Here is a 140,509-nt window from a genome sequence, read left to right on the forward strand (position 1 = left end):
ACCACAGGGGCCGCTGTCTCCCTGGTAGTGGGGACGTTCTTCTCTGTGACCACAGGGGGCGCTGTCTCCCGGGTAGTGGGGACGTTCTTCTCTGTGACCACAGGGGGCGCTGTCTCCTGGGTAGTGAGGACGTTCTTCTCTGTGACCACAGGGGGCGCTGTCTCCCGGGTAGTGGGGACGTTCTTCTCTGTGACCACAGGGGGCGCTGTCTCCCGGGTAGTGAGGACGTTCTTCTCTGTGACCACAGGGGGCGCTGTCTTCCGGGTAGTGGGGATTTTCTTCTCTGTGACCACAGGGGGCGCTGTCTCCCGGGTAGTGAGGACGTTCTTCTCTGTGACCACAGGGGGCGCTGTCTCCGGGGTAATGGGGACGTTCTTCTCTGTGACCACAGGGGGCGCTGTCTCCCGGGTAGTGAGGACGTTCTTCTCTATGACCACAGGGGGCGCTGTCTCCCGGGTAGTAAGGACGTTCTTCTCTGTGACCACAGGGGGCGCTGTCTCCCGGGTAGTGGGGACGTTCTTCTCTGTGACCACAGGGGGCGCTGTCTCCCGGGTAGTGGGGACGTTCTTCTCTGTGACCACAGGGGCCGCTGTCTCCCTGGTAGTGGGGACGTTCTTCTCTGTGACCACAGGGGGCGCTGTCTCCCGGGTAGTGGGGATGTTCTTCTCTGTGACCACAGGGGGCGCTGTCTCCCGGGTAGTGAGGACGTTCTTCTCTGTGACCACAGGGGGCGCTGTCTCCCGGGTAGTGAGGACGTTCTTCTCTGTGACCACAGGGGGCGCTGTCTCCCGGGTAGTGGGGACGTTCTTCTCTGTGACCACAGGGGGCGCTGTCTCCCGGGTAGTGGGGACGTTCTTCTCTGTGACCACAGGGGGCGCTGTCTCCCTGGTAGTGGGGACGTTCTTCTCTGTGACCACAGGGGGCGCTGTCTCCCGGGTAGTGAGGGCGTTCTTCTCTGTGACCACAGGGGGCGCTGTCTCCCGGGTAGTGGGGGCGTTCTCTGTGACCACAGGGGGCGCTGTCTCCCGGGTAGTGGGGACGTTCTTCTCTGTGACCACAGGGGGCGCTGTCTCCCGGGTAGTGGGGACGTTCTTCTCTGTGACCACAGGGGGCGCTGTCTCCTGGGTAGTGGGGACGTTCTTCTCTGTGACCACAGGGGGCGCTGTCTCCCGGGTAGTGGGGACGTTCTTCTCTGTGACCACAGGGGGCGCTGTCTCCGTGGTAGTGGGGACGTTCTTCTCTGTGACCACAGGGGGCGCTGTCTCCCGGGTAGTGGGGGCGTTCTTCTCTGTGACCACAGGGGGCGCTGTCTTCCGGGTAGTGGGGATTTTCTTCTCTGTGACCACAGGGGGCGCTGTCTCCCGGGTAGTGGGGACGTTCTTCTCTGTGACCACAGGGGGCGCTGTCTTCCGGGTAGTGGGGATTTTCTTCTCTGTGACCACAGGGGGCGCTGTCTCCTGGGTAGTGAGGACGTTCTTCTCTGTGACCACAGGGGGCGCTGTCTCCCGGGTAGTGGGGGCGTTCTTCTCTGTGACAACAGGGGGCGCTGTCTCCTGGGTAGTGGGGATGTTCTTCTCTGTGACCACAGGGGGCGCTGTCTCCCGGGTAGTGGGGACGTTCTTCTCTGTGACCACAGGGGGCGCTGTCTCCCAGGTAGTGGGGGCGTTCTTCTCTGTGACCACAGGGGGCGCTGTCTCCCGGGTAGTGAGGACGTTCTTCTCTGTGACCACAGGGGGCGCTGTCTCCCGGGTAGTGAGGACGTTCTTCTCTGTGACCACAGGGGGCGCTGTCTCCCGGGTAGTGGGGGCGTTCTTCTCTGTGACCACAGGGGGCGCTGTCTCCCGGGTAGTGGGGGCGTTCTTCTCTGTGACCACAGGGGGCGCTGTCTCCCGGGTAGTGGGGGCGTTCTTCTCTGTGACCACAGGGGGCGCTGTCTCCTGGGTAGTGGGGATGTTCTTCTCTGTGACCACAGGGGGCGCTGTCTCCCGGGTAGTGAGGACATTCTTCTCTGTGACCACAGGGGGCGCTGTCTCCTGGGTAGTGGGGATGTTCTTCTCTGTGACCACAGGGGGCGCTGTCTCCCGGGTAGTGAGGACATTCTTCTCTGTGACCACAGGGAGCGCTGTCTCCCGGGTAGTGGGGGCGTTCTTCTCTGTGACCACAGGGGCCGCTGTCTCCCTGGTAGTGGGGACGTTCTTCTCTGTGACCACAGGGGGCGCTGTCTCCCGGGTAGTGAGGACGTTCTTCTCTGTGACCACAGGGGGCGCTGTCTCCCGGGTAGTGAGGACGTTCTTCTCTGTGACCACAGGGGGCGCTGTCTCCCGGGTAGTGAGGACGTTCTTCTCTGTGACCACAGGGGGCGCTGTCTCCCGGGTAGTGGGGACGTTCTTCTCTGTGACCACAGGGGGCGCTGTCTCCCGGGTAGTGAGGACGTTCTTCTCTGTGACCACGGGGGACGCTGTCTCCCGGGTAGTGAGGACATTCTTCTCTGTGACCACAGGGGGCGCTGTCTTCCGGGTAGTGAGGACGTTCTTCTCTGTGACCACAGGGGGCGCTGTCTCCCGGGTAGTGAGGACGTTCTTCTCTGTGACCACAGGGGGCGCTGTCTCCCGGGTAGTGGGGACGTTCTTCTCTGTGACCACAGGGGGCGCTGTCTCCCGGGTAGTGGGGACGTTCTTCTCTGTGACCACAGGGGGCGCTGTCTCCTGGGTAGTGAGGACGTTCTTCTCTGTGACCACAGGGGGCGCTGTCTCCCGGGTAGTGGGGACGTTCTTCTCTGTGACCACAGGGGGCGCTGTCTCCCGGGTAGTGAGGACGTTCTTCTCTGTGACCACAGGGGGCGCTGTCTCCCGGGTAGTGAGGACGTTCTTCTCTATGACCACAGGGGGCGCTGTCTCCCGGGTAGTGAGGACGTTCTTCTCTGTGACCACAGGGGGCGCTGTCTCCCGGGTAGTGGGGACGTTCTTCTCTGTGACCACAGGGGGCGCTGTCTCCCGGGTAGTGGGGACGTTCTTCTCTGTGACCACAGGGGCCGCTGTCTCCCTGGTAGTGGGGACGTTCTTCTCTGTGACCACAGGGGGCGCTGTCTCCCGGGTAGTGGGGATGTTCTTCTCTGTGACCACAGGGGGCGCTGTCTCCCGGGTAGTGAGGACGTTCTTCTCTGTGACCACAGGGGGCGCTGTCTCCCGGGTAGTGAGGACGTTCTTCTCTGTGACCACAGGGGGCGCTGTCTCCCGGGTAGTGGGGACGTTCTTCTCTGTGACCCCAGGGGGCGCTGTCTCCCGGGTAGTGGGGACGTTCTTCTCTGTGACCACAGGGGGCGCTGTCTCCCTGGTAGTGGGGACGTTCTTCTCTGTGACCACAGGGGGCGCTGTCTCCCGGGTAGTGGGGACGTTCTTCTCTGTGACCACAGGGGGCGCTGTCTCCGTGGTAGTGGGGACGTTCTTCTCTGTGACCACAGGGGGCGCTGTCTCCCGGGTAGTGGGGGCGTTCTTCTCTGTGACCACAGGGGGCGCTGTCTTCCGGGTAGTGGGGATTTTCTTCTCTGTGACCACAGGGGGCGCTGTCTCCTGGGTAGTGGGGACGTTCTTCTCTGTGACCACAGGGGGCGCTGTCTTCCGGGTAGTGGGGATTTTCTTCTCTGTGACCACAGGGGGCGCTGTCTCCTGGGTAGTGAGGACGTTCTTCTCTGTGACCACAGGGGGCGCTGTCTCCCGGGTAGTGGGGGCGTTCTTCTCTGTGACAACAGGGGGCGCTGTCTCCTGGGTAGTGGGGATGTTCTTCTCTGTGACCACAGGGGGCGCTGTCTGCCGGGTAGTGGGGACGTTCTTCTCTGTGACCACAGGGGGCGCTGTCTCCCAGGTAGTGGGGGCGTTCTTCTCTGTGACCACAGGGGGCGCTGTCTCCCGGGTAGTGAGGACGTTCTTCTCTGTGACCACAGGGGGCGCTGTCTCCCGGGTAGTGAGGACGTTCTTCTCTGTGACCACAGGGGGCGCTGTCTCCCGGGTAGTGGGGGCGTTCTTCTCTGTGACCACAGGGGGCGCTGTCTCCCGGGTAGTGGGGGCGTTCTTCTCTGTGACCACAGGGGGCGCTGTCTCCTGGGTAGTGGGGATGTTCTTCTCTGTGACCACAGGGGGCGCTGTCTCCCGGGTAGTGAGGACATTCTTCTCTGTGACCACAGGGGGCGCTGTCTCCTGGGTAGTGGGGATGTTCTTCTCTGTGACCACAGGGGGCGCTGTCTCCCGGGTAGTGAGGACATTCTTCTCTGTGACCACAGGGAGCGCTGTCTCCCGGGTAGTGGGGGCGTTCTTCTCTGTGACCACAGGGGCCGCTGTCTCCCTGGTAGTGGGGACGTTCTTCTCTGTGACCACAGGGGGCGCTGTCTCCCGGGTAGTGGGGACGTTCTTCTCTGTGACCACAGGGGGCGCTGTCTCCCGGGTAGTGAGGACGTTCTTCTCTGTGACCACGGGGGACGCTGTCTCCCGGGTAGTGAGGACATTCTTCTCTGTGACCACAGGGGGCGCTGTCTCCCGGGTAGTGAGGACGTTCTTCTCTGTGACCACAGGGGGCGCTGTCTCCCGGGTAGTGAGGACGTTCTTCTCTGTGACCACAGGGGGCGCTGTCTCCCGGGTAGTGGGGACGTTCTTCTCTGTGACCACAGGGGGCGCTGTCTCCCGGGTAGTGGGGACGTTCTTCTCTGTGACCACAGGGGGCGCTGTCTCCTGGGTAGTGAGGACGTTCTTCTCTGTGACCACAGGGGGCGCTGTCTCCCGGGTAGTGGGGACGTTCTTCTCTGTGACCACAGGGGGCGCTGTCTCCCGGGTAGTGAGGACGTTCTTCTCTGTGACCACAGGGGGCGCTGTCTCCCGGGTAGTGAGGACGTTCTTCTCTGTGACCACAGGGGGCGCTGTCTCCTGGGTAGTGAGGACGTTCTTCTCTATGACCACAGGGGGCGCTGTCTCCCGGGTAGTGAGGACGTTCTTCTCTGTGACCACAGGGGGCGCTGTCTCCCGGGTAGTGGGGACGTTCTTCTCTGTGACCACAGGGGGCGCTGTCTCCCGGGTAGTGGGGACGTTCTTCTCTGTGACCACAGGGGCCGCTGTCTCCCTGGTAGTGGGGACGTTCTTCTCTGTGACCACAGGGGGCGCTGTCTCCCGGGTAGTGGGGATGTTCTTCTCTGTGACCACAGGGGGCGCTGTCTCCCGGGTAGTGAGGACGTTCTTCTCTGTGACCACAGGGGGCGCTGTCTCCCGGGTAGTGAGGACGTTCTTCTCTGTGACCACAGGGGGCGCTGTCTCCCGGGTAGTGGGGACGTTCTTCTCTGTGACCCCAGGGGGCGCTGTCTCCCGGGTAGTGGGGACGTTCTTCTCTGTGACCACAGGGGGCGCTGTCTCCCTGGTAGTGGGGACGTTCTTCTCTGTGACCACAGGGGGCGCTGTCTCCCGGGTAGTGAGGGCGTTCTTCTCTGTGACCACAGGGGGCGCTGTCTCCCGGGTAGTGGGGGCGTTCTCTGTGACCACAGGGGGCGCTGTCTCCCGGGTAGTGGGGACGTTCTTCTCTGTGACCACAGGGGGCGCTGTCTCCCGGGTAGTGGGGACGTTCTTCTCTGTGACCACAGGGGGCGCTGTCTCCTGGGTAGTGGGGACGTTCTTCTCTGTGACCACAGGGGGCGCTGTCTCCCGGGTAGTGGGGACGTTCTTCTCTGTGACCACAGGGGGCGCTGTCTCCCGGGTAGTGGGGACGTTCTTCTCTGTGACCACAGGGGGCGCTGTCTCCCGGGTAGTGGGGGCGTTCTTCTCTGTGACCACAGGGGGCGCTGTCTTCCGGGTAGTGGGGATTTTCTTCTCTGTGACCACAGGGGCCGCTGTCTCCCTGGTAGTGGGGACGTTCTTCTCTGTGACCACAGGGGGCGCTGTCTCCCGGGTAGTGAGGACGTTCTTCTCTGTGACCACAGGGGGCGCTGTCTCCCGGGTAGTGGGGACGTTCTTCTCTGTGACCACAGGGGGCGCTGTCTCCCGGGTAGTGAGGACGTTCTTCTCTGTGACCACGGGGGACGCTGTCTCCCGGGTAGTGAGGACATTCTTCTCTGTGACCACAGGGGGCGCTGTCTCCCGGGTAGTGAGGACGTTCTTCTCTGTGACCACAGGGGGCGCTGTCTCCCGGGTAGTGAGGACGTTCTTCTCTGTGACCACAGGGGGCGCTGTCTCCCGGGTAGTGGGGACGTTCTTCTCTGTGACCACAGGGGGCGCTGTCTCCCGGGTAGTGGGGACGTTCTTCTCTGTGACCACAGGGGGCGCTGTCTCCTGGGTAGTGAGGACGTTCTTCTCTGTGACCACAGGGGGCGCTGTCTCCCGGGTAGTGGGGACGTTCTTCTCTGTGACCACAGGGGGCGCTGTCTCCCGGGTAGTGAGGACGTTCTTCTCTGTGACCACAGGGGGCGCTGTCTCCCGGGTAGTGAGGACGTTCTTCTCTATGACCACAGGGGGCGCTGTCTCCCGGGTAGTGAGGACGTTCTTCTCTGTGACCACAGGGGGCGCTGTCTCCCGGGTAGTGGGGACGTTCTTCTCTGTGACCACAGGGGGCGCTGTCTCCCGGGTAGTGGGGACGTTCTTCTCTGTGACCACAGGGGCCGCTGTCTCCCTGGTAGTGGGGACGTTCTTCTCTGTGACCACAGGGGGCGCTGTCTCCCGGGTAGTGGGGATGTTCTTCTCTGTGACCACAGGGGGCGCTGTCTCCCGGGTAGTGAGGACGTTCTTCTCTGTGACCACAGGGGGCGCTGTCTCCCGGGTAGTGAGGACGTTCTTCTCTGTGACCACAGGGGGCGCTGTCTCCCGGGTAGTGAGGACGTTCTTCTCTGTGACCACAGGGGGCGCTGTCTCCCGGGTAGTGGGGACGTTCTTCTCTGTGACCACAGGGGGCGCTGTCTCCCGGGTAGTGAGGACGTTCTTCTCTGTGACCACAGGGGGCGCTGTCTCCCGGGTAGTGGGGACGTTCTTCTCTGTGACCACAGGGGACGCTGTCTCCCTGGTAGTGAGGACGTTCTTCTCTGTGACCACAGGGGGCGCTGTCTCCCGGGTAGTGAGGACGTTCTTCTCTGTGACCACAGGGGGCGCTGTCTCCCGGGTAGTGGGGACGTTCTTCTCTGTGACCACAGGGGGCGCTGTCTCCCGGGTAGTGGGGACGTTCTTCTCTGTGACCACAGGGGGCGCTGTCTCCCGGGTAGTGGGGACGTTCTTCTCTGTGACAACAGGGTGCGCTGTCTCCCGGGTAGTGAGGACGTTCTTCTCTGTGACCACAGGGGGCGCTGTCTCCCGGGTAGTGAGGACGTTCTTCTCTGTGACCACAGGGGGCGCTGTCTCCCGGGTAGTGGGGACGTTCTTCTCTGTGACCACAGGGGGCGCTGTCTCCCGGGTAGTGGGGACGTTCTTCTCTGTGACCACAGGGGCCGCTGTCTCCCTGGTAGTGGGGACGTTCTTCTCTGTGACCACAGGGGGCGCTGTCTCCCGGGTAGTGGGGATGTTCTTCTCTGTGACCACAGGGGGCGCTGTCTCCCGGGTAGTGAGGACGTTCTTCTCTGTGACCACAGGGGGCGCTGTCTCCTGGGTAATGGGGATGTTCTTCTCTGTGACCACAGGGGGCGCTGTCTCCCGGGTAGTGGGGACGTTCTTCTCTGTGACCACAGGGGGCGCTGTCTCCCGGGTAGTGAGGACGTTCTTCTCTGTGACCACAGGGGGCGCTGTCTCCCGGGTAGTGGGGACGTTCTTCTCTGTGACCACAGGGGGCGCTGTCTCCCGGGTAGTGGGGACGTTCTTCTCTGTGACCACAGGGGGCGCTGTCTCCCTGGTAGTGGGGACGTTCTTCTCTGTGACCACAGGGGGCGCTGTCTCCCGGGTAGTGAGGGCGTTCTTCTCTGTGACCACAGGGGGCGCTGTCTCCCGGGTAGTGGGGGCGTTCTCTGTGACCACAGGGGGCGCTGTCTCCCGGGTAGTGGGGACGTTCTTCTCTGTGACCACAGGGGGCGCTGTCTCCCGGGTAGTGGGGACGTTCTTCTCTGTGACCACAGGGGGCGCTGTCTCCTGGGTAGTGGGGACGTTCTTCTCTGTGACCACAGGGGGCGCTGTCTCCCGGGTAGTGGGGACGTTCTTCTCTGTGACCACAGGGGGCGCTGTCTCCGTGGTAGTGGGGACGTTCTTCTCTGTGACCACAGGGGGCGCTGTCTCCCGGGTAGTGGGGATGTTCTTCTCTGTGACCACAGGGGGCGCTGTCTCCTGGGTAGTGGGGACGTTCTTCTCTGTGACCACAGGGGGCGCTGTCTCCCGGGTAGTGAGGACGTTCTTCTCTATGACCACAGGGGGCGCTGTCTCCCGGGTAGTGGGGACGTTCTTCTCTATGACCACAAGGGGCGCTGTCTCCCGGGTAGTGGGGACGTTCTTCTCTGTGACCACAGGGGACGCTGTCTCCCGGGTAGTGGGGGCGTTCTTCTCTGTGACCACAGGGGGCGCTGTCTCCCGGGTAGTGAGGACGTTCTTCTCAGTGACCACAGGGGGCGCTGTCTCCCGGGTAGTGGGGACGTTCTTCTCTGTGACCACAGGGGGCGCTGTCTCCCGGGTAGTGGGGGCGTTCTTCTCTATGACCACAAGGGGCGCTGTCTCCCGGGTAGTGGGGACGTTCTTCTCTGTGACCACAGGGGACGCTGTCTCCCGAGTAGTGGGGGCGTTCTTCTCTGTGACCACAGGGGGCGCTGTCTCCCGGGTAGTGGGGACGTTCTTCTCTGTGACCACAGGGGGCGCTGTCTCCCGGGTAGTGGGGATGTTCTTCTCTATTACCACAAGGGGCGCTGTCTCCCGGGTAGTGGGGGCGTTCTTCTCTGTGACCACAGGGGGCGCTGTCTCCTGGGTAGTGGGGATGTTCTTCTCTGTGACCACAGGGGGCGCTGTCTCCCGGGTAGTGGGGACGTTCTTCTCTGTGACCACAGGGGGCGCTGTCTCCCTGGTAGTGGGGGCGTTCTTCTCTGTGACCACAGGGGGCGCTGTCTCCCGGGTAGTGGGGACGTTCTTCTCTGTGACCACAGGGGGCGCTGTCTCCCGGGTAGTGAGGACGTTCTTCTCTGTGACCACAGGGGGCACTGTCTCCTGGGTAGTGGGGACGTTCTTCTCTATGACCACAGGGGGCGCTGTCTCCCGGGTAGTGGGGGCGTTCTTCTCTATGACCACAAGGGGCGCTGTCTCCCGAGTAGTGAGGACGTTCTTCTCTGTGACCACAGGGGGCGCTGTCTCCCGGGTAGTGGGGGCGTTCTTCTCTGTGACCACAGGGGGCGCTGTCTCCCGGGTAGTGGGGGCGTTCTTCTCTGTGACCACAGGGGGCGCTGTCTCCCGGGTAGTGGGGGCGTTCTTGTCTGTGACCACAGGGGGCGCTTTTGCCACCACAAAAGCTCAGATTAAAGAGCTTGACACTAAATTAGGTATGTTTGAGGGGACCAAGGTCAACACCTTTAGAACCACACTTAAAGAGACCTTGGATAAATATGAAGCAGAGGTGACTGGTAGAAAGCGTAAAAAACTGCTTAGGGATAAGATGGATTATGAGCAAAATGCGGTATATAGATGGACACACAGGGGCAATCCACGCTGGACTAGAGCTCATGGAAATGGGTCTCCAGTGGTCACCACCACATCTACTATACCGTCTCGTGGTGAAGAAAACTCAAGTGATTTTTTATCCTCCACCGGAAGCGAAATAGATCACGGACCAGACGAGGGAAGAGACGGAGGGGCCATAAGAAAACGGACAGTACGTCACAAGGGCCGCAATCCACCACTCTATCACCAATATCCAACGAGGCGGAAGTAAATTTGGAAACTGCCTCCCTCCATACGTCACGGACCCCAGGACCCTCAACCTCCACTCTACAGGTAATAAATCTCTCAAACCATGTATTGACTACTGTCGAACTTGCTGTCCTCCAGAAGGGTCTAACTTTTGTCCCCACACATGTGGTGGACAAATTTATTTTGATTAAAGACCTCTATTTGTTTTGTATGAATCTCACATTCCAAGTCATGTATAAAAAACCGGACATGCTGCAGTCTATGCCCCTGGATGAACGCCAAGCCTTCCAGGATTTATTAGAACTACTAGAGGAAAGTGAATCGGGATGTAACAGGAGAAGATTTCCTGGAAGAAACAAATCTTTAAAAACTCCTTCATTCTCGTTGGTACCCGCCATCAAGATATTTTTTGAACTAGTCAAACGGGACATATTGGCCATGCCAACGCAGGTGGGTACTTTTTCCAATCTCAGCCATGAGGAAAAACGAGCACTGTGGGACCTACAAAACAACAAAGAATTTGTCATCAAAGAGGCAGATAAAGGGGGGAATGTGGTGCTATGGTCCGTGGAAGCATACTTGATTGAGGCGAATAGACAACTCACTAACACCAGGTGCTACCAGAAATTACCATCTGACCCAACAGATATCTTTGCATCTAAACTTGACGCTTTACTTTGCAGGACACAGCGTTTTGGTATTATCTCACCTCAAGAGAAAAAGTATCTTTGGGTCGAACATCCGGTCACGGCAACATTCTATATGTTGCCGAAGATACACAAGGATGAGAGGAGGCCACCTGGAAGACCGATCGTCTCTAGCATTGGCAGCATATGCGAGCGGGCAAGTGAGTATTTGGACTTTTTCTTCCAACCAATTGTCACTACCCTGCCCTCATTCATCAGGGACTCTGCGCACTTCATCGAGGTGTGTGGACAGGTTGAACTACCTGAGGAATTTTATTTGGTGACCTGTGATGTAGAGGCTCTATATTCTAATATCGAGCATGAAGACGGCCTACATGCAGTCACTTTTTTCCTTGATAAGAACACAAACTCGGATCGTGGACATGACTCCTTTCTTCTAGATCTCCTCAGATTTGTACTTCACCATAATTTCTTCCTGTTTGACAGGACATTTTACTTACAGACGGCAGGAGTGGCAATGGGGGCTAAATGCGCACCAACCTATGCAAATATGTTTTTAGGTTGGTGGGAGGAACGGTTTGTGTTCCCATCCACCACCTTTCAAGATCAGGTTCGAAGTTGGCATCGATATATCGATGACATCTTCTTTTTATGGCTGGGTACCAGGGAAGATGGCATTGAATTCATCAATGGGCTTAACTCCAACTCCCATAACATTTATCTCACCCATTCTATCTCTAACAGCTCGGTTAATTTTTTAGATCTGAAGATTTTCGTGAGGGATAATCGATTAGTGACGGACCTGTTTCGGAAACCAACTGCGACAAATGCGCTTCTGGAATTTAACAGCTTCCATCCCTGGCATACCAAGGTGGGTGTCCCTACGGGGCAATTTTTGCGCACTAGACGCAACTGTACGTTGGATCAGGATTTCCTAACACAAGCCCGGGAATTAACAGATCGTTTCAGACAGAGGAGCTACCCGAAACATGTGGTCTCCACGGCCTTCCAGCGTGCGAGACAAAGGGACCAGGCTTCCCTATTGACCCCGGCTGTACGTCCTCGGCAACAACAAACAAGATTCATCACAGAGTTTAATAATAATTGGGGACGGGTAAGAGCCATCTTGACTAGACACTGGCCGGTGTTACAAATGGATACTCAAACTACAGATATCATCAGTAGCAGGCCACTTCTGACATCCAGAAGGGCCCCAAATTTGAGACAGTTGCTGACCAGGAGTCACTTTTCTCGGCCGACGGTGAGACTTAATAGGGGCATCATTTTGAAGGGGTCATTCCCTTGTGGAGAATGTAACGTTTGTCCCTTTATGGTACCCACCCAAGATGTTTTTATTCACCCTACCAACTCCAGTATACATACCCTCAAAACATACATTAACTGTAAGACCAGGAATGTCATTTATGCTCTTGTATGTCCCTGCAACAGGATCTATGTGGGGCAAACGTCTCAAGAACTACGGAAAAGAGCACAGAAGCACATCTCCACCATACGTTTGGCAGCCACAGATCAAGTAAAAGGTAAAATACTTACCCCTGTGGCAACACATTTCTTATCGACTCATAGGGGCTCCCCCACTAATATCAAAATTGTGGGGCTACAGAGAGTTTCTTGTGGTGAAAGGGGTGGCAATATACACAACCATCTTTTGCGCATGGAATCCAGGTGGATATTTGATCTTCAGGCGGTTACACCATTGGGACTCAATGAAGAGCTTCTCTTCACGGGATTCCTTGGATAGACTATCAATATGATTCTGGATGTAGGTGATCTTGCAGATATTTACCTTTTCTTCTTTTGAAGATTGGCCTTTTATTTATTATTTCTGTTCCAGGGACACTGAGAGCATATGGAATGTGACTACGTGTCTGTATACTGGATACTATCATTTTGGATACCATCGTGTAGCTCCGGAAGCTATTACTGATCCATTACGCCTTGAGAAACGGTGGATGTGGATGGTGACTCAGGAGAATGGAAGCACTTGGGATTGGATATCATCATCAGTTTGGGAACTATCGTATAGCTCCGGAAGCTACCACTGATCCAGAGGGCTTAAAAGAATGGTGGATGTGGATGGTGACTCAGGAGAATGGCAGCACCTTGGACCCAGACGAAACAAGTCTCCATAACAGGATATTTAGAGCTGTATTTATTCTCCATCTGGACAGCTCATGGACTAATTTATATTGACTTATATTATGGGAGAGGTGCTTGGACTATTTGGTCCAATTATGCATATATAGGGTCAGTTACTTTCTTGAATAAACAAGCAATATATGCTTTCTACTCATGTACACGGTGGCCATTTTCTTTTTTCCCTTTCCCCCTTTGGGACGCTCCATGGTTGGTGGTTCATCATCTTATTGGGGATTCTTATACAGCTGGGTATGTGCATCATTTATCACCAATCATTGTTTTATTATGTACTTTGATGGGCACAATGTCACGCACTGTATGCCAGATACATATTGATGCATATTTATGAAGTGCTGTTGCACACATGGTTTGTCCATTAACAGGCTGTTTTCTCCTTAGGTGATAGGGCCTCATTGGGGCTTTTCATATATATTTTTTGTGGCCACTATGCATATCAATACATCTGGTCCGGTTTTTCCCCCCCTCCACATTTTTTTCAGTGTTCCTCCTTTCCTTGTCCCTTCTCAGCACATTCCCGTATAGTTAATCTGTGACATCTATTGTCCAGCTTCATTGCCTCACTACCTATTATGCCATATACTTTCTACCTGTTTTGCTCTGTCCGGCCGGCTTGGGACAGCGCATGCGCAACGCGATCCTATCAGGAATCGCGGTGTGCGCACGCGCAGTGTACCCTATGGACGCTGCATTATGTATTGGACATGGCGCACATGGCGCTCCCTCTCCCCGCGCCTCCTGGTGCCGCTTTTGCTCCACAGCGGTATGTAATGATTATGATTTCACTTTCTATTTAAAGCAGCTTAATACACCTCTGGTTACTTCCCCTGACGAAGCTGCTGCGGCAGCGATACGCGTGGGGCCTGCTCCCACCATACCTCTGGCATAGCCCTAGGCTATTCTACTGCCTCCTCTATTCGCCACATGGATACCTAATCCTGGCTTATCACCCTGCATCATTTATGCTGCTCCTTCTCACCAGCCTGATGCATGGGTTCAATTGACCATCGACAGGTTGTATATACTTGGATGACTTTGGATATTATTACCACTCGCCCTGCACGGACGGTTTTTGCTTAGACACACCCAATTTGGTGTGTGATAGATATACCATCAGGGTTGGCCTCTAGGGTTCTCCATGTGGCTTCTCTCATATTCAATATATTCAATATATAGAGTGTTTTGGAGGTATCCATCATGTATGGACATATTTATTAGGCTTTCATTTGCCTTGGGGTATGGTGTATGTACGGATATGTATATTTTAAATGTTTTTATGTTTTTTTGAGGTGTAATAAAGGCTTAGTGATATTTATATACATATATGATCTCTATATCTGATTTTTTTGTGTGGTTGTGCATACCATATGAGTCTGCCTTTCTCTTGGCTTTCTGTTAGTTATGATGTACAGACTCGGTATTGCACCCCCTTGTGCTCATGAGCTTACATAAGACATCGGTGCGCCCCCATCTTCGCTTAACTCACAGGGGGCGCTGTCTCCATGATACTTGTTGCATTCTTCTTTATGGCCACAGGGGGCGCTGTCTCCATGATACTTGTTGCATTCTTCTTTATGGCCACAGGGGGCCGCTGTCTCCCAGGTAGTGGGGGCGTTCTTCTCTGTGACCACAGGGGGCGCTGTCTCCATGATACTTGTTGCATTCTTCTTTATGGCCACAGGGGGCCGCTGTCTCCCGGTACTGCGGGACGTTCTTATTATTGGACGCTAGAATTCGCTGTCCCCTGTAGTGCGGGCGCTCACATTAGTGGCCACTAGGCGCCGCTGTCTCCCGGTCAGTGCACACTGGTTTAGTTGCATTCTGTGTGATGTCCGCTAGGGGCCGCATCTTCTAAATATGCTAATGTCAGGTTTTGGGGGCGTGTCCGGCCGTCCCCCCTGCGGATGACTTGGTATCTCCCTGGATACGCGGCGTCCTGTTGCCTGGAGACGGCGGAGCAGGTACTGTGATTTCTGCGCCGGTTCTGTCTGCTCTTTATATGAATCTGTACCGGACCCGCAGCTGCGACACAGCACAGTCTGAAGTCAGGAGAACTACAAGTCCCAGTTCAGCCCTCCGGAGATCGCTGGGACTTGTAGTTCCTCGGCTGGCTGTGGGGCCCCTGCTGTCCTGTGTAGCAGCAGTTGTCCCTCCGGGTCCACATCCACCAGGGGGCGCTGCACAGACAGGAGCCGAGCGCGGAGCAACGATCTGCAGCCACAGGAGCAATGGTCTGCAGCAAAAAAGATGGAGGGGCGATGTTCTGCAGGGAGGGGTGATGTTCTGCAGGGAGAGGGGAGATGTTCTGCAGGGAGGGGGGCAATGTTCTGAAGGGAGGGGCGATGTTCTGCAGGAGGGGGGCGATGTTCTGCAGGGAGGGGGCGATGTTCTGCAGGGAGGGGGCGATGTTCTGCAGGGAGGGGGCGATGTTCTGCAGGGAGGGGGCGATGTTCTGCAGGGAGGGGGCGATGTTCTACAGGGAGGGGGGAGATGTTCTGCAGGGAGGGGAGTGATGTTCTGCAGGGAGGGGAGTGATGTTCTGCAGGGAGGGGGCGATGTTCTACAGGGAGGGGGGAGATGTTCTGCAGGGAGGGGAGTGATGTTCTGCAGGGAGGGGAGTGATGTTCTGCAGGGAGGGGGGAGATGTTCTGCAGGGAGGGGGCGATGTTCCGCAGGGAGGGGGGCAATGTTCTGCAGGGAGGGGAGTGATGTTCTGCAGGGAGGGGAGTGATGTTCTGCAGGGAGGGGAGTGATGTTCTGCAGGGAGGAGCGATGTTCCGCAGGGAGGGGGCGATGTTCTGCAGGGAGGGGAGTGATGTTCTGCAGGGAGGGGAGTGACGTTCTGCAGGGAGGGGGCGATGTTCTGCAGGGAGGGGGAGATGTTCTGCAGGGAGGGGGCGATGTTCCGCAGGGAGGGGGGCAATGTTCCGCAGGGAGGGGGCGATGTTCTGCAGGAGGGGGGCGATGTTCTGCAGGGTGGGGGCGATGTTCTGCAGGGAGGGGGCGACGTTCTGCAGGAGGGGGGCGATGTTCTGCAGGGAGGGGGCGATGTTCTGCAGGGAGGGGGCGATGTTCTGCAGGGAGGGGGCGATGTTCTGCAGGGAGAGGCGATGTTCTGCAGGGAGAGGCGATGTTCTGCAGGGAGGGGCGATGTTCCACGGGGGGGGCGTTCTGCAGGGAGGGGGCGATGTTCTGCAGGGAGGGGGGCGGTGTTCTGCAGGGAGGGGGGCGATGTTCTGCAGGGAGGGGGGCGATGTTCTGCAGGGAGGGGGGCGATGTTCTGCAGGGAGGGGGGCGATGTTCTGCAGGGAGGGGGGAGATGTTCTGCAGGGAGGGGGCGATGTTCTGCAGGGAGGGGGGCAATGTTCTGCAGGGAGGGGGGCAATGTTCTGCAGGGAGGGGAGTGATGTTCTGCAGGGAGGAGCGATGTTCCGCAGGGAGGGGAGTGATGTTCTGCAGGGAGGGGAGTGATGTTCCGCAGGGAGGGGGCGATGTTCTGCAGGGAGGGGAGTGATGTTCTGCAGGGAGGGGAGTGATGTTCTGCAGGGAGGGGGCGATGTTCTACAGGGAGGGGAGTGATGTTCTGCAGGGAGGGGGGCGGTGTTCTGCAGGGAGGGGGGCGGTGTTCTGCAGGGAGGGGGGCGGTGTTCTGCAGGGAGGGGGGCGGTGTTCTGCAGGGAGGGGGGCGATGTTCTGCAGGGAGGGGGGCGATGTTCTGCAGAGAGGAGTGATGTTCTGCAGGGAGGGGGGCGATGTTCTGCAGGGAGGGGGGCGATGTTCTGCAGAGAGGGGGGATGTTCTGCAGGGAGGGGGCGATGTTCTGCAGGGAGGGGGGATATTCTGCAGGGAGGGGGCGATGTTCTGCAGGGAGGGGGCAATGTTTTGCAGGGAGGGGTGATGTTTTGCAGGGAGGGGTGATGTTCTGCAGGGAGGGGTGATGTTCTGCAGGGAGGGGTGATGTTCTGCAGGGAGGGGGGCGATGTTCTGCAGGGAGGGGGGAGATGTTCTGCAGGGAGGGGGCGATGTTCTGCAGGGAGGGGTGATGTTCCGCGGCAGGGCGTTCTGCAGAGAGGGGGGATGTTCTGCAGGGGGGGGGCGATGTTCTGCAGGGAGGGGTGATGTTCTGCAGGGAGGGGGGCGATGTTCTGCAGGGAGGGGGGATGTTTTGCAGGGAGGGGTGATGTTCTGCAGTGAGGGGGGATGTTCTGCAGGGAGGGGTGATGTTCTGCAGGGAGGGGGGCGATGTTCTGCAGGGAGGGGGGATGTTCTGCAGCTGTCGCGGTCCTGTAGAGTTATCGGACATGTTTGTCTTCTCTGTTGGGCGCAGATGGAGCAGATAACGGCAGACGACCCCCATCCTCCGCGGAGTCCCATCCACACTGGGAGATCCCCGCATCCGCAGTCGCTTGTGCCGGTGTCGCCCGCGCGGATCAGCGCCGTCCTCCCGCGGAAATATCCTGTGATCAGACAGCGAGGCTTCTACTCGGATATTCTGACCTATAGCGCCGCCCCTCTGGTGAAAGTGAGTGCAGGCGTCACATGACCGGCAGCCGCGTGTTATACTGCATGTGTCCGCGGCCGCAGAGCGCTCTGTCCCCGCCGTTCTCCAGCGTCTCCTGGTGCTGCAGCTTCAGCCGCCATTTCCATTATATTGCAGGATGTCAGCGCCGGACCAAGCGTCCAACCGGATCTCCTGAGACAAGTGGACGAGGAGCGCAACACCCCGAAAGGTGAGCGGAGGATACAATGTAACAACCACAGGAAGGTAGACCACGGCAACCAGATCCAATAGTCACAATAGGAGATGTCACAGCTCACCTCCTCCTCCTCCTCAACACCCTCCCATAGAAGTGAATGGTCCCCACAATACAGTCTGATGTTACTTACATATTACAGTGTCACCCGGGCTCAGTACATGGGGTGTCTCGCCTGTTACCTGGGCTCAGTACATGGGGTGTCGCTCCTGTCACCCAGACTCAGTACATGGGGTGTCTCGCCTGTTACCTGGGCTCAGTACATGGGGTGTCGCTCCTGTCACCTGGACTCAGTACATGGGGTGTCTCACCTGTCACCCGGGCTCAGTACATGGGGTGTCGCGCCTGTTACCTGGGCTCAGTACATGGGGTGTCTCGCCTGTTACCTGGGCTCAGTACATGGGGTGTCTCGCCTGTCACCCGGGCTCAGTACATGGGGTGTCTCGCCTGTCACCCGGGCTCAGTACATGGGGTGTCGCGCCTGTTACCTGGGCTCAGTACATGGGGTGTCTCGCCTGTTACCTGGGCTCAGTACATGGGGTGTCTCGCCTGTCACCCGGGCTCAGTACATGGGGTGTCTCGCCTGTCACCCGGGCTCAGTACATGGGGTGTCGCGCCTGTTACCTGGGCTCAGTACATGGGGTGTCTCACCTGTCACCCGGGCTCAGTACATGGGGTGTCTCGCCTGTTACCTGGGCTCAGTACATGGGGTGTCTCGCCTGTTACCTGGGCTCAGTACATGGGGTGTCTCACCTGTTACCTGGGCTCAGTACATGGGGTGTCTCGCCTGTCACCCGGGCTCAGTACATGGGGTGTCTCGCCTGTCACCCGGGCTCAGTACATGGGGTGTCGCGCCTGTTACCTGGGCTCAGTACATGGGGTGTCTCGCCTGTTACCTGGGCTCAGTACATGGGGTGTCTCACCTGTTACCTGGGCTCAGTACATGGGGTGTCTCGCCTGTCACCCGGGCTCAGTACATGGGGTGTCTCGCCTGTCACCCGGGCTCAGTACATGGGGTGTCGCGCCTGTTACCTGGGCTCAGTACATGGGGTGTCGCGCCTGTTACCCGGGCTCAGTACATGGGGTGTCTCGCCTGTTACCTGGGCTCAGTATATGGGGTGTCGCTCCTGTCACCTGGGCTCAGTACATGGGGTGTCGCGCCTGTCACCCGGGCTCAGTACATGGGGTGTTGCTCCTGTCACCTGGGCTCAGTACATGGGGTGTCTCGCCTGTCACCTGGGCTCAGTACATGGGGTGTCGCGCCTGTCACCCGGGCTCAGTACATGGGGTGTTGCTCCTGTCACCTGGGCTCAGTACATGGGGTGTCGCGCCTGTCACCTGGGCTCAGTACATGGGGTGTCTCGCCTGTCACCTGGGCTCAGTACATGGGGTGTCTCGCCTGTCACCTGGGCTCAGTACATGGGGTGTCTCGCCTGTCACCCTTGCTCAGTACATGGGGTGTCGCGCCTGTTACCCGGGCTCAGTACATGGGGTGTCTCGCCTGTTACCTGGGCTCAGTATATGGGGTGTCGCTCCTGTCACCTGGGCTCAGTACATGGGGTGTCGCGCCTGTCACCCGGGCTCAGTACATGGGGTGTCGCGCCTGTCACCTGGGCTCAGTACATGGGGTGTCGCGCCTGTCACCTGGGCTCAGTACATGGGGTGTCTCGCCTGTCACCTGGGCTCAGTACATGGGGTGTCTCGCCTGTCACCCTTGCTCAGTACATGGGGTGTCGCGCCTGTCACCCAGGCTCAGTACATGGGGTGTCGCTCCTGTTACCCGGGCTCAGTACATGGGGTGTCTCGCCTGTTACCCGGGCTCAGTACATGGGGTGTCTCGCCTGTTACCCGGGCTCAGTACATGGGGTGTCTCGCCTGTTACCCGGGCTCAGTACATGGGGTGTCTCGCCTGTTACCCGGGCTCAGTACATGGGGTGTCTCGCCTCTCACCCGGGCTCAGTACATGGGGTGTCTTGCCTGTTACCCGGGCTCAGTACATGGGGTGTCGCGCCTGTCGCCCGGGCTCAGTACATGGGGTGTCGCGCCTGTCACCCAGGCTCAGTACATGGGGTGTCGCTCCTGTTACCCGGGCTCAGTACATGGGGTGTCTCGCCTGTTACCCGGGCTCAGTACATGGGGTGTCTCACCTGTTACCCGGGCTCAGTACATGGGGTGTCGCACCTGTTACCCGGGCTCAGTACATGTGGTGTCGCGCCTGTCACCTGGGCTCAGTACATGGGGTGTCGCGCCTGTCACCTGGACTCAGTACATGGGGTGTCTCGCCTGTCACCCGGGCTCAGTACATGGGGTGTCGCGCCTGTCACCCGGACTCAATACATGGGGTGTCTCGCCTGTCACCCGGGCTCAGTACATGGGGTGTCGCGCCTGTCACCTAGGCTCAGTACATGGGGTGTCGCTCCTGTCACCCGGGCTCAGTACATGGGGTGTCTCGCCTGTCACCTGGGCTCAGTACATGGGGTGTCGCTCCTGTCACCCGGGCTCAGTACATGGGGTGTCTCGCCTGTCACCCGGGCTCAGTACATGGGGTGTCGCACCTGTTACCCGGGCTCAGTACATGGGGTGTCGCTCCTGTTACCCGGGCTCAGTACATGGGGTGTCTCGCCTGTTACCCGGGCTCAGTACATGTGGTGTCTCGCCTGTTACCCGGGCTCAGTACATGGGGTGTCTCGCCTGTCACCCGGGCTCAGTACATGGGGTGTCGCGCCTGTTACCCGGGCTCAGTACATGGGGTGTCGCGCCTGTTACCCGGGCTCAGTACATGGGGTGTCGCACCTGTCACCCGGGCTCAGTATATGGGGTGTCGCACCTGTCACCTGGGCTCAGTATATGGGGTGTCACGCCCGTCTCGTCAGTTCCCGGCACCGCTTTCCGCAGCCTTTGTCTCCACATGATATTGTTGTGTTGCCTCCTCTGCAGTCAGCAGCTTTGTGGCCCCGTCTGATTTCGGGCCCCTCCTGGACAAGCAGGTCTGCGGTCCCACAACAAAGGTGCTGGTGAAGTCCGACTTCTCCAAGAGAGGCTATGAGCCAAAAGTCCAGCTGCCCTTCACCGTGCCCCCCGGACAGTGCCCCCGGAAGATCGAGCTGGAGAGGTGATGACTTTGCACATAGTGACCTCACACAGCTGAGGATTTGTTACAATTGTATCCAGCCCAGATGATACTCTCACTTGGGTTGATACTTTGTTACAGTGCATCAGTGCAGATAACGTGTCAGTCTGGAGTCCAGGCTGTTTTAGTAGTGTCTTCACTGGATGCAATTGTAACATACCCTCAGCTGTGAGAAGTTTAGCATTGCTCTTAGGGGTTTATCCACAATGTATTATAACCCCCACTAATCTCTGCCCCCAGGAGACGACGGGAGTTCCTCAACCTGGACATATCTCAGCTCCTCACAAATGAAGGTGTAGACTCCAATCTGCTGCTGCCCCGGAGCGACGGCCCCCCGCACAGCCGGAATCACAGCGGGCAGCTCCTCCCGACATATCTACCCCTGGAGGTAACTTACAGGGCCACAGTAATGGCCGCCATCACCAAACAAGCTGCCGACAGGAGACGTAACATACCCTGAGGCCGAACATAGTCACAACTGGCAGTTACAGGGCGGAACAACAGCAGGAGGCGAAAACTGCAGCGGAGAGTGCGGATTACAGGTGTGAAATTCTGTCTGCAGGTGTTTGATAATGAAGAGTTTGATATTCGGACCCCGGCTGATTGGCTGAGTCTGGGGTATGACCAGGGGTCAGATGTGCGAAAACCGGTGCCAGGGCAAGCGCTTCTCCCTGTGGATGATGTCCTGGGCCACAGTAAGTACTGACCCTGACTTACCTCCTGTATTATACCCCAGAGCTGCACTCACTATTCTGCTGGTGCAGTCACTGTGTACATACATTACATTACTGATCCTGAGTTACATCCTGTATTATACTCCAGAGCTGCACTCACTATTCTGCTGGTGCAGTCACTGTGTACATACATTACATTACTGATCCTGAGTTACATCCTGTATTATACTCCAGAGCTGCACTCACTATTCTGCTGGTGCAGTCACTGTGTACATACATTACATTACTGATCCTGACTTACCTCCTGTATTATACTCCAGAGCTGCACTCACTATTCTGCTGGTGCAGTCACTGTGTACATACATTACATTACTGATCCTGAGTTACCTCCTGTATTATACCCCAGAGCTGCACTCACTATTCTGCTGGTGCAGTCACTGTGTACATACATTACATTACTGATCCTGAGTTACATCCTGTAGATCTTTTATTATAAAAATGAAAAACATAACAACAATAATAGCAGAAAACATAACAAAAATATTAGCCAGAAAATAATCAGTATACTGAACACTGGTCCAGCCGCTCATTCTCTCCTCCCACACATATTATACAGTATATACAGAACAATAACTTCAGGTCCGGTCACCAAACAAAATAATAATAACAAATAAAATAAACAATGGAAAACAAAGACTATATACAGGAATTTTTTTTTTTTTTTTTTTTTTTTTTTTTTAGTTTTAAATAAAATAACTACAAATTAAACAAATATATACAATACTACAAGCTATCCTCCATTCCCAACCCCCCGCACTGACCTGAGAGCTGGTCCTGCGTCTCATGCCTCAGTCCATGTCCAACGTCCATAGGCCAGATCAGGCAGTGCCAGTTTTTTCCCCAAACAACCCGGTGTCCCATAGTCCCACAAGATAATCCCACCTCCCCCCTTTTCCCACCACCCAACCTAACACCTACACCCAAATCTATATCCCCATATACAATATATACATTATATACAGCAGCACACACCACAATAATCACAACTCACGAAGCCCAAGTTCGGCGCCTGCAGCCCTACATCACTGTATAATGATCAAACAAAACAAAAATCTACAGTGTCAGCAGCAGCCCACCACCAGGAAAGGAGATGACCAGACTAGGGCACACTAAAAGAAAAGCCCCTCCAGAGGAGCGCGGCCCTCCGTGCGCCCAGTCTCCCATACTCCAGAGAGCGCACCTTCACCAGGTCACCGAGTATGGTCCTAAACACATCGTCCACTGGGAGGATTTTTTGTTGCGTCGATACTAAGCACCGTGCGTTCCACGTGTGATACCTAACCACTGCGCTAACTAGAAATAAGGTGCAGCGGTCCCGACCACCCAGGTCTCCGAATGCTCCATAGGCCCATTCCGCATAGGAGAGACCGGCCAGCCGAGACCAGCCAATGAAGGCGCCCACCCTGTTGTACACCTCTGTGTTGAAGGGACAATGAAGCAGGAAGTGGTCCATGCTTTCCAGCAAGGTACCACAATGCTCCCGAGGACAATTCCTGTCCTCAGAGCTCCTACACTTCAGATTGTCCCTCACACACAGTTTCCCATGGAAGCAGCGCCAAGCCAAGTCCCAAAACTTCGAGGGGATCCTGATAGAATTCAAAAGATGCAAACCCACCCCAAGATCCCGACTTGGGCAGTCCCTGAGCGCCAGAGGCCTCTGGAAATGGGTCAACAGAACCCTACTGTCAAGTAGTTTCCTTGGCAGAGTCCTGATCTCCCACATTCCCAGACCCCACCGACGAATTACCTTCAGAACCAAGGTAGCGTAAGCCGGAAGATGTCCATGCGGTGTGCGAAGATCCTTCACTTGCCCTCCTGTCTCCCATTCCTGGAAGAAAGGCTGAAACCATCCCCTACAGGAGAATACCCACGGAGGAGCCCTCTCTTTCCAGAGGTTTGCGATATTGATCTTAATGAAGGTATCCACAAGGAATACCACAGGGTTGACCATACCCAACCCTCCTAGTCTCCTCGTACGGTAAGTAACCTCCCTCTTGACCAGGTTCAGTCTATTCCCCCATAACAGTTGGAAGAACACACTGTAGACCCGAGTCCAGAGAGATTCCGGCAAGATGCACACACTGCCCAGATAAATCAGTAAAGGGAGCAGGTAAGTTTTGCTCAGGTTTACCCTTTCCCTTAGGGTCAAAGACCAACCCTTCCATTGGTTCACCTTCTGAGTGGCGATCTCTAGCCTGCTGTCCCAATTTTGTTTGGGGTAATCCCCCTGGCCAAATTCGATGCCAAGGACTTTTGCAGAGACTTTGGGTCCTGGAAGGGTGTCCGGGAGCTCAAAACCAGGATCTCCTCCTCCCAGCCAGAGACTCTCACACTTATCCCGGTTGATCTTGGACCCGGATGCCTCCGAGTAGCGATCTACCTCTGACATCAGCCACCCTGCCTCCTCGTGAGAGGAAGCAAACACAGTGACATCATCGGCATACGCCACCACCCTCAGAGTGGCTTCCGGTGCTGCCTGATCCATCCCGATCCCGGCCAACGGTCCACGCTCCACCCTCCTAAGAAGAGGGTCAATCGCAAACACGTACAGCAGCGGGCTCAAGGGACAACCCTGGCGAACACCGGACCCAACCTCAAAAGAGCTACCAATCCAACCATTCACAAGCGGGAAACTCTCTGCCCCACTGTACAAGGTCTTAAGCCAATCAACAAACCCCCCCGGCAGGCCATATCTCAGAAGGACGGACCAGAGGTACTCGTGATTAACCCGATCAAACGCTTTTGCCTGGTCCAGTGACAGCATGTACCCCTTCCAGTGACCAGCCCTACCCTGTTCCACTGCCTCCCGGACACAGAGCACAGCACTGAATGTGCTGCGGCCTGGAACAGAGCAATGCTGGGCCCCCGAAAGGAGTCGGGGTGCAAATTTCACCAGCCGATTAAACAGCACCTTTGCTAGAACCTTCCTGTCTGCATTGAGAAGCGCTATGGGACGCCAATTCTCAATGCAAGACGGGTCCTTACCCTTTGACAAGATGATCAGAGCAGACCTCCTCATTGACTTCGGCAGAGTGCCCGAGGAAAGACACTCATTGAATACCTCTGTCAAGAGGGGAACCAAAACGTCCTTAAAGGTCTTATAGAATTCAGATGTTAAGCCATCTGGACCAGGCGATTTTTTGGGGGGCAAGCCCTTCAATCGCCAACTGAACTTCCTCTTCCCTGATCATTTCTGTCAAAACGTCAAGAGAGGGGTCTACCCCTGGTTCGGGGACAGCTTCTGCCAGGAAACCCGACATCTCATCCCAATCAAGATCCCTCTTCCCCAAGAGGTGCGAGTAGAAGGATCTGACAACCTCCAGGATCCCTGATCTGGATCGCCTCAGGGACCCTGTAGTGTCGACCAGTCCTGTAACCACTTTACTATTCACTGACATCTTGCAGTTTCTGTAAGGGTCGGGCGAGCGGTACTTCCCGTAATCCCTCTCAAAAACCAAAGATGTGTGTCTATCGTACTGACACCTCATAAGCAAAGATTTCACTCTGGAGATCTCCTTGCGGCTACCTCCAGTTGAGACAAGATGCTCGAGTTTCCTCCTCAGACCCTGATACAGGCGGTACCTGCTCAGACTCCTGAGGCTCGAGAGCTGGCGGAAGAATCTCGCCACCCTTTCCTTGAACATCTCCCACCACTCTGACCTACTACTACAAAGATCCAGTAAGGGTACCTGGCTCTGAAGAAAATCCTCAAAGGACTGTCTTATCTCCGCTTCTTCCAAGAGAGACGAATTGAGCCTCCAAAAGCCTCTTCCCATCCGGAGGGTCTCTGTAACATTCAGAGAAAACAAAATTAAACAGTGGTCGGAGAACTCCACCTCAACAACAGACACTGCTGAAGAGACAGCTTCCTCCTTTAAATAAAACCTATCTATTCTGGACCTACAGTTACCTCTATGATAGGTGAACCCCTCGTGGCCTGGGGTGTGCCGAATGTGGACATCCACCAGGCGAGCCTCACTAGCTATACTATTAAGGGCGACGCTATCATAAGTCAGCTTGTCTCTGGAACCTCCTCTATCTCGGGGCCTCGTGACAGCATTGAAGTCCCCTCCAAAGACAACCTGCCGACTTGTAAAAAGGTAGGGCTTGATCCTCATAAAGAGACACTTCCGGTCCCACTTAGATTGGGGACCATAGATGTTAATGAGCCGGAGCTCTTGTCCCTTCATGAGGACATCTAAGATCAGGCACCTCCCCATTTCTAACTCAATAACCCGTCGGCATTCCACCGGTGCGGTAAAAAGGACCGCCACTCCGCTATACGGCTCGGCCGCAAGAGACCAATAGGAGGGCCCGAGTCTCCACTCCCTCTTAGCTTTAAACACATCTGCCATGTTTGGCAGCCTGGTCTCTTGCAAAAAGAAAATGTCAGCTTCAACCCGGCTGAGAAAATCAAAGGCCGCAAATCTAGCTGTATTTGACTTTATGCTGGCGACATTAATGGACGCCAGCGTCAACGGAGTGGGTTCCGCCATCATTGGTGATTGAGTTAGATGGCTTTCTTTTTCCCACTCCCCTTATCCTCTGCCTCAGAGGAGGAATCCTTCCCCCTCTTTAATGACATGGAGGTATCCATTTCCACGCGTTTTTTATTTTTTCGTCCTCGTCTCCAGACTCTGGGCCAGTCCCTCCCTCCAAGGATCTTACGTTCCCAGAAGGAGGAGACTCGGCGCCCCCTGTGAGCCCCGCCGAAGCCAGAACCTCACCCTCAGCTTCCTCCTCAGAGGAAGAGATGTTTTCAAGGGCTTGGAACCGGTTAGAAAGACCAACCAGAGGGGAGTCGGTTTTTCCTTCCTTAGGTACCTTGGTCAGAGTGAGAGAAGATTTTTTTATCTCCCTTCTTTCTCTTCTTTTTGGTGCCGAGCTTACGCTTGTCCTCTAGCCACTGCCTATTATCCTCATCCATACTTTCATAATGGGAGGACTCTGAGGCAGTGGCATTCTCCTCCCTGTGGATCCTCCTGACCTCCTCATCCAACTCATCATCCCTTGGGGCCTCAGCAGCAAGACTGGCATCCAGGACAGGGGCCGCCCCAGTAGCCCGAGGCTCGCCCAGCTCCCTATCCTGTCTGCGCTTGTCTAGACGCCTTAGCTGGGCAGGCGTCTTTTTATTGCTTTTCTTCCTTGGCCCCTCAGCTCCCTCACCCTTGCTAGTCCCTTCCCCAGCAGAATCAGCCTCACGGCTTTCTCCCACCGGGGTCACGACTGCGTTAGCGAAGGAGCGAGGACAACGGCTGAATGGGTGACCTAACTCACCACACAGGTGGCACCTAATCTCCACACAAGATGCAGCAAGATGGGCGACATCCCCACACAATGCACACTTCTGCACAGTGCAGTTTGCGCTGAAGTGTGTGGGGTCGCCGCACTTGTGACAGAGCTTCGGTTGCCCCTGGTAGAAGACCAGGATACGATCCCTACCCAGGAAGGCAGATGATGGTATGTGGGCAACCGTACCACCTGAAAGTTTAAGTTTTACCATAAACGTCCAGGCCCCTGACCAGATACCAAACTCGTCACGGTTTTTCTTTGGCATCTCCACTACCTCTCCATACCGGCCAAGCCACGTCATGATGTCATAACAAGAAAGCGACTCGTTACATGTCATCACGGTCACTTTCTTGACTTGATTTTGGCGAGACACCGCCTGAACGGCAAAGTCTCGCCAGCCGGGCTCATTTTTTGCCAACTCATAGTTCGACCAGAAAAGTTCAAGCCCCTCCGGCCGAACAAAGCTGACATCAAACTCAGGTGTGGAATAGGGATGTATCAAGGCGTAGATGTCAATCGCCTTGAAGCCCATCCTCAGCAGGAGCTCCACAACCTTCGACCTTGGAGGACACGCATCACTGCCCCTCCACCGAAGACGGACCACATTCCTACGCACACTACCCGGCCCGGCTGTTGGGAGGGACCACACTGTATCCCCCCCTCTTTGCTCTCGGAAGGCCCCGAGGCCATGCCTCTCTATCCAGAAGGATAGATCAACCTCTCGACCCTCTACCATTAGTGATCTCTCTCCCTTCTTTAGAGCCTCCAGGAGACGCCGTTGCAACATGCCGTCCCCAGAGCACAGAGACGAGGAGGACGCCCTATTTCCCCCGGAGGTGACAGCGGCATAACTCCTGACAGGTGCTGCCACCACCGGGGGGGCAACCGGACCAGTGACCACATCCACACCAACAGCATCACCATTACCCACCTCCATAACCTCCTCACCCTCCACCAAACCAGCAACCACACCACTAGACAGAGTTTTCCTCATCCATACCCACCACCACATTCACTCCTGCTGGACCAGTGACAACAGGGGGTGACATTTTGGCCTCCGCATCATCAGGCACAAGGGGCCGAGTCTCCTCCACAGAACTGGAGGTGACCTCACCCCTGGTTTTATGTGTGCCCTCCGCATCATCAGTTGATATTTTCCGCTGCTTCATGGTTGCTACCAGGCGCCGCTGATCTTTCGCTGTTGTGAGGCACCGCTGGTCCTTAGCATCAGGATCTTGTTGACCAGCGGCGCCAACACAGAACAGGACTTTGGTGGGAGGACCGGAACGCCCAGCCCCGGTAACCCCCTCACACTGCCGCCGCTTCTCAACTAAGTGATCAGCGGCAACAGCATTCAGGGGCACCGAGGCTACCGGAGCTGCCCCTGACACCGGGCTGCTCCCCCCTCCCACTGGGGAGCGCACCACAGTATCGTGGCCTGATTTTTCGCCCGCCGCCGGGCCGCCCTCACTGTCCAGCCTCTCGGCTGATGCACCTACTGCTACGTCCCCGCTACTACAAGCAGAAACGGAGCTCTGCGCCTCACTACATTGCTTTGTAGTCTCCCCGCGCCTTTGCACCGGATCCACAGCAGAACCCGGGCTGGGCTGGGCAACGGGGCTTATACAGCGAGCTGACCCTGCAGCCGACTCAGGGGGTACAGGGAGGGGGGCATACACATAGCTTACCGCTTCCTGCAGCTTAGGTTTGATCTTCTTCACCTTTTTTTTCCGGCCCCCAGGTGCCTCCTCTGGCAAATCATCACCAAGATGGAAGTTCTGAAGGCACACTGGGGACTCCAGGAGCTTGATCTCGGCCATTAGTGCCCCTCCCTGGCCGATGTCACTGTCCTCCCCAGAGCCAGCAGAACTGCGACGAGATGTCATTGTCGCCTGTCCAGCAGGGAGCTCGCTGCACGTGGCCTGTGAGTGACTAAGCAGGCTGCCAGGTGGGGCTTTCTGCTGGTCATCATCCTCCTCCTCATCATCATCATCATCCACCTGGCACTCAGGCTGCAGCCCCATCTGCCTTTGCTCTCTGTTATCAGCCATTTCTCTGAATCGATCTTCATTGATAAGTTTTTCCTTAAATGGTCCACTTTTTTCTCTGATGAAAGCTTTTCTGACTTCAAGCTCATTGATGTCATCCTTCAGTCTCCTTACCTCTGCCTGGAGCTGATTCTTCCTCGGTTTGGAGGAACCTGCAGCTTTGTTGCTTGTGCAGCGCAGCTCCTCTCGGAGCCTCGTGATGGTCTTGCTTGCCTCTTCATACTCACGAAGGTGGCTCATGACCCGGGAGGCATAGGTGGACACAGACTCCCGGGGGCTCTGCAGCGCCCAACCTTCTTCAGTGAGGTCGGCTTCACCTCCGTGAGCACTCAGCTTTCCTCCAGAAGGACCGCCATCTTGCACACTAGCAGGCTTCTCCTCCATGGAAGCCTTGCGGCTTCTCTGGGTCTCTGCAGACCTGGGGGGAGTAGGAGCCACATTGCTGCGACTCCTGGTGGAGCGTCTCACCCCCGAATCCTCTGATGTGCAGGCTGGTTGCTGGTTCTTTCTGCCCCCCGCCAGCCTGGTCCGGGAAGCAGAAGCCTGGGACTTGACTCCTTCACTCATCCCAGGAAACCCACTCCCTCCCTGGGTAAGAGAGAGAGCAGGTCCCCGGGTGGAGAGGTGGTGGTTCTCAGGAGCTCAGGAGCACACAGCAGGTTCAGCAGCGACCGCACCCACAATCAGCACAGTGAGCAGCAGCTGAGCAGAGCTGCACCCACTATCCTGCTGGAGCAGTCACTGTGTACATACATTACATTACTGATCCTGAGTTACATCCTGTATTATACTCCAGAGCTGCACTCACTATCCTGCTGGTGCAGTCACTGTGTACCTTCATTACATTACTGATCCTGAGTTACATCCTGTATTATACTCCAGAGCTGCGCTCACTATTCTGCTGGTGCAGTCACTGTGTACATACATTACATTACTGATCCTGAGTTACATCCTGTATTATACTCCAGAGCTGCACTCACTATTCTGCTGGTGCAGTCACTGTGTACATACATTACATTACTGATCCTGAGTTACATCCTGTATTATACTCCAGAGCTGCACTCACTATTCTGCTGGTGCAGTCACTGTGTACATACATTACATTACTGATCCTGACTTACCTCCTGTATTATACTCCAGAGCTGCACTCACTATTCTGCTGGTGCAGTCACTGTGTACATATATTACATTACTAATCCTGAGTTACATCCTGTATTATACTCCAGAGCTGCACTCACTATTCTGCTGGTGCAGTCACTGTGTACATACATTACATTACTGATCCTGAGTTACATCCTGTATTATACTCCAGAGCTGCACTCACTATTCTGCTGGTGCAGTCGCTGTGTACATACATTACTGATCCTGAGTTACATCCTGTATTATACTCCAGAGCTGCACTCACTATTCTGCTGGTGCAGTCACTGTGTACTTACATTACATTACTGCTCCTGAGTTACATCCTGTATTATACTCCGGAGCTGCACTCACTATTCTGCTGGTGCAGTCACTGTGTACATACATTACATTACTGATCCTGCGTTACATCCTGTATTATACCCCAGAGCTGCACTGACTATTCTGCTGGTGCAGTCACTGTGTACATACATTACATTACTGATCCTGCTTTACATCCTGTATTATACTCCAGAGCTGCAGTCACTATTCTGCTGGTGCAGTCACTGTGTACATACATTACATTACTGATCCTGAGTTACATCCTGTATTATACTCCAGAGCTGCACTCACTATTCTGCTGGTGCAGTCACTGTGTACATACATTACATTACTGATCCTGAGTTACGTCCTGTATTATACCCCAGAGCTGCACTCACTATTCTGCTGGTGCAGTCACTGTGTACATACATTACATTCCTGATCCTGAGTTACATCCTGTATTATACTCCAGAGCTGCACTCACTATCCTGCTGGTGCAGTCACTGTGTACATACATTATATTACTGATCCTGCGTTACATCCTGTATTATACCCCAGAGCTGCACTCACTATTCTGCTGGTGCAGTCACTGTGTACATACATTACATTACTGATCCTGAGTTACATCCTGTATTATACTCCAGAGCTGCACTCACTATTCTGCTGGTGCAGTCACTGTGTACATACATTACATTACTGATCCTGAGTTACCTCCTGTATTATACCCCAGAGCTGCGCTCACTATTCTGCTGGTGCAGTCACTGTGTACATACATTACATTACTGATCCCGAGTTACCTCCTGTATTATGCTCCAGAGCTGCGCTCACTATTCTGCTGGTGCAGTCACTGTGTACATACATTACATTACTGATCCCGAGTTACCTCCTGTATTATGCTCCAGAGCTGCACTCACTATTCTGCTGGTGCAGTCACAGTGTACATACATTACATTACTGATCCTGAGTTACCTCCTGTATTATGCTCCAGAGCTGCACTCACTATTCTGCTGGTGCAGTCACTGTGTACATACATTACATTACTGATCCTGAGTTACCTCCTGTATTATACCCCAGAGCTGCACTCACTATTCTGCTGGTGCAGTCACTGTGTACATACATTACATTACTGATCCCGAGTTACCTCCTGTATTATGCTCCAGAGCTGCACTCACTATTCTGCTGGTGCAGTCACTGTGTATATACATTACATTACTGATCCTGAGTTACCTCCTGTATTATACCCCAGAGCTGCACTCACTATTCTGCTGGTGCAGTCACTGTGTACATACATTACATTACTGATCCTGCGTTACATCCTGTATTATACCCCAGAGCTGCACTCACTATTCTGCTGGTGCAGTCACTGTGTACATACATTACATTACTGATCCTGAGTTACATCCTGTATTATACTCCAGAGCTGCACTCACTATTCTGCTGGTGCAGTCACTGTGTACATACATTACATTACTGATCCTGAGTTACCTCCTGTATTATACCCCAGAGCTGCGCTCACTATTCTGCTGGTGCAGTCACTGTGTACATACATTACATTACTGATCCCGAGTTACCTCCTGTATTATACTCCAGAGCTGCGCTCACTATTCTGCTGGTGCAGTCACTGTGTACATACATTACTGATCCTGAGTTACATCCTGTATTATACTCCAGAGCTGCCCTCACTATTCTGCTGGTGCAGTCACTGTGTACATACATTACATTTCTGATCCTGAGTTACATCCTGTATTCTACTCCAGAGCTGCGCTCACTATTCTGCTGGTGCAGTCACTGTGTACATACATTACATTACTGATCCCGAGTTACCTCCTGTATTATGCTCCAGAGCTGCACTCACTATTCTGCTGGTGCAGTCACTGTGTACATACATTACATTACTGATCCTGAGTTACATCCTGTATTATGCTCCAGAGCTGCACTCACTATTCTGCTGGTGCAGTCACTGTGTACATACATTACATTACTGATCCTGAGTTATATCCTGTATTATGCTCCAGAGCTGCACTCACTATTCTGCTGGTGCAGTCACTGTGTACATACATTACATTACTGATCCTGAGTTACATCCTGTATTATGCTCCAGAGCTGCACTCACTATTCTGCTGGTGCAGTCACTGTGTACATACATTACATTACTGATCCTGAGTTACATCCTGTATTATGCTCCAGAGCTGCACTCACTATTCTGCTGGTGCAGTCACTGTGTACATACATTACATTACTGATCCTGAGTTACCTCCTGTATTATACCCCAGAGCTGCACTCACTATTCTGCTGGTGCAGTCACTGTGTACATACATTACATTACTGATCCTGAGTTACCTCCTGTATTATACCCCAGAGCTGCACTCACTATTCTGCTGGTGCAGTCACTGTGTACATACATTACATTACTGATCCTGAGTTACCTCCTGTATTATACCCCAGAGCTGCACTCACTATTCTGCAGCTTCAGAGATTAAATCCCCCAGCATTCCCTGACGTCTTTGCAGTGGGGTCTCTACGGTCCTGATGATGTGTGCCCCCCACACTTTAATGTCATATTAACCATTTTGTGCATTTATTTTCTTTCTCTGTAGAAGACCCCCGGACTCCGCAGTTGGAGTATAAGTGGTGTAACGTCGGGGTCCTGGAATACGACGATCAGAAGAAACTCTACTTAGTCCACAAGTCCACTGTGTCCCGGCTCCTGAGCGCAGCAGACGGCAGAGCCCCACACACAGGTGCCGGGGGCTGCATCTTGGAAATGCTGAAAGATTAAAGAGATTGTCCAGGAATTTGCGGGGCACCGGACCCCCGCCAGTCTCATACTGATCACCTAATAGCTGACGCCCCATTATCTCTAGGGACCCACATTTATTAAGAATGGAGTCAATAAAAAGGAGGGATTTTAGAAGAAACTTTAAAGAAAGTTGCACATTTTGTTGCCTTTTGTTTAGGCGGCAGGGTGGGCGCCCCCAAATGTTTCTGCCTCTTTTTACTCCTCTTTACTCATTTCTTCACTGTTCAAAAGTGTTGAGAAAACTTTCAATTTATTTTCACAATTTTTCACTGGGGTTTAGGGTTCACCCAAACCATCTGAAATGGAGATAATGGCACCGAGAGGGAGGAAAGGTGGAAGATGGAGATCACAGGAGGGAGACGGCACATTGTGGAGGAATGGAGACATGATCACAACCTCTGGATTCTCCAGTCCGGAGTCTGAGCCTCGTGCAGAAATCCTGGCACCTTCAGCCTCGTGAAGAAATCCCAGCACCTCCGACCTCGGCTGCTGTCACTGAGGTCATTGATGGTCATTTGAGGAAGGTTCTGCTGCTGAATAAGCAAATCTTCAGGATCCTCCGCCGGCAGCTTCTGTGTAATCACCGACCAATTAAATCCACGATGTGCTCAATGGAGACATGTCTGGAGATGCTGCAGTCAAGTTTGGATACACTGCAGCCACAGGAGGCAGTCTGGAGATGCTGCAGCCACAGGAGGCAAGTCTAGAGACGCTGCAGCCACAGGAGACAAGTCCGGAGACACTGCAGTCAAGTTTGGATACACTGCAGCCACTGGAGACAAGTCCAGAGATGCTGCAGCCATAGGAGACAAGTCTGGAGATGCTGCAGCCACGGGAGACAAGTCTGGAGACGCTGCAGCCACAGGAGACAAGTCCGGAGACACTGCAGTCAAGTCCGGAGATGCTGCAGTCAAGTTTGGATACACTACAGCCACAGGAGGCAAGTCTGGAGACGCTGCAGCCAGGGGAGACAAGTCCGGAGATGCTGCAGCCACGGGAGACAAGTCCAGAGACGCTGCAGCCACGGTAGACAAGTTGAGAGGTGCTACAACCCCAGGAGACAAGTCTGGAGACTCTGCAGCCACGGGAGACAAGTCCAGAGGTGCTACAACCCCAGGAGACAAGTCTGGAGACTCTGCAGCCACGGGAGACAAGTCTGGAGACTCTGCAGCCGTGGGAGACAAGTCCGGAGACACTGCAGTGTGCAGAAATGTGGTTGCCCTCCAGACTGAATACGCTGAGTTTTTACTTTGTTTCCTCTCTCCATCAGTCACAGATCAGTGACGTCACCGTCCGATGATCTCCATCTTTCCTTCTTGCTGCTGTGATATCAGTGTTGAGTGTAATTGATAGATCTGCATTATTTCATGGTCCGACCTCCATTATTAATCAGCAGTGCGGCCTTGGTCACATAGTACGGAGCAGATTTTGATAATTTCCCCATTATTTCCTGTTTTTATCAGGGATGCCCCCGGTGGCCAATTTCCAGTACTGGGTTCCCCGAATCAGGCTGCTGTTTTGCGCTGAGAATCCGCATGTGTTTGCGCAGAGGATAATAGCAGCCGAGCAGCTACGAAGGAAGACGGAAGCCCTGCTCCTGTACAACCTGTACGTGGACTGTATGCCGGCGGCCGGGAGTCGTAGGATCACAGCGCAGAGTCTGAGCAGCATGAAGCAGCGACTGCTGAGCACCGCGCGCCTGAAAAAGGACGAGAGGTACGAAGGGTCCCATATACTGGGGGAAAGGGGGCCGTCCTGTACACCTTGTACCCATATAGTGCAGGGTTAGGTGGTCCTATATACCATGTGATCATATAGTGCAGGGTTAGGTGGTCCCATATACCATGTGATCATATAGTGTAGGGTTAGGTGGTCCCATATACCATGTGATCATATAGTGCAGAGTTAGGTGGTCCCATATACCATATGATCATATAGTGCAGAGTTAGGTGGTCCCATATACCATGTGATTATATAGTGCAGGGTTAGGTGGTCCCTTATACCATGTGGTCATATAGTGCAGGGTTAGGTGGTCCCATATACCATGTGGTCATGTAGTGCAGGGTTAGGTGGTCCCATACACCATGTGATCAAATAGTGTAGGGTAGGTGGTCCCATATACCGTGTGATCATATAGTGTAGGGTTGGGTGGTCCCATATACAGTGTGATCATATAGTGCAGGGTTAGGTGGTCCCATATACCGTGTGGTCATATAGTGCAGAGTTAGGTGGTTCCATATACCATATGATCATATAGTGTAGGGTTAGGTGGTCCCATATACCATGTGATTATATAGTGTAGGGTAGGTGGTCCCATATACCGTGTGATCATATAGTGTAGGGTTGGGTGGTCCCATATACAGTGTGATCATATAGTGCAGGGTTAGGTGGTCCCATATACCATGTGGTCATATAGTGCAGAGTTAGGTGGTCCCATATACCATATGATCATATAGTGTAGGGTTAGGTGGTCCCATATACCGTGTGATCATATAGTGCAGAGTTAGGTGGTCCCATATACCATGTGATTATATAGTGCAGGGTTAGGTGGTCCCATATACCGTGTGATCATATAGTGCAGGGTTAGGTGGTCCCATATACCGTGTGATCATATAGTGCAGGGTTAGGTGGTCCCATATACCATGTGGTCATATAGTGTAGGGTTAGGTGGTTCCATATACAATGTGGTCATATAGTGCAGGGTTAGGTGGTCCCATATACCATGTGATCATATAGTGCAGGGTTAGGTGGTCCCATATACAGTGTGATCATATAGTGCAGGGTTAGGTGGTCCCATATACCATGTGGTCATATAGTGCAGAGTTAGGTGGTCCCATATACCATATGATCATATAGTGTAGGGTTAGGTGGTCCCATATACCGTGTGATCATATAGTGCAGAGTTAGGTGGTCCCATATACCATGTGATTATATAGTGCAGGGTTAGGTGGTCCCATACACCATGTGATCATATAGTGTAGGGTTAGGTGGTCCCATATACCATGTGGTCATATAGTTCAGGGTTAGGTGGTCCCATATATCGTGATCATATAGTTCAGGGTTAGGTGGTCCCATATATCATGTGATCATATAGTGCAGGGTTAGGTGGTCCCATATACCATGTGATCATATAGTGTAGGGTTAGGTGGTCCCATATACCATGTGATCATATAGTGTAGGGTTAGGTGGTCCCATATACCATGTGGTCATATAGTGCAGGGTTAGGTGGTCCTATATACCATGTGATTATATAGTGCAGGGTTAGGTGGTCCCATACACCATGTGATCATATAGTGTAGGGTTGGGTGGTCCCATACACAGTGTGATCATATAGTGCAGGGTTAGGTGGTCCCATATACCATGTGGTCATATAGTGCAGAGTTAGGTGGTCCCATATACCATGTGGTCATATAGTGCAGGGTTAGGTGGTCCCATATACCGTGTGATCATATAGTGCAGGGTTAGGTGGTCCCATATACCATGTGGTCATATAGTGCAGAGTTAGGTGGTCCCATATACCATATGATCATATAGTGTAGGGTTAGGTGGTCCCATATACCGTGTGATCATATAGTGCAGAGTTAGGTGGTCCCATATACCATGTGATTATATAGTGCAGGGTTAGGTGGTCCCATATACCGTGTGGTCATATAGTGCAGGGTTAGGTGGTCCCATATACAGTGTGATCATATAGTGCAGGGTTAGGTGGTCCCATATACCATGTGGTCATATAGTGCAGGGTTAGGTGGTCCCATATACAGTGTGATCATATAGTGCAGGGTTAGGTGGTCCCATATACCATGTGGTCATATAGTGCAGAGTTAGGTGGTCCCATATACCATATGATCATATAGTGCAGAGTTAGGTGGTCCCATATACCGTGTGATCATATAGTGCAGGGTTAGGTGGTCCCATATACCGTGTGATCATATAGTGCAGGGTTAGGTGGTCCCATATACCATGTGATTATATAGTGCAGGGTTAGGTGGTCCCATATACCATGTGATCATATAGTGCAGGGTTAGGTGGTCCCATATACCATGTGATCATATAGTGCAGGGTTAGGTGGTCCCATATACAGTGTGATCATATAGTGCAGGGTTAGGTGGTCCCATATACCATGTGGTCATATAGTGCAGAGTTAGGTGGTCCCATATACCATATGATCATATAGTGTAGGGTTAGGTGGTCCCATATACCGTGTGATCATATAGTGCAGAGTTAGGTGGTCCCATATACCATGTGATTATATAGTGCAGGGTTAGGTGGTCCCATACACCATGTGATCATATAGTGTAGGGTTAGGTGGTCCCATATACCATGTGGTCATATAGTTCAGGGTTAGGTGGTCCCATATATCGTGATCATATAGTTCAGGGTTAGGTGGTCCCATATATCATGTGATCATATAGTGCAGGGTTAGGTGGTCCCATATACCATGTGATCATATAGTGTAGGGTTAGGTGGTCCCATATACCATGTGATCATATAGTGTAGGGTTAGGTGGTCCCATATACCATGTGGTCATATAGTGCAGGGTTAGGTGGTCCTATATACCATGTGATTATATAGTGCAGGGTTAGGTGGTCCCATACACCATGTGATCATATAGTGTAGGGTTGGGTGGTCCCATACACAGTGTGATCATATAGTGCAGGGTTAGGTGGTCCCATATACCATGTGGTCATATAGTGCAGAGTTAGGTGGTCCCATATACCATGTGGTCATATAGTGCAGGGTTAGGTGGTCCCATATACCGTGTGATCATATAGTGCAGGGTTAGGTGGTCCCATATACCATGTGGTCATATAGTGCAGAGTTAGGTGGTCCCATATACCATATGATCATATAGTGTAGGGTTAGGTGGTCCCATATACCGTGTGATCATATAGTGCAGAGTTAGGTGGTCCCATATACCATGTGATTATATAGTGCAGGGTTAGGTGGTCCCATATACCGTGTGGTCATATAGTGCAGGGTTAGGTGGTCCCATATACAGTGTGATCATATAGTGCAGGGTTAGGTGGTCCCATATACCATGTGGTCATATAGTGCAGGGTTAGGTGGTCCCATATACAGTGTGATCATATAGTGCAGGGTTAGGTGGTCCCATATACCATGTGGTCATATAGTGCAGAGTTAGGTGGTCCCATATACCATATGATCATATAGTGCAGAGTTAGGTGGTCCCATATACCGTGTGATCATATAGTGCAGGGTTAGGTGGTCCCATATACCGTGTGATCATATAGTGCAGGGTTAGGTGGTCCCATATACCATGTGATTATATAGTGCAGGGTTAGGTGGTCCCATATACCATGTGATCATATAGTGCAGGGTTAGGTGGTCCCATATACCATGTGATTATATAGTGCAGGGTTAGGTGGTCCCATATACCGTGTGGTCATATAGTGAAGGGTTAGGTGGTCCCATATACCATGTAATCATATAGTGCAGGGTTAGGTGGTCCCATATACCATGTGGTCATATAGTGTAGGGTTAGGTGGTTCCATATACAATGTGGTCATATAGTGCAGGGTTAGGTGGTCCCATATACCATGTGATCATATAGTGCAGAGTTAGGTGGTCCCATATACCATGTGGTCATATAGTGCAGGGTTAGGTTGTCCCATATACCATGTGGTCATATAGTGTAGGGTTAGGTGGTTCCATATACAATGTGGTCATATAGTGCAGGGTTAGGTGGTCCCATATACCATGTGATCATATAGTGCAGAGTTAGGTGGTCCCATATACCATGTGGTCATATAGTGCAGGGTTAGGTGGTCCCATATACCATGTGGTCATATAGTGTAGGGTTAGGTGGTTCCATATACAATGTGGTCATATAGTGCAGGGTTAGGTGGTCCCATATACCATGTGATCATATAGTGCAGGGTTAGGTGGTCCCATATACCATGTGATCATATAGTGCAGGGTTAGGTGGTCCCATATACCGTGTGGTCATATAGTGCAGGGTTAGGTGGTCCCATATACCATGTGATCATATAGTGCAGGGTTAGGTGGTCCCATATACAGTGTGATTATATAGTGCAGGGTTAGGTGGTCCCATATACCGTGTGATCATATAGTGCAGAGTTAGGTGGTCCCATATACCATGTGATCATATAGTGCAGGGTTAGGTGGTCCCATATACCATGTGGTCATATAGTGCAGAGTTAGGTGGTCCCATATACCATATGATCATATAGTGTAGGGTTAGGTGGTCCCATATACCGTGTGATCATATAGTGCAGGGTTAGGTGGTCCCATATACCATGTGATCATATAGTGTAGGGTTAGGTGGTCCCATATACCGTGTGATCATATAGTGCAGGGTTAGGTGGTCCCATATACCGTGTGATCATATAGTGCAGAGTTAGGTGGTCCCATATACCGTGTGATCATATAGTGCAGAGTTAGGTGGTCCCATATACCATGTGATTATATAGTGCAGAGTTAGGTGGTCCCATATACCATGTGATCATATAGTGCAGGGTTAGGTGGTCCCATATACCTTGGTTTTACAGCCACAGTGAGTCCTATAATCTGGCACCTGATAGTCCGTACAATGATGGTGGTGGCTTTGCGCCATGTTGCGGCGGTGCTCGGGGTGGCGGTACACGCTGTGTTGTGTTATTTCCTCAGCGTTCATCTTCAGTTGGAACATCTAGAAATGGAGATCGGCCTGGACTACGAACGTGCCATGAACAAGCTCGTCTTCAACCGACTCGTCTCCTCCAAACCTCACAAGTTTTCTTACGTCACATTACCCGACAAGACCGAGGACAAGACCCCGAGCAAAGGTAAAGGATTACTGGGGTCCCGCTGGTCAAGATGTCACTGCAAAATGGGGAAGTTCTGCGACTTTCTTGTTCACTTCGGCCCTGATTTTATCATTTGTGGTTTTGTTGCAGCCACTTTAGTTTTGTCCAAAGCCGGAGATGAGACTAGTCCGGCTGCTCCCAGGCCGGCTCCTCCCAGCGCTGCTACAGGTGATTGACAGGTCCTCTGTGTATGAGTCCTGACAGTCTGCCAGCGCAGTGCCATCAGACGCCGGACTAGTCACGGCTCCCTGTGGTCCGCCAGAGTGTTTACTGCTGTTTTCAGTCTACTGACACATTGTTACAAAGTGTCAGCTCAGGGAGATCTGTGCTATCTATGTGTATAGTCTAGACTGGTACATTGTAACAAACCCTCAGCTGTGAGATGTACTAGGTCTGCAGCGGTTTTCAGCCACTGGCACCAGACTCATCCGTTTCTCTTCTTTATCGTAGGGTTAATTGATATTCCCATCTATCCATTTGCCAAAAACCGGTCGGCTTTCACGTTCACGACGCTCCTGACCCGGTCCGAGGTCATCACCTCCCTCTGCAAAGTGCGCAGCGAATGCAACAAGGCGTCCGCCATGTCCCTGTTCCATTCCACCCTGACCAAGTGCGTGCGGCTGGAGGAGTTCGAGCAAACGCAGTCCCAGGCCTTCTCCCAGGTAAAGCCATCCCCTTATATTCCTACCATTACACACAGCGACAGAGACCTGCATCACGCCCTCTAGTCACAGCCAAAGCTGCGCTCACTATACCCATGCCTGTGACCGAGTGGCCGGGCGCAGACACTGAACCTGCAGGAGCGCCACACACATGCTGCGCCGAGCTCTAGGCTACGAGGTCGCTTTGCTCACTGTTATTATATCCCACCTGCAGCCATCAGATGTGTCCGTCCCCGTGAGCCGGACCCCGATGTGCGAGGCTCGTGGTCCGGAGTCCAGCCGCTGAATCTTAATGACATGTTCCATTATTTGACCAGAGACATTGAATACAGAGTCGTCGTCCTCCATGGACGGAGCTTTTGATGGTCCATTTCTGGTCTTCGTCCAGGTCCAGTTGTTCCTGAAGGACGGCTGGGTGAGCACCCTGAAGAGCGCGGTGCGCAGCAGCCTGAGGGACGTGGGGAAAGGCTGGTACGACCTGAGCGAGTGCAGCTGGGAGGTGTACGGTATGTCAAAGCTGCGGCAGCTCATGGAGCTCATCAAGTTCAAGCTGCAGGACTCGCTGCGCTTCCTGGTGCAGGACTCCATCGTCAGCTTCACCCAGTTCATCCTGGACGCCTGCTACAGCGTCTTATCCTGTCCGGAGGAGATGGACTGGGGGGGAGACCTCATCAACAGCCCCTACAAGTAAGACGCCACATACCCCGGTTCTGCCTGTGTACACATTATCCTGGGCTATACTCCAGAGCTGCGCTCGCTGTTCTGCTCCTGCAGGTGTCAGATGTAGGGTTCTGCGCATGGCTCCTCGCTGTGATTCCTTCTCATTAGATTTTCTTGCTTATTGAAGACCTCGGAAGAACCCTATTTTCCTGCTGGACCTGGTGCTGGACGTCTCGGGGGCGCACTTCAGCACTCCGCTGGAGAACTTCGAGACTTCGCTCATGACTTTGTTTGATAAAGGGATCCTGGCAACTCACAGCGTCCCCCAACTGGAGAAAGTGAGTGCAGAGTGTCCCCCCCTCATCCTCCTCAGTATAATGAAGCGGTTGTCACAGTATCTGACAACCTGCCTGTACATCCTATGTGCGAGGTTGTCGCCCTCCATCAGTGACATTGCTGACATCCTCTGTGCTGTCAGTCCTGCTGTGTGTGAGCATCCAATCTTTGCCCCCCTCAGTTTGTGTTGGAGGACCTCTTCATCAGTGGCACTCCGCTGCTGGAGTCAGTGGGCCTGCACGAGCCCGCGGTGGAGGAGCTGCGCAGCAACATCCGCACGGCCATCTGTAAAGCGCTGATACCACTGAAAGCCTACGCGAAGCAGTACGAGAAGTTCCTGGAGCTCCACAACACCGACGTGGAGACCTACATGAGGTGACGGCAGTCAGCAACTGCTCATGGGATGGGGGGTGCACTTACTTTATGGGCACTGCTCAGTGACCTCTCACGGGTTGGGGGGTGCACTTACTTTATGGGCACTGCTCAGTGACCTCTCACGGGTTGGGGGGTGCACTTACTTTATGGGCACTGCTCAGTGACCTCTCACGGGTTGGGGGGTGCACTTACTTTATGGGCACTGCTCAGTGACCTCTCACGGGTTGGGGGGTGCACTTACTTTATGGGCACGACTCAGTGACCTCTCACGGGTTGGGGGGTGTACTTACTTTATGGGCACGGCTGAGTGACCTCTCACGGGTTGGGGGGTGCACTTACTTTATGGGCACTGCTCAGTGACCTCTCACGGGTTGGGGGGTGCACTTACTTTATGGGCACTGCTCAGTGACCTCTCACGGGTTGGGGGGTGCACTTACTTTATGGGCACTGCTCAGTGACCTCTCACGGGTTGGTGGGTGCACTTACTTTATGGGCACTGCTCAGTGACCTCTCACGGGTTGGGAGGTGTACTTACTTTATGGGCACTGCTCAGTGACCTCTCACAGGTTGGGGGGTGCACTTACTTTATGGGCACTGCTCAGTGACCTCTCACGGGTTGGGGGGTGTACTTACTTTATGGGCACGGCTCAGTGACCTCTCACGGGTTGGGGGGTGCACTTACTTTATGGGCATGGCTCAGTGACCTCTCACGGGTTGGGGGGTGCACTTACTTTATGGGCACTGCTCAGTGACCTCTCACGGGTTGGGGGGTGTACTTACTTTATGGGCACGGCTCAGTGACCTCTCACGGGTTGGGGGGTGCACTTACTTTATGGGCACGGCTCAGTGACCTCTCACGGGTTGGGGGGTGCACTTACTTTATGGGCACTGCTCAGTGACCTCTCACAGGTTGGGGGGTGCACTTACTTTATGGGCACTGCTCAGTGACCTCTCACAGGTTGGGGGGTGCACTTACTTTATGGGCACTGCTCAGTGACCTCTCACGGGTTGGGGGGTGCACTTACTTTATGGGCACTGCTCAGTGACCTCTCACGGGTTGGGGGGTGTACTTACTTTATGGGCACGGCTCAGTGACCTCTCACGGGTTGGGGGGTGCACTTACTTTATGGGCACGGCTCAGTGACCTCTCACGGGTTGGGGGGTGCACTTACTTTATGGGCACTGCTCAGTGACCTTTCACGGGTTGGGGGGTGCACTTACTTTATGGGCACTGCTCAGTGACCTCTCACGGGTTGGGGGGTGCACTTACTTTATGGGCACGACTCAGTGACCTCTCACGGGTTGGGGGGTGCACTTACTTTATGGGCACGGCTCAGTGACCTCTCACGGGTTGGGGGGTGCACTTACTTTATGGGCACTGCTCAGTGACCTTTCACGGGTTGGGGGGTGCACTTACTTTATGGGCACTGCTCGCTGGAGGAGAACACGGCATCGCATGGCTGATAATACATACACAACCACATTGCCACTTTTTCCGCAGAACCTTCCAAGGAAAGAACCCGACGGCGGCTGAGGTGAGACAGGCGGCCGAGGAGCATCTTGTGGAGAAGGAGCGCCTGGACCACGCGCTGCCCAACGCCGTCATCATCGGCCCCTTCCAGATCAGTATAGAGGGGGTGAAGCAGAATATGTCCCGGAAGAGAAAGCTCCTTTCTACCGCTCTGCTGGAGTTACTGGCCAGGAACGTGCACAAGGAGGTGGAGGAGGTAGAGGCCATTGCTCTACAGGGACGCTGCGTCACAGTTAGCGCTCAGGCGCTTAGCCGGCTCCATTGCATTATGGGCACATAACTCTTCTTTCTGCTCCTGATATCGCCTTTCCCTTTTTTTCCTTTCACAGATTTCGGAGCAGTTCCGATCCATCAGTCGTAAACTGTATGAGAAGCCAAACAGCGTGGAGGAGCTGACCGAGCTCCGAGAGTGGATGAAGGGGGTCCCCGAGGAGATGAGATCCCTGGAGGTCGGAGATTTCCTACTATCACACCGCCCTGCCTTGTGCCATTGTGCAGACAGACTCCCCTTAGAGAAGGCAGAGCTGGTTTATTACGGCCTCCGCCTTCCTGATCGCTGTACACATTGTCCTGAATCAGAGCCGTGTACAGAGTTCAGGAAAAGTGCTCGGGATCACGTCAGGAAGCGGCAGGACGTTCCTGCTAAAATATATTCTGCTATTATAAGGGAAATAATTGACAATGCAAAAATCTATACCCAATATAGAAAGTAATTGTAAGGCTATGTTCACACTTTGCGTTTTTGCTGCGTTTCTTATTTCTGCAGGTACAACCTGCTCTCTTGGCAGTAAAGAAGCTGCTTTCTAAAAACAGTTTTTGCTGCATTTTTTTGCTGCATTTTTACTGTCTCTTGTTGATGTTGATAAAGTTTAGTTTCCCCAAAAAATCACGATGCAATGTCCTTAGGTTTTTACACCAAAAATGCTGCAAAACCTGATTCCTGTGTTTTTTTGGTAGATTTTTACTGCGTTTTAGCTCTTACAATCTACGTTTTGTGTCCATCTTTGTTTTAGGAGCAAATAGCGAAAGTTCTCGGGGATTACGAGGTCATTGACGACTTCTTCTACAGCCTGTCCCAGGATGACTTCAGTGCCAAGTGAGTGCGTCCCCCATGATGGGGCGTATGGAGGGTCCCAAGGATACGACCCCTTCGCTGATCTCCCTATATTGCTCCATCGTTAGGTGGGCCGTCATCGCCTGGCCCCATAAGATACTGACAACCATGGAAGCCATCCGGGAGCAGCACCTGGAAGATGAGGAGAGGTTCCGTAAAATCCAAGTGATGGACCAGAACAATTTCTTGGAGAAGCTGGACACCTTACAGGTCGGCACATTCCTGATGGCGGTGACGTAACCTACGATGTGGTGGAATGGCAGGAAATCCTCCCTACATTGGTTCTGGGCTAGCAGAGTGGGGTCAGGACCACCAGAATATCGGAAGCTCTGTTCCCTCCGTCACTCTGGGTCCTGTATTCTGTCCATAATATATTTTTCAGACTTTCCCTCTACGTTTTTGTCCCTAGATGGTGGTCGCCGGATTCTCCACCCACGTCGATATACATCGCGCTCACGAAATTGCCAACGAGGTCCGAAGGGTTCACAAGCAGCTGAAAGAGTCCCAGCAGCAGGCTCAGCTCTACAACAACAGGGAGAGGCTCTTCAGCCTCCCGGTCACCAATGTAAGTCCCACTCGTCATCATCTTATGCTCCACTCACATAAGGGTCACATATTTTATCGTTATCCACCCTATTTTTCTTGTCTGACAGTATGACAAGCTTCTAAAACTGGTGAAAGACTTCCAACCCTTCCGAGACCTATGGACCACCGTCTCGGACTGGATGCGATGGCACGAGAGCTGGATGAACGACCCACTTTCCGCCATCGATGCAGAGCAGCTGGAGAAAAATGTAATGGAGGCGTATAAAAACATGCACAAGTGCATCAAGCATTTCCGAGACATTCCAGGTGGGATCACGTGTATGACCTGTGTGTGCATGCGGCTGTATAGCTGCTCTCCCACTAAGTAAATCGATACCTTTCTTGTAGAAATCCTCCCAGCCAGTACTGAGAAATCAGAGATGGAAGTTATATGCAAATGAGACACAAGTGCATTGGGCGTGGCAAAGCACTTCCATCTCTTCCAGGCCTCACTGCTTATTTCCCCACCTGTCACCTCCCTCGTGCGTTTGTGTGGCAGATCATTTCAGTCTTATGCAGACACCAGAGTGACCTGTCAATCACATGCAGGGGGCAGGCACCGGCGAGTAATGAGCAGTGAGGGCTGGAGAACTGGAAGTGCTTTGACACGCCCTAATGCACTTGTGGCCTTTGCATATAACCTTATCATCAGATTTCTCATCAATGGCTGTGAGGATTTCTCCACCGAAGGTATCGATTTACTCAGCGTGAGAACACCTATGCAGCCATGTCTTTTAGTTTTAGGCAGAAATTTCTCCTCTGAAGTTTCCTTTAAAAAACTGCTCTTATGTTTCATCCTCAAGAGCGATGATTGACAGCTCGGACCAGCTGCATAATTGTGTCGCTGGCCCGACCTGTGCGCTATCCAGTGCTGCAGCATCGGAGGAGCGGAGCGCAGGGACACTGAAGCTGGACCTGTCATGCACTCCAGCATTGTGGCTTGGCTAAGATCAGTGCTTAAAAGTGATATTAAAAAGAGCTTGTAAGCACTGCACATGCTCGGCCACCGCTGCCAGACTGCAGCAGTGGCCAGTAGCCTAGACAACATGAACGTTGTCATTAAAAACTTTCCTTTCTTGAGAATAGAGGTCAATTGAGGCTGTCTTCCGAGCACTTTGTAGTGTTACCATTAGTGATGCGGAGGCTAACCCTTATGGTTTCCAGGTTGTTGTCTCCTCCATAGTTTTCTATAACGGCTCCTTCCTTCTGCAGCCTGCCAGGAGGTGGCTCAGGACATCAAAGGACGCATAGAAGAATTTAAGCCCTACATCCCCCTAATACAAGGACTGCGTAACCCGGGGATGAGGAACCGGCACTGGGAGATTTTATCCGAACAGATAAAGATCAACATCAAACCCAAGTCCAACCTCACGTTCACCCGCTGCCTGGAGATGAAGCTCCAAGACCACATCGAGAGCATCGCCAAAGTGGCCGAGATCGCAGGGAAGGAGTTCTCCATCGAGCAGGTGATGGGATCGTGCCGGTGTTTGCTCTCCGTGTACATCATCATCATCATCGCACCGTATCTAACATGATGTGTTCTTCAGGCTCTGGATAAGATGGAAGGAGAATGGTCTTCAGTGTTCTTCAACATCCTGCCTTATAAAGAGACGGGGACGTTCATACTGAAGAGTCCGGAAGAAGCGTCTCAGCTGTTAGATGACCACATTGTCATGACCCAGAGCATGTCCTTCTCTCCCTACAAGAAGCCTTTCGAAGATCGCATCAGCATCTGGGAGAGCAAACTGCGGCTGACACAGGTGAGGCAGCCGTTCATACATGACATGTAATGGTGGGAGGCTGATGACATCACCGAGGTGGCACAGTGACATCATATGCAAGCAAACCTTCGAGAATAAGATTACTCAGCTGACGACCGAGCAAAACACTCATTCGAAGGCTCGTTGGGTCATTCATGTGGCTCTAACATCATGGTTCAGGATTTCACTGTAATCTTAAGACATCAGAGGTCTCTAACCTCCGGACCATCAGGAAAGTGCTGGACAAGCTCAGCCGCCGCTGGCGTATCCAAGAGATTGAACCTCTCCTGTTTGCCTCCGCAGGATGTCTTGGAGGAATGGCTGACCTGCCAGCGCTCCTGGCTCTACCTGGAACCAATATTCAGCTCCGACGACATCAACCGACAACTGCCGGTGGAAAGTAAGCGATACCAGACCATGGAGCGGACCTGGAGGAAAATCATGCGCAACGCAGAAGAGAATAAGCAGGTGGGTGAGAGGAGCCGTGGGCTACAGAGCGTCGCCAGGGCCCAATCTGTGCCCCTGTATGGACTATACGTGAGGACTGCTCAATGGACAAGCTGTAGGGTTATATCGATGGGAAATGAGGGATATATATATAAATATATATACTGCATCAATATTATCACCAACAAAATGACAATGTGGAAGTCACCGGACATTTCTTTATCCTGTGGCCGTAATATACAGAGATCTGTGGACACGTGGTCTGGTCCCCACTGAGACGCTACTTTTCTCCCAGGTCATTTCCTTGTGCCCAGATCCTCGTCTCCTGGAAAGTCTTAGAGAATGCAACAAACTGCTGGAACTGGTGCAGAAAGGGCTCAGCGAATATCTGGAGACCAAGAGAGGAGCTTTCCCCAGGTAAGAAGCGCCTGGAGGTGAGGAGCTGAGCTCCGTGCTGGGCACTGGGTCACCATCCTGTCCCCGGAGCATTACACTCAGCCCCACGCAGTAATTGGCGCAAGCATGACGCACGCCGTGGTGCTGCCAACAAGCTGCCACGTCATAAGTCACAGCAGATTCCGAGTCCGTCAGTAGAAAGTGTTTGCAAATAACATGGTAATAATCACCGAGCGCAGATTCTGCAGAACCGTGCAGCCATTACCAACACTCTGATTCCTGCCGTGACTTTCATGAAGCAGCATTTTGTCAGTCGCACATCAGGTGGGCACTACTCGCTTCGTGCGACCCCGGCCTGTGTTGTGTGCCTAAGTCCTTGAGTAATGTGATGAGAACATGTGTATGGCAGAGCTGTGCAGTCGGACGCCAGATGGAGATACTGGGCAAGAGGGGAAGTCGCTGGGCACCTGGTGGAGTCATTGGGTGCCAGGTGGAGATATTGGGCACCAGATGGAGATATTGGGCACCAGGTGGAGGTACAGGGCACTAGGTGGAGTCACTGGGTGCCAGGGTGCCAGGTGGAGATACTGGGCACCAGGTGGAGTCACTGTGTGGCAGGTGGAGATATTGGGCACCAGGTGGAGATATTGGGCACCAGATGGAGATATTGGGCACCAGGTGGAGGTACAGGGCACCAGGTGGAGATATCGGGCACCAGGTGGAGATACTGGGCACCAGGTGGAGATACTGGGCACCAGGTGGAGCCTCTGGCCACTGCTTTGCGCATTGCATATGACTCCAGCAAATCTCCCCCTGGTGTCAGCTGGAGGGTGAAGCTGAAATCTGCTCCTCTTTCAGGTTCTACTTCCTTTCCGATGATGAACTCCTGGAGATCCTGTCCCAGACCAAGGATCCCACCGCCGTGCAGCCGCACCTACGCAAATGCTTTGAGAATGTTGCCCGGGTGAGATCGGGGGGCTACAATCCGGAATTGTTACTTATTCATTGTTGATGTAACTGAACATTTCTTCAGTAATTCTCCTCCGTGGAGTCGCACCCCTCTGATCATCAAGTCCCTCGAGTTAGGGAAGATGTATGGTTAAACATCCTTTCTTCTTTTTTTCCAGCTGCTGTTTCAGCCGGATCTACAGATCACCCACATGTACTCAGCCGAGGGCGAGGAGGTGCAGCTGTCCAAACCCATCTACCCAACAGGCAACGTGGAGGACTGGTTACTGGAGGTGGAGAAGGTTATGAAGGCCAGCGTGCGGGATTACATAGAGAGATCCATAAAGGCCTATCCGGGGGTACGACTGGTCAGAGCTCCGGTGGTCTTACTTGGCTCCATGCCGAGCTCAGACTTACTCTCAGCTTCTTATTTCCAGATTCCTCGTTCACAGTGGGTGATGAACTGGCCGGGTCAGGTCACCATAGCCGGATGTCAGACATTTTGGACCAAGGAAGTGTCAGAGGCTCTAGAGGCCAGAGATCTGTCCAGCAGGCTCTTCCCACAGCTGGAGGCTCAGGTCAGTGTGGTGGGTCTATGGTGGTCTCAGGCTGGTTGTACACACGGTGATGTGTCTCATCGCTGAATCTGATGGTATTCTGGGGGGGGGGAAATGGCGCAGTATGAAGATGATGTACTATGCCAGTGCCACAACATCCCGGCGCCATCTCTGATACCCGATCTACTGCATGCACCAATCTTTCTTGTTCATGACTCGACTCTTTGACCCTTTGGGGTGACGCACAGGATGTTCAGTGTCCGTCTTCAATGTCCGCAGCTCCGTGACCTCGTTGCTTTAGTCCGCGGTAAACTATCTCGCATGCAACGCTCCATCCTGTCTGCCCTCATTGTGATCGAGGTCCACGCCAAAGATGTCGCCGCTCGCCTGATTGAGGAAAACGTCAGCAGCGTCAATGATTTTGAGTGGATATCCCAGCTCCGGTATGGTGACAGATAAACAGAAATCAATATGGTGGAGCCCCGCCTGGCCGAAGACTCCACCACAAATGTCTACAGTCCTCCCTGTGACTTGCAGGTATTACTGGAGCCGGGATGACCTGTATGTCAGAGCCGTCAATGCCGAGTTCCTGTACGGGTATGAATACCTCGGAAACACCGGGCGCCTGGTCATAACGCCGCTGACGGACAGGTGCGTTTACCCAGCGAGGCGGGAGATGTGGGAGTATTAGGGGGCAGAACAATAAGTGGCGTCTCAATGTCTTTGCAGATGTTACCTGACACTCACAGGAGCCCTCCATTTAAAGTTTGGGGGCGCCCCGGCTGGACCCGCCGGCACAGGGAAGACGGAGACCACTAAAGACCTGGGGAAAGCTCTCGCAATCCAGACTGTCGTGTTCAACTGCTCCGACCAGCTGGACTTCATGGCCATGGGCAAGTTCTTCAAAGGACTGGCCAGGTGTGTGATGAAGACCCCACATCCACGTGTCACACAGGGCATGGTCGCTTTGATGATACAGGTTTTCCCATGCGCTTCTGTCCGTCTGTCTTTACAGCTCCGGAGCCTGGGCGTGCTTTGACGAATTCAATCGTATTGACATTGAGGTGTTGTCCGTGGTCGCCCAACAGATCACCACAATCCAGAAGGCTCAGCAGCAGCGGGTAAGGACCCCACCTGGGTCTCCAGCCGCACAAAACTACAACTCCCAGCATGGAGCATGCAATTCGGGAATTGCTAACCTTAGGCGCAATGTCTACACCCCTATGGTACATGGACTAAAGCAAAATGGTCTTATCCAAGTAAATTAGTGAGAATAAAAAAGGTTTAAACTCGCCTGAAAGGGTCGTGTAAGACACAACCACTGACAGGCGATTGATGTCCACGCATTTCAGAGCCCATGTGACCCCTTCCTCAGGACAACACACAGATATGGTTCACTTACCCTGGTGCCTCTCTGAATACTCCCCGATGGCGTTACAATTCGTGATGAGCGAGTGTACTGGTTGCTCGGGTTTTCCAGAGCACGCTCGGGTGATCTCCGAGTATTTGTGACTGCTCGGAGATTTAGTTTTCATCGCCACAGCTGAATGATTTACAGCTACTAGCCAGCCTGATTACATGTAGGGATTGGCTAGCAACCAGGCAACCCCCACATGTACTCAGCCTGGCTAATAGCTGTAAATCATTCAGATGAGGTGATGAAAACGAAATCTCCGAGCAGTCACAAATACTCAGAGACCACCCGAGCGTGCTCTGGAAAACCCAGGCAACAAGTACACTCGCTCATCACTACTCACTGCCTCCATTCAGCTGTCGTCTTCTCGTCTATTGACCAGGTGGATCGCTTCATGTTCGAGGGTGTGGAGATCCCGTTAGTGTCGACCTGCGCTGTGTTCATTACCATGAATCCTGGCTACGCCGGTCGTACGGAATTACCAGATAACCTGAAGGTACCTGCGCTCTCACCAGTATCTCCAGTATAGGGGTAATATATCATGGCATAGTCTATGGCGGTGCCACCAGTTTTCCCAGTACCAGTCTGTGACCGTGTCACAAGGAATTACAAGTAGCGTGTCACCAGTACTCCAGTACCTTGGTGTCACCAGTATCCTCGGTACCAGTCTGTGGCAGTGTCCCCAGTACTCCCAGTACCTTGGTGTCACCAATATCCTCGGTACCAGTCTGTGGCAGTGTCCCCAGTACTCCCAGTACCTTGGTGTCACCAGTATCCTCGGTACCAGTCTGTGGCAGTGTCCCCAGTACTCCCAGTACCTTGGTGTCACCAGTATCCTCGGTACCAGTCTGTGGCAGTGTCACCAGTACTCCAGTACCTTGGTGTCACCAGTATCCTCGGTACCAGTCTGTGGCAGTGTCCCCAGTACTCCCAGTACCTTGGTGTCACCAGTATCCTCGGTACCAGTCTGTGGCAGTGTCCCCAGTACTCCCAGTACCTTGGTGTCACCAGTATCCTCGGTACCAGTCTGTGGCAGTGTCCCCAGTACTCCCAGTACCTTGGTGTCACCAGTATCCTCGGTACCAGTCTGTGGCAGTGTCCCCAGTACTCCCAGTACCTTGGTGTCACCAGTATCCTCGGTACCAGTCTGTGGCAGTGTCCCCAGTACTCCCAGTACCTTGGTGTCACCAGTATCCTCGGTACCAGTCTGTGGCAGTGTCACCAGTACTCCCAGTACCTTGGTGTCACCAGTATCCTCGGTACCAGTCTGTGGCAGTGTCCCCAGTACTCCCAGTACCTTGGTGTCACCAGTATCCTCGGTACCAGTCTGTGGCAGTGTCCCCAGTACTCCCAGTACCTTGGTGTCACCAGTATCCTCGGTACCAGTCTGTGGCAGTGTCCCCAGTACTCCCAGTACCTTGGTGTCACCAGTATCCTCGGTACCAGTCTGTGGCAGTGTCACCAGTACTCCCAGTACCTTGGTGTCACCAGTATCCTCGGTACCAGTCTGTGGCAGTGTCCCCAGTACTCCCAGTACCTTGGTGTCACCAGTATCCTCGGTACCAGTCTGTGGCAGTGTCCCCAGTACTCCCAGTACCTTGGTGTCACCAGTATCCTCGGTACCAGTCTGTGGCAGTGTCACCAGTACTCCCAGTACCTTGGTGTCACCAGTATCCTCGGTACCAGTCTGTGGCAGTGTCCCCAGTACTCCCAGTACCTTGGTGTCACCAGTATCCTCGGTACCAGTCTGTGGCAGTGTCCCCAGTACTCCCAGTACCTTGGTGTCACCAGTATCCTCGGTACCAGTCTGTGGCAGTGTCCCCAGTACTCCCAGTACCTTGGTGTCACCAGTATCCTCGGTACCAGTCTGTGGCAGTGTCCCCAGTACTCCCAGTACCTTGGTGTCACCAGTATCCTCGGTACCAGTCTGTGGCAGTGTCCCCAGTACTCCCAGTACCTTGGTGTCACCAGTATCCTCGGTACCAGTCTGTGGCAGTGTCCCCAGTACTCCCAGTACCTTGGTGTCACCAGTATCCTCGGTACCAGTCTGTGGCAGTGTCACCAGTACTCCCAGTACCTTGGTGTCACCAGTATCCTCGGTACCAGTCTGTGGCAGTGTCCCCAGTACTCCCAGTACCTTGGTGTCACCAGTATCCTCGGTACCAGTCTGTGGCAGTGTCACCAGTACTCCCAGTACCTTGGTGTCACCAGTATCCTCGGTACCAGTCTGTGGCAGTGTCCCCAGTACTCCCAGTACCTTGGTGTCACCAGTATCCTCGGTACCAGTCTGTGGCAGTGTCACCAGTACTCCCAGTACCCTCTGTGGCGGGGTTACCAGTTCTCCCCACTCCGTCTTTCTCTTGCAGGCGCTCTTCCGCCCCGTTGCGATGATGGTTCCGGATTACGCCATGATTGCTGAGATCTCGTTATATTCTTTCGGATTCAACAACGCCAAGATTTTAGCAAAGAAAATAACGACGACGTTCAAGCTTTCCTCCGAGCAGCTGAGCTCCCAGGTGACACTGAGCGCTGCACCCTGGGGTGGTCCGACCCAATGAGAAGACCTAAAGCTTCTCACAGCTGAGGGTTTGTTACAGTCGTATCCTCCAGACAATCCTCTGTGAGCTGAGCTGCAGACTGGAACAGTGTAACAAAGCCTCAGCACAGGAGAGAGTCGCGCTGATTGGCTCAGTCCAGAAAGGGTTTTATGCCTTGAACATATAGAATCATTTCCATTCACTGACAGCAAGTGAAAATCTATAAAATAGGGAAGAATTAAAGCACAAAAGTCACTCTGAAGCTGCAGAACTCTCCATTACAGGTGCTGGACCCCGGGCCTCACATACTGGGGGCACATCCCGCACTCTGGGGTTCCATGATGACGTTTTCTCCCCTCTTCCGACCTTTTTTGGGGTGAATTTTCCATCTTTTTCCACCAATGACCCCTCTGCGTTCCTTCCCAGGATCACTACGATTTTGGAATGAGAGCTGTGAAAACGGTGATTTCTGCTGCCGGAAACCTGAAGAGGGAGAATCCCACCATGAACGAGGTGACGGCACGCTTCTTCGTATCGGGTCCTCCGCGACTTCGGAGACTATTTGTGATCTGGAGCTGGAGATCTGGACCATAGATCAGTCCAGACGATGGCGGTGCTGGTTACGGCAGCCTGTAGTCTGTGAATGCCGTGATCCGGTCAGTGGCATGCTGCACGTCGCAGGATACAGGCTGCCGCAGACATCACCTGCGCTCAGCACCACGGCTCTGGCAGTGCCAACATCACCAGCTTCTTCTTGTGTTTGTGTCCGTACAGGAGCTCATCTGCCTCCGAGCCATCCGAGACGTCAACGTCCCCAAATTCCTTCAGGATGACCTGAAACTCTTCAGCGGGATCGTGTCCGATCTCTTCCCCAGGATCGAGGAGGAGCCCATAGATTACGGCAGCCTGGAGGAGGCAATTCGTCAGACCTGCTCCCTGAGAAACCTCAAGGACGTGGACGGTAAGAAGAAGTGGGACGTTTGTGTGCGGGACCTTACTCACAAGTGTCCTCTAAAGTCTTGGAGAACAAGCGTGGCTGAGCTACTGCCCTCTGGTATCAGCCACGTGGGATGGAGAGGCTGTGATCGGCCTCCGCTTCCATGAGGTTGTGTCGTTACTCATCTTGTTATTTTCTGGCCTGATATCAGGATTTGTGACCAAGTGCATCCAGCTGTATGAGACCACCGTGGTGCGTCATGGCCTGATGCTGGTGGGCCCTACTGGATCGGGGAAGTCGGAGGTGCGTGAGGTTTTGTGTAACCGATATATGACCTTACACACTGACGACCGAGGGCATGATTGTGGGATCTGTCCCCGCAGTGCTACAAGGTCCTTGCAGCCGCTATGTCTTCCCTTAAGGGTCTCCCCTCCGTCAGCGGAGGGACCTACGAGACCGTTCACTACTACATCCTAAATCCCAAGTCCATCACCATGGGGCAGCTGTACGGAGAGTTTGATCTTCTCACCCACGAATGGTAAACCATTGCATCCATTGTGGCTGCGTCTAGCCGTCTCCATCCAGATGTCTCGTTACTTTGGGATTTTTCTCTGTAGGACGGATGGGATACTGTCATCGCTCATCCGGGGAGGCGCCTCCTCTACAGATCCGGACAAGAAGTGGTACATGTTCGATGGCCCCGTAGACGCCGTTTGGATTGAGAATATGAACACGGTGCTGGATGACAACAAGAAGCTGTGTCTGAGCTCAGGGGAGATCATAAAGCTGACAGAGGTGACCCCAAAACACTCATCTCTGAATATTGGGGAGCGCCAACATGGCCCCTCCGCTCTACTGAAATGTCTTCTCCGTCTTCAGGCCATGACCATGATGTTTGAGGTCCAGGATTTGGCCGTTGCGTCTCCGGCCACTGTTTCCCGCTGCGGCATGGTGTATCTAGAGCCCAGTATCCTCGGACTCGGCCCTTTTACCGAATGCTGGCTCCGGGATCTCCCCGCTGTGCTGAGGCCCTATGTGGAGCAGCTGGAGGCCTTATTCTCACGGTTCCTGCAGGTAGGAACCATTGATGTCCGCCATGCGACTTCCCACTGAGATATTGCAGAATCTGAACATCTGCATTTTCCCTCTTCTGTTTCTTCTCTTGCTCTTACTAGCAGCCATTCTGAGCTGCAGTGTAAAGTATGGGAGAAAGAGGTAGAGTTCAGCTCTTAGACTACCTCTTAGCCCTGTGTGCAGTGCAGTTAAGCTGGAGTCATTGATCAGAGCTGCAGTGTAAAGTATCCGTGTCAGTGATATCCCTTCCCTCGTCTCCAGGACGCCATCCAGTTTGTGCATCGCTCAGTGAAGGAAGTGATCGCCTCCACCGCCAGTAACCTGGTGCTGAGCCTCCTGAAGCTGCTGGACTGCTTCTTCCAGCCTTTCATTCCTAGAGAGGTAAATCGTCCAGATTACATCCCTCCAGAGCTGCACTCGCAGTTCTGCCAGTATATACCTGGTCGGAGCCTGTCCTCCTGTATCTCGCAGTACACTTGTTCTGATTTCCCAGGGACAGAAGAAAATCCCGCAGGAAAAGCTGGATCGCATCGGGGAGCTGGTGGAAAGCTGGTTCATGTTCTCTCTCATCTGGAGCGTGGGAATCACCGGCGACTCGGACGGACGCTTGCTATTTAGCAGATTTCTAAGGGACAAAATGGCATCGGAGAAGGTAGCACTGTGTGACCCGCATGTGTGACCCGCATCCTCCACCAATAAGACGAGTCAGGGGCGAGGGGGTCTCGTGTGTGACCCCACTCCACTGGACAGAGTCCTTTTATACTGTGAAGCTACAAATGCTAGCATGCTCTGACCGTGGTGTGCCATGCTGGGACTAGTAGTGCATGCTCTGACCGTGGTGCATGCTCTGACCGTGGTGTGCCATGCTGGGACCAGTAATGCATGCTCTGACCGTGGTATGCCATGCTGGGACTGGTAGTGCATGCTCTGACCGTGGTGTGCCATGCTGGGACTAGTAGTGCATGCTCTGACCGTGGTGTGCCATGCTGGGACTGGTAGTGCATGCTCTGACCGTGGTGTGCCATGCTGGGACTAGTAGTGCATGCTCTGACCGTGGTGTGCCATGCTGGGACTGGTAGTGCATGCTCTGACCGTGGTGTGCCATGCTGGGACTAGTAGTGCATGCTCTGACCGTGGTGTGCCATGCTGGGACTGGTAGTGCATGCTTTGACCATGGTATGCCATGCTGGGACTGGTAGTGCATGCTCTGACCGTGGTGTGCCATGCTGGGACTGGTAGTGCATGCTTTGACCGTGGTATGCCATGCTGGGACTGGTAGCGCATGCTCTAACCGTGGTGTGCCATGCTGGGACTAGTAGTGCATGCTCTGACCGTGGTGTGCCATGCTGGGACTGGTAGTGCATGCTCTGACCGTGGTGTGCCGTGCTGGGACTAGTAGTGCATGCTCTGACCGTGGTGTGCCATGCTGGGACCAGTAATGCATGCTCTGACCGTGGTGTGCCATGCTGGGACTGGTAGTGCATGCTTTGACCGTGGTATGCCATGCTGGGACTGGTAGTGCATGCTCTGACCGTGGTGTGCCATGCTGGGACTAGTAGTGCATGCTCTGACCGTGGTGTGCCATGCTGGGACTGGTAGTGCATGCTTTGACCATGGTATGCCATGCTGGGACTGGTAGTGCATGCTCTGACCGTGGTGTGCCATGCTGGGACTGGTAGTGCATGCTTTGACCGTGGTATGCCATGCTGGGACTGGTAGCGCATGCTCTAACCGTGGTGTGCCATGCTGGGACTAGTAGTGCATGCTCTGACCGTGGTGTGCCATGCTGGGACTGGTAGTGCATGCTCTGACCGTGGTGTGCCGTGCTGGGACTAGTAGTGCATGCTCTGACCGTGGTGTGCCATGCTGGGACCAGTAATGCATGCTCTGACCGTGGTGTGCCATGCTGGGACTGGTAGTGCATGCTTTGACCGTGGTATGCCATGCTGGGACTGGTAGTGCATGCTCTGACCGTGGTGTGCCATGCTGGGACTAGTAGTGCATGCTCTGACCGTGGTGTGCCATGCTGGGACTGGTAGTGCATGCTCTGACCGTGGTGTGCCATGCTGGGACTGGTAGTGCATGCTCTGACCGTGGCGTGCCATGCTGGGACTAGTAGTGCATGCTCTGACCGTGGTGTGCCATGCTGGGACCAGTAATGCATTCTCTGACCGTGGTGTGCCATGCTGGGACTGGTAGTGCATGCTTTGACCATGGTATGCCATGCTGGGACTAGTAGTGCATGCTCTGACCGTGGTGTGCCATGCTGGGACTGGTAGTGCATGCTTTGACCATGGTATGCCATGCTGGGACTGGTAGTGCATGCTCTGACCGTGGTGTGCCATGCTGGGACTAGTAGTGCATGCTCTGACCGTGGTGTGCCATGCTGGGACTGGTAGTGCATGCTCTGACTGTGGTGTGCCGTGCTGGGACTAGTAGTGCATGCTCTGACCGTGGTGTGCCATGCTGGGACCAGTAATGCATGCTCTGACCGTGGTATGCCATGCTGGGACTGGTAGTGCATGCTCTGACCGTGGTGTGCCATGCTGGGACTAGTAGTGCATGCTCTGACCGTGGTGTGCCATGCTGGGACTGGTAGTGCATGCTCTGACCGTGGTGTGCCGTGCTGGGACTAGTAGTGCATGCTCTGACCGTGGTGTGCCATGCTGGGACCAATAATGCATGCTCTGACCGTGGTGTGCCATGCTGGGACTGGTAGTGCATGCTTTGACCGTGGTATGCCATGCTGGGACTGGTAGTGCATGCTCTGACCGTGGTGTGCCATGCTGGGACTAGTAGTGCATGCTCTGACTGTGGTGTGCCATGCTGGGACTAGTAGTGTCACCACAGCTGGTAGGCTAATTGGACACATATCACTGGGCCCGTATGGGTGACTGTACAACACATCCCGCTCCACCTGCATTGTACGGCTGCGTTCCTGCCTATTGACTATAAGTCTCGGCCTCCGTCCTCAGGTGACGATTCTCTTCCCAGAAGACGGTCTGGTCTATGACTACGTGCTGGATGATGCCGGGATCAGCAGTGTCGCCGAGGACGAGGAGGAGGACGCACGGAGAAAGGTGAGGTGTCCTCGCCCCATTCATAGTGCGGCCTTCGCCCCATATTCCGCCCATTTACACATATTCTTCTCATTGAGGTGCGCTGGGCGAACTGGATGGAGTCCTCCGCTGCTTTCTCCATTGCTCCTGACACCAGCTACGCCGACATCATCGTGCCCACACTGGACACCGTGCGGATGTCACATCTTGTGGAGATGCTGCTGAGCAACAAGAAGCTGGTGAGTATGTGGAGGCCATGATAAAGGCAGTGCCGGGGCGGCGGCCATTGTATCTGGACCTTGTGTTTTGTCTGCAGGTTCTGTGTGTGGGTCCTACAGGGACCGGGAAGACCCTGACCATCTCTGACAAGCTGCTGAAGAACATGCCCCAGGAATACATCAGCCACTTCCTCATGTTTTCTGCACGGACCTCCGCCAATCAAACCCAAGATCTGATCGACAGCAAACTGGACAAAAGGCAAGCGATAACATGGGGTGGGGGGTGACAGGACGTGCCCCCCAAAATCCACAGCAGCATCCTCTCCATCACCTGTGCCAAGATGGAGCAGGATTCATTCATCTGCAATTCTGTAATTACAGGAGGAAGGGGGTGTTCGGACCACCGCTCGGGCGCTACTTCATCTTCTTCATCGATGACATGAACATGCCAGCCCTGGAGACGTACGGAGCGCAGCCGCCCATAGAGCTGCTGAGACAGTGGCTGGACCACGGGGGATGGTACGACCGCAAGCAGATAGGTATGTGCAGAGGATGTGAACTTAGAAAGGGACCCCCGCCTCAACCAGAAGGTGGGCCGGGGCAGGTGTATGGGTAAATAATAATAATAATAATAACAATGTTCTTCGTCATTTTTGGCATTTTGGCAAGGGGTCTTCAAGAAATTGGTGGACATTAATTTTCTGTGCGCCATGGGACCCCCCGGAGGAGGCAGGAATCCGGTGTCGCCACGACTCACGCGTCACTTCAATTACTTGTGCTTCACGGAGATGGCGGACAGCAGCAAGAGCCGGATCTTCTCCACCATCCTGGGGGGCTGGATGGGTGAGTGACCGAGGACGAGGCCTGGGGTGGTGGGAGAGGTTGTATTTCTATTGGACACTGCAGATTCACGTGGTTCGGAATCGTATTGTAACAGCAATGCCGGACTAATGGAACATTACTAGAATTATAAATCCACAGGGCTGAGCCTCCATCATTAAAAGTTATTAGCAGCTAAAGGGAGAGATTGGGACGTCCGCTGATCCGGAGAACGGGCTCTGATATGTCACATAGGAGCGGAGGAGAGGCAGCCACGTCACCCCTCCATTCATCCTATATGGGACCCCAGAGATGCCGAGCTCCCGGCTGTCCCATGAGAGTGAATGCTGCAGCGGTTCATATGTACGGCCATCACTCCGTCCCACCAGGGCATTTCTACTCTCAGGATTGATCCACTTTGTGATCAGCCCTTTTTACTGGCCGTACACATTAGTGGCATATCAGCCGCACTGATGGCCGTCGAGTGTGTCTGGGGCCTGACCACTTTCTATTGAAGCAGAGGATGGAGCGGATCAGGATCGGACACTCTGATCTTTACTGTCCTACACTTTTGTTCTCCGGAGATACAAGTGCTCCTCACATACAGATGTGTACATACAAGTGCTCCTCACATACAGATGTGTATATACAAGTGCTCCTCACATACAGGTGTGTATATACAAGTGCTCTTCACATACAGATGTGTATATACAGGAGCCTCTCACATACAGATGTGTACATACAAGTGCTCCTCACATACAGATGTGTACATACAAGTGCTCCTCACATACAGATGTGTACATACAAGTGCTCCTCACATACAGATGTGTATATACAAGTGCTTCTCACATACAGATGTGTATATACAAGTGCTCCTCACATACAGATGTGTATATACAAGTGCTCCTCACATACAGATGTGTATATACAGGTGCTCCTCACATACAGATGTGTACATACAGGTGCTCCTCACATACATACAGATGTGTACATACAAGTGCTCCTCACATACATACAGATGTGTATATACTGGAGCTTCTCACAAACTTAGAATATCACCAAAAAGTGAATATATTTCAGTTCTTCAATACAAAAAGTGAATCTCCTATATTCTATAGAGTCATTACACACAGAGTGATCTCCTATATTCTATAGAGTCATTACACACAGAGTGATCTCCTATATTCTATAGAGTCATTACACACAGAGTGATCTCCTATATTCTATAGAGTCATTACACAGAGTGATCTCCTATATTCTATAGAGTCATTACACAGAGTGATCTCCTATATTCTATAGAGTCATTACACAGAGTGATCTCCTATATTCTATAGAGTCATTACACAGAGTGATCTCCTATATTCTATAGAGTCATTACACAGAGTGATCTCCTATATTCTATAGAGTCATTACACAGAGTGATCTCCTATATTCTATAGAGTCATTACACACAGAGTGATCTCCTATATTCTATAGAGTCATTACACACAGAGTGATCTCCTATATTCTATAGAGTCATTACACAGAGTGATCTCCTATATTCTATAGAGTCATTACACACAGAGTGATCTCCTATATTCTATAGAGTCATTACACAGAGTGATCTCCTATATTCTATAGAGTCATTACACACAGAGTGATCTCCTATATTCTATAGAGTCATTACACAGAGTGATCTCCTATATTCTATAGAGTCATTACACGGAGTGATCTCCTATATTCTATAGAGTCATTACACACAGAGTGATCTCCTATATTCTATAGAGTCATTACACAGAGTGATCTCCTATATTCTATAGAGTCATTACACACAGAGTGATCTCCTATATTCTATAGAGTCATTACACAGAGTGATCTCCTATATTCTATAGAGTCATTACACAGAGTGATCTCCTATATTCTATAGAGTCATTACACAGAGTGATCTCCTATATTCTATAGAGTCATTACACAGAGTGATCTCCTATATTCTATAGAGTCATTACACAGAGTGATCTCCTATATTCTATAGAGTCATTACACAGAGTGATCTCCTATATTCTATAGAGTGATTACACACAGAGTGATCTCCTATATTCTATAGAGTCATTACACACAGTGAATCTCCTATATTCTATAGAGTCATTACACACAGAGTGATCTCCTATATTCTATAGAGTCATTACACACAGAGTGATCTCCTATATTCTATAGAGTCATTACACACAGAGTGATCTCCTATATTCTATAGAGTCATTACACAGAGTGATCTCCTATATTCTATAGAGTCATTACACACAGTGATCTCCTATATTCTATAGAGTCATTACACAGAGTGATCTCCTATATTCTATAGAGTCATTACACAGAGTGATCTCCTATATTCTATAGAGTCATTACACACAGAGTGATCTCCTATATTCTATAGAGTCATTACACAGAGTGATCTCCTATATTCTATAGAGTCATTACACAGAGTGATCTCCTATATTCTATAGAGTCATTACACAGAGTGATCTCCTATATTCTATAGAGTCATTACACACAGAGTGATCTCCTATATTCTATAGAGTCATTACACACAGAGTGATCTCCTATATTCTATAGAGTCATTACACACAGAGTGATCTCCTATATTCTATAGAGTCATTACACAGAGTGATCTCCTATATTCTATAGAGTCATTACACACAGTGATCTCCTATATTCTATAGAGTCATTACACAGAGTGATCTCCTATATTCTATAGAGTCATTACACAGAGTGATCTCCTATATTCTATAGAGTCATTACACACAGAGTGATCTCCTATATTCTATAGAGTCATTACACACAGAGTGATCTCCTATATTCTATAGAGTGATTACACACAGAGTGATCTCCTATATTCTATAGAGTCATTACACAGAGTGATCTCCTATATTCTATAGAGTCATTACACACAGAGGGGTCTATTTCACGTGTTTACTTCTGTTAATGTTGATGATTATTAGACGTTTGTAGGGTCGTGTAGCAGGATGTGCAGATTACTGAGCATTTCCCATTTTCTAGTTGGATTACTTGGAGACAGAAGTTACAAGGAAGCAGTCAGTAAGTCAGAAGGAAGAGCTGAGTGCTTGACAGACAGGTCAGATGAAATGTAAAGGCAGAAAATAGCCAGAGCTTGTGCTGTATCTGTGTAGGTGTCTGTGCTGTCCTGGTTCTGAATCTGTCTAGTCCTCCCCTCATGTTGTGTCTCGATGAATCTCTCAGGAACCTTCATCTGTATCATTTGTCTTTCTTTCTGTTCTTGCAGCGGGGGCCCCGGCGGTCCGGCATCTCTCGGAGCAGCTGGTGGAGGCGACCATTAAAGTGTACAACACAATCACATCACAGCTGCTCCCCACCCCCGCAAAGTCGCACTACACCTTCAACCTACGCGACCTGTCCAAGGTTTTCCAAGGCATATTGATGGCTGAACCAGCAAAAATGGAGGTGAGCATCCGTGGGAAGGTACCACAAGGGCGATTCAACCATTGTTCGTGGTACTGAAGGTCATTAATTCGTCTCCCTCTGTTCTCTTTCGTAGGACCAGATCTGCCTGCTGAAGTTGTGGTACCATGAATCGTGCCGGGTCTTCCAGGACCGGCTGGTGAACGATGAGGACCGGAGATGGTTTGATGACCTCATGAAGGGAAGGATGCAGGAATTTGGGGCCACCTTCGAGGAGGTGATACCGCAGCAGCCGGTGCTGTTCGGGGACTTCATGACCTCTGGAACGGACTCCAAATATTATCAGCTCATTGAGGACCGGGAAAAGGTAGGAAAAAGGCTCCTAGCCATAAAATGGGGATTGTCTGTGCTCTGCCACCATATTTTGTAGAAAGCAACTTTTCCAGAGCCGAGGATTCGCATCCTTCAATTCTTGTTTTAGAAGATCACGGCCCCCCATTTGCCTGTAGCGTTGCCCACCTTTAACGTCTCTGTTCCCGAGTATTCAGCTCTGTGTTTCCCATCAGCTCCTTCATGTCCTGGCGGATTACATGGAAGATTATAATCAGATCAACACAGCAAAGATGAAGCTGGTGCTTTTCCTGGACGCCATTCAGCACATTTGCCGGATCAGTCGTGTCCTGCGCCAACCACTCGGCAACGCCCTGCTGCTCGGCGTTGGGGGAAGTGGGAGACAGTCCCTGACCAGGCTGGCCAGTCACATGTAAGGACCCTCCGAGAACTCCGTCCTGGTTTATCGACACCATCTTATCCTGACGATTTACCTCTGTCTGACCCGATATCTTTCCAGGGCGGAATATGAATGTTTCCAGATCGAATTGTCCAAAAACTATGGCATTCCGGAGTGGAGAGAAGATATAAAGGGGATTCTGCTGAAAGCCGGGCTGCAGAACACTCCCATCACTTTCCTCTTCACTGACACCCAGGTTGGGCCGTCACCATCTTTTCAATGTGGTTTTGAGATTTATTTCGCTGCAGTTTTCCAATATTTTCTTCTTCAAATAATCTTCTCTCTTTAAGATCAAGAACGAGTCTTTCCTTGAAGACATTAACAACATCCTGAATTCAGGGGACGTCCCGAACCTGTATGGACCCGAGGAGCAGGATCAGATTGTCTCGGTCATGAAGCCTGTGGTACAAGACATGGGGCAGCAGCCAACCAAAGCCAATCTAATGGCGGCCTACACACGACGGGTGAGGGGCAACATCCACACGGTGCTCTGCATGAGGTATGTGTCCCGGACACTTCCCGTACCAGAGCGACATGAGCATTGGGGGATGCCTCATCATCGCTCCTCTCTCACAGTCCGATAGGGGAGGTCTTCCGCTCCCGTCTGAGGCAGTTCCCATCCTTAGTGACCTGCTGCACCATTGATTGGTTTGACGAATGGCCGGCAGAAGCTTTGCAGTCAGTGGCCTCTTCATTCCTGATGGATATTCCAGAGCTGGAGTCCAGAGACTCCGTGGTCCAAGGCATGGTAGGTTGGAGACACCAGACATTCCCTTCATCTTGTAGCCGCCGTCCATAATCCTGTGCATCCTCCGACTGCAGATCCAGATGTGTGTGGAGATGCATCAGTCCGTGGCTGTCAAGTCCAAGCAATACCTGGCGGAGCTCTCCCGGCATAATTACATCACACCCAAGAGTTACCTGGAGCTGCTGGGTATATATTCCAGTCTGATCGGCAAGAAACTGATGGAGATCAAGACGGCCAAGGAAAGGATGAAGAGCGGGCTAGATAAGGTGAGGACGAGGGTCCCACACATGACGGATCTACAGGGGTCACTGTCTGCTTCCATCTATTTCTTTTCATTCCTCCATGATCTCTATATTTTTATTCCCAATACTGCACCTCATCGGTTTAAGATTTTATATCGGCCACATGTGGGGACTTGTCTCCAACATTTATGGATGACGATGAGGTCTCCTCCATTAGAAATAAACCCGTCTCTATTGGGGATAAAACTCCCCTAATTCCTCTTGCAACAAGCTGAGGATAAAGAAGACCCCCATCTACAGACAGCTCTCACGGGGTCTTGCCTCTTGTTGCAAGGCTCAATAATCGGTGATGCGTTGAGTTATGGGGTCACTGCTTATCGTAGGTTGCTTTATGGCTTCTGGAAGAAAGATACATTACATGATGTCCCATAAGACTGCTTCTGCCAGATGGTGGTCTCCAGACGGAGGGGCTTTCCCGCTCGTTCTCTAGATGCCATTGGTGACACAGGACTATAGTCTTCCAATATGGAGGGATTCGGATGCCTCGGTCCGCACCTCCCCGCTCTGTTTTTGGCCATTCTGCGCTCACACACCTGACATGACAATCGTGACATTGTCTACATCCAGGGCTCGCTGGATCACTGCTCCGTCCGAGTCATGGAGCAGGCTGACTTGTCTTCTCATTCTTGCTCCGATTTTCTCAGCTCCTTCACACGGCCGAGGATGTAGCCAAGATGCAAGAGGAATTGGAGACGATGCGGCCATTGCTGGAGGAGGCGGCACAAGACACTGTCACCACTATGCAGAAAATCCAGGTAAAACAATCTCTTGTTTCTTGAAGCATTTTTATATTTTTGCTTCCATCTCACTAAAATCAGGAATTTTCTTCCAGGAAGACACTGTAGTAGCGGAAGCCACCAGGACCTCGGTGCAGGTGGAGGAAGCCAAGGCTACAGAGAAGGCCGGCAAAGCCCAGGAGATTGCAGACGATGCCCAGAAGGACCTGGACGAGGCTCTGCCGGCCCTGGACGCCGCTCTCGCCAGCCTGAAGTCTCTTAATAAGAATGATGTCACCGAGGTGGGTGAAGCGCGCTGGTCGTGTGCGCCCGTCTCCGGGGCAGATGAGGCGGCACACGAGCGTGATGACAAGTCGCAATGTAATGGCACAAAGCAGCAAAGTGCAGAAATGCATCGTTCCAGGCACTAAATCTGTATGTGGGACCCTCCACCATCAGGTCCGGGCCATGCAGCGCCCCCCAGTGGGAGTAAAACTCGTGATTGAAGCCGTCTGCATAATGAAAGGCGTCAGACCGAAGAAAGTGGCCGGAGAGAAACCTGGTAGCAGAGTAGACGACTACTGGGAGCCGGGGAAAGGTCTTCTGCAAGACCCCGGAAAGTTTCTGGAGGGTCTGTTCAAGTTTGACAAGGTAATAATCAGTCACACGTTCACCCAAAAGGGCGAAGAGCAGAATTCCTGATCTCACGGCTGCTCGTCTGTCCTCAGGATAATATCCCAGACACCGTTATCAAAGCCATACAGCCGTACATCGATAATGAAGAGTTTCAGCCGGAGGCCATCGCCAGGGTGTCAAAGGCCTGTACCTCCATCTGCCAGTGGGTGCGGGCCATGCATAAATATCACTTTGTGGCAAAAGGCGTGGAGCCCAAAAGAGTGAGTACGAGGAGCCACGGTCGGTACAAGCCTTATTCTGTGTATGGGGGTGATTGGCCTGCTCTTACTGTCAGGAATCCTTTCCATCTGTGGAGATTAAAGGTAAATCCCCACGGGACAGTAAAGTCTGATACTAATTCTCCGGCTGAACAATCGCTCTTCTCTACATTGAAAGGTGGGAAATCTGCAGAAACGATGGCTGCACCGCAGATCATTGCCGAGATATTGGATAAGGTCTGTTAATCCCGAATTCTGCTGTGGATTTTCCATGCTCAGATCCACACAGAGTATCTGCAGCCTTTCCCACCCATGTGGACAGGCACATAATCTGCAGCATTGGAAGGATTCTCTGCAGTAACAGCTGAAACAGGTTCACAGAGGGAGCTGGGGAACTGTCCAAATGGCAGCCGTCTTTTTGTGATCCCCTGATCATGTTCACAGCACCTGACGGTAATTTCTGTCACTTGGACGCATTACCACATATGTGACTGTTTTCTGCAGCAAGCGCTAAAAGAAGCTCAGGAAGATTTAGCCGAGACCCAGAAAATCCTGGATGAAGCCAAAGCTCGACTGAACGAGGTGGAGGAGGGGATCGCAACGTTACAGGCAAAGTACCGGGACTGCGTGTCCAAGAAGGAAGAGCTGGAACAGAAATGTGACCAGTGTGAACAGAAGCTGATCCGCGCTGATAAGGTAGATGACACCAGTGCTCCCACCACGTACATGTGCCTCGTTCAGGGCCATGATCGCCATCCTTCATCCATCTGACTGTTTCCCTTCTCGTAGTTGATCCCATCTCGCATCCATCTGACGGTCTCCATTTTCGTAGTTGATCCCATCTCATATCCATCTGACGGTCTCCTTTCTTGTTGTTGATCTCATCTCTCATCCATCTGATGTTTTCCTTTCTCATAGTTGATCCCATCTCTGATCCGTCTGACGGTCTCCTTTCTCATAGTTGATTCCATCTCGCATCCATCTGACGGTCTCCTTTCTTGTAGTTGATCCCATCTCTCATCCGACGGTCTCCTTTCTTGTAGTTGATCCCATCTCTCATCCATCTGAGTGTTTACCTTCTCGTAGTTGATCCCATCTCTCATCCATCTGATGTTTTCCTTTCTCATAGTTGATCCCATCTCTGATCCGTCTGACGGTCTCCTTTTTCGTAGTTGATCCCATCTCATATCCATCTGACGGTCTCCTTTCTTGTTGTTGATCCCATCTCTCATCCATCTGATGTTTTCCTTTCTCATAGTTGATTCCATCTCGCATCCATCTGACGGTCTCCTTTCTTGTAGTTGATCCCATCTCTCATCCATCTGACGGTTTCCTTTCTTGTAGTTGATCCCATCTCTCATCCATCTGAGTGTTTACCTTCTCGTAGTTGATCCCATCTCTCATCCATCTGACATTTTCCTTTCTCATAGTTGATTCCATCTCGTATCCATCTGACGGTCTCCTTTCTCGTAGTTGATCACTGGCCTGGCTGACGAGCGGCAGCGCTGGCAGGATACGGTCCTAAATCTGGAGAAGCTGCTGGTGAATGTTACGGGGGATCTGCTGCTCTGCGCCGGCTTCCTGGCTTATCTAGGACCATTCACGGTGAGGATCTGGTTTGATCTTACTGTTGTCTCTCATACTTTGCACCTCATTGATTAATGTCCTGCGGCCCCCCAGGGACAATACCGGACCACTCTGTTTGAGCAGTGGACTAAGAAGCTGAGGGATCTGGAGGTGCCGTGCACGCAGGAGCCATCGCTCATCGTGACACTTGGGGACCCTGTGAAAATCCGCTCCTGGCAGGTGAGATGTGATGTGAACAATGGTGCTCCGATGTTTCCTGACCTTTCTGACCCGGCCGATGGCTGCGGAGGCCACTGGATGCCTCATTTTGTGCTTTATTTGCTCCATGTCAGAACGGAAGTTGCTTCTGTGTTATCACATCACTGTAAATCCACCTATTGCAGATTGCAGGACTCCCGAACGACGCGCTGTCGGTGGAGAACGGAGTGATAACTCAGTATTCCCAGCGCTGGTCTCATTTCATCGACCCCCAAGGTCAGGCCAACCGGTGGATCAAGAACTTGGTGAGTTGTCCCAAGGTGAAGGTGGAAACCAGTCAGTGATCCTAATCCACAGCGCGTGGTACGGATATATCCATCTCACCGTTACCTCTCCCCAGGAGAAAGACCACGGCCTGGACGTGGTGAAGCTCAGCGACCGCGACTTCCTGCGCAGCTTGGAAAATGCCATCCGCTTCGGGAAGCCGTTCCTGCTGGAGAATGTAGGAGAAGAGCTGGATCCTGCGCTGGAGCCTGTGCTGCTCAAACAGGTGACCCGCGGGGGGAGTCACCGAGAAAAGGTGGTGCCAAAATCTCTGCTGTACACTGCGTAGTACACATGAAGCAGGGATTTTACAGGAAAAGGTGCAAAACAGCGTAACGTATCGGCTTAATGCATCGTCATAATGTAATGGCGTGACGTAAGTGTAACGTACCAGTGTAACATACAGGTGTAACATATCGGCGTGACACATGGGTGTAATGTATCGGCGTAACATATCGTATAATGTATCGGTGTAATGTATCAACATGACTTATTGGTGTAGCATCAGTGTAATGTATCGACGTAACGTATCGGCTTAATGCATCGTCATAATGTAACGGCGTGACATATAGGTGTAACGTACCAGTGTAACATACAGGTGTAACATATGGACGTAACATATCGGCGTGACATATGGGTGTAATGTATTGGCGTAAAATATCGTATAATGTATCGATGTAGTGTATCAACATAACATATTGGCGTAACATTGGTGTAATGTATTGACGTAACGTATCGGTATAATGTATCGACGTAATATATATTGGTGTAATTTATTGATGCTATGAATAGGTGTAACGTATATATGTAACTTATATCATGCAAGGGTTGGAGTAAGACAGTATCTAACATGTTCATTGAGGTCCAGCAATCTTGCACACCGCGTGCGTCTCATCCTCCTCCTCCTCCTTCCTGCTTCTCTTCCTCCTCCTTCTTGACTGCAGCCGCTCAGTGACTGACAGCTTAATGCCAGCTGGTCATTTAATGGCCCATGTAATATATACAGGCAATGAATTTCCTCGGCAGCACATTCCGCTTCCACCGGATAATGTGCTGCTGACAACGATGCACAAACATCATCACACTCGACGAACATAGCTGCCGGGACGAGGGTTCCTACTAGCGCTCGTTCCGATTGTCGTCCCTTCTATTATCGTAACATTAAAGATGGCCTGACGTGTCTGATCTGTGGCTGCCGCCCGTTCATCTTCTGATCCTCCCTCCACATCGCAGACGTACAAGCAGCAGGGGAGCACCGTCCTACGCCTGGGCGATGCCGTCATCCCATATCATGAGGACTTCAGGATGTACATCACAACCAAACTGCCAAACCCCCATTATCCCCCAGAAATCTGCACCAAAGTCACGCTCATCAACTTCACGCTTTCTCCCAGGTAAAGAGCGTTTGCTAAAATATCTGTACGGACGGGTGGAAAATGTGCCGCCATCAACAGTGCCCTGTGTGCGACTGCCAGCAGCGGTGGGCTCTCGCCCATCAGCCTGGCTGCTAGACATATGGAGGGATTCCTATAGACATGTCTGACTGGTGTGTGATCACTGATCGAGTCTCTGCTCTCCTAACTCCATCCCTGGTAATCTCCCACTAGTGGCCTGGAGGACCAGCTCCTCGGACAGGTTGTGGCCGAAGAACGTCCAGATTTGGAAGAAGCCAAGAATCAGTTAATTCTGTCTAATGCTAAAATGCGTCAGGAACTGAAGGAAATTGAGGACCAGATCCTGATGCGTCTCAGCTCCTCGCAAGGAAACCCAGTGGATGATGTGGATCTGATCAAAGTGCTGGAGGCCTCGAAAGTGAAAGCTGGAGAGATCAAGGTGAGTGATCAGCAGATCGCTGGGATCACGCTCATCACCAGACATCATTCGATTACTTTTTCTGTGAATTTCTTCTATTCCACACAGGCAAAAGTACAGGTGGCGGAGCAGACAGAAAGAGACATCGACATCACGCGGCGGCAGTACGTGCCCGTAGCCGTGAGGACGCAGATCCTGTTCTTCTGTGTCTCGGATCTGTCCAATGTGGACCCCATGTATCAGTACTCGCTGGAGTGGTTCCTGGGGATCTTCTCTGCTGCTATCGCCAATTCTGAGAGAGCAGGTAATCCTCCGAAATCTGTGTCTTCATCCCCTCTCACTAACAACTGGACCTGATTACCGAGCCGTTATGGTGATCATGGCTGCATGGCTCAGATCTGCTGCGCCTGTTCAATGGCTGCAAAGTCCCCGGGTACCTTCTGCCCGTGCCGGCCTTCAGGAACCAGTCACCATGCGGCATCCTAGTCACGCTGTGCACGCTCTGCATGTTATCAGTGGATCCAGACGACCCATAATCGTCATTTTCTCCTTCAGAAACGGTGGAGAAAAGAATCGACAACATCAACACGTTCTTCACCTTCAGTCTCTACAGCAACGTCTGTCGCAGTCTCTTCGAAAAGCACAAGCTGATGTTCTCCTTCCTGCTGTGCGTGCGGATCCTCATGAACGAAGGGCTCATCAATATGGTAAGGTCGCCATCGTGGATGTCAGGGCACCCTCATGCATGTCAGGGCGTCATCCTCAGCATCACGGCACCATAGTGGATGTCAGGGCGCCATCCTCAGCATCACGGCACCATAGTGGATGTCAGGGCGCCATCCTCGATGTCAGGGCGTCATCCTCAGCATCATGGCACCATAGTGGATGTCAGGGCGCCATCCTCGATGTCAGGGCGTCATCCTCAGCATCACGGCACCATAGTGGATGTCAGGGCGCCATCCTCAGCATCACGGCACCATAGTGGATGTCAGGGCGCCATCCTCGATGTCAGGGCGTTATCCTCAGCATCACGGCACCATAGTGGATGTCAGGGCGTCATCCTCAGCATCATGGCACCATAGTGGATGTCAGGGCGCCATCCTCGATGTCAGGGCGTTATCCTCGGTGTCAGGGTGCCACCCTCGGTGTCAGGGCGTCACCCTCGGTGTCAGGGCGCTGTAGAGTAAGGGGACCTGGCAGAGAGAAATCCTTGGGCTGTCGGCACAGAGCTCGAGCACTGGAGGTATAAGTCGCCATTGCTGCACCTCGCAAATCAAAGCCTTAGTCACATCAGTGCTCGTGGGAGATAATTGATTGATTGTGCCCCTGATGAACGTGCGCCAGCCACTATGGGGACAGGGGACATAAGTGGGCATGTCAGTGGTCTTTCCAGGGCCCATAGAGGAGTCATCACCTGTAACCACTGATCCTACTTTTATGCATACAGGAAGAATGGCGCTTCTTGCTGTCCGGCGGCACGGCGCCCACGCTGGCTGACAACCAGTGTGCGGAATGGCTGTCCGAGCGAGCGTGGCGGGACATCCAGGCCTTGAGCACGCTCAGCAACTTCAGTAGCATCAAGGAGCAAATCCTTCTCCACCGTGAGGAATACAGACGGATCTGTGACAGCGCCGAGCCGCAGAGGTGAGCACGACCGCCATCCTGTGTGTGACCGCCGGCGTCCATGGTGGTAATATGCCCTGCCCGGCCCATGACCTGCACTCTACTGATTTTCAGGGAAGGTCTTCCTGGTGAATTGGACCAGAAATTAGATTCCTTCCAAAAGCTGCTGATTCTGCGATGTCTACGGGGCGACAAATTGACCAACGCCATGCAGGACTACGTCTGCCAGCAGCTGGGCCAGCGCTTCATTGAGCCCCAGGTGAGTGGAGTCGGCCGGCCCCGGGGGATGTAGCGTTGCCCAGCACTGGATTTGTCATTTTCATGCTTGATTCCAGACTTCGGACCTGGGAGCCGTGTACCGCCAGTCATCTCCGGTGACTCCGCTGATTTTCATCTTATCGCCCGGCACCGACCCGGCCGCCGATCTCTACAAATTTGCAGAGGAGATGAGATTTTCCAAGAAGCTAACTGCGATATCACTGGGTCAGGGTCAGGTGTGTACCCTCCTCACAGACACCCACCCTGCCACCACACCTTCCTGGGGGTCCGGGCTCCCGTCAGCTCCATTTTCATTCCTGGAGATTCCAATTGTTCTATCTACAGGGTCCTCGGGCTGAAGCCATGATGCGTAACGCTATGGAACGCGGAAAGTGGGTGTTTTTCCAAAATTGCCACCTTGCCCCGAGTTGGATGCCCTCGTTAGAAAGACTAATAGAGAGTATAGACCCAGATAAGGTGGGTACTTGCCCCAGCTCATCGCCCACATTCTGTGATGCCCCTGTGTCATGGCTGCTTGTTCCTTTAGGTTCACCGGGACTTTAGGCTTTGGCTTACCAGTATGCCCAGTAACCAGTTCCCAGTATCCATCCTGCAGAACGGCTCTAAACTCACCATTGAGCCTCCGCGCGGCGTGAAAGCAAATCTCCTGCGCACCTACCTGAGTCTGAGCGACGCGGAGCTCAGCGAGTGCAGGAAGGTGGGTATCGTCCGCCACGCCGAGTGCCCCCGTATGTGTCCGGTGAGTCCCAGGCTTTACCAGGATCTGCCGTAAGTTCTGTCTGCGCTATCGGGGATGTCGGAGCTTCCAGGATGATTTTTACCGCCTCTTCCATAGGACAAGTCTCTAAATGAACTTCCATCTCATTTTCTGCACCCGTTTCTCTCCTCAGGCTCCTGAATTCAAGGCGCTGCTGCTGTCTCTCTGCCTCTTCCATGGGAGCATCCTCGAAAGGCGAAAGTTTGGACCATTGGGCTTTAATATCCCCTATGAATTCACAGACGGAGATCTCCGAATTTGCATTTCTCAGCTGCGCATGTTCCTGGAGGAATACACCGACGTCCCCTACAAGGTGCGGCTCTGCGGGGCCATTGCCTGTAAGCGGCAGCACAGACCCAGGAACGCAGGTGACATCTGTGCTCCTCCGGCAGGTCCTGCGTTACACGGCCGGGGAGATCAACTACGGCGGCCGCGTCACCGACGACTGGGACAGACGCTGCCTCCTGAACATCCTGCAGGACTTCTACCAGCCCCCGGTTCTAGAAGACGGGCACAAGTTCTCCGAGTCCGGGGTGTATGGTCAGATAAGCCCGGCCTACGACCTGAACGTGAGGATCCGTCCTGCTTGTTTGCATCGATGCCGCCATACGTAGATACATGTGACCCATCCATACCGCCTGCGCCATATACTCCTGTGCTCTGCTGATGCTGCGTCTGTGCAGATACTCCGATCACTGACATGGCCAGATTTCAGAACACGATTCATATTAACCCTGAGAGGATACGGCCGCCGTCAGGGACCAGTTTTAGAACATATGGATTTCAGTTTCATTAACAATTTTGCACACTTTGGATTTTACAGGCTGTTTGGTTCCCTGCATATTACTGGCTGCAGGACGAGTTCAATGAGAATCAGTCAGTGAGCTCATCCGGATAGGGAGATGGTGACACTGTTACGTATTCCTCGATTCTCCTCTCTGCTGATTTACGACCACACGAATGATCAGCTCAACTTTGATGTGGTCCCTGGTTATAAATCAGCACATAGGAGTTCAGCGCAAGTCAGATAAGAGTTACGAACGCTGACCGAGCTCACTGACATATTCTCTGGTAACTCATTCTGCAGCTACCAATATGCAGGTAAATAACCTGTAAAATCCAAAATGTGCAACAATACAAAATGCACGTATTTAAGTAAAATAACTGTCCCTGAAGATCCATATCCTTAAAGGGGAACTCCAGGACGCCGCGGGGTTGATGCAGAACTGCCGTGAAGGCTTTGTATGCAGCAGTCCACATCCAGGACCGTGCGGGGAGCAGGGACGGTGCTGTACATTAGGTGTCGGCCTGGCGGTGCGCTGTAGAGCGGTCTGTGCTTTTACATGGTGACCCTCTTCTTCCTCCTCTTCTTCCTCCTCTTCTTCCTCCGCTCTCAGGGTTACCTGCAGTACATCCGCTCTCTTCCTCTCAATGACATGACGGAATTGTTTGGGCTCCATGAAAACGCAAACATCACCTTTGCGCAGAATGAAAGCTTCTCCCTCTTAGGATCTCTGGTGACGCTGCAGCCGCGGACACAGAGTACAGGGGGCAGCCGCGATGAGGCGAGTACCACCACAGTCATGCACAGGGGGACTTACGGGACGGAGGGTTAATATTACTGCTCGTCTCTGTAGATGGTGGAAGAAATCGCTGAAGGGATTCTGAAGAAGATTCCTCAGCTCATCTCGGTGCCGGACGTGATGGCCAAGTACCCGGTCCTGTACCAGGAGTCCATGAACACCGTACTGGTGCAAGAAGTCATACGGTGAGGGCCGGGCGAGCGGCGAGACCCCTGCGGTGGAACAATGCAGATACGTCACTGGCTCCTGTCCCCTCAGGTACAACCGGCTCCTCGGCACCCTCTTCCAGACACTGAGAGATCTGCTGAAGGCCATGAAGGGCCAAGTGGTGATGTCCTCACAGCTGGAGCTGATGGCAAACAGTCTGTACAATAACGCAGTGCCAGAACTCTGGAGAGCGAAGGTGAGTGTCCGACTCCTACCTACAGCCCCCGGGGGTCACCTCACATATCTACAGCCCCCGGGGGTCACCTCACATATCTACAGCCCCCGGGGGTCACCTCACATATCTACAGCCCCCGGGGGTCACCTCACATATCTACAGCCCCCGGGGGTCACCTCACATATCTACAGCTCCCGGGAGTCACCTCACATATCTACAGTCCCCGGGAGTCACCTCACATATCTACAGCCCCCAGGGGTCACCTCACATATCTACAGCTCCCGGGAGTCACCTCACATATCTACAGCCCCTGGGAGTCACCTCACATATCTACATCCCCCGGGAGTCACCTCACATATCTACGGCCCCCGGGGGTCACCTCACATATCTACGGCCCCCGGGAGTCACCTCACATATCTACAGTCCCTGGGAGTCACCTCACATATCTACATCCCCCGGGAGTCACCTCACATATCTACGGCCCCCGGGGGTCACCTCACATATCTACGGCCCCCGGGAGTCACCTCACATATCTACAGTCCCCGGGAGTCACCTCACATATCTACAGCCCCCGGGAGTCACCTCACATATCTACAGTCCCCGGGAGTCACCTCACATATCTACAGCCCCCGGGGGGTCACCTCACATATCTACAGCCCCCGGGTGTCACCTCACATATCTACAGTCCCCGGGAGTCACCTCACATATCTACAGCCCCCGGGTGTCACCTCACATATCTACAGCCCCCGGGAGTCACCTCACATATCTACAGCCCCCGGGAGTCACCTCACATATCTACAGCCCCCGGGAGTCACTTCACATATCTACAGCCCCCGGGAGTCACCTCACATATCTACAGCCCCCGGGGGTCACCTCACATATCTACAGCCCCCGGGAGTCACCTCACATATCTACAGCCCCCAGGGGTCACCTCACATATCTACAGCTCCCGGGAGTCACCTCACGTATCTACAGCCCCCGGGCGTCACCTCACAAATCTACAGCCCCCGAAGTCACCTCACATATCTACATCACCCGGGAGTCACCTCACATATCTACATCACCCGGGAGTCACCTCACATATCTACAGCCCCCGGGGGGTCACCTCACATATCTACAGCTCCCGGGAGTCACCTCACATATCTACAGCCCCCGGGAGTCACCTCACATATCTACAGTCCCCGGGAGTCACCTCACATATCTACAGCCCCCGGGGGGTCACCTCACATATCTACAGCCCCCGGGTGTCACCTCACATATCTACAGTCCCCGGGAGTCACCTCACATATCTACAGCCCCCGGGAGTCACCTCACATATCTACAGCCCCCGGGAGTCACCTCACATATCTACAGCCCCCGGGAGTCACTTCACATATCTACAGCCCCCGGGAGTCACCTCACATATCTACAGCCCCCGGGTATCACCTCACATATCTACAGCCCCCGGGAGTCACCTCACATATCTACAGACCCCGGGAGTCACCTCACATATCTACAGCCCCCAGGGGTCACCTCACATATCTACAGCCCCCGGGAGTCACCTCACATATCTACAGCCCCTGGGGGTCACCTCACATATCTACAGCCCCCGGGAGTCACCTCACATATCTACAGACCCCAGGGGTCGCCTCACATATCTACAGACCCCGGGAGTCACCTCACATATCTACAGCCCCCAGGGATCGCCTCACATATCTACAGCTCCCGGGAGTCACCTCACATATCTACAGCCCCCGGGAGTCACCTCACATATCTACAGCCCCCGGGTGTCACCTCACATATCTACAGCCCCCGGGTGTCACCTCACATATCTACAGCCCCCGGGAGTCACTTCACATATCTACAGCCCCCGGGAGTCACCTCACATATCTACATCACCCGGGAGTCACCTCACATATCTACAGTCCCCGGGAGTCACCTCACATATCTACAGCCCCCGGGTGTCACCTCACATATCTACAGCCCCCGGGAGTCACCTCACATATCTACAGCCCCCGGGAGTCACCTCACATATCTACAGCCCCCGGGAGTCACCTCACATATCTACAGCCCCCGGGAGTCACCTCACATATCTACAGCCCCCGGGAGTCACCTCACATATCTACAGCCTCCGGGGCGTCACCTCACATATCTACAGCTCCCGGGAGTCACCTCACATATCTACAGCCCCCGGGGGTCACCTCACACATCTACAGCGCCCGGGGGTCACCTCACATATCTACATCCCGCGGGTGTCACCTCACATATCTACAGCCCCCGGGAGTCACCTCACATATCTACATCCCGCGGGTGTCACCTCACATATCTACATCCCCCGGGAGTCACCTCACATATCTACATCCCGCGGGTGTCACCTCACATATCTACATCCCCCGGGAGTCACCTCACATACCTACAGCCCCCGGGTATCACCTCACATTTACAGCCCCCGGGTGTCACCTCACATATCTACAGCCCCCGGGTGTCACCTCACATATCTACAGCCCCCGGGAGTCACCTCACATATCTACAGCCCCCGGGTATCACCTCACATCTACAGCCCCCAAGGCTTCATGTCTCACATCCACACCCCCGGGTGTCTTGTCTCATGTTAACATAGCGCTCTGTGTGAGACGGCTCAGCTTAACACTACTCTTGTTTTAGGCTTATCCATCCCTGAAGCCGCTGGCCTCCTGGGTCATAGATCTCCTGCAGAGAATGGATTTCATTCAGAAGTGGATCACAGACGGGATCCCTGCAACCTTCTGGATCAGCGGACTGTTTTTCCCGCAGGCGTTCCTCACTGGGACTTTGCAGAATTTTGCAAGAAAACATGTGATTTCCATTGATACAATCTCCTTTGATTTTAAGGTGAGATTGACACCCGCTGTTACCTGCACCTGCACTGTATAGGAGGGTACGATCACACGGACCTGCACTGTATATGAGGGTACGATCACACGGACCTGCACTGTATATGAGGGTACGATCACACGGACCTGCACTGTATATGAGGGTACGATCACACGGACCTGCACTGTATAGGAGGGTACGATCACACGGACCCTGAACCTGCACTGTATATGAGGGATACGATCACACGGACCCGAACCTGCACTGTATAGGAGGGTACGATCACACGGACCCGAACCTGCACTGTATATGAGGGTACGATCACACGGACCTGCACTGTATAGGAGGGTACGATCACACGGACCTGCACTGTATAGGAGGGTACGATCACACGGACCCTGAACCTGCACTGTATATGAGGGTACGATCACACGGACCTGCACTGTATATGAGGGTACGATCACACGGACCTGCACTGTATAGGAGGGTACGATCACACGGACCCGAACCTGCACTGTATAGGAGGGTACGATCACACGGACCCGAACCTGCACTGTATATGAGGGTACGATCACACGGACCTGCACTGTATATGAGGGTACGATCACACGGACCTGCACTGTATAGGAGGGTACGATCACACGGACCCTGAACCTGCACTGTATATGAGGGATACGATCACACGGACCCGAACCTGCACTGTATAGGAGGGTACTATCACACGGACCTGAACCTGCACTGTATATGAGAGCACGATCACACGGACCCAAACCTGCACTGTATATGAGGGTACGATCACACGGACCTGCACTGTATATGAGGGCACGATCACACGGACCTGCACTGTATATGAGGGCACGATCACACGGACCTGCACTGTATATGAGGGTACGATCACACGGACCCGAACCTGCACTGTATATGAGAGCACGATCACACGGACCCGAACCTGCACTGTATAGGAGGGCACGATCACACGGAAATTGAAGTGGTTGAAGAAAGTGATTCCTGACGAGGCCGTGAAAACATCCCGTGTGCACATACTATTTATCTGAGCTTTATGTGAGCACCGGTCCCTCCGCCATGCTGTGCGCGGTGGACGCCCCCCTGGGTGTATTTATGTGATTTTAGCACTTCGATCTGTGGCTTGTTTGTATGCGCTCCAGGTCCTCGGGGAGACAGTGGCAGGGCTGCGAGAGCGCCCCTCGGAGGGATGCTACATCTACGGTTTATATCTGGAAGGAGCCGGCTGGGACAAGACCACAATGCAGCTGGCAGAGTCCAGACCCAAAGACCTTTACACGGAGATGGCCGTCATCTGGCTGCTCCCGGTGGCTGAACGCCGGCCGCCCGTCTCCGGGACGTACCTGTGCCCCATTTACAAGACGCTGACCAGGGCAGGTGAGGGAGCTGTCGGATTGTCCGCTGCCGGCGGCCGTCCTATCATACTGATCGCGGATTCTTCTTCTTCCTAGGAACGCTCTCCACCACCGGACACTCCACGAATTACGTCATCGCTGTGGAGCTTCCCACCCACAAGCCCCAGTCCCACTGGATAAAGCGTGGCGTGGCCCTCATCTGTGCCCTGGATTACTGAGGACAATCTATCCTGCAACTGTAACAAAACTTCAGCTACTCTACACTCTGTGCAGCAGATCAGGCGTCTCCAGCTCATTTCTATCCTCTGTATAAAGCATCACCAGTGACCGCCGTGCGTCTGATGGTCGTCATTCCTGAGCAAACTCCAACACATTGCAGGAGAATGCTGGGAGTAGTAGTAGCTGTGGGCATTTCTGGGCACATGCCCTTACTAATAGTGGAGGTTGTAGTCTTTCACCTTTCAGTCTTTAAAAGTCTGACACCTTTGTTACAATGTGTCAGTGCCGAGGATTGTGTATCCTGGATACATTGGTAACAAACCTTGATTGGTCGACGTTTTTTGCGCCAAGTTCTTCAGCCGGCGCTCGGGTTCATGAGATTTGTGGAAAATCAAAGACGCGCTTTTTTAGGACAATAAGTCATCAGATCCTTTAAAAGGCGATAACGGCACAAAGATGGGATCAGACGGACCCCGCACGCGGCCAGAGAACTAACATTCAGCAACGTTTCTAAAAGACGCAAATGATTAATAAGGACAAAATAGCTGCAGAAGTAAAACCGCGCCCATAAAAGAGAAAAAAAAACACGCAACGTTTTCTTTAAAAAAAAAAAAAAAGGAGCAAATTTAATGATGAACATAAGTCACACCTGAAAAAAAGATGATGAATCAGGGCCTAAATATGTTAGAAAATTACCAAAAGTGTCAGTACGCAATGATTAAAGGGATTGTCTTGAGACCTATAAATGTGGGCAGTCTCAGCACGTGGCAGCATTCAGAGCAGCCCCCGGTCTGTCTCTTAAAAGGGGCGTTATTCCGTGACGATGCCGGGCGGCGTTCCTGCTGGCTGCGCGCTCCCCTTCTCCATGGTTTTCCGTCCTCGCCCAGCATATCCCTCGAATTCTTCTATTTATTACGTCACAAAGGGAAAGCAAAGCGCCAGCTATGATGGAGTGACCGCAGGGAGGCGCTTCGTGTGATCGGAGGAATTACGATGCGATGGAGCCAGCCAGTGTCATACAGTCCATGGGGAGAGGGAAAATGTGATCTGGGTCTACAGGATAGAAAACAGCCTCTATACAGGATATACGTGGATGTGAAGATGGGGACCATGTACCATCCTAACACGGCCGACGAATCACTGGCGCTTGGCCTTGTAAGGGCGAGAGCGTTTACGGCGGTCCGGCTTCCTCTGTTTATGCAGACGACCGATGCTTACCCCCTGCCGTCTCCGCACTGATATGTTCTGCTCCACCAGGCTGGCCAGCATCCCTAGGAGCAGACACGAGTGTTAGTGTTGGGACCCCTAAGCTCAGGGATGTCCGGGGCCACACACGTTCACATCAGGAGGGGAGAGGAGCTGATGAAGTCACAGCGGCTTTGTGCAGCATCATCAGCGCCGCTAACCTCCGATGCTGGACAACCCCTCTAATACTCCAACCCCCGGCCGGACACTCACCCTCCTGAGCCAACATCGAGATGAAGGCGCAGATAAACTCATCGTAGTTGTGCGTTCGTCTCTGGTCATCGATCTGGAAAGAAAGAGACCGGAGAATAAAAAGAGAGAAGAGGAAAGAGACTACAGCGGAGAGAAGACGCAGAGAGAGAGAGACCTGTGACTACAGAGGAGACGCAGAAAGACCGGTGACTACAGAGGAGATGCAGAAAGAGAGAGAGAGACCTGTGACTATAGAGGAGACGCAGAGAAAGACCTGTGACTATAGAGGAGACGCAGAGAGAGAGAGACCTGTGACTATAGAGGAGATGCAGAGAGAGACCTGTGACTAGAGGAAGGTGGAAACGGAGAGAGACCGCTGACGACAAAGGAGACGCAGAGACACCGGTGACTACAGAGAAGGGAGGAGATGCAGAGAGACCCCTGTGACTACAGAGGAAACGCAGAGAGACCTGTGACTACAGAGGAAACGCAGAGAGAGAGAGAGACACCTGTGACTATAGAGGAGACGCAGAGAGAGAGAGACCTGTGACTATAGAGGAGACGCAGAGAGAGAGAGACCCGTGACTATAAAGGAGACGCACAGAGAGAGAGAGACCGGTGACTACAGAGAAGGGAGGAGACGCAGAGGGAGACCTGTGACTACAGATGAAAGAGGAGACGCAGAGAGAACGATGACTACAAAGGAAACACAGAGAGAGACCGGCGATGACAGAGGAGACGCAGAGAGAGACACCAGTGATTACAGAGGAAACAGACCGGTGATGACAGAGGAGACGCAGAGAGAGAGAGACCGGTGACTACAAAGGAGAAAAGACGCAGAGAGACCTGTGACTACAGAGAAAACGCAGAGAGAGACCAATTACTACAGAGAAGACGTAGAGAGACCTGTGACTACAGAGGAAACGCAGAGACAGAGACCGGTGACTACAGAGGAGACGCAGAGAGATCTGTGACTACAGAGGAAACGCAGAGAGAGACCGATTACTACAGAGGAGAAAGGAGACGTAGAGAGACCTGTGACTATAGAGACGCAGAGAGAGACCTGTGACTAGAGGAAAGAGGAAACAGAGAGAGACCAGTGACGACAGAGGAGACGCAGAGACACCGGTGACTACAGAGAAGGGAGGAGACGCAGAGAGAGGCCTGTGACTAGAGGAGATGCAGAGAGAGATCTGTGACTATAGAGAAGACGCAGAGAGAGACCTGTGACTAGAGGAAGGAGGAAACGGAGAGAGACCGCTGACGACAAAGGAGACGCAGAGACACCGGTGACTACAGTGAAGGGAGGAGATGCAGAGAGAGACCTGTGACTACAGAGGAGACGCAGAAAGAGAGAGAGAGAGACCAGTGACTACAGTGGAGACGAGACGCAGAGAGAGAGACACCGGTGACTACAGAGGAAACGCAGAGAGAGGCCGATGACAGAGGAGAGGAGACTACAGAGGAGAGAGGAAACGCAGAGACCTGTGACTACAGAGGAAACGCAGAGAGAGAGAGACCTGTGACTATAGCGGAGACACAGAGAGAGAGACCTGTGACTATAAAGGAGATGCAGAGAGAGAGACCTGTGACTACAGAGGAGACACAGAGAGAGACCTGTGACTATAGAGGAGACACAGAGAGAGAGAGACCGGTGACTACAGAGAAGGGAGGAGACGCAGAGGGAGACCTGTGACTACAGAGGAAAGAGGAGACGCAGAGAGAACGATGACTACAAAGGAAAAAGGAAACACAGAGAGAGACCGGTGATGACAGAGGAGACGCAGAGAGAGACACCAGTGATTACAGAGGAAACAGAGACCGGTGACGACAGAGGAGACGCAGAGAGAGAGAGACCGGTGATGACAGAGGAGACGCAGAGAGAGACACACACCGGTGACGACAGAAGAGACGCAGAGAGAGAGAGAGACCGGTGACTACAAAGGAGAGGAGACGCAGAGAGACCTGTGACTACAGAGGAAGCACAGAGAGAGACCGATTACTACAGAGGAGACGTAGAGAGACCTGTGACTACAGGGGAAACGCAGAGACAGAGACCGGTGACTACAGGGGAGACGCAGAGAGATCTGTGACTACAGAGGAAACGCAGAGAGAGACCGATTACTATAGAGGAGAGAGGAGATGTAAAGAGACCTGTGACTACAGAGGAAACAGAGAGAGAGACCGGTGACTACAGAGAAGAAAGGAGACATAGAGAGACCTGTAACTACAGAGGACACAGAGAGAGACCGGAGACTACAGAGGAGAAAGGAGACGTAGAGAGACCTGTGACTACAGAAGAAACGCAGAGAGAGATCGATGACTACTGAGGAGACGCTGACATGAGATGACAGTACCTTGAATTTCTTGCGCTTTTCCAGCTCTTCTCGCAGACAGGCCTCAGACGTGGAGATTTCGGCCTCCACACATTTCAGCAGGGCCAGGAGTTCCTGGGAGACAACACATGGATCAGTGGAGAGGAGCCGATCGTAGGGAGCACAATATGTGGAGGCTGAAAATTATCCCTCTACATCTGAGCCCTGACAACTGCAGCCCACCTTAGGGGAGAACCTGTCTCCTGCTGGAGCCTCGGGGGGTCTGCACCGGGGGCCGTCTGCCTCACAGTTCTCTCTTCCTTCCTCCAGTTTGCTGATTTTAGGAGAAACTTTTCCGGAATCTGAGACTAAGATAACAATAATAAGACGTTCAATAAAGGGCTCGTCCGGCGTCTGTAACGGGGGCATCTTCTTTAAGAAAAAGTTATGCCATGTGCAGCAACAGTGCTGAATTGGGGAGCTGAACCGAATCTCTGCCCCAATCTCTCGTTTGGCGGCAGCAGTTACATCACATTAACAGCGCTGCAGCCAATCACTGAGTGTTGCAGCCCCGCCAGTGTAGATGACACCGGCTGCTAGACTCAGCAGCGTTTTATCACCACTGCAGGCAAACAGAAACTAGGGCAGCGGTGGAGGCGCAGTCGTAGACCCGGGACGGGCAAATAGTTCTCAGTTGTTTATCATAACTATTGCAGAACATGGAATAACATTTTCTACAAGAGGACGACCCCTTTAAATATTGATATTCTATACTTAAAATGTGGGAGCAATTACAAAACCACAGGGGTCCGCAGTCCAGTACCAGAACACAGGGGTCTGAGTCCGGCACCTGTTCCATTAGTATCAGTACCAGAACACAGGGGTCCTGTACATGTTCCATTAGTGTCAGTACCAGAACACAGGGGTCCGCAGTCCCGCACCTGTTTTATTATTGTCAGAACCAGAACACAGGGGTCCGCAGTCCCGCACCTGTTTTATTATAGTGTCAGTACCAGAACACAGGGGTCCGGAGTCCTACACCTGTTCCATTAGTATCAGTACCAGAACACAGTGATCCGCAGTCCTGCACCTGTTCCATTAGTGTCAGTTCCAGTACACAGGGGTCCGCAGTCCTGTACCAGAACACAGTGGTCCGCAGTCCTGCACCTGTTCCATTAGTGTCAGTACCAGTACACAGGGGTCCGCAGTCCTGTACCAGAACACAGGGGTCCGCAGTCCAGCACCTGTTCCATTAGTGTCAGTACCAGAACATAGGGGTCCGCAGTCCAGCACCTGTTCCATTAGTGTCAGTACCAGAACATAGGGGTCCGCAGTCCAGCACCTGTTCCATTAGTGTCAGTACCAGAACATAGGGGTCCGCAGTCCAGCACCTGTTCCATTAGTGTCAGTACCAGAACATAGGGGTCCGCAGTCCAGCACCTGTTCCATTAGTGTCAGTACCAGAACATAGGGGTCCGCAGTCCAGCACCTGTTCCATTAGTGTCAGTACCAGAACATAGGGGTCCGCAGTCCAGCACCTGTTCCATTAGTGTCAGTACCAGAACATAGGGGTCCGCAGTCCAGCACCTGTTCCATTAGTGTCAGTACCAGAACACAGGGGTCCGCAGTCCTGTACCAGAACACAGGGGTCCGCAGTCCCGCACATGTTCCATTAGTGTCAGTACCAGAACACAGGGGTCCGCAGTCCTGTACCAGAACACAGGGGTCCGCAGTCCCGCACATGTTCCATTAGTGTCAGTACCAGAACACAGGGGTCCGCAGTCCTGAATAACAAGCATATCATCTGTGCTCGGCCCCCACCCTCCATCATACTCACCCATTCGGCTGAGCGTGCAGAGGTGCCCATCTCGGCTGAGGTGTAGAATCCCAGTGCCAACCAGTGGCCCCAGCTCCCGCACTGCGCGGTTGTACCGGACAGAGTCCAACCTCAGAAGCGGCTCCTCCTCCCCGAACAGGACCTTAGAGAGGTGAGACGTGACCGGACTGGACGGCCGTGTGGGGTTTGCGGATCTCAGTGGGGAGCGCAGGGGGGAGTTGAAGGCGCTGCCGATTTCTGAAGCGGTGTCCGTGCTCTCATTGCTGGGGGTTGGAGACGGCTGAGAATGAGGAGCCGCGGGGGGCACAGTCTTTATGGAGAGGGGCGAACACAGTTCTTTCTGAGTTTCCTTTAACTTTTCAGCCAAGACGTTAGCAGGAAGGTCAGGACCAGGAGGCGGCGGCGGCAGAGACTCGGAGCTTCTCCTCTTGAACCTGCAGAAGACGAACAGATCAGTAACATCCCAACGCCCCCCATCCATAATGACTGAAGCTAAGGGGTGGTCCCGGGGGGCTCGCGCCTGCTCTGGCAGAATCCGCCCCATCTGTGTTATATTCTCCCCGATCATCTGATAGGACATGATGTAACAGCGCCTCGCCCTCCGCAGGTCACCGACCCGCTGCTGCCACCACATCCACCACTGCAGCCGATTCCCTGCATTTCCCCCAATACAAAGCTACCAGTTTACTCACCCGGGGTGGGTCGGTGGTCTGGCAGAGGTCTCCCCCTCATCATCTTCATCCGAACCGGGGGAGGGAGGTGGGATTCCTCGCGATCGCCCAACACCCGCCGCCAGATCTTCTTCCTCCTGCGGATAATGTCCATTAATCTTCTCGTTCGCGACCATCCAGGGTCCATTACTGACCCGACTGCCTCTCCCGACCACTCACCTGCATTGGAGACTTGGCGTAGTTGTGATTATCCAGGAAGGCTGGGAGCCGGGGGGCTTGTGCAGGGGCCGTGCCCCCATTATGAGGGACAGCTTTGAGTTTGCTGTAAGTATTGGTCGCGGTGGCTCGCGGCACAGATCCGGCAGCGTCTCCACTCGCATCTACAACGTGATGGAAACAGAACGTACAAGGCAACTAAGTCTGGGGGTCTCCACCTACAAAACTATGAGTAACGTGTCAGCACATTGGAGAAAAGCCCCCCGGCCCCTCTGTGCCCGGAGAGGGAACGGTGCTCAGTGATACAATGTATCCTTAGTAACCAGACTTAAAGGAGGAGAGAGTCCCCGATACCTGCGGGAGTATTTGGGGTACCGGCCGTGTTCGCCCCCTCCAGGCCCGCTGCACACTTTATCGCGTTGGCTTTTGACTCCCCGTTATTCTGGTTCTCTGAGGGTTTCTGGGCCTGAATCAGCTCCGGCTGCGTCACCCGGATCAACTACAGATGAGACCACCGAGGAGCAAAGAGGAAACGTGAGTGTAAATACAAAGGCAAAGAGACATCCCACCCGGTGCACTCACCTCTCGCAATAGGGGGTGTCAGTCCCACCCCATCGCCTGCCCACTCCTCTTACTATGGGTGCTGTAAGCCTCCCTTCATCTCTTTCTCTTTTTGCATGTGTTGTTGTCTGCCTCCCCCATCCCCCGCTCTCCCCTCTCTCACCATCAGGGGTGCTGGCCTCCTCCATCCTCTCCTCATGACGTTGTCGGCCTCCTCCGTCCCTGCTCTCCCTTCTCACTGTCGGGGATTTCGAACTCTCCACATCCCCCACCCTCTCCTCTCACTGTGATGTTGTCGGCCTCCCCTTCCCCTGTCCTCACCTGCTGCAGCGCCTCCAACACGGTCTGCCGGTTCACCTTCAAGATGTTGAGGCGGCTCTCATACTTCAGTCTCCTGTCGGGCACCACGGCCATCAGATTGAAGCGGATGTCATGATATGGCTCCCTGTACAGGAAGGAGAAATCTCATAGGACGACACCCGCCGAGCGATCCACCGCCCCCCACGAGTGATCCACCGCCCTCGCGCCGAGCGATCCACCGCCCCCCCGCCGAGCGATCCACCGCCCCCCCCGCCGAGCGATCCACCGCCCCCCCCGCCGAGCGATCCACCGCCCCCCCCGCCGAGCGATCCACCGCCCCCCCCGCCGAGCGATCCATCGCCCCCCCCCCATCTTCTTACCCTGCTGTGGCCAGTCCGATCCTCTCCATAATAACCCTGCGAGCCTTGTCTGTCCACTCCTCGTCCTCTGCCCATGGACCTGACAACAATCAGACAGTGTGCAGTCAGGGTGGAGGTGTCGGAGAACACATTTTATAGATAGATTTGGGCCCCAGCACTGATCGCAGGCCACCTGCTTACAGGGCCCAAGATTAACCAACGTATAATCGAAACTTCTGCGACTTTCCATCAGATTTTGAGTCTCAATTCCAAGATCTCTGATAGCTTTGGGTGAATAGGGAGACAAGTGCTCCTCTGGGGGCTCTCACCATGATCGATGGGGTACACTTTTAGACCGTCCAGCTCAAACAGGCGCCCCTTAATGGGAACGTAGCTGACAAAGTGGAATGCCTCCATGGTGCGCACCGCGCTGATGCCATTCTGCTTTTCTGGCAGGTGACGAGGCTCTGGTCTTGAAGGACAGGAAGAAAAGGTTAATACAGACCCCTCCCGTAATCAGTACATAAGGTCAGTAACTTCTGCAATAGTCAAGATCTCTGCCGCACCTCGCATGGCTGTTGTGAGCTTTCGCCAATTCAGGAGCGTTTCCAATAGCGTAACCTTTACTCTAAGAAAAGAGGAAAAAAATTTACACAGTGACTGCACCAGCAGAATAGTGAGCGCAGCTCTGGAGTATAATACAGGATGTAGCTCAGGATCAGTAATGTAATGTATATACACAGTGACTGCACCAGCAGAATAGTGAGTGCAGCTCTGGGGTATAATACAGGAGGTAACTGAGGATCAGTAATGTAATGTATTTACACAGTGACTGCACCAGCAGAATAGTGAGTGCAGCTCTGGAGTATAATACAGGATGTAGCTCAGGATCAGTAATGTAATGTATGTACACAGTGACTGCACCAGCAGAATAGTGAGTGCAGCTCTGGGGTATAATACAGGAGGTAACTGAGGATCAGTAATGTAATGTATGTACACAGTGACTGCACCAGCAGAATAGTGAGTGCAGCTCTGGAGTATAATATATGATGTAACTCAGGATTAGTAATGTAATGAATGTACACAGTGATTGCACCAGCAGAATAGTGAGCGCAGCTCTGGAGTATAATACAGGATGTAACTCAGGATCAGTAATGTAATGTATGTACACAGTGACTGCACCAGCAGAATAGTGAGTGCAGCTCTGGAGTATAATACAGGAAGTAACTCAGGGTCAGTAATGTAATGTATGTACACAGTGACTGCACCAGCAGAATAGTGAGTGCAGCTCTGGGGTATAATACAGGATGTAACTCAGGATCACTAATGTAATGTATGTACACAGTGACTGCACCAGCAGAATAGTGAGTGCAGCTCTGGGGTATAATACAGGATGTAACTCAGGATCAGTAATGTAATGTATGTACACAGTGACTGCACCAGCAGAATAGTGAGTGCAGCTCTGGAATATAATACAGGATGTAACTCAGGATCAGTAATGTATGTACACAGTGACTGCACCAGCAGAATAGTGAGTGCAGCTCTGGAGTATAATACAGGATGTAACTCAGGATCAGTAATGTAATGTATGTACACAGTGACTGCACCAGCAGAATAGTGAGTGCAGCTCTGGAATATAATACAGGATGTAACTCAGGATCAGTAATGTATGTACACAGTGACTGCACCAGCAGAATAGTGAGTGCAGCTCTGGAGTATAATACAGGATGTAACTCAGGATCAGTAATGTAATGTATGTATACAGTGACTGCACCAGCAGAATAGTGAGTGCAGCTCTGGGGTATAATACAGGATGTAACTCAGGATCAGTAATGTAATGTATGTACACAGTGACTGCACCAGCAGAATAGTGAGTGCAGCTCTGGGGTATAATACAGGATGTGACTGCACCAGCAAAGAAATGAGGGCAGATCTGGAGTTTCAGTATTTCTTATGCAGAGACACACAAGCTGTGAGATTATAACCCCCAGCATGCTATGGCCGTTTGCTGTGCTGCGTTATGCTCTTGCTGTATTATTACCTCTGGGCTGAATCCTTTGGTGAAGTCTTTGATGCGGCTCAGAGTCGGCCCCAGGTGGACCCCGCTGCAGTTCAGCAGGACGCTAAGGAGGGCATGAGTGGCGCAGGAATTAGGGATCAGCTGTGAGACAAGGAAACACTGATGATAAGAAGGTGAAACCAAAGATGGCGGACACCATCCTTTCACCACTTACCTGATGAGCGAAGAACATGTTATTGACCACCTCGTCCTCCATGACAGACGTGTCATCCAGCAGGGTGGACACCTTCCTGCGTGAGCGTCGCTCCTCGATCCATTTAAATAAGAAGATGAAGCCGTACACCGGTCTGTAGGGGGAGAATAAGAGTCACTGGCGAATGGTCCGAGGGGGGCACACAAACAATGACTGTGGGCGTCATACCCCGGGCACTTGCTCTGCAGATCATAGATCTCTTCCACCTGCACGCCCTTCACACCTGGGGGGAAATAAATGGCAAAGTGTTAAATAATCTGCAGCGCAGAGACACCGACACGGGGAAAGGGCAGCGGCGCGGAGAGAGACCCAGCCCACAGGTGCCAAACAAGAGCGACGCACTGAAATCGCTCCCAGCCCGAAAACAATCAGCAAAATAACTCACCAAAATCCTCCACCAGCAGCGTGAAAAGCCCTGAAACACAGAAACAGAAGCTCAGATCTAAGCGCAGCCCCCAGGCATCACGGCAGGGTTATATGGGTCATGTAATGTCAGTATAGTGTCACACTCAGGTCGAGGTGTCAGTAAAGGGTTATATGGGTCCCCTAGTGTCAGTAAAGTGTCACACTCAGTCCGAGGTGTCAGTAAAGGGTTATATGGGTCCCCTAGTGTCAGTAAAGTGTCACACTCAGTCCGAGGTGTCAGTAAAGGGTTATATGGGTCCCCTAGTGTCAGTAAAGTGTCACACTCGGTCCGAGGCGTCAGTAAAGGCTTATATGGGTCCCCTAGTGTCAGTAAAGTGTCACACTCAGTCCGAGGCGTCAGTAAAGGCTTATATGGGTCCCCTAGTGTCAGTAAAGTGTCACACTCGGTCCGAGGCGTCAGTAAAGGGTTATATGGGTCCCCTAGTGTCAGTAAAGTGTCACACTCGGTCCGAGGCGTCAGTAAAGGGTTATATGGGTCCCCTAGTGTCAGTAAAGTGTCACACTCGGTCCGAGGCGTCAGTAAAGGGTTATATGGGTCCCCTAGTGTCAGTAAAGTGTCACACTCGGTCCGAGGCGTCAGTAAAGGGTTATATGGGTCCCCTAGTGTCAGTAAAGTGTCACACTCGGTCCGAGGTGTCAGTAAAGGGTTATATGGGTCCCCTAGTGTCAGTAAAGAGTCACACCCGGTCCGAGGTGTCAGTAAAGGGTTACATGGGTCCCCTAGTGTCAGTAAAGTGTCACACTCAGTCCGAGGTGTCAGTAAAGGGTTACATGGGTCCCCTAGTGTCAGTAAAGTGTCACACTCGGTCCGAGGTGTCGGTAAAGGGTTATATGGGTGCCCTAGTGTCAGTAAAGTGTCACACTCGGTCCGAGGTGTCAGTAAAGGGTTATATGGGTCCCCTAGTGTCAGTAAAGTGTCACACTCAGTCCGAGGTGTCAGTAAAGGGTTACATGGGTCCCCTAGTGTCAGTAAAGTGTCACACTCAGTCCGAGGTGTCAGTAAAGGGTTACATGGGTCCCCTAGTGTCAGTAAAGTGTCACACTCGGTCCGAGGTGTCGGTAAAGGGTTATATGGGTGCCCTAGTGTCAGTAAAGTGTCACACTCAGTCCGAGGCGTCAGTAAAGGGTTACATGGGTCCCCTAGTGTCAGTAAAGTGTCACACTCGGTCCGAGGCATCAGTAAAGGGTTATATGGGTCCCCTAGTGTCAGTAAAGTGTCACACTCGGTCCGAGGTGTCAGTAAAGGGTTATATGGGTCCCCTAGTGTCAGTAAAGAGTCACACCCGGTCCGAGGTGTCAGTAAAGGGTTATATGGGTCCCCTAGTGTCAGTAAAGTGTCACACTCGGTCCGAGGTGTCGGTAAAGGGTTATATGGGTGCCCTAGTGTCAGTAAAGTGTCACACTCGGTCCGAGGCATCAGTAAAGGGTTATATGGGTCCCCTAGTGTCAGTAAAGTGTCACACTCGGTCCGAGGTGTCAGTAAAGGGTTATATGGGTCCCCTAGTGTCAGTAAAGAGTCACACCCGGTCCGAGGTGTCAGTAAAGGGTTATATGGGTCCCCTAGTGTCAGTAAAGTGTCACACTCGGTCCGAGGTGTCAGTAAAGGGTTATATGGGTCCCCTAGTGTCAGTAAAGAGTCACACCCGGTCCCATGCATCACTACAGGATTCCTAAGGTCCTGAGGCGTCAGTAATGGATGATCTGCATCATGCAGTGTCCGTCCTCTCACACGGAGGCCCCGGTACCTGGGTCGCTCTCCAGCTCTAACCAGCCTTTATTCATGTTGTCTCCTCCATGCCTCGGAGGCTGTGACGTCATGCAGTGCGCCGGAAGTGCAGAGAAGTAAACACATAGTAGTGACGTCACGTCGCACCTCCCCCGCTGCAGCTGCTAGAGTGGCTGCCTCCCATCATCCTCCGCGGCTTCCATGTCCGCGCCGCCGCCGTCAGTTCTATTTATGCGGAATGTTGTCAGGACTTCAACAACATGGCCGCCAGGGGTCGCTCTGCGGACACTTTGTAAAATTAACGTCAAACGAAATGCCATCGCTCTAGCGGCTGCTCTGTAGGTCATGTGACCACCGAAAGTCCAGCTGCGGCCATGTTTGTTAAGGGCAGAGAAGTTTTTCACTGAGATTTTGAGGCTTTTTCTTAGTAATTGATTATACATTTTTCCTCCACCCCTAAGCGGGGGCCCTGCGTCCCCACAGCCCCTCACACGTGACCACTCCTCACAGTGGGACCTGCACCCCCACCGCCCCTCACACGGGGCCCTCCACTCCTCACAGGGGGCCCTGCACCCCCACCGCCCCTCACACGGGGCCCTCCACTCTTCACAGGGGGCCCTGCACCCCCACCGCCCCTCACACGGGGCCCTCCACTCCTCACAGGGGGCCCTGCACCCCCACCGCCCCTCACACGGGGCCCTCCACTCCTCACAGGGGGCCCTGCACCCCCACCCCCCTCACACGGGGCCCTCCACTCCTCACAGGGGCCCTGCACCCCCACCGCCCCTCACACGGGGCCCTCCACTCCTCACAGGGGGCCCTGCACCCCCACCGCCCCTCACACGGGGCCCTCCACTCTTCACAGGGGGCCCTGCACCCCCACCGCCCCTCACACGGGGCCCTCCACTCCTCACAGGGGGCCCTGCACCCCCACCGCCCCTCACACGGGGCCCTCCACTCCTCACAGGGGGCCCTGCACCCCCACCCCCCTCACACGGGGCCCTCCACTCCTCACAGGGGCCCTGCACCCCCACCGCCCCTCACACGGGGCCCTCCACTCCTCACAGGGGGCCCTGCACCCCCACCGCCCCTCACACGGGGCCCTCCACTCCTCACAGGGGGCCCTGCACCCCCACCGCCCCTCACACGGGGCCCTCCACTCCTCACAGGGGGCCCTGCACCCCCACCCCCCTCACACGGGGCCCTCCACTCCTCACAGGGGCCCTGCACCCCCACCGCCCCTCGCACGGGGCCCTCCACTCCTCACAGGGGGCCCTGCACCCCCACCGCCCCTCACGCGGGGCCCTCCACTCCTCACAGGGGGCCCTGCACCCCCACCCCCCTCACACGGGGCCCTCCACTCCTCACAGGGGGCCCTGCACCCCCACCCCCCTCACACGGGGCCCTCCACTCCTCACAGGGGCCCTGCACCCCCACCGCCCCTCGCACGGGGCCCTCCACTCCTCACAGGGGGCCCTGCACCCCCACCGCCCCTCACGCGGGGCCCTCCACTCCTCACAGGGGGCCCTGCACCCCCACCGCCCCTCACGCGGGGCCCTCCACTCCTCACAGGGGGCCCTGCACCCCCACCGCCCCTCACACGGGGCCCTCCACTCCTCACAGGGGGCCCTGCACCCCCACCCCCCTCACACGGGGCCCTCCACTCCTCACAGGGGCCCTGCACCCCCACCGCCCCTCGCACGGGGCCCTCCACTCCTCACAGGGGGCCCTGCACCCCCACCGCCCCTCACGCGGGGCCCTCCACTCCTCACAGGGGGCCCTGCACCCCCACCGCCCCTCACGCGGGGCCCTCCACTCCTCACAGGGGGCCCTGCACCCCCACCCCCCTCACACGGGGCCCTGCACTCCTCACAGGGGCCCTGCACCCCCACCGCCCCTCACACGGGGCCCTCCACTCCTCACAGGGGGCCCTGCACCCCCACCCCCCTCACACGGGGCCCTCCACTCCTCACAGGGGGCCCTGCACCCCCACCGTCCCTCACACGGGGCCCTCCACTCCTCGCAGGGGGCCCTGCACCCCCACCGCCCCCCACACGGGGCCCTCCACTCCTCGCAGGGGGCCCTGCACCCCCACCCCCCCTCACACGGGGCCCTCCACTCCTCACAGGGGGCCCTGCACCCCCACCGCCCCTCACACGGGGCCCTCCACTCCTCACAGGGGGCCCTGCACCCCCACCGCCCCTCACACGGGGCCCTCCACTCCTCACAGGGGGTCCTGCACCCCCACCCCCCTCACACGGGGCCCTCCACTCCTCACAGGGGGTCCTGCACCCCCACAGCCCCTGACTGGAGGCCCTCCACTCCTCACAGGGGGTCCTGCACCCCCACAGCCCCTGACTGGAGGCCCTCCACTCCTCACAGGGGGTCCTGCACCCCCACAGCCCCTGACAGGAGGCACTTCTTTGTTAACTGCTATCAGACCCCGGAGTCCATGGCTGCATGAATCCAAGCAATATTGATAGGACCACCACAGAACAGAGTAGAAATCATACAGTGTTGCCGTTATGGGTCGTTAGCGGCTGGTTAATCAGTAAAAACTGATCATGGGGGTCCGACTGATAGGACCAACTTCAATCAGCAGAACAAAGAACGTTTATCGCCATTGGTCCCTCAGCTCTTGCCTGAAATCGCCAAATTAATTCTCTATGGGACCAACAAATGCTGCGCTCTACTTCTTCCACAGCCTCTGTGGAGAATGGCGCGGTGTTGGGCTCCGGCCTGCTGCTCCACCACAAGCAGTGCGGCTGTCGGACCCCCGCACAGAACACTGCGGCCCCTGTGCTATGGCTGATAGTTCATAGCTTTCTTTGATCATCGTATGAACCCTTTGTATCTATGTATCTGGGGTAAGATCGCGGTTTCTGTCATCAGTTCTGCTTTTAACAATAAGAATCGCCGCGTCATACGACAAGACGTTCATCGGATAGAAACCTTTACATCAGATGTCTGTGAAATCCAAGAAGTCAGAAAGAATATTGGCTGCTAATAACCTGAGCCGTCACATGGGCGGGAATGATTGCGGAGTGATGGCCTTATTTTTGTTCGGTTATGTCTTCTTTTGGTCGTGATGTCAGACGTCCTCTTCTATGTAAAAAGCCTCCGCCGCTCTCAGCAGGGTGCACAAGCCTTGTAGATCTTGAGTATTCTTATTCTTCTCAAAACTGGTTAACATACAAGACCCTCATTGCTCTCCCTACAGAGGGGTTTCCATCACACCTGTATATACTGAGGTGTGTGAACACTGAATATATAAACTACAAACCGCATCACTGCTACAAAGATCAACAAGTCAGCAACGGTCCTGGGCACAGACGATCATGGGGTGGTCTAATGAACACAAGTTAACAAATTACTGACACCGGTTATAGCGTCATTCATCATCCCCGACAGCCATAAACATTAACCAAGCTCACTCAGCCGAACGCCAAAAGGTAAGAGGATGAGTTACTAATTTCAGGATTACTTCCTAAGAGAAAATAATTTTTCAGAAGGAAAGTTCATCTCTGATTAATGAATGTTACATGTAAAAGTTCTGTATTATACTCCAGAGCTGCACTCACTAATCTGCTGGTGCAGTCACTGTGTACATACATTACTGATCCTGAGTTACATCCTGTATTATACTCCAGAGCTGCACTCACTATTCTGCTGGTGCAGTCACTGTGTACATACATTACATTACTGATCCTAAGTTACCTCCTGTATTATACCCCAGAGCTGCGCTCACTATTCTGCTGGTGCAGTCACTGTGTACATACATTACTGATCCTGAGTTACATCCTGTATTATACCCCAGAGCTGCACTCACTATTCTGCTGGTGCAGTCACTGTGTGCATACATTACATTACTGATCCTGAGTTACATCCTGTATTATACTCCAGAGCTGCACTCACTATTCTGCTGGTGCAGTCACTGTGTACATACATTACATTACTGATCCTGAGTTACATCCTGTATTATACCCCAGGGCTGCACTCACTATTCTGCTGGTGCAGTCACTGTGTACATACATTACATTACTGATCCTGAGTTACCTCCTGTATTATACCCCAGAGCTGCACTCACTATTCTGCTGGTGCAGTCACTGTGTACATACATTACATTACTGATCCTGAGTTACATCCTGTATTATACTCCAGAGCTGCACTCACTATTCTGCTGGTGCAGTCACTGTGTACATACATTACATTACTGATCCTGAGTTACATCCTGTATTATACCCCAGAGCTGCACTCACTATTCTGCTGGTGCAGTCACTATGTACATACATTACATTACTGATCCTGAGTTACATCCTGTATTATACTCCAGAGCTGCACTCACTATTCTGCTGGTGCAGTCACTGTGTACATACACTACATTACTGATCCTGAGTTACCTCCTGTATTATACTCCAGAGCTGCACTCACTATTCTGCTGGTGCAGACACTGTGTACATACATTACATTACTGATCCTGAGTTACATCCTGTATTATACTCCAGAGCTGCACTCACTATTCTGCTGGTGCAGTCACTGTGTACATACACTACATTACTGATCCTGAGTTACCTCCTGTATTATACTCCAGAGCTGCACTCACTATTCTGCTGGTGCAGTCACTGTGTACATACATTACATTACTGATCCTGAGTTACATCCTGTATTATACCCCAGAGCTGCACTCACTATTCTGCTGGTGGACTGAATATGTACAATCTGCCACTTTTCTGCCCCTTTACATGAATTACCAGATTGAAACAATGTAATTATTGTGCAGCATTTATTAGATGTGCATTTGGCAGCTTGGTTCCACTTTCTTCTGTTCATAGATATCTTCTCTTTATTTTGATTCTGGGGATGGCAGTGAACACATGGAGAATTGTCAGTGATATGATCGGTGTGAGGAGGTTGTCAGATCTCTTCAGATTTTGTAACTCCCTGAGGATTCCTTAGAGCAGAGACCAGCTGTCTTCAGCACTGCAGATGCTCCCACTTTGCGCCAACAGCCACCTGCTGGGAGTTGTAGTTTCACTACAGCTGCAGTGCTGAAGGAAGCCGGCCCTGGCCTAGAGGTTAAAGCTTTAGTCTTAGAGGTCAGTCCTTGAGTACAGAAGACATTCTGCTGGACACACAGGAGCAGCTCTAGCATCATTGTTCTCCAGGGATCGGGGGGACGCTGGCCAGTGATTCGATGATCCGAGTGTAAATCTGGATCCCGTGGAGGAAAATGCCTTCATTTAAGTACTCGTTGTGATCATGGAGCAAAATTGGGGTGTTGTTCATGGGGGAGAAGCCCAAAGCATCAAACCCGGCCTGTGGAGGGGAGAAACATCCATGAGTTTACATCTGTTACTACAAGAATGCAGCATACCCATCACCAGAGATCAGCGGTGACATCACTGAGAATGCCTCCTACCCATCACCAGAGATCAGCGGTGACATCACTGAGAATGTCTCCTATCCATCACCAGAGATCAGCGGTGACATCACTGAGAATGCCTCCTACCCATCACCAGAGATCAGCGGTGACATCACTGAGAATGCCGCCTATCCATCACCAGAGATCAGCGGTGACATCACTGAGAATGTCTCCTATCCATCACCAGAGATCAGCGGTGACATCACTGAGAATGCCTCCTATCCATCACCAGAGATCAGCGGTGACATCACTGAGAATGCCTCCTATCCATCACCAGAGATCAGCGGTGACATCACTGAGAATGCCTCTTACCCATCACCAGAGATCAGCGGTGACATCACTGAGAATGCCTCCTATCCATCACCAGAGATCAGAGGTGACATCACTGAGAATGCCTCCTATCCATCACCAGAGATCAGCGGTGACATCACTGAGAATGCCTCCTATCCATCACCAGAGATCAGCGGTGACATCACTGAGAATGTCTCCTATCCATCACCAGAGATCAGCGGTGACATCACTGAGAATGCCTCCTATCCATCACCAGAGATCAGAGGTGACATCACTGAGAATGCCTCCTATCCATCACCAGAGATCAGAGGTGACATCACTGAGAATGTCTCCTATCCATCACTAGAGATCAGCGGTGACATCACTGAGAATGCCTCCTATCCATCACCAGAGATCAGCGGTGACATCACTGAGAATGTCTCCTATCCATCACCAGAGATCAGCGGTGACATCACTGAGAATGCCTCCTATCCATCACCAGAGATCAGCGGTGACATCACTGAGAATGCCTCCTATCCATCACTAGAGATCAGCGGTGACATCACTGAGAATGCCTCCTATCCATCACCAGAGATCAGCGGTGACATCACTGAGAATGCCTCCTATCCATCACTAGAGATCAGAGGTGACATCACTGAGAATGCCTCCTATCCATCACCAGAGATCAGCGGTGACATCACTGAGAATGCCTCCTATCCATCACTAGAGATCAGAGGTGACATCACTGAGAATGCCTCCTATCCATCACTAGAGATCAGAGGTGACATCACTGAGAATGCCTCCTATCCATCACCAGAGATCAGCGGTGACATCACTGAGAATGTCTCCTATCCATCACCAGAGATCAGAGGTGACATCACTGAGAATGCCTCCTATCCATCACCAGAGATCAGAGGTGACATCACTGAGAATGCCTCCTATCCATCACCAGAGATCAGCGGTGACATCACTGAGAATGCCTCCTATCCATCACCAGAGATCAGAGGTGACATCACTGAGAATGCCTCCTATCCATCACCAGAGATCAGCGGTGACATCACTGAGAATGTCTCCTATCCATCACCAGAGATCAGCGGTGACATCACTGAGAATGTCTCCTATCCATCACCAGAGATCAGAGGTGACATCACTGAGAATGTCTCCTATCCATCACCAGAGATCAGAGGTGACATCACTGAGAATGCCTCCTATCCATCACCAGAGATCAGCGGTGACATCACCCAGAGGTGGTGACATAACTCACGGTTCGGATGTAGCGGCTGTCAGTGGCAGCAGGAAAGATTTCAGGCTTCAACTTTAAACCTCTGGAAGAAAAAGTAGAAACCTCCATGTTTTCCTGGCCTTTTGCTCGGGTCACAGATCTTACTGACACTTGTGGTCACAATCTACAGGACTACGGCCAGAACATATAGTATCCGGATCATTTCGAGGGACTCTCTGCCCTCCCCCACTCACAGCTTTTTGCAGGGGTCACTGAACGCTTTCCACCAGGGGTTGGAGTCTTCGGGGGTCGTCATTCTTTGGTTCATACATTTCTAGAAGATATGGAGAGATATGAAGCCGCCGCCTTTCTCCCCATTGGGGGGTGGTCACATCTGTCATCGGGGGCTTCTTACCTGATGATACTCAAAGCTAATCTGGTCTCCGGCCGCCCGGCACCAGCCTTCTATCCGCGACTCAAACTCCTGCAGAGACAGAGGAACCCAAGGTTGGTGGGAACGAGGCGAAACACTGAGTAGAAGTTCTGAGATTGGATGTGGCTTTACCTTCAGGTCCACGGTGGGGGGTATCCGGAGGTCAAAGGTTGCAGACATCTCTGTTGGGATCACATTGCAGGAAACGCCCCCGCTCACCTTGGTTAGGTTTATCGTGGTCACATCTCCAAGCGTCAGGCCGGGGTTGTCCTCAAGTCTGAAACAAGGCAGAAAAGATGATGGAAGACAGAGATGGCTGATGTTGTACAAAGCTCCCTCACAACCAGAGGATGAGCAGCTCTGAGGTCAGCGACGAGGAAGGTCAAGGAAATACACTGACAGCCATCTTTAGATGCAGAAAAGTGTCTTTACCTCTTCTTCTCCTTTTCTCTAAAGCCCAGGAAACTCGAGATCACTGAGTGCTGTGGATAATAAAGTCACATCAACAATTTGGGTAAAATGTTAGAGAACTTTTATCGATAAGTCGTACGAGGATGGGGGGAGGGGACACTCACCAACTTAGCAGCCGCTGTATTCTCTATGAAGCGGGAGCCGTGTCCAGGGTCCCCCCGACAGTAAACGGTGATCCCTGAGGGACACAAGGTCAGAGATCATGTATGCACCACCCCAACCAATTTAAAACATCCATTTAAGGATCAGCTGCGCAAGGACTTACACCAGACGCATTTCTCTCCATAGAAAACACTGAAATCATCTGTGGGATTCGCAAGACCTGAAAATTAGAGTGACCGGGTCAGAGATGGCAGGGGGAATGAAGAGGGACGGCAGGGGGCAGACAAGAGGGAGGGCATGGGGCAGGCAAGAGGGACGGCAGGGGGCAGGCAAGAGGGACGGCAGGGGGAAGACAAGAGGGACGGCAGGGGGAAGACAAGAGGGAGGGCAGGGGGCAGGCAAGAGGGACAGCAGAGGGCAGGGGGCAGGCAAGAGGGACGGCAGGGGGCAGGCAAGAGGGACGGCAGGGGGCAGGCAAGAGGGATGGCAGGGGGCAGGCAAGAGGGACGTCAGGGGGCAGGCAAGAGGGACGGCAGGGGGCAGGCAAGAGGGACGGCAGGGGGCAGGCAAGAGGGACGGCAGGGGGCTGAGAAGAGGGACGGCAGGAGGCAGAAAAGAGGGACGGCAGGAGGCAGAAAAGAGGGATGGCAGGAGGCTGAGAAGAGGGACGGCAGGGGGGAAAGAAGAGGGACGGCAGGGGGAAAGAAGAAGGATGGCAGACATCCAGACTGACCTTCATCAAGTGTAATCCCCGGATTTAGTGCACGGAATTTAGGCTGGTCCACGAAGATCTCCATCCCTGTGTGACCCCCAATTTCTTCATCTGTCACAAAAGTAAACCAATAAACTGATGACAGATCGCTGACACATCTTCATATATACTTACAGCTCTGCTGCTTTACTGTTGGCTCTCAAGATGCAAAACAACCTTGCATCCGAGTCACGTCTTACCTGGTACCATGGTGAGGTGTATGGTGCGTAGGAATTGTCGCCCCTCTGATTTCAGCTGTCGTATGGCTTCCAGATACCTGCAAACCATCACAAAAGCCATAGTATCAACCCCACGGCTCAGGCTACTGATAAAACGTCACAGCAGATCTCACACCGACTTACTGGATGGTGACCGATTTCATGTCCTGCGTTCCTCTTGCATAGATATTTCCATCCTTGTCTTTATGGGCTGCAAATGGTGGATAAGTCCAGAATTCCTAGAAAGGAACAAGACTTATCTAGTTAAATACCCCATTACGGAGAGAAACCCTTCTCTCCTTCCTGATGTACTGCAGCTGCCATGACATTCCGCACCTCAAACACAGGAACCACATCAGTATGGGAGTTCAGTATGATGGATTTCAGCTCTGGCTGCCTCCCTCTCCAGGTCAGAATGACTATTGGTCGACCAGGAGAAAACTAGGAATGGAGGACAAATTAGTGTGTGGGCAACGTTAACCTGATATGGTAAAATCACGAACAAGAAGAAAATTCAGGCATTTTGGCTGACCCCATCACGGTACCCTTTTTACTAGAAGACATTACTCCTTGCTCTTTTGAACAGATTACCTCCAATGTCTTCTTCTCCAGCCCAATCTCATCCGCCATCTTGAAAAGAAAGCGCACAATTTCATCTGCAATACACATGAAGGACATGAATGTTTATTTAACAGTATACAGGGAGCATGTGAATTTTTAGACATCATGCATTTGTCTGTAAATGATGGAAACACACATTAGATAAGTTGGTGACAGAAACTTCAACGTTACAGAGTTTTACAATGGAAAAAGTTTACGTGGGCGTGATGAAGGCGTTACTAGATTGTTACTTTGTATCCTCTCATTATGTCTATATGTGACAGTTCTAAACAGATTCATTCACACAGTGAAAGGATCGCGACATGGGATCCACTTTCTAAGGCTGGGTTATATCAGAGATCCTTGATCAATCGATCATAGAGATGTTGCCGACATTGCTACTAGTGCAAATAATCATAAGGCGTCCCCAGAAGCGCAGAACAAAAACCTGTACAGGGAGCCCCTTAGCTACTACCAGACATTTAAAGGGAGTTTTGGAGCAGTCCATTATTTGACCTGTGGGACCCCATTGATCATTACAATGTGAGTGTCGCACCCTCTTCACAGATTACGTAGGAGAGTGGCTCATCCGTGCTGGAGCTGCCACTTGTCCCAAAAAGCCTCATTACAGACAAGGGACATAGATATTGGGGTGCAGAAGATTTACTTACACCACTACCCCCCATTTTAGGGAACAACAGAGATTTATTTCCCTAGAATTGCCGCAGTCCATAAATCCTGAGATCGGCCATGTAAACCCAGCCTTAGCAGCTTTGGGATGTGCTCAGATGAGGAGACAGAACTGGTGATACGAGGGGACAGCGTGTCCACGGACACCCACCAACGAGTCACATCAACATGGCCGACAGGTAACAGCAACAGGTGGAAGACAATACCTGTGACCTGATGGACTGGCCCTCAGTGTTACCCTACGGACGGCCCTGGCACCTCCACAGCAATGGAGTAAAGCTGGACCAGTGAGCATATCGTACAGGACTGGACCTGCAGCGACAGATAAGTGACCTGCGGCGGACATTGTACAGGGCAACGCAAGGTAAAGGGCAGCGCAAGGTAAAGGGCAACACAAGGTAAAGGGCAACGCAAGGTAAAGGGCAGCGCAAGGTAAAGGGCAACACAAGGTAAAGGGCAACACAAGGTAAAGGGCAGCGCAAGGTAAAGGGCAGCGCAAGGTAAAGGGCAGCGCAAGGTAAAGGGCAGCGCAAGGTAAAGGGCAACGCAAGGTAAAGGGCAGCGCAAGGTAAAGGGCCGGTGCAGTCTGAACAGCGTCTAATGGGCTGTCCGAGGTCAGCCGGGGTAATGGGGGCTCAGAGGATTGTGCCGTTACCGTAGTCCGGCTGTGGCTGCACGCTCCGAATCCTCAGATATTCCCGGAACCGTGTGGTGGACGCGTTCTCAGCCGCTGAATCCATCTGCTGAAGAAAAACAACATGTATAACTCGCGCCAATTCCAGCGCCCCGAGCTCAGCATTAACCCCTTCCAGGAAAAGACAAATACATCTGTAGCCACAGGCGGCTCCACTGAGGGTGGTAGTCCTACAGCAGAGGACTCAGCTCGTAATTAACTCTTCACTGCAACGATTATTTTTTGCTTTGCAACAATGTATCCTGTCACTTCCTGCCATCACTGAACTGACAACCTCCAGTGTTTGCAGTGTCTCATCTGAGCGGAGTCAGCGGCAGATCCGGTGTAATCAGAGCTGCACAACCAGAAACGGGGGAGAATAATCCCATAATGGCCTCCGGCTCCATACCTGACTCCTCTTTGTGCTGCTCTGCCCTCTCTGCACAGCTCTTCGCCCTCCTGTAGACTGTGCAGAGCTTTTCGCCCTCCTGTAGACTGTGCAGAGCTCTTTGCTCTGCTGTAGACTGTGCAGAGCTCTTCGCCCTCCTGTAGACTCTGCAGAGCTCTTCGCCCTCCTGTAAACTGTGCAGAGCTCTTCGCCCTCCTGTAGACTGTGCGGAGCTTTTCGCCCTTCTGTAGACTGTGCGGAGCTCTTCGCCCTCCTGTAAACTGTGCAGAGCTCTTCGCCCTCTTGTAGACTGTGCGGAGCTTTTCGCCCTTCTGTAGACTGTGCGGAGCTCTTCGCCCTCCTGTAAACTGTGCAGAGCTCTTCGCCCTCCTGTAAACTGTGCAGAGCTCTTCGCCCTCCTGTAGACTGTGCGGAGCTTTTCGCCCTTCTGTAGACTGTGCGGAGCTCTTCGCCCTCCTGTAGACTCTGCAGAGCGCTTCGCCCTCCTGTAGACTGTGCAGAGCTCTTCGCCCTCCTGTAAACTGTGCAGAGCTCTTCGCCCTCCTGTAGACTGTGCAGAGCTCTTCACCCTCCTGTAGACTGTGCAGAGCTCTTCGCCCTCCTGTAGACTGTGCAGAGCACTTCGCCCTCCTGTAGACTGTGCAGAGCGCTTTGCCCTTCTGTAGACTGTGCAGAGCTCTTCACCCTCCTGTAGACTGTGCAGAGCACTTCGCCCTCCTGTAGACTGTGCAGAGCACTTCGCCCTCCTGTAGACTGTGCAGAGCACTTCGCCCTCCTGTAGACTCTGCAGAGCGCTTTGCCCTCCTGTAGACTGTGCGGAGCTTTTCGCCCTTCTGTAGACTGTGCAGAGCTCTTCGCCCTCCTGTAGACTCTGCAGAGCACTTCGCCCTCCTGTAGACTCTGCAGAGCAGCTGACCCAGGGAGGCCTATATAACAGCCTGCAGGCCAGCCAGAAGCAATCCATCCAAGAGCAGAACTATGCAGAGCACAGAGCAATCCAACCAGTCCACCATCCAGACCTGGTGATGAGGGTCTCTAGGACCAGATAATGACTTCCTGCAGATTTACAGCAGTTATTTTTGCAGCAGTGCAGTAAATGTGTAAGGCTTCTTTCACACATCAGGTTTTCGCTTTCAGGCTCAATCCGGCTAAATTTAAAAAAAACGGATCCGGCCAATGTTTCCGTTTTTTTTCCCATAGACTTGTATTAGTGTGCCGGATGACATTGCGTTTCGTCCATTTTTTGCCGGCAAATCTGCTTTTCCGGTTTCTGGAAGCTGGAAGCGCCGGCTGTTTGCTAGAATGGAAGCCTATGGGAACCGGAAGGTGCCGGATCCGGAAAATGACGGATTCCGGCGCTGGATTCCGTTTTTTTAAACTGAGCATGCTCCAATTTTTTTTAACCAATAATCTAGCTATGCTAGCCGGATCCGTCAGTTTTTCACAATCTGCGCCGGATCCAGTTTTCCAACATTCGCTGGATTGTGCCTGATGTGTGGAAGTAGCTTACCTTGGGCAATGTCAGCAATGTACGTGTCTCATGTAGCAGCAGGAGGGAATATTCCGCAGATATCGTGAGTTCTCTGGGACCGAGGATCATGTGTGACTACAAACCTGAACAGTGTGAAAATGGATCCAGCTCACACACCAGGGTGATGATAAAAAATGAAAAATCTTTAATTCGGCTTTATTTGGAAGAATTCTTTTCACAATGGAACAACATCAATTAGGACGTCTCAGACAACATTGCGAATATAAAATAGGGCTGATGTATCAGAAGGACCATATGCACATGGTGTGCAAGCTGGATCCATTTTCACACTGTTGTGCAGCAGGATCCCCGCGCTCCCATCCTGGACTGGAATTACGCCTCGGGAGTGAGCTGGCAAAATGGATATCAGGGTGTTAGGAGAGGTGCATGCTGGGAAAGTGGAACCCCATAGAACCCATGCAGGGGCCAGACAAAGGGGGCTATGTGGTTAGCAGGAGGGGAGATGTCAGCAGGAGAGGAGATGTCAGCAGGAGAGGAGATGTCAGCAGGAGAGATGTGAGCAGGAGAGGAGATGTCAGCAGGGGAGGAGATGTCAGCAGGAGAAGTGTCAGCAGGGGAGGAGACGTCAGCAGGAGAGGAGATGTCAGCAGGGGAGGAGATGTCAGCAGGAGAGGTGTCAGCAGGAGAGGAGATGTCAGCAGAAGAGACGTGAGCAGGAGAGATGTGAGCAGGAGAGGAGATGTCAGCAGGAGAGATGTCAGCAGGAGAGGAGATGTCAGCAGGAGAGATGTGAGCAGGAGAGGAGATGTCAGCAGGAGAGACGTGAGCAGGAGAGGAGATGTCAGCAGGGGAGGAGACGTCAGCAGGAGAGATGTGAGCAGGAGAGGAGATGTCAGCAGGGGAGGAGACGTCAGCAGGAGAGATGTCAGCAGGAGAGGAGATGTCAGCAGGAGAGACGTGAGCAGGAGAGGAGATGTCAGCAGGGGAGGAGACGTCAGCAGGAGAGATGTGAGCAGGAGAGGAGATGTCAGCAGGAGAGGTGTCAGCAGGGGAGGAGACGTCAGCAGGAGAGATGTCAGCAGGAGAGATGTCAGCAGGAGAGGAGATGTCAGCAGGAGAGATGTCAGCAGGAGAGGAGATGTCAGCAGGAGAGATGTCAGCAGGAGAGATGTCAGCAGGAGAGATGTGAGCAGGGGAGGAGACGTCAGCAGGAGAGGAGATGTCAGCAGGGGAGGAGATGTCAGCAGGAGAGGAGATGTCAGCAGGAGAGATGTCAGCAGGAGAGGAGATGTCAGCAGGAGAGGAGATGTCAACAGGAGAGGAGATGTCAGCAGGATATGAGATGTCAGCAGGAGAGGAGATGTCAACAGGATATGAGATGTCAGCAGGAGAGGAGATGTCAACAGGAGAGGAGATGTCAACAGGAGATGTCAGCAGGAGAGGAGATGTCAGCAGGGGAGGAGATGTCAGCAGGAGAGGTGTCAGCAGGGGAGGAGACGTCAGCAGGAGAGGAGATGTCAGCAGGAGAGGAGATGTCAGCAGGAGAGGAGATGTCAGCAGGGGAGGAGATGTCAGCAGGAGAGGAGATGTCAGCAGGAGAGATGTGAGCAGGAGAGGAGATGTCAGCAGGGGAGGAGATGTCAGCAGGAGAGGTGTCAGCAGGAGAGGAGATGTCAGCAGGAGAGGAGATGTCAACAGGAGATGTCAGCAGGAGGTGAGATGTCAGCAGGAGAGGAGATGTCAGCAGGAGATATGTCACCAGGAGAGGAGATGTCAGCAGGAGAGGAAATGTCAGCAGGAGAGATGTCAGCAGGAGCTGTGATGTCAGCAGGAGAGGAGATGTCAGCAGGAGAGATGTCAGCAGGAGCTGTGATGTCAGCAGGAGAGGAGATGTCAGCAGGAGAGATATCAGCAGGAGCTGTGATGTCAGCAGGAGAGGAGATGTCAGCAGGAGAGATGTCAGCAGGAGCTGTGATGTCAGCAGGAGAGGAGATGTCAGCAGGAGAGATGTCAGCAGGAGAGGAGATGTCAGCAGAAGAGATGTCAGCAGGAGAGGAGATGTCAGCAGGAGAGATGTCAGCAGGAGTGGAGATGTCAACAGGAGAGGAGATGTCAACAGGAGGGGAGATGTCAGCAGGAGATGAGATGTCAGCAGGAGATGAGATGTCAGCAGGAGATGAGATGTCAGCAGGAGATGAGATGTCAGCAGGAGGGGAGATGTCAGCAGGAGATATGTCAGCACTAGAGATGTCAGCAGGAGACGAGATGTCAGCAGCAGCTGTGATGTCAGCAGGAGAGGAGATGTCAGCAGGGGAGGAGATGTCAGCAGGAGAGGAGATGTGAGCAGGAGGGGAGATGTCAGCAGGAGATATGTCAGCACTAGAGATGTCAGCAGGAGGCGAGATGTCAGCAGCAGCTGTGATGTCAGCAGGAGATGAGATGTCAGCAGGAGATGAGATGTCAGCAGGAGATATGTCAGCACTAGAGATGTCAGCAGGAGACGAGATGTCAGCAGCAGCTGTGATGTCAGCAGGAGAGGAGATGTCAGCAGGAGAGGAGATGTCAGCAGGGGAGGAGATGTCAGCAGGGGAGGAGATGTCAGCAGGAGAGATGTCAGCAGGAGAGGAGATGTGAGCAGGAGCGGTGATGTCAGCAGGAGAGATGTCAGCAGGAGAGATGTCAGCAGGAGAGATGTCAGCAGGAGCGGTGATGTGAGCAGGAGAGATGTCAGCAGGAGCGGTGATGTCAGCAGGAGAGATGTCAGCAGGAGAGATGTCAGCAGGGGAGGAGATGTGAGCAGGAGAGATGTCAGCAGGAGATGTCAGCAGGAGCGGTGATGTCAGCAGGAGAGATGTCAGCAGGAGAGATGTCAGCAGGAGCGGTGATGTCAGCAGGAGAGATGTCAGCAGGAGAGGAGATGTGAGCAGGAGAGGAGATGTCAGCAGGAGCGGTATGACATCATTAGATCATGTAATATTACAGGATTCCTCTTTGTTACATTGGATCCATCTCCAGTTCTGATCTTCACCCTCCGCCGCCATGTGACTTGGAATAACTTCTCTCCGGACAAGGTCCATAGTCCAGGGGTTGTTAACCGTTAGATCATTTACTACGTGACCATTGTCCTGAAAATCTTTTAAAACAGATGAGATTTCAGCTTCCTCGCCTCCTGTAAGATCACTGCTTGCTGTCAGTCGCCTTCACTCCCTCCATCTTAGAAACGAGTATAGCTGCTATAACTTTACAGGGGGGAAATAGTGATCGACAAGATCTCCTATGCAGAGCCATGTGTCGTCATGGTTACAGATTACAGACATCCCCTGAGCTGCCAGCAGTCACGTGCTCCCAATATGTCTCTATAATAACAAGAAGTAGGAAGCATGGCTGCAGGGTCAGACTACACGGGGTTTGTTTGTGGTCTGTTACCATGGAGATACACAGGTCTGCGAGGAGCTGTGGACACAATACATTGTAGACAATTAAGGCAATAAACAAACTTGTATCTAAAGTACGTCCTGATCTAGTCCTGCTCTTAGAGCTGAGGATTTGTTAAAATGTAGCTCGGAATATGCAGATGGATTGAAACAAACCCTCAGCTGTGTGAGCAGGACGAGTTCGCTGATCCTCCCTGTGATCACATTGATCCTATTCTATAACCGTAATTATCTGTCAGGACGCAAAGCGCCAAATATGTGGGAATCTTCCCCCTGCAGATCCAATAAATTGTCAGATACAGAATGAAGTGATGAGAAGATGATGGCTGCAGGGTGCTGCGTACACAAAACGGCAGTGACGGGAGGCAGCGACCCTTGCTGGTCATAAAGAGGTGCTGCAGAGGAGGATAACAAGACCCCTGGTGCATCATTATGGCAGCAGCGTCCTGAGCAAGAAACCTGTCACTTCCCAACATCGACAGATGTAATAATCCGGATTATAACATGCGGCAAAATTATTAAAGTCGTGCGAGAGGCAAATGCGGAGCATCGGTGTCTGCATCATATACGGCTTATTTTCTGCCAAAAACTTATACCAAAATGTGGTCACAATTCTTGCCTGGCATTATAAGCTGCAAAGAGCGCGTAGAACGCATGTGCGAGGCTCCTACAACGCATACGGGGGACGCGAGACTCCTACAACGCATACGGGGGACGCGAGGCTCCTACAACGCATACGGGGGACGCGAGGCTCCTACAACGCATACGGGGGACGCGAGGCGCCTACAACGCATACGGGGGACGCGAGGCGCCTACAACGCATACGGGGGACGCGAGGCTCCTACAACGCATACGGGGGACGCGAGGCTCCTACAACGCATACGGGGGACGCGAGGCGCCTACAACGCATACGGGGGACGCGAGGCGCCTACAACGCATACGGGGGACGCGAGGCTCCTACAACGCATACGGGGGACGCGAGGCTCCTACAACGCATACGGGGGACGCGAGGCGCCTACAACGCATACGGGGGACGCGAGGCTCCTACAACGCATACGGGGGACGCGAGGCTCCTACAACGCATACGGGGGACGCGAGGCGCCTACAACACATACGGAGGACGCGAGGCTCCTACAACGCATACGGGGGACGAGAGGCGCCTACAACGCATACGGGGGACGAGAGGCGCCTACAACGCATACGGGGGACGAGAGGCGCCTACAACGCATACGGGGGACGCGAGGCGCCTACAACGCATACGGGGGACGAGAGGCGCCTACAACGCATACGGGGGACGAGAGGCGCCTACAACGCATACGGGGACGCGAGGCGCCTACAACGCATACGGGGGACGCGAGGCGCCTACAAGGCATACGGGGGACGCGAGGCGCCTACAACGCATACGGGGGACGCGAGGCGCCTACAACGCATACGGGGGACGCGAGGCGCCTACAACGCATACGGGGGACGCGAGGCGCCTACAACGCATACGGGGGACGCGAGGCGCCTACAACGCATACGGGGGACGCGAGGCGCCTACAAGGCATACGGGGGACGCGAGGCGCCTACAACGCATACGGGGGACGCGAGGCGCCTACAACGCATACGGGGGACGCGAGGCGCCAACAACGCATACGGGGGACGCGAGGCGCCTACAACGCATACGGGGGACGCGAGGCACCTACAACGCGTACTGGGGACGCGAGACTCCTACAACGCATACGGGGGACGCGAGGCGCCTACAACGCATACGGGGGACGCGAGGCTCCTACAACGCCTGCGGGGGACGCGAGGCGCCTACAACGCATACGGGGGACGCGAGGCTCCTACAACGCATGCGGGGGACGCGAGGCTCCTACAACGCATGCGGGGGACGCGAGGCTCCTACAACGCATACGGGGGACGCGAGGTGCCTACAACGCATGCGGGGGACGCGAGGCACCTACAACGCGTACTGGGGACGCGAGGCGCGTACAACGCATACGGGGGACGCGAGGCTCCTACAACGCATACGAGGGACGCGAGGCTCCTACAACGCATACGGGGGACGCGAGGCGCCTACAACACATACGGGGGACGCGAGGCACCTACAACGCATACGGGGGACGCGAGGCTGCTACAACGCATACGGGGGATGCGAGGCGCCTACAACGCATACGGGGGACGCGAGGCGCCTACAACGCATACGGGGGACGCGAGGCGCCTACAACGCATACGGGGGACGCGAGGCTCCTACAACGCATACGGGGGACGCGAGGTGCCTACAACGCATACGGGGGATGCGAGGCTCCTACAACGCAAACGGGGACGTGAGGCGCCTACAACGCATACGAGGGACACGAGGCGCCTACAACGCATACGGGGGGCGCGAGGCTCCTACAAAGCATACGGGGGACGCGAGGCACCTACAACGCGTACTGGGGACGCGAGGCGCGTACAACGCATACGGGGGACGCGAGGCTCCTACAACGCATGCGGGGGACGCGAGGCTCCTACAACGCATACGGGGGACGCGAGGTGCCTACAACGCATGCGGGGGACGCGAGGCACCTACAACGCATACGGGGACGCGAGGCGCCTACGACACATACGGGGACGCGAGGCGCCTACAACGCATACGGGGTCAGTAAATCACTCAGTTCTCTTTCCAAAGTAGTGAGAGAACAGCCACAGCTGAGGGTGTGTTACAATGTGTCAGTATAGATGAACCCATCCAGAATAAGAGTGAAGTCTGAGCTGTTGTTTATCTGTGATTATTTACAAATAAGTTATTTTGTATCACTGTGAAATCTGTGGTTATTACAGGACCAGGCAGCTGGAAATGGGATAATATGTCAGTCACTTCCTAATACAGGTTATCCCCCCGCAGGGACCCTCATATCTCCAGTCTGGGCTTATGATGCTGCTGTAGTTAGCACAGTTTCCTCTGCTGACACACTGTAACAAACCCTCAGCTGTGTGAGCAGAATGAGGTCGTCTCAGATTCTAGATAAAAATTAAGAAAAGTAAAACCTCCGATAACATCTTTATACAATGGTGGATTGACATTAAATAGCTGAACTTTAAGAGATTTTAATATCCAACATAGAAAATTTAGATGGTGTGTGTGCCCTACATCCGGGTCACCAGTGCGTCATATCCCACGGCCTCAACCACATGGACCCCGTCCTCCATGTATAGATCCAGATGGTCGACAGTCAGAACTGACACCTCACAGTGATCCTGCTGCCAATATTCCCAGAATCCTTATCTTCTATATACAAATAGTGACCACACGGACCGATCACCAGCCACCGACTAGAAACACAGGAAACCCAGCAAAATATCCAGAGTGGAAGGTGACATTGGAGGAAGAAGTGATCATTACCTACAGCGACCAGACGAGACAAACTACTACATTTTATTTAAATAAGCAGAATATTCTGTGATAAATAATTTTACAATATAACTTTATAGGGGTAAAGCACAACATTTTACTGATCTAGAAATTCAAATCGCCTGTGGCTACAAAAGATCCTGTCTGCAGCCACCACTACGGGGAGCTCCCTGTATACAGAGATACATGATAAGATCCTGTCTGCAGCCACCACTAGGGGGAGCTCCCTGTATACAGAGATACATGATAAGATCCTGTCTGCAGCCACCACTAGGGGGAGCTCCCTGTATACAGAGATACATGATAAGATCCTGTCTGCAGCCACCACTAGGGGGAGCTCCCTGTATACAGAGATACATGATAAGATCCTGTCTGCAGTCACCACTAGGGGGAGCTCCCTGTATACAGAGATACATGATAAGATCCTGTCTGCAGTCACCACTAGGGGGAGCTCCCTGTATACAGAGATACATGATAAGATCCTGTCTGCAGCCACCACTAGGGGGAGCTCCCTGTATACAGAGATACATGATAAGATCCTGTCTGCAGTCACCACTAGGGGGAGCTCCATGTATACAGAGATACATGATAAGATCCTGTCTGCAGCCACCACTAGGGGGAGCTCCCTGTATACAGAGATACATGATAAGATCCTGTCTGCAGCCACCACTAGGGGGAGCTCCCTGTATACAGAGATACATGATAAGGTCCTGTCTGCAGCCACCACTAGGGGGAGCTCCCTGTATACAGAGATACATGATAAGATCCTGTCTGCAGTCACCACTAGGGGGAGCTCCCTGTATACAGAGATACATGATGAGATCCTGTCTGCAGCCACCACTAGGGGGAGCTCCCTGTATACAGAGATACATGATAAGATCCTGTCTGCAGTCACCACTAGGGGGAGCTCCCTGTATACAGAGATACATGATGAGATCCTGTCTGCAGCCACCACTAGGGGGAGCTCCCTGTATACAGAGATACATGATAAGATCCTGTCTGCAGTCACCACTAGGGGGAGCTCCCTGTATACAGAGATACATGATAAGATCCTGTCTGCAGCCACCACTAGGGGGAGCTCCCTGTATACAGAGATACATGATAATATCCTGTCTGCAGCCACCACTAGGGGGAGGTCCCTGTATACAGAGATACATGATAATATCCTGTCTGCAGTCACCACTAGGGGGAGCTCCCTGTATACAGAGATACATGATAAGATCCTGTCTGCAGTCACCACTAGGGGGAGCTCCCTGTATACAGAGATACATGATAAGATCCTGTCTGCAGTCACCACTAGGGGGAGCTCCCTGTATAAACAGATATATGATAAGATCCTGTCTGCTGTCACCACTAGGGGGAGCTCCCTGTATACAGAGATACATGATAAGATTCTGTCTGCAGCCATCACTAGGGGGAGCACCCTGTATACAGATACATGATAAGATCCTGTCTGCAGCCACCACTAGGGGGAGCTCCCTGTATACAGAGATACATGATAAGATCCTGTCTGCAGCCACCACTAGGGGGAGCTCCCTGTGTACAGAGATACATGATAAGATCCTGTATGCAGTCACCACTAGGGGGAGCTCCCTGTATACAGATACATGATAAGATCCTGTCTGCAGCCACCACTAGGGGGAGCTCCCTGTATACAGAGATACATAAGATCCTGTCTGCAGCCACCACTAGGGGGAGCTCCCTGTATACAGAGATACATGATAATATCCTGTCTGCAGTCTCCACTAGGGGGAGCTCCCTGTATACAGAGATACATGATAAGATCCTGTCTGCAGCCACCACTAGGGGGAGCTCCCTGTATACAGAGATACATGATAAGATCCTGTCTGCAGCCACCACTAGGGGGAGCTCCCTGTATACAGAGATACATGATAAGATCCTGTCTGCAGCCACCACTAGGGGGAGCTCCCTGTATACAGAGATACATGATAAGATCCTGTCTGCAGCCACCACTAGGGGGAGCTCCCTGTATACAGAGATACATGATAAGATCCTGTCTGCAGCCACCACTAGGGGGAGCTCCCTGTATACAGAGATACATGATAAGATCCTGTCTGCAGTCACCACTAGGGGGAGCTCCATGTATACAGAGATACATGATAAGATCCTGTCTGCAGCCACCACTAGGGGGAGCTCCCTGTATACAGAGATACATGATAAGATCCTGTCTGCAGCCACCACTAGGGGGAGCTCCCTGTATACAGAGATACATGATAAGGTCCTGTCTGCAGCCACCACTAGGGGGAGCTCCCTGTATACAGAGATACATGATAAGATCCTGTCTGCAGTCACCACTAGGGGGAGCTCCCTGTATACAGAGATACATGATGAGATCCTGTCTGCAGCCACCACTAGGGGGAGCTCCCTGTATACAGAGATACATGATAAGATCCTGTCTGCAGCCACCACTAGGGGGAGCTCCCTGTATACAGAGATACATGATAAGATCCTGTCTGCAGCCACCACTAGGGGGAGCTCCCTGTATACAGAGATACATGATAAGATCCTGTCTGCAGCCACCACTAGGGGGAGCTCCCTGTATACAGAGATACATGATAAGATCCTGTCTGCAGTCACCACTAGGGGGAGCTCCCTGTATACAGATACATGATAATATCCTGTCTGCAGCCACCACTAGGGGGAGGTCCCTGTATACAGAGATACATGATAATATCCTGTCTGCAGTCACCACTAGGGGGAGCTCCCTGTATACAGAGATACATGATAAGATCCTGTCTGCAGTCACCACTAGGGGGAGCTCCCTGTATACAGAGATACATGATAAGATCCTGTCTGCAGTCACCACTAGGGGGAGCTCCCTGTATAAACAGATATATGATAAGATCCTGTCTGCTGTCACCACTAGGGGGAGCTCCCTGTATACAGAGATACATGATAAGATTCTGTCTGCAGCCATCACTAGGGGGAGCACCCTGTATACAGATACATGATAAGATCCTGTCTGCAGCCACCACTAGGGGGAGCTCCCTGTATACAGAGATACATGATAAGATCCTGTCTGCAGCCACCACTAGGGGGAGCTCCCTGTGTACAGAGATACATGATAAGATCCTGTATGCAGTCACCACTAGGGGGAGCTCCCTGTATACAGATACATGATAAGATCCTGTCTGCAGCCACCACTAGGGGGAGCTCCCTGTATACAGAGATACATAAGATCCTGTCTGCAGCCACCACTAGGGGGAGCTCCCTGTATACAGAGATACATGATAATATCCTGTCTGCAGTCTCCACTAGGGGGAGCTCCCTGTATACAGAGATACATGATAAGATCCTGTCTGCAGCCACCACTAGGGGGAGCTCCCTGTATACAGAGATACATGATAAGATCCTGTCTGCAGCCACCACTAGGGGGAGCTCCCTGTATACAGAGATACATGATAAGATTCTGTCTGCAGTCACCACTAGGGGGAGCTCCCTGTATACAGAGATACATGATAAGATTCTGTCTGCAGCCACCACTAGGGGGAGCTCCCTGTATACAGAGATACATGATAAGATTCTGTCTGCAGTCACCACTAGGGGGAGCTCCCTGTATACAGAGATACATGATAAGATCCTGTCTGCAGCCACCACTAGGAGGAGCTCCCTGTATACAGAGATACATGATAAGATCCTGTCTGCAGCCACCACTAGGGGGAGCTCCCTGTATACAGAGATACATGATAAGATCCTGTCTGCAGTCACCACTAGGGTGAGCTCCCTGTATACAGAGGTACATGATAAGATTCTGTCTGCAGCCTCCACTAGGGGGAGCTTCCTGTATACAGAGATACATGATAAGATCCTGTCTGCAGTCACCACTAGGGAGAGCTCCCTGTATACAGAGATACATGATAAGATCCTGTCTGCAGTCACCACTAGGGGGAGCTCCCTGTATACAGAGATACATGATAAGATCCTGTCTGCAGCCACCACTAGGGGGAGCTCCCTGTATACAGAGGTACATGATAAGATCCTGTCTGCAGCCACCACTAGGGGGAGCACCCAGTATACAGAGGTACATGATAAGATCCTGTCTGCAGCCACCACTAGGGGGAGCTCCCTGTATACAGAGATACATGATAAGATCCTGTCTGCAGCCACCACTAGGGGGAGCTCCCTGTATACAGAGATACATGATAAGATCCTGTCTGCAGTCACCACTAGGGGGAGCTCCCTGTATACAGAGATACATGATAAGATCCTGTCTGCAGCCACCACTAGGGGGAGCTCCCGGTATACAGAGATACATGATAAGATTCTGTCTGCAGCCACCACTAGGGGGAGCTCCCTGTATACAGAGATACATGATAAGATCCTGTCTGCAGCCACCACTAGGGGGAGCTCCCTGTATACAGAGATACATGATAAGATTCTGTCTGCAGCCACCACTAGGGGGAGCTCCCTGTATACAGAGATACATGATAAGATCCTGTCTGCAGCCACCACTAGGGGGAGCACCCAGTATACAGAGATACATGATAAGATTCTGTCTGGGGCTGTGACTAATATCTTATATATAATGGTGGATGTGTCCCAGTGGCTGAAGCCGGGATAAGCGGCGCCTCCATCGGCGCGTGCGCTAACCATAGTACAGCGCCAATTTATTGAAGACTCTGTGCATGTGATTTGACAGCTACAGTGTCTTCTAAAAAAGGAGGCCACATATCGCGGTATGTGCATGCGCCGGCCCATATGGATAAGGCGATGGTCGCACATGCGCACTGCTATGTTGATGTTGTAGTACATTACTTAAATAAAATGGCGCTGGAGTCAGTGCGTGCGCATACTGCGATTCCGGCGCCATTTTACTGAAGACACAGTGGACCAGTAAACACGCTGGCCTCCCGGGTGCCGGACGGATCAGTAGGCAGTAATGTACAATGAGGTGATCACACAGAAGGTCCTTATTCTAGAAGACGCAGTGTGGAGACACAGGATAGTCTGATTCTTCATGGCCCTCGGGGGCCGCCGGTGATCGCTGGAGGCTGCTGACGTGTGATTGGTTCCGGGTGACACATTCTCGCCCTCGTAGTCTCGCCCTCGTACTCTCCTCTACATGTGGTGACGTCTCCTCCTCCTACAATAGTGAGATATTCATGGTCGCCGTCACCCACCAGCCCTTTACCACGTCTACACCCGGACGGCGCGCAGTCTCCTCCTTCTGCCTCTCGGCTTATGAAATCTTTCAGTCTCAGCTTTCTCTCATCTGATTGGGGTTATAGTTTGCTGAGGAACATGAGCAGCGCCGTGTGGAACTCCTCTGGTCTGTCCATGTAGCACGCGTGTCCCGCTCCCTTGATGGGGCTGAGCGTGTGGTTGGGCAGGCGCTGCAGGCTCTCCAGGGACTGGCTGCCCAGATTGGTGTCCTCGGTGCCGTACACGATGAGGGTGGGCACCTGCGGGAAATTGAGAGAGGGTCTTAGTTTTGCAGGTTATCGGGGTGGGCTGACGTCCTGAAATATCAACTGATTACACAGAACCAATTAGAAAAATATTACGATCTCAGAGTTCTCAGTGGTTGATACTATTATGGCTAAATGCAGGAGGAGTAGAGGGGGTTAATGACTTCACGTGATCTAGACTCTATGCTTCTCTTATACATTCTAGAATTGTATTTGCTCTTTTTGCTGCTGCATCGCACTGTTGACTCATGTGCAGTCTGTGATGTATCAGTATACACAAGTCTTTTACACACCTTCTGTTGCTTAGTTCTATTCCTCCCATTTTATAGATGTAATTTTTGTTTTTCTTGCCCAGATGTAGAATCTTTCATTTCTTCCTGTTCAAGCTGATCTAGATCTTTCTGAATCCTTTCTCTGTCTTCTCTAGTATTAGCGATCCCTCCTAGTTTTGCATCGTCGGCAAATTTGATCAGTTTACCTTCAGTTCCCTTATCTAGATCATTTATAAAAATGTTGAACAACACTGGGGCCAGGACAGAGATAAGGAGTGTGAAAGCTATATTCTCCTGTGATTGAGGTCTGGGCCATGGTCCTGATGCCCCCAAAAGGTCTGAGGAGCACAGTCCTTAGTTGATGTAGAAAGACATCTAATGGGGTGTACTTAATTATATGTACCAAATGTCCATCTGAGGGTCTGTATATGGGGGAGGCGAGACCAAAACTTAGAACAAGGATGAATTCTCATCGCCACACAATAAAAGAAAAAATAATGGATCTACCTGTGGCCAAACACTATTGTCTCCCTGATCACAGCACCATGGACATGAGATTACTGGTATTAAAAAGGTAACGTAAAATCTGAGAGACAGAAGAGTCTGGGAATATAAACTGATGATGACCTGCGACACACTCAGTGCAGGAATGAATGTGTCGCATGGATTTATGTCTTTCTATATCAACAAAATAATTTGCTCCTCAGACCGTGTGGGGGCATCACAGCCATGGACCAGACCCCAATCAGAGGACAATAAAACTTTCATCCTCCTTATGAACTGTTCCAATATTTTCGGCAACAACTGTTTCTCCCTCTCCCATAATGATAGTTCTGCTTCCATCACTTGTCTTATCCATGGCATTATTCCTGTGTCCTGTTGTGTATAAATATGTGATTCTCCAGATTTTGTGTTATTCTCAGCCTGATGAAGAGACAGGAGGAGCCTCGAAAGCTGCGACTTGTTACCATCAGTTCGCCATTAAAAGTGTCAACACCAACCACTGAGGACTCTCAGATCTAAATATGTTTCTATCTACTGGCGAACACGGTACAAAGATCTACATCTTTCCTGTACAGAATCAGTAAGGAATCGTTTTGATTTTGAGGATACAACCACCAGCCGCCTCTTTATCATGTGGGGGTTGTCGCTGAGGCCGGTGCACACAATCTGGCAGTACTTTGGACGCAGCACATGTCCGCTGCTGTCTATTGGACGCAGGTGACTCCTCCGTGATCACTGAACCGTGCGGATTCACCCCATATGATACATTGTGTGGGGGAAATTTATCTTTTGGAGACTCGTGCCTCCACAAGAGAAATAGACATGCTGCAGTCTGTAAAGAAGAACCACAAGTCCGTCTCCACGGGTGAGCTGCCTGCGTCTCTGGATGCATAGTGGGCATGGGATCACATGAAATCCATCCACTGTGCTGTAAGATCTGGACGCTGCACAAACACGGAGCGTCCGACCTGCAGCGATTACTGATCATCTGCACAAATCCTTAAAGTACAATTAAAGGAGGCCTCCACCTGCAGCGCTGCCCGAGAGGCTGCCGCCATTCACCTGGATCTGCTGGTACTGCTGCAGTTTGAAGCTCTTGGTTCCCACAGGAGCCACCGGAACAAACCCCCTAATCCGGTCGGGGTGCTGCATGAGGAGCGGTAATGAGAAGAGGCCACTCATGGAAGGACTAATGATGACCGGCTGACGAGTGCCCAGGGCATCCATGACACGGAGGAGGTACTCAGTGCGGCCCCTCTCCGAAGACATAGGCTGAGCTTGGAGGGACTCACCATATCCTAAAAATCAGGACACAGATATTCAAACAGCGCGCATAGCGTGCATCCCTACAACGTGAGGAGCGTGCATCCCTACAACAAGAGGAGCGTGCATCCCTACAACAAGAGGAGCGTGCATCCCTACAACAAGAGGAGCGTGCATCCCTACAACAAGAGGAGCGTGCATCCCTACAAGAGGAGCGTGCATCCCTACAACAAGAGGAGCGTGCATCCCTACAACAAGAGGAGCGTGCATCCCTACAACAAGAGGAGCGTGCATTCCTACAACAAGAGGAGCGTGCATCCCTACAAGAGGAGCGTGCATCCCTATAACAAGAGGAGCGTGCATCCCTACAACAAGAGGAGCGTGCATCCCTACAACAAGAGGAGCGTGCATCCCTACAACATGAGGAGCGCGTGCATCCCTACAAGAGGAGCGTGCATCCCTACATCCAGCAACACAAGGAGCGTGCATCCCTACAACACAAGGAGCGTGCATCCCTACCTCCAGCAACACAAGAAGCGTGCATCCCTACATCCAGCAACACAAGGAGCGTGCATCCCTACATCCTGTGGACTGCGCACATGGTACATCCTACAGTTCGCGGAGCGTGCACACGGTACAGCGGACACTCAGTGATGCAGGACCTGGACCTGCAGGGACTCGGCTGGATTCCATTCTACCTGGTAAGTCGATGGCTGTGGCCCGGTATCCGTGCTCTGACAGGATCTGCAGCGTCCCCAGCTCTTCCCAGGTCTTGGATGTGAAGGAGCGTCCGTGCAATAACAGCACCGGGAACCTAGAAATCAGCGACAGATCAGAACACACGACGAGCGGTACAGCGGACATCGCACACCAGAGATCGCACACAGGAGATCGCACAGCGGAGATCACACACCAGAGACCGTACTGCGGAGATCACACACAGGAGATCGCACACCAGAGATCGCACACCGTAGACTGCACAGCGGAGATCGCACAAAAGAGATCACACACAGGAGATCACACACCGTAGACCGCACAGCGGAGATCACACACAGGAGATCGCACAACAGAGATCGCACACCGTAGACCGCACAGCGGAGATCGCACAAAGGAGATCACACACCAGAGATCACACACCAGAGATCACACACCAGAGATCACACACCAGAGATCACACAGCGGAGATCGCACAGCGGAGATCACACACCAGAGATCGCACACCAGAGATCGCACACCAGAGATCGCACACAGGAGATCGCACACCGTAGACCGCACAGCGGAGATCGCACAAAGGAGATCACACACCAGAGATCACACACCAGAGATCGCACAGCGGAGATCGCACACCAGAGATCGCACACCGGAGATCGCACACAGGAGATCACACACAGGAGATCACACACAGGAGATCACACACCGTAGACCGCACAGCGGAGATCGCACAAAGGAGATCACACACCAGAGATCGCACAGCGGAGATCGCACACCAGAGATCACACACCGTAGACCGCACACCAGAGATCACACACCGTAGACCGCACACCAGAGATCACACACCGTAGACCGCACACAGGAGATCGCACACAGGAGATCGCACACAGGAGATCGCACACCAGAGATCACACACTGTAGACTGCACACCAGAGATCACACACCGTAGACCGCACACAGGAGATCGCACACAGGAGATCACACACCAGAGATCGCACAGCGGAGATCGCACACCAGAGATCACACACCGTAGACCGCACACCAGAGATCACACACCGTAGACTGCACACCAGAGATCACACACCGTAGACCGCACACAGGAGATCACACACCGTAGACCGCACACAGGAGATCGCACACAGGAGATCGCACACAGGAGATCACACACCAGAGATCGCACAGCGGAGATCGCACACCAGAGATCACACACCGTAGACCGCACACCAGAGATCACACACCGTAGACAGCACACCAGAGATCACACACCGTAGACCGCACACAGGAGATCGCACACAGGAGATCGCACACAGGAGATCGCACACAGGAGATCGCACACAGGAGATCGCACACAGGAGATCGCACACCAGAGATCACACACTGTAGACTGCACACCAGAGATCACACACCGTAGACCGCACACAGGAGATCGCACACAGGAGATCACACACCAGAGATCGCACAGCGGAGATCGCACACCAGAGATCACACACCGTAGACCGCACACCAGAGATCACACACCGTAGACTGCACACCAGAGATCACACACCGTAGACCGCACACAGGAGATCGCACACAGGAGATCGCACACAGGAGATCACACACAAAAGATCGCACACAGGAGATCGCACACAGGAGATCGCACACCAGAGATCACACACCGTAGACCGCACACCAGAGATCACACACCGTTAGACAGCACACCAGAGATCACACACCGTAGACCGCACACAGGAGATCGCACACAGGAGATCGCACACAGGAGATCGCACACAGGAGATCGCACACAGGAGATCACACACAGGAGATCACACACTGTAGACCGCACACCGGAGATCGCACACCAGAGATCACACACCGTAGACCGCACACCAGAGATCACACACCGTAGACCGCACACAGGAGATCACACACAGGAGATCACACACAGGAGATCACACACAGGAGATCGCACACAGGAGATCACACACAGGAGATCGCACACAGGAGATCGCACACAGGAGATCGCACACAGGAGATCGCACACAGGAGATCGCACACAGGAGACCGCACAGCGGAGATCACACACAGGAGATCGCATACAGTAGATCGCACACCAGAGATCACACACCGTAGACCGCACACCAGAGATCGCACACCAGAGATCACACACCGTAGACCGCACACCAGAGATCACACCAGAGATCACACACCGTAGACCGCACACAGGAGATCGCACACAGGAGATCGCACACAGGAGATCACACACAAAAGATCGCACACAGGAGATCGCACACAGGAGATCGCACACAGGAGATCGCACACAGGAGATCACGTGCAGGACAGACACGTGTGAACGGCGCCTTAAAGGGAAAACTAGTGATGAATCGTGAATGTGCCAGCGCCACAGTGTAGCCCCCTGACCGGCCCCATGGATATAAGCGACCCCCATGCTGATACCTCTCCGGTGCGGCCCCCTCCAGGCTGCTCCTCGGTACGGCCTCCCGGTAGAAGGTGGGCCAGTCCCCGGTGAGGGTCGCCGTCCGCACCGTGAAGTTCATGTTATCCTGGGGCTCAGCCCGGGCGACCTCAGCTCTGGGCTCCTCTGGTTCAGGCCTTGTGGGGGGGAGAAGCAGGTAGATCAGGATGGACAGGGACAAGATCAGGACTAAGACGACGAGTTTATGGCGGCCCAGACCCATGATGGCCAGAGATGTGCAGAGGAACCATTACAGACAGCGGAGGATGAGAGTTGTGCTTCCAGCAGCTGCAGGCGGCGTCCCTCCTCCCCAGTCCTCCTCCTCCCCACTCCTCCTCCTCCACCAGGATGTGCACAGGAGCACAACCCCCCTCATCTCCAGCGTCATGTGATGCTGGAGGCTTCTGGCCACGTCTCACCCTCCCCTCATTCTGTAAGTGGAAGTGGAGCGCCCGCTAGGACCCTGGGGTACTCGGGCCGGGGCCGGTGGTCATTAAAGGGAACCTGTCACCACGTTTTTGGAAGATGGGATAAAAATAGCGTTAAATAGGGGCAGAGGTGGGCGTTACATTAGTGTGTGTGTTATGCGTTTATTACCCACCTAAGTTGCCGAAATAACTTTGCAAAGTCTCCGTTTTCGCCTGTCAATCAGGCTGGTCAGGTCACATGGGCGTGGTGTCTTCACCCAGATTTGGCGTAGTTTTCCGTTGGTGGCGTAGTGGTGTGCGCATGCCCAAAGTCCGGAATCCTCTTCCAGGGGATTTAAAATAGCGCGGTGTTCGTTATTGCATTGGTGATCGGTGGGCGCGGCCATCTTCCTTTGGCCGCGCGTGCGCAGAAGCGGCGCTCTGCTGGCCGCGGCTTCAGGAAAATGGCCGCGGGATGCCGCGCGTGCGCAGATGGATATCGCGGCGGCCATTTTCCTGAAGCCGCGGCCAGCAGAGCGCCGCTTCTGCGCACGCGCGGCCAGAGGAAGATGGCCGCGCCCACCGATCACCAATGCAATAACGAACACCGCGCTATTTTAAATCCCCTGGAAGAGGATTCCGGACTTTGGGCATGCGCACACCACTACGCCACCAACGGAAAACTACGCCAAATCTGGGGGAAGACAACGCCCATGTGACCTGACCAGCCTGATTGACAGGCGAAAACGGAGACTTTGCAAAGTTATTTCGGCAACTTAGGTGGGTAATAAACGCATAACAAACACACTAATGTAATGCCCACCTCTGCCCCTATTTAACGCTATTTTTATCCCATCTTCCAAAAACGTGGTGACAGGTTCCCTTTAAGGGGGGTGGTCACGGTGGCAGTGACCAGGTCTGTGGCCGTGAGCGTCCAAGTTAAAGGAAAAGTCTTTAAAGGGGTTTGAATAAAGAATGTTTGTGTCACCACCTGTCGTAGTCGGTCAGGGATGACCAACGCTGCTTAAAGGGGTCCACTGGGTGATGCTATGGCAGCAGGGATGGTATGGCTTCCCACAGGTGAAGCTGGGTCCCCAGGGCTCCCGGTGTAGTGGGTAAAGATGACAGACGGTGTGGTGCCTGTAAGAATTGGAGGACACAAGGTTGCAGTCGCTTTACCTTTTACTGGTGGTATACAGCCACTGTCCAGGGTGCGGATCACAGGTGCTGGTGAGGTCCGGCCGGCCTGGAAGAGATTCGGGATCCCCCTAGCCAGGTGGGGTTGGAAGCCTTCCTCTTTGCGCTGTGTTATTGTAGTCCCTTGCTGCCTAAGGTCTCACACAAGGTCCTCATGTTCTCTCTGTCCTATTAATAGGACAATATCCACATGGCAGGCAGCTCGAGCCTTTTTACAGGTGTCCCTTCTCGTGGTGCCTCCAGATGTAATGGTGGACAGGCGACTTGGAATCTCCTGCCCGCTGGTTTCTGCCGTGGGGCATAGAGTTCCCCCCACAGCCTTGGAATTCCGGCCTCCGGTTTCTGCGCTTTCCCAGCTCCACTCCCAGTATCTTTCCTCTCTTTTGCTTCTGCTCCCTGTAGGGTAAGTTCACACAGGGCGTTTTTGCTGCGCTTTTTTTTTCCTGCTGCTTTTTTTATGCTAATTTTCAGCTGCTTTTTACAGTACCAGCAAAGCTTGAGATTTCAGAAATCTCCTGCACACATTGTTTTTTTTGTGTGATCAGTATTTTATGCTTTGCTGCGTTTTTTTTTGGACATAGAGCATGTCACTTCTTTCAGTGTTTTTTCAGAGTTTTTCACCCAATGAATTGAATGAGTGTTGAAAAAATGCAGGTATCATTATTTGCTGCTGAAAATTCAAGGACATTAGCATGGACAAAGAGAAAAAAACGCAACAAAAAACGCACCTAAACCTGCGTTTTTGACGCAGCTTCTTTCCTGCCAAGAAGATTAGAAAAAAAAAGCAGAAAAAACACCCCGTGTGAACTCACCCTTAGGCCGGCGTCACACTGGCGAGTTTTATGGACGTAAGAGCGCAGAAAATACGTCCGTAAAACTCGCCAAACAAACGGCACAATTATTCTCAATGGGGCTGCTCCTATTAGCCGTATATTACGGTTCAGTATTATACGGCGTTCTACGGCCGTACAAAATCGCAGCATGCTGCGTTTGTCACCGTATTGCGCAAATAATTCGCCAATGAAAGTCTATGGGGGCGAGAAAAATACGGATTCCACACGGACCAGCAGTGTGACTTGCGAGAAATACGCAGCGGTGTTAGTGAAAAGTCGGTAATTCAATTGCCGGCTTCTCATTTCTCCTGCACAAACCCGACAGGATATGAGACATGATTACATACAGTAAACCATCTCATATCCCCCTTTTTTTTGCATATTCCACACTACTAATGTTAGTAGTGTGTATGTGCAAAATTTCAGCGCTGTAGCTGCTAAAATAAAGGGTTAAATGGCGGAAAAAATTGGCGTGGGCTCCCGCGCAATTTTCTCCGCCAGAATGGTAAAGCCAGTGACTGAGGGCAGATATTAATAGCCAGGAGAGGGTCCATGGTTATTGGCCCCCCCTGGCTACAAACATCTGCCCCCAGCCACCCCAGAAAAGGCACATCTGGAAGATGCGCCTATTCTGGCACTTGGCCACTCTCTTCCCACTCCCTGTAGCGGTGGGATATGGGGTAATGAAGGGTTAATGTCACCTTGCTATTGTGAAGTGACATTAAGCCAGATTAATAGAGGGCTGACAGCACTCACTAACTGGGGCGCCCGTCCGAGTCCAGGGAACCATCCAGGACCATATAAGTTTCAGGCAATAGAAGAACAGCACTCCATCCAGGTGTGTAGTATAAAAATAGTAGTTTATTCAGCCATAAAACAGCAACGTTTCGGCCCAAAGGGCCTTTATCAAGCATGATAAAGGCTCTTTGGGCCGAAACGTTGCTGTTTTATGGCTGAATAAACTACTATTTTTATACTACACACCTGGATGGAGTGCTGTTCTTCTATTGCCTAATAATGGATAGGTGTCATGATTGACGCCTCTCCATTATTAATCTGGCTTAATGTCACCTTACAATAGCAAGGTGGCATTAACCCTTCATTACCCCATATCCCACCGCTACACGGGAGTGGGAAGAGAGTGGCCAAGTGCCAGAATAGGCGCATCTTCCAGATGTGCCTTTTCTGGGGTGGCTGGGGGCAGATGTTTTTAGCCACGGGGGGGCCAATAACCATGGACCCTCTCCTGGCTATTAATATCTGCCCTCAGTCACTGGCTTTACCATTCTGGCGGAGAAAATTGCGCGGGAGCCCACGCCAATTGTTTCCGCCATTTAACCCTTTATTTTAGCAGCTACAGCGAAGAAATTTTGCACATACACACTACTAACATTAGTAGTGTGGAATATGCAAAAAAAATGGGGGATATGAGATGGTTTACTGTATGTAATCATGTCTCATATCCTGTCGGGTTTGGGAAGGAGAAATGAAAAGCCGGCAATTGAATTACCGACTTTTCACAGATATCGCGCTGAATTAAATATAAATACAGAATATATATATATATATGTGTCTCAATGACATATATATATATACTGTATATATGTTTTACCGAACATTTGAGCACATAAATCCATTAGATGTCGGTTTTGCAAGCCTGCGAGAAAATATCGCAGTACGGATTACATACGGAGGATGCCATGCGCAAAATACGCTGACACGCCCTGACTACGGATGACATACGGATCACTATTTTGGGAACATTTCTCCGTATTACGGCTGTAAAAAACGGACCGTATTGTCTTACGCTGAGTGTGACGCCGGCCTTACAGTCTCTCACAGACTGCTCGGTGCCTCTCTCTGCTCTTTCCAGGAGCTGCAGAACCTCATGTCTGCACAGCCCCAACTTTCCTGAAGACTGCCTAACTCCTCCTCCAGCCAGAATATATAGGGAAGCCACCCACAAACTGGATCAGAGCTCCCCTTTCTGGCCTGCAGTCAGAACAGTGTTGTGTGGACGTGTCACTTGTTAAAGGGATCCTCATTGCTTCCAAGCATGGCATCACCCTCCCTGTGAGGAAGGCAATACCACTGTGACAACCGGTTTCCTGGGGTGTTACATAAGCTCCTATGGTCAGGACCAGTGTTGGACTGCGGAGCCAAGGGCCACCAGTAACCAGGGCCCACCAGTACGCAACTCCAGGGCCACCAATAACCAACTCCAGGGCCACCAGTAACCAACTCCAGGGCCACCAGTAACCAGCATCCACCAGTAACCAACTCCAGGGGCAACCAGTAACAAGGGCCCACCAGTAACCAACTCCAGGGACCACCAGTAACCAGCTCCCACCAGTAAGCAGCATCCACCAGTAACCAACTCCAGGGGCCACTAGTAACCAGGGGCCACCAGTAACCAACTACAGGGACCACCAGTAACCAGGGCCCACCAGTAACCAACTCCAGCGACCACCAGTAACCAGTTTCCACCAGTAACCAGTTTCCACCAGTAACCAGCGTCCACCACTAATCAACTCCAGGGCCACCAGTAACCAGCTCCAGGGGCCACAAGCAACTAGCTCCAGGGGCCACCACCAACCACTTTGGTGGTGGGGAAGATTCACAGACTGTGCTTTTTTCTGGCGGATGCTAGGATGCTACGGAAGGCAGAGAAAAGCTTTGGGTTTTTACAGACAGCTGGCATCTATGGTTCCCCAGAGGATTCTCCTGTGGCCCAGTCCAAGCCTGGCCCTCCTCCTCTTTGTATCTTGTAAAGCCCATGGTCTTACATATTCTTCACCTCTGGGGGGCAGTGTGGTGCTGTAATTCCCCCAATGTCCTCTGGGAGCTGTGCTGGGTTATTCCTTCTGTGTCCTCTGGGGGCAGTGCTGTGTTATTCCCCCTGTGTCCTCTGGGGGCAGTGCTGTGTTATTCCCCCTGTGTCCTCTGGCGGCAGTGCTGTGTTATTCCCCCTGTGTCCTCTGGGGGCAGTGCTGTGTTATTCCCCCTGTGTCCTCTGGGGGCAGTGCTGTGTTATTCCCCCTGTGTCCTCTGGGGGCAGTGCTGTGTTATTCCCCCTGTGTCCTCTGGGGGCTGTGCTGTGTTATTCCCCCTGTGTCCTCTGGGGGCAGTGCTGTGTTATTCCCCCTGTGTCCTCTGGGAGCAGTGCTGTGTTATTCCCCCTGTGTCCTCTGGGGGCTGTGCTGTGTTATTCCCAGTGTCCTCTGGAGCAGTGTTGTGTTATTCCCCCTGTGTCCCCTGGGGGCAGTGCTGTGTTATTCCCCCTGTGTCCTCTGGGGGCAGTGCTGTGTTATTCCCCCTGTGTCCTCTGGAGCAGTGCTGTGTTATTCCCCCTGTGTCCCCTGGGGGCAGTGCTGTGTTATTCCCCCTGTGTCCTCTGGGGGCTGTGCTGTGTTATTCCCCCTGTGTCCCCTGGGGGCAGTGCTGTGTTATTCCCCCTGTGTCCTCTGGGGGCTGTGCTATGTTATTCCCCCTGTGTCCTCTGGGGGCAGTGCTGTGTTATTCCCCCTGTGTCCTCTGGGGGCAGTGCTGTGTTATTCCCCCTGTGTCCTCTGGGGGCAGTGCTGTGTTATTCCCCCTGTGTCCTCTGGGGGCAGTGCTGTGTTATTCCCCCTGTGTCCTCTGGGGGCAGTGCTGTGTTATTCCCCCTGTGTCCTCTGGGGGCAGTGCTGTGTTATTCCTCCTGTGTCCTCTGGGGGCAGTGCTGTGTTATTCCCCCTGTGTCCCCTGGGGGCAGTGCTGTGTTATTCCTCCTGTGTCCTCTGGGGGCAGTGCTGTTATTCCCCCTGTGTCATCTGGGGGCTGTGCTGTGTTATTCCCCCTGTGTCCTCTGGGGGCAGTGCTGTGTTATTCCCCCTGTGTCCTCTGGGGGCAGTGCTGTGTTATTCCCCCTGTGTCCTCTGGGGGCTGTGCTGTGTTATTCCCCCTGTGTCCTCTGGGGGCAGTGCTGTGTTATTCCCCTGTGTCCTCTGGGGGCTGTGCTGTGTTATTCCCCCTGTGTCCTCTGGGGGCAGTGCTGTGTTATTCCCCCTGTGTCCTCTGGGGGCAGTGCTGTGTTATTCCCCCTGTGTCCTCTGGGGGCAGTGCTGTGTTATTCCCCCTGTGTCCTCTGGGGGCAGTGCTGTGTTATTCCCCCTGTGTCCTCTGGGGGCAGTGCTGTGTTATTCCTCCTGTGTCCTCGGGGGGCAGTGCTGTGTTATTCCCCCTGTGTCCTCTGGGGGCAGTGCTGTGTTATTCCCCCTGTGTCCTCTGGGGGCAGTGCTGTGTTATTCCCCCTGTGTCCTCTGGGGGCAGTGCTGTGTTATTCCCCTTGTGTCCTCTGGGGGCAGTGCTGAGTTATTCCTCCTGTGTCCTCGGGGGGCAGTGCTGTGTTATTCCCCCTGTGTCCTCTGGGGGCAGTGCTGTGTTATTCCCCCTGTGTCCTCTGGGGACAGTGCTGTGTTATTCCCCGTGTCCTCTGGGGGCAGTGCTGTGTTATTCCCCCTGTGTCCTCTGGGGGCAGTGCTGTGTTATTCCCCCTGTGTCCTCTGGGGGCAGTGCTGTGTTATTCCCCCTGTGTCCTCTGGGGGCAGTGCTGTGTTATTCCTCCTGTGTCCTCTGGGGGCAGTGCTGTGTCATTCCCCCTGTGTCCCCTGGGGGCAGTGCTGTGTTATTCCCCCTGTGTCCTCTGGGGGCAGTGCTGTGTTATTCCCCCTGTGTCCTCTGGGGGCAGTGCTGTGTTATTCCCCCTGTGTCCTCTGGGGGCAGTGCTGTGTTATTCCCCCTGTGTCCTCTGGGGGCAGTGCTGTGTTATTCCCCCTGTGTCCTCTGGGGGCAGTGCTGAGCAGATCAGAGTCTTATAATTTTTATGCCTGAACTTTGTATTCTGCGCGTTTCCCTTCAGGACAGGAGGTAGGAGCCGCTGATTGTTACTATTCCTCTCTGCAGTGCAGGGTCAGCTCTGCTGCATGCACCCCCTGCACATTGTGCTGTCACTCTGTAATTTCTGCAGCAGAGAAGAGCAGACCTGGTGTTGAAGTACAACTTTCAGCGTGCACCCTGGGAGTTGTAGTTCTTTAGTCGCTGGGCAGCTGCCGGTTGCTCACACATCCTGGTGTGGGGGTCACGCTGTGTGTGGTGGTCTGTATAGACCACAACTGTCAGTATGCAGTAGCACAATGTGACTGCCAGGTGATGATGGGCGTTGTAGTCCCTCAGGGTGTGAGGCAGGTGCTATTTTGCAGTGTCAGGTGCTGGTGCATCTGCCCAGGGGCGCTCCAGGTCAGGGGGCCACTACCAGGTCCTAAGCAGGTGGACTTAGCAGTGCCCGGAGATTGTCCTTCCTCAGGGACTGTGTTCCGGGGTCCTGATCCCCCTTTATACACGGTGTGTGGGTGACATGACGGCCGGCCTCGGCTTTCCAGGGTGCGGAGCGGATTAGGGGCCGTTAAGTTGAGCTGTGGGTTCAGGTGCGTTGTGTCCGGAGACGCCCGGTGCTGCCGGCTGAGGTGAATATATAGCTATATACTGCGCTGTAGAGGCGTATACACACACAGACGGGGATCAGTGCGACCCCCCTGCGGGGACACCAGAGAATCGCCGCCTGTCTGTGCTGATAACGTCCTGCTCCGGGAATGGCGGCTGTCACTCGTGCTGGGGCCGATGAGCTGCAGGTTATTGACTTGTGCCAGTGACCGAGGCGTTGTCACCTCTGTCCCGCTGCGCCCCTTCGTCTCTGTCCCGCTGCGCCCCTTCGCCTCTCTCCCGCTGCGCCCCTTCGTCTCTGTCCCGCTGCGCCCCTTCGCCTTTCCCGCTGCGCCCCTTCGCCTCTCTCCCGCTGCGCCCCTTCGCCTCTCTCCCGCTGCGCCCCTTCGCCTCTCTCCCGCTGCGCCCCTTCGCCTCTCTCCCGCTGCGCCCCCTTCGCCTCTCTCCCGCTGCGCCCCCTTCGCCTCTCTCCCGCTGCGCCCCCTTCGCCTCTCTCCCGCTGCGCCCCCTTCGCCTCTCTCCCGCTGCGCCCCCTTCGCCTCTCTCCCGCTGCGCCCCCTTCGCCTCTCTCCCGCTGCGCCCCTTCACGTCTCGCCCACCTAGTTTTTTTCTAGACAAAGCAAAGCACACATCGCCAGCCTCCCCTACACCTCAGCCCATTGTACTGCTGCACTGTTCATCCTGAGCCTCCTGGTTCATGAGCAGAAAGACCGTGAAGACTGATCCTCACCCCCAGGTGATCTGGGAAAGCGGCAGTTTAGCTCTGAGCAGACGCCAGGACCGGAGCTGAGGTTTCTGCTGTTATTCCCCAGGTGACAGCGGCTGCAGACATGGCGGAGACTCCAGTGCAGGACGGCTCCATCACTGTTTTGGGACAGAAATTATTTTACCGTGAGGCGGCTCCGGCACCGCACTCATCCCGGCCGCCCGTCCTCCTGCTGCACGGCATCAGGTTCTCCTCCAAGACCTGGCTGGAGTTGGGGACACTGCAGAAGTTAGCGGCTGCCGGATATCGCGCTGTCGCTATTGACCTGCCAGGTACAGTAGATACCGCTGGCCGCCATCCTCGTGTTATTAATTTACCTTTTATTGCAGTTATCATATACAGTCATGGTCAGAAGTGTTATCACCCTTGAAATTGTTCCAGAAAATGAAATATTTCTCAGTTATTGTAATTCCCATGTTTTCTTATACTCAGGTTTATTTCCTTTGTGTTCATTGGAATAACACAAAAAAACAGAAGAAAAGGCAAACTAGACATAATTTCTCACAAAACCCCAAAAATGATCCTGACAAAATTGTTGGCACCTTACCACAATTTTGGGTAAACGACTTTCTCCAGCATGTGATGCTCGTTCACACTCACCTGTGGCAAGTAACAGCTATGGGCAATATGAAAATCACACCTGAAACCAGATAAAAAGGGGAGAATTTGCCGAGAACTGGAAGGGTAGAAGAGAACTGTCTGAGGACTTGAGAACCAAAATTGTTGAACAATCTTAAGGTTACAAGTTCATCTCCAGAGATGTTCATGTTCTTTTGCCCTCAGTGCGCAACATAATCAGGAGGTTTACAACCCATGGCACTGCAGCTAATCTCCCTGAACGTGGATGGCACAGAAAAATTGATGAAATGTTATAAGTCAGGATAGTCCAGATGGTGGATAAGCCCCAATAAAGGTCCAAAGACATTGAAGCTGTCCTGCAGGGTCAGGGGGCATCAGTGTCAGCGCGTACTAGCTGTCCACATGTGAATGAAACGCTATGGCAGGAGACCCCAGAGGACTCCACTACTGACACAAGGATAAAAAAAAAAAAAATAAAGCTAGGCTGCAGTTTGCCAAAATGTATGTGACTAAGCCAAAATCCATCTGGGAAAGTGTCTTTTGGACAAATGAGACCAAGATGGAGCTTTTTAGTAAAGCACATCATTCTACTGTGTACCGAAAAAAGAATGATGCTACAAAGAAAAGAACACAATACCTACTGTCAGTTATGGTGGAGGGTCACAGATGTTTTGTGTTGCTTTTCTGCCTCTGGCACTGGGGGCCCAGACTCTGTGCAAGGCATCATAAAATGTGAAGATTACCAAAGGATTTGGGGGGGCAACGTAGTGCCCAGCGTCAGAAAGCTGGGTGTGTGTCCAAGGTCACGGGTGTACCAGCAGAACATTGACCTCCAAACAAACTTCAAGAAGCCCCCAGAAATGGATGGAAAAAGAGTGCTGGAGAGTTCTGAAGTGGCAGCAATGAGTCCGGATGTAAATCCCATAGATCACCTGTGGAGAGATCTCACAAGGACTATAGGGAAAAGACGAAATATGAGAGCGGGATCGGATTGTAAGAAGAGTCCAAGATCCCGGCTGAGAGGAGGAAGAAGCTGTGATGGTGATAGGGAGCGACTTATCGCTGAGGTTTATTCCACAGGACGTGCAGCCAAATATCAGGTGGAGGGTGTCGGCAATTTGGTCCGGACCCTTTTGGGGAGTTTTGTGTGAAATTATGCACAATTTGCCTTTTTTGTGCTATTCCAATACACACAAAGGACATAAACATGTGTATAACAAAACACGTGGAATTGCAATAATTTTCTGGGAGAAATACTTAATTTTCTGGAAATAATTCAAGGGTGCCAACACTTTTGGCCACGACGCTCTACAGAGATACATAAGATCCTGTCTGCAGTCACCACTAGGGGGAGCTCCCTGTATACAGAGGTATATGATAAGATCCTGTCTGCAGTCACCACTAGGGGGAGCTCCCTGTATATAGAGATACATGATAAGATCCTGTCTGCAGCCACCACTAGGGGGAGCTCTCTGTATACAGAGGTACATGATACGATCCTGTCTGCAGTCACCACTAGGGGGAGCTCCTGCATACAGAGATACATGATAAGATCCTGTCTGCAGCCACCACTAGGGGGAGCTCCCTGTATACAGAGATACATGATAAGATTCTGTCTGCAGTCACCACTAGGGGGAGCTCCCTGTATACAGAGATACATGATAAGATCCTGTCTGCAGCCACCACTAGGGGGAGCTCCCTGTATACAGAGATACATAAGATCCTGCCTGCAGCCACCACTAGGGGGAGCTCCCTGTATACAGAGATACATGATAAGATCCTGCCTGCAGCCACCACTAGGGGGAGCTCCCTGTATACAGAGATACATGATAAGATCCTGTCTGCAGCCACCACTAGGGGGAGCTCCCTGTATACAGAGATACATGATAAGATCCTGTCTGCAGTCACCACTAGGGGGAGCTCCCTGTATACAGAGATACATGATAAGATCCTGTCTGCAGCCACCACTAGGGGGAGCTCTCTGTATACAGAGGTATATGATAAGATCCTGTCTGCAGCCACCACTAGGGGGAGCTCCCTGTATGCAGAGATACATGATAAGATCCTGTCTGCAGTCACCACTAGGGGGAGCTCCCTGTATACAGAGATACATGATAAGATCCTGTCTGCAGCCACCACTAGGGGGAGCTCCCTGTATACAGAGATACATGATAAGATCCTGTCTGCAGTCACCACTAGGGGGAGCTCCCTGTATACAGAGATACATGATAAGATCCTGTCTGCAGCCACCACTAGGGGGAGCTCCCTGTATACAGAGATACATAAGATCCTGCCTGCAGCCACCACTAGGGGGAGCTCCCTGTATACAGAGATACATGATAAGATCCTGTCTGCAGCCACCACTAGGGGGAGCTCCCTGTATACAGAGATACATGATAAGATCCTGTCTGCAGTCACCACTAGGGGGAGCTCCCTGTATACAGAGATACATGATAACATCCTGTCTGCAGTCACCACTAGGGGGAGCTCCCTGTATATAGAGATACATAAGATTCTGTAGACACCACTAGGGGGCACTTTCTGAGATCAGGAATTTGGAGTTTTATACCAGTGAATGAATTTACGCATAGTAGTGACACCATGTTATGCAGTGGAGTTCTCATTTAAAGGGAACCTGTCAACAGGCGCGGCCGGCGCCATTTTCAAACTTTTTTAATGAATTTCAGGATATGAAAAAATGAAGCATATACACATTACATATGTGATCATGCTGCAGCGCAGGCGCCACTACCGCACCTTCCTGCGGAAGGTTTTTTTTTTTCTTCAATCTATAGATTATTATATAAATTAGGGGTGGGTCAGTGAGGGATCAGTGACCTGTCAGAAGCCATACTGATGAATACCTAATCAAAGCACATGAAGCCCCGCCCCAGAGCACGACCTACAACTCAAAGCTGAAAATCCAGATAACAACAACCACAAGACTGATTTCATCTCCAGGTATCATGTTAATCAGAATAACGGCACCGACCTGACACTGTAGTCACTGAGCACAATCCTGATCACGGGTATCAGTGTAATCAGTATAACGGCACCGACCTGACACTGTCTGTAGTCACTGAGCACAATCCTGATCACAGGTATCAGTGTAATCAGTATAACGGCTCCGACCTGACACTGTCTGTAGTCACTGAGCACAATCCTGATCACAGGTATCAGTGTAATCAGTATAACGGCACCGACCTGACACTGCCTGTAGTCACTGAGCACAATCCTGATCACAGGTATCAGTGTAATCAGTATAACTGCACCGACCTGACACTGTCTGTAGTCACTGAGCACAATCCTGATCACAGGTATCAGTGTAATCAGTATAACGGCACCGACCTGATACTGTCTGTAGTCACTGAGCACAATCCTGATCACAGGTATCAGTGTAATCAGTATAACTGCACCGACCTGACACTGTCTGTAGTCACTGAGCACAATCCTGATCACAGGTATCAGTGTAATCAGTATAACGGCACCGACCTGACACTGTAGTCACTGAGCACAATCCTGACCACAGGTATCAGTGTAATCAGTATAACGGCACCGACCAGACACTGCCTGTAGTCACTGAGCACAATCCTGATCACAGGTATCAGTGTAATCAGTATAACGGCACCGACCTGACACTGTCTGTAGTCACTGAGCACAATCCTGATCACAGGTATCAGTGTAATCAGTATAACGGCACCGACCTGACACTGTCTGTAGTCACTGAGCACAATCCTGATCACAGGTATCAGTGTAATCAGTATAACGGCACCGACCTGACACTGTCTGTAGTCACTGAGCACAATCCTGATCACAGGTATCAGTGTAATCAGTATAACGGCACCGACCTGACACTGTCTGTAGTCACTGAGCACAATCCTGATCACAGGTATCAGTGTAATCAGTATAACGGCGCCGACCTGACCCTGTCTGTAGTCACTGAGCACAATCCTGATCACAGGTATCAGTGTAATCAGTATAACGGCGCCGACCTGACCCTGTCTGTAGTCACTGAGCACAATCCTGATCACAGGTATCAGTGTAGTCAGTATAACGGCACCGACCTGACACTGTAGTCACTGAGCACAATCCTGATCACAGGTGTCAGTGTAATCAGTATAACGGCACCGACCTGACACTGTAGTCACTGAGCACAATCCTGATCACAGGTATCAGTGTAATCAGTATAACTGCACCGACCTGATACTGTCTGTAGTCACTGAGCACAATCCTGATCACAGGTATCAGTGTAATCAGTATAACGGCACCGACCTGACACTGTCTGTAGTCACTGAGCACAATCCTGATCACAAGGTATCAGTGTAATCAGTATAACGGTACCGACCTGACACTGTCTGTAGTCACTGAGCACAATCCTGATCACAGGTATCAGTGTAATCAGTATAACGGCGCCGACCTGACCCTGTCTGTAGTCACTGAGCACAATCCTGATCACAGGTATCAGTGTAATCAGTATAACGGCACCGACCTGACACTGTAGTCACTGAGCACAATCCTGATCACAGGTATCAGTGTAATCAGTATAACGGCACCGACCTGACACTGTCTGTAGTCACTGAGCACAATCCTGATCACAGGTATCAGTGTAATCAGTATAACTGCACCGACCTGACACTGTAGTCACTGAGCACAATCCTGATCACAGGTATCAGTGTAATCAGTATAACGGCACCGACCTGACACTGTCTGTAGTCACTGAGCACAATCCTGATCACAAGGTATCAGTGTAATCAGTATAACGGTACCGACCTGACACTGTCTGTAGTCACTGAGCACAATCCTGATCACAGGTATCAGTGTAATCAGTATAACGGCACCGACCTGACACTGTCTGTAGTCACTGAGCACAATCCTGATCACAGGTATCAGTGTAATCAGTATAACGGCACCGACCTGACACTGTCTGTAGTCACTGAGCACAATCCTGATCAGAGGTATCAGTGTAATCAGTATAATGGCACCGACCTGACACTGTCTGTAGTCACTGAGCACAATCCTGATCACAGGTATCAGTGTAATCAGTATAACGGCACCGACCTGACACTGTCTGTAGTCACTGAGCACAATCCTGATCACAGGTATCAGTGTAATCAGTATAACGGCACCGACCTGACACTGTCTGTAGTCACTGAGCACAATCCTGCTGACAGTGACACTATACAGAGTAACTAATTTTCATCTTTATTCCATAAATTAATAATACACATGAAAATTAAGCAACTTTGTAATAGATCTTATCAGAGAGATCTGCTTCTTTCTCTGCCAGAATTGATCAGTCATTATAGAAATTCTCAATTCTGAGGGACTCTGTGTGTTCAGTGAAATCTCCCATTACTGAGATCGGAGATGGCGGCTGCTACAGATACAGTTTTTGTAGATGGGAGGAGCTAGAGCCAGAGCTCCGCCCCCTCCTATATGGATAGAATCTCTTCTCAGTTATGTAACAATTCACTGGATACAGATTTGACCTCAGAATTGAGAATTTTGATCGATCAATTCTGGCAGAGAAAGAAGCAGATTTCTCGGATTAGATTTATTACAAAGTTTCATATTTTCACATGTTCTATTGATTTATGGAATAAAAATTAAAGTGACAGATCCCCTTTAACCTTTTTTTTCCAGCCCGGACCCCTTTGTTGGTGATTGCTCGTTGGTTTTATCTGTCACATTCTGATCCCGATTTTCTAGGTCTCGGCTGCTCGTCGGATGCGACGGCCCCCAGCCCATTAGGGGAACCTGCGCCTCCCGGCTTCATACAAGACGTCTTGGATGCCCTGAATCTGGCCCCCGCGGTGATCGTCAGCCCCTCTCTGAGCGGCATGTACTCGCTGCCCTTCGTCCTGAATAACCCACAACGTGTCGCTGCGTATGTGCCCGTCGCTCCCATCTGTACAGACAAGTTTACAGCGCAGGATTACGGCCGAGGCCAGGTAACACAATGTGACAACCATGTGAGCAGCGGTTGTCAGAATCATAGAGTGGTTAAAGGCAGTGGAGATATTCCCACAATGCACTGCAGCAGAACATGCAATAGGATCCCTTTAAGGGAGACTCCAGGCAGGGACCGTCTCATGTTGACCTCTTTGCCCTCTAGTTTCCAGCTCTGATCGTTTACGGTGACGGCGATGAACAGATGGGAGAAATGTCGCTGCACAATCTGCGGAACCTGCCCAATAGCCAAGTGTTCTGCATGAAGGGGGCGGGACACGCCTGTTACCTGGACGACCCCGACGCCTGGCACCGCCGCCTCCTGGAATTCCTTGGCAGCCTGAAATAAGGAGAATCGCCTCGTCCTCATGTTCCGATCTTTAGCGCTGCGTCCCGTAGACCGATCACTGACCAATCATCGCCAATAAAGAGATTATTAACGAGCCTATGTTCTGTATGATGTGGATAGCGGGGGGACGCGCGGTACCACGGAGGGCGGGGGTGACGGGATGAGCTGTCATGTGGCCGAGTCGTCCGCACCCTCTGGGTCACAGTAACAACAGTTCAACAGAAATTAAACAATGTTGCAAGAATCTAAATTCAATAGTTAGTGGTTCTGACAATTCTATTGGGGGGGGGGCACCGCTCAGACCAGTGCATCTCCCAGTGAGGGTCCGCAGACAGCAGCAATCAGTGGGGGCCACGGCCAGAACATACAGGGGACAATAACTTATACAAGGCTGTGAGAGCAGGACTCGACCCACTGCCATTACATAAGCACCGGCCCCTTAAGATTCTTATTATTCCAGCTTTTCTTTATTATGAACGATGTTTATACAACAAAGGAAAAGTAACAAAACGCAAATGTAAATAATAAACAGACAAATATGTAGCAGAGAGGAGTGCAAAAGCCAAGGAGTCCCAGCACGAGAGATACCGGCAGGTTGTCAGCAGTATACAGGGGGCCGACAACCTCTCACACAGGATATACCGGCAGGTTGTCAGCAGTATAGAGGGGGGAGGCAGACAACCTCTCAGGGCTGTCCCACACGTCCAGATAATTCCGGTACCGGAATAAATCGGTACCGGAGTTATCCGTGTCCGTGTGCCTGGGAACTCACGGAGGCCATACGAGCGGGACACGTGTGCCGCCCGTATGGCGAGTGGGTACCACACGGAGCGTGTGGTACCCACTCTGTATGGTGCTGAAGCTGCGATTCATATCCTCTCTGCAGTAGCGTTTGCTGCAGAGAAAATATGAAGAATAGTGTTAAAAATAAAGATTTAGGTGTCCGCCGCCCTCCCACCCCCTGTGCGCCCCCCCGCTGGTCAGAAAATACTTACCCGCCTCCCTCGCTGCTTCCTGGTCTGGCCGCGGCTTCTCCTGCATGCGGTCACGTGGGGCCGATCATTTACAGTCATGAATATGTGGCTCCACCTCCCATAGGGGCGGAGCCGACTATTCATGATTGTAAATGATCGGCCCCACGTGACCGCATACAGTAGGAGGCGCGGCCAGACCAGGAAGCAGCGAGGGAGCGGGTAAGTATTTTCTGACCAGCGGGGGGGCGCACAGGGGGTGGGGGGGCGGCGGACACTTAGATCTTTATTTTTAACACTATTCTTCATATTTTCTCTATAGCAAACGCTGCTACAGGGAAGATATGAATACCGGCTTCAGCACCATGTGGGGGGGACAGCGCTTACTGTAGCGCTGTCTCCTGCACGCACACGGACCCCAGACGGAGAATGTCCGTGTGCGGTCCGTGTTTTACATGGACCCATTGACTCTATTGGGTCCGTGTAAAACGTGCGCTCCCACGAACACTGACATGTCTCCGTGTTTGGCACACGGAGACACGGTCCGCAAAAAATCAATGACATCTGCACAGATGCATTGATTTTTATGGGTCTACGTGTGTCAGTGTCTCCGGTACGTGAGGAAACTGTCACCTCACGTACCGGAGCCACTGACGTGTGAAACCGGCCTCACACAGGATATACCGGCAGGTTGTCAGCAGTATACAGGGGGCCGACAACCTCTCACACAGGATATACCGGCAGGTTGTCAGCAGTATAGAGGGGGCCGACAACCTCTCACACAGGATATATCAGCAGGTTGTCAGCAGTATACAGGGGGCAGACAACCTCTCACACAGGATATACTGGCAGGTTGTCAGCAGTATATAGGGGGGCTGACAACCTCTCACAGGATATATCAGCAGGTTGTCAGCAGTATATAGGGGGGAGGCAGACAACCTCTCACACAGGATACATCAGCAGGTTGTCAGCAGTATATAGGGGGCTGACAACCTCTCACACAGGATACATCAGCAGGTTGTCAGCAGTATATAGGGGGCTGACAACCTCTCACACAGGATACATCAGCAGGTTGTCAGCAGTATATAGGGGGCTGACAACCTCTCACACAGGATACATCAGCAGGTTGTCAGCAGTATAGAGGGGACGAGGCAGACAACCTCTCATATCGGCAGGTTGTCAGCAGTATACAGGGGGCGACAACCTCTCACACAGGATATACCGGCAGGTTGTCAGCAGTATATAGGGGCCCGACAACCTCTCACACAGGATATACCGGCAGGTTGTCAGCAGTATACAGGGAGCGACAACCTCTCACACAGGATATACCGGCAGGTTGTCAGCAGTATATAGGGGCCCGACAACCTCTCACACAGGATATACCGGCAGGTTGTCAGCAGTATAGAGGGGCTGATGCTGTAGAATAAGGTGTTAATGGTCTGACATTACAATGCTCGTTACCCCGTCTTCGCTCCTTTCTACACAGGGGGGGGGGGGGAACATTATTTTGGCCGATATCTTAGTCCTCATGCAGAATACGGCGGTAGTTTCATTAATCTTGCAGAAGACGTCATTTACATATCTTTTTTCCCCCAAGAGGCGTTGTCTTGTATGTGAGACTCCCCAGGACAAACCCCTCGCAAAGGGAAACGATGCCCCCTAAAAGAAAGGATTTCACTTTACATTTGCGGCTGAGCTCCTCTAATGCTTCACTAATGTCTCCTTCACACAGACGCTCTACAGCCTCATGGTGGGCGGTCAGGAGCCGTCTCCGGATAAAGCAGCTTCTTCCATATTCAGGGGCTATGGGGTCAATACCTAGAAATGAGGAGGAGGAGGAGCAGGACACAGCCTAAAACTGCAGTAACAGGAGGTAGCGCAGCCGAGCCTGACTCTCCTGATACACCAGGTACTCGCTCTGAGAGAAGTGGGAGTTCTTGAACTTGGACATGTTAATTGGTTTTCCTTGTGGAACAATAATCTTCCTGCCATCCAACGTCAGCTCATGGTCCATGGAGGGATCTATGGAAAGAAATCAACGAGATCAGGGAGAGTCACTGTGTACATACATTACTGCTCCTGTATTATACTCCAGAGCTGCACTCACTATTCTGCTGGTGCAGTCACTGTGTACATACATTACTGATCCTGAGTTACCTCCTGTATTATACCCCAGAGCTGCACTCACTATTCTGCTGGTGCAGTCACTGTGTACATACATTACTGATCCTGAGTTACATCCTGTATTGTACTCCGGAGCTGCACTCACTATTCTGCTGGTGCAGTCACTGTGTACATACATTACATTACTGATCCTGAGTTACATCCTGTATTATACTCCAGAGCTGCACTCACTATTCTGTAATGGACAAACATGCTCATCTGTGCTCCTTTATGGCCTGGTTTAGTTACTCTGAAGTATTAGACACTGTGTGTTATGTAATGAAGTATAAACCTGCATGTGGATAATGTGTTCTGTGGGATTCGCACCTGGCTCGGTTATTCCACGCGCCACAACGCTGTCATAGCCCTTTGGAGCAACTCTCAAAGAAGAATCGTCACTTGTAATATGGTACTCTTTCCCCAGCACCACTTCATTTAAGAACATGATTCCTAGACGACTGGAGGTGCAGCCGACTGCAAGGAGAAAAACCAACTAAATACAGATATTCAACAGTCAATCAAAGTATACTTCTAGCCCTTAAGGGGCAGTATTATAGT

General features: G+C 52.6%; 7 protein-coding genes across 23 annotated transcripts in view; 3 read left to right on the forward strand and 4 right to left on the reverse strand.

Moving 5' to 3' along the window:
• Window positions 1–14,354: 14,354 nt before the first annotated feature.
• On the forward strand, window positions 14,355–79,047 carry DNAH1 (dynein axonemal heavy chain 1). Of its 2 annotated transcripts, XM_077276967.1 has the most exons (79): window positions 14,355–14,613; window positions 16,980–17,174; window positions 17,310–17,382; window positions 20,344–20,518; window positions 20,777–20,924; window positions 21,099–21,231; window positions 32,645–32,788; window positions 34,311–34,563; window positions 39,496–39,653; window positions 40,125–40,336; window positions 40,725–41,023; window positions 41,184–41,334; window positions 41,514–41,707; window positions 43,209–43,434; window positions 43,568–43,687; window positions 44,252–44,334; window positions 44,421–44,562; window positions 44,762–44,917; window positions 45,006–45,204; window positions 46,150–46,403; window positions 46,485–46,697; window positions 47,001–47,165; window positions 47,440–47,561; window positions 48,399–48,504; window positions 48,668–48,847; window positions 48,926–49,066; window positions 49,325–49,488; window positions 49,583–49,696; window positions 49,775–49,963; window positions 50,061–50,166; window positions 50,842–50,955; window positions 52,826–52,975; window positions 53,423–53,509; window positions 53,771–53,957; window positions 54,145–54,236; window positions 54,317–54,471; window positions 54,551–54,728; window positions 54,813–55,007; window positions 55,269–55,388; window positions 55,501–55,659; window positions 57,983–58,087; window positions 58,165–58,305; window positions 58,383–58,543; window positions 58,666–58,823; window positions 58,954–59,127; window positions 62,134–62,172; window positions 62,378–62,556; window positions 62,651–62,881; window positions 63,081–63,277; window positions 63,365–63,500; window positions 63,595–63,803; window positions 63,881–64,052; window positions 64,127–64,318; window positions 64,999–65,109; window positions 65,187–65,372; window positions 65,530–65,721; window positions 65,799–65,966; window positions 66,468–66,659; window positions 67,437–67,568; window positions 67,644–67,769; window positions 67,934–68,053; window positions 68,149–68,298; window positions 69,306–69,466; window positions 69,680–69,905; window positions 69,993–70,188; window positions 70,440–70,591; window positions 71,332–71,528; window positions 71,622–71,766; window positions 71,843–72,001; window positions 72,111–72,242; window positions 72,313–72,483; window positions 72,677–72,856; window positions 72,936–73,112; window positions 73,941–74,108; window positions 74,181–74,311; window positions 74,385–74,529; window positions 77,152–77,358; window positions 78,507–78,741; window positions 78,816–79,047. In XM_077276967.1, exons 1-79 carry the CDS (start codon window positions 14,557–14,559, stop codon window positions 78,935–78,937), a joined length of 12,684 nt encoding a protein of 4,227 aa, XP_077133082.1. In that variant the 5' UTR covers window positions 14,355–14,556; the 3' UTR covers window positions 78,938–79,047. The 2 variants fall into 2 exon arrangements, with proteins under 2 accessions (XP_077133082.1, XP_077133083.1); XM_077276968.1 differs by lacking the exon at window positions 62,134–62,172.
• On the reverse strand, window positions 79,010–91,265 carry BAP1 (BRCA1 associated deubiquitinase 1). Of its 3 annotated transcripts, none has more exons than XM_077276969.1 (17): window positions 91,079–91,265; window positions 89,293–89,322; window positions 89,076–89,130; window positions 88,869–89,001; window positions 88,676–88,795; window positions 87,201–87,262; window positions 86,964–87,106; window positions 86,656–86,734; window positions 86,297–86,420; window positions 85,769–85,913; window positions 85,418–85,578; window positions 85,220–85,335; window positions 84,528–84,961; window positions 82,934–83,058; window positions 82,733–82,825; window positions 80,397–80,469; window positions 79,010–80,209 (listed from the first exon to the last, which is right to left on the reverse strand). In XM_077276969.1, the coding sequence occupies exons 1-17, from the start codon at window positions 91,149–91,151 to the stop codon at window positions 80,076–80,078; spliced, it is 2,100 nt and encodes a 699-aa protein (XP_077133084.1). In that variant the 5' UTR covers window positions 91,152–91,265; the 3' UTR covers window positions 79,010–80,075. The 3 variants fall into 3 exon arrangements, with proteins under 3 accessions (XP_077133084.1, XP_077133085.1, XP_077133086.1); XM_077276970.1 differs by having other exon boundaries at window positions 79,527–80,209; window positions 88,676–88,757; window positions 91,079–91,262; XM_077276971.1 differs by lacking the exon at window positions 89,293–89,322 and having other exon boundaries at window positions 79,527–80,209; window positions 88,676–88,757; window positions 91,079–91,155.
• Window positions 91,266–95,826: 4,561 nt separating this feature from the next.
• ACY1 (aminoacylase 1) lies at window positions 95,827–103,222 on the reverse strand. 5 transcript variants are annotated; one of them, XM_077276972.1, is made up of 15 exons: window positions 102,321–103,222; window positions 101,894–101,978; window positions 100,540–100,604; window positions 100,285–100,389; window positions 100,093–100,187; window positions 99,931–100,007; window positions 99,713–99,802; window positions 99,143–99,199; window positions 98,982–99,055; window positions 98,839–98,888; window positions 98,539–98,683; window positions 98,389–98,457; window positions 98,228–98,307; window positions 98,016–98,076; window positions 95,827–96,375 (listed from the first exon to the last, which is right to left on the reverse strand). In XM_077276972.1, exons 2-15 carry the CDS (start codon window positions 101,976–101,978, stop codon window positions 96,211–96,213), a joined length of 1,218 nt encoding a protein of 405 aa, XP_077133087.1. In that variant the 5' UTR covers window positions 102,321–103,222; the 3' UTR covers window positions 95,827–96,210. The 5 variants fall into 5 exon arrangements, with proteins under 5 accessions (XP_077133087.1, XP_077133088.1, XP_077133090.1 ...); XM_077276973.1 differs by having other exon boundaries at window positions 101,894–101,981; XM_077276975.1 differs by lacking the exon at window positions 102,321–103,222 and adding an exon at window positions 102,065–102,203 and having other exon boundaries at window positions 101,894–101,981.
• A 7,036-nt stretch (window positions 103,223–110,258) lies between these two features.
• Window positions 110,259–121,665, reverse strand: LOC143787885 (protein ABHD14A-like). 2 transcript variants are annotated; one of them, XM_077277021.1, is made up of 7 exons: window positions 121,238–121,665; window positions 118,789–118,904; window positions 117,890–118,125; window positions 114,694–116,045; window positions 113,839–114,011; window positions 112,086–113,165; window positions 110,259–111,006 (listed from the first exon to the last, which is right to left on the reverse strand). In XM_077277021.1, the coding sequence occupies exons 1-4, from the start codon at window positions 121,477–121,479 to the stop codon at window positions 115,866–115,868; spliced, it is 774 nt and encodes a 257-aa protein (XP_077133136.1). In that variant the 5' UTR covers window positions 121,480–121,665; the 3' UTR covers window positions 110,259–111,006; window positions 112,086–113,165; window positions 113,839–114,011; window positions 114,694–115,865. The 2 variants fall into 2 exon arrangements, with proteins under 2 accessions (XP_077133136.1, XP_077133137.1); XM_077277022.1 differs by lacking the exons at window positions 112,086–113,165; window positions 113,839–114,011 and having other exon boundaries at window positions 110,259–111,690; window positions 114,922–116,045.
• A 3-nt stretch (window positions 121,666–121,668) lies between these two features.
• LOC143787884 (putative protein-lysine deacylase ABHD14B) lies at window positions 121,669–136,911 on the forward strand. Of its 3 annotated transcripts, none has more exons than XM_077277017.1 (4): window positions 121,669–121,689; window positions 129,987–130,212; window positions 136,229–136,470; window positions 136,635–136,911. In XM_077277017.1, exons 2-4 carry the CDS (start codon window positions 130,005–130,007, stop codon window positions 136,815–136,817), a joined length of 633 nt encoding a protein of 210 aa, XP_077133132.1. In that variant the 5' UTR covers window positions 121,669–121,689; window positions 129,987–130,004; the 3' UTR covers window positions 136,818–136,911. The 3 variants fall into 3 exon arrangements, with proteins under 3 accessions (XP_077133132.1, XP_077133134.1, XP_077133135.1); XM_077277019.1 differs by lacking the exon at window positions 121,669–121,689 and adding an exon at window positions 128,497–128,601; XM_077277020.1 differs by lacking the exon at window positions 121,669–121,689 and adding an exon at window positions 128,592–129,197.
• The window catches only part of CYB561D2 (cytochrome b561 family member D2), a 260,718-nt gene continuing 242,535 nt past the window's right edge, over window positions 122,327–140,509 (forward strand). The window contains exon 1 of the mRNA XM_077277025.1: window positions 122,327–122,443. The gene's annotated coding sequence lies outside the window, so the exon portion shown is untranslated. The remainder of the gene's footprint in view (window positions 122,444–140,509) is intronic.
• Window positions 137,263–140,509, reverse strand: part of PARP3 (poly(ADP-ribose) polymerase family member 3) — a 27,702-nt gene continuing 24,455 nt past the window's right edge. Inside the window, exons 10-13 of one of the 7 annotated variants that reach the window (XM_077277012.1) lie at window positions 140,279–140,425; window positions 139,154–139,810; window positions 138,509–138,727; window positions 137,263–137,499 (exon numbers count right to left, since the gene is read on the reverse strand). In XM_077277012.1, coding sequence (XP_077133127.1) covers window positions 139,641–139,810; window positions 140,279–140,425 — 317 coding nt within the window. In that variant the 3' untranslated portion in view covers window positions 137,263–137,499; window positions 138,509–138,727; window positions 139,154–139,640. Of the gene's footprint in view, window positions 137,500–138,508; window positions 139,811–140,278; window positions 140,426–140,509 lie in introns of all 7 variants that reach the window. The other 6 variants (XM_077277011.1, XM_077277008.1, XM_077277007.1 and 3 more) reach the window with 6 other exon arrangements.

This window comes from Ranitomeya variabilis, chromosome 8 (assembly GCF_051348905.1).
Source record: "Ranitomeya variabilis isolate aRanVar5 chromosome 8, aRanVar5.hap1, whole genome shotgun sequence".
Lineage (NCBI taxonomy): Eukaryota > Metazoa > Chordata > Amphibia > Anura > Dendrobatidae > Ranitomeya > Ranitomeya variabilis.

What these genes read in the sequence shown, in the direction of transcription:
- DNAH1 (XM_077276967.1), top strand. Translation starts at nt 14,557, where the DNA reads ATGACTTGGTATCTCCCTGGATACGCGGCGTCCTGTTGCCTGGAGACG. An exon ending in AGGAGATGAGATCCCTGGAG is followed by an intron (nt 43,688 to 44,251) that starts GTCGGAGATTTC and finishes TCTTTGTTTTAG; the next exon opens with GAGCAAATAGCGAAAGTTCT. An exon ending in TCAGCCTCCCGGTCACCAAT is followed by an intron (nt 44,918 to 45,005) that starts GTAAGTCCCACT and finishes CTTGTCTGACAG; the next exon opens with TATGACAAGCTTCTAAAACT.
- BAP1 (XM_077276969.1), bottom strand. Translation starts at nt 91,151, where the DNA reads ATGACGTCACAGCCTCCGAGGCATGGAGGAGACAACATGAATAAAGGC. An exon ending in TGTTGGAGGCGCTGCAGCAG is followed by an intron (nt 85,914 to 86,296) that starts GTGAGGACAGGG and finishes TCTCATCTGTAG; the next exon opens with TTGATCCGGGTGACGCAGCC. An exon ending in CTGCACGCTCAGCCGAATGG is followed by an intron (nt 83,059 to 84,527) that starts GTGAGTATGATG and finishes TTGTTATCTTAG; the next exon opens with TCTCAGATTCCGGAAAAGTT.
- ACY1 (XM_077276972.1), bottom strand. Translation starts at nt 101,978, where the DNA reads ATGGATTCAGCGGCTGAGAACGCGTCCACCACACGGTTCCGGGAATAT. An exon ending in GCAGCCACAGCCGGACTACG is followed by an intron (nt 100,605 to 101,893) that starts GTAACGGCACAA and finishes TGTGTATTGCAG; the next exon opens with ATGAAATTGTGCGCTTTCTT. An exon ending in CCCCCACCGTGGACCTGAAG is followed by an intron (nt 98,458 to 98,538) that starts GTAAAGCCACAT and finishes CTGTCTCTGCAG; the next exon opens with GAGTTTGAGTCGCGGATAGA.
- LOC143787885 (XM_077277022.1), bottom strand. Translation starts at nt 121,479, where the DNA reads ATGGGTCTGGGCCGCCATAAACTCGTCGTCTTAGTCCTGATCTTGTCC. An exon ending in GAGGGGGCCGCACCGGAGAG is followed by an intron (nt 118,905 to 121,237) that starts GTATCAGCATGG and finishes GCTGATTTCTAG; the next exon opens with GTTCCCGGTGCTGTTATTGC. An exon ending in CACAGCCATCGACTTACCAG is followed by an intron (nt 118,126 to 118,788) that starts GTAGAATGGAAT and finishes CCTGATTTTTAG; the next exon opens with GATATGGTGAGTCCCTCCAA.
- LOC143787884 (XM_077277017.1), top strand. Translation starts at nt 130,005, where the DNA reads ATGGCGGAGACTCCAGTGCAGGACGGCTCCATCACTGTTTTGGGACAG. An exon ending in TGTCGCTATTGACCTGCCAG is followed by an intron (nt 130,213 to 136,228) that starts GTACAGTAGATA and finishes CCGATTTTCTAG; the next exon opens with GTCTCGGCTGCTCGTCGGAT. An exon ending in AGGATTACGGCCGAGGCCAG is followed by an intron (nt 136,471 to 136,634) that starts GTAACACAATGT and finishes TTTGCCCTCTAG; the next exon opens with TTTCCAGCTCTGATCGTTTA.